Consider the following 104,593-nt stretch of genomic DNA (forward strand, 5'->3'; position numbering starts at 1 on the left):
ACTGTTACCATTATTTATTGCTGTTGCACAACTCACTGTCATTGTCATTGTTTTGTTTGTGCAGCATTTCTATTGTCTCTGTCTTTGTCCATAGTTTGTGGAGAAGCATTCAGGAAGAATTTCATGATACTTGTACCTATGACAATAAACTTGAACTTGAACTTGAAACTGCATTCTGCTAAATAGGAATCTTTTCACTGCAGGTTGCATAGTCTTTAAAAAGTGTTCATATCCCACAATGGGTCATGCTGTAGAATCCTTGAGTAAGGTAATTAACTTCAGTTGTACCAGCTAAAATGCAAGGTTTAAAAACAGATACAACTGAAAGTAGCTTTAAATAAAACACGTGGTTAGTTACAAAATGATAACAATGAAGGTACAGGAATTGACTATTCATAAGGGTGTGAGACCCCCCACACACAAGCAGGGTTGCAGCAAGCAAAAGCCTCACCTAGCAACACAGGGCGTAAGGCTGAAAGGGGAGGGGACACACCCAGGACAGGACGCCAGTCCATCACAAGGCACCCCAAGTGGGACTCGAACCCCAGACCCACCAGAGAGCAGCCACAGGCCAAACTCACTGTACTACATCACCTTGCACCTAATCATTCAGGGATAGGCTATGGACCGCCACGACCCAGACAACCACAAGTCAGTGAGTGACAGAGTGAATAATACATGTATGTCTGGGAGACTTGGCGCAACTTCCTCATCTAATTATATCGGAGCGCAGAACTTCCTGTAGCAGGTGGAGATAACAGGTTAAGCTCCTAAACATACAAACAGTACAAATTAAGATGATTATTTTATCATATCATACTCGTTTGCCCCATCAACAATTTCCAATAATGGAAACCCACAGGGGAAGTTACGGCGAGCGATATATCTCGTACTGATGGCTCTTCCAGAGAGTTAACCCAATGGACGCGGACCCACACATTCATTACCTCTGTTACAATCTGGCCACAGTTATCCAGACGTAAAGCAGATTTTCTGCCCAGCATAGTTGTCCCTTCATAAGTAAGGAGTGCAACTCTGCTCAGCAACATGTGCCCATTAGTGCGTTCTGTTACCAAGATATTTACAACCACAGCAGATTTCATACAATGCAGACTAGACGAAATAAGACAAGATCATAAGGCCAGGTCTCCCTCTAAAGTTACAACTAATAATGAAGAATTAAGGCTAATACCAACTGCATTCTTGAGCAATCTGTCAGGGTGTGTTTCTCTCACAGCTCAGGTTCAGCACTGTAATCCCGTTTTTTAATTTCATGGAGCGAGGCCTCCAGTGTGCCGCCAGCTTAATGCCTAACCGAGTCAGACCCTAGTGGGCACACAGCAGTCTCACTCGTCGGCTGTTTGTCTCTTCGTGAAGCGAGATTTGGCTCACAGCAGAGCAGGAGTGTCAGACTCACTGGTAGAGCGCTGATCGTGTGTCTGTGTGTGTGTGTGTGTGTGTGTGTGTGTGTGTGTGTGTGTGTGTGTGTGTGTGTGTGTGTGTGTGTGTGCGTTGGTTTGAGCTCCAGTCTTAATAATTATTCAGAGTGCCATCATTTTGTTGACTCCTTAATGTTTGAACTAATTCAGAAATACTGTACCACAGAAGGGGGTGCAGTGGCGCAGTGGGTTGGACTGGGGTCCTGCTCTCCAGTGGGTTGGGGGTTCAAATCCTGCTTGGGGTGCCTTTCAACGGACTGGCATCCCGTTCTGGGTGTGTCCCCTCCCCCTCTAGTCTTACACCCTGAGTTGCCGGGTTAGGCTCCGGCTCCCCGTATAGCACAAGCGGCTCAGAAAGTGTGCGTGCGTGTACCATGCAATGCTTCCACCTTAGCATGTGGTGTAACGCAGCACGAAGTAGGTGTCTGACACACATTCCCCTAAAATTCTGTGTGTCGACAGGTTTTTAACTTTCCCTGCTTCACTTGACGCAACCGGTTGTTAAATGTCTGCAATACGTGAGGCCAGCATTTCCCTGGGAATAGGTTTTTTTTTTTTTTTTTTTCAGTTCTCTTAAAATGTGATCTCTTTCATTTATGGCACAAAAGGTTTTAATAGACAAATAAAACAATGAGTTACGTGCAGAACTGAAAAATATCCACCGTGTTACTTGAGTGTAGCCCAAAAAGCCCGCATGCGCGATGTCCCCCCCAGGGCCCGAGACCCCTGACATAAAGCAGCTCCTGAATCCCCGCGGTAATTTCACACCCTTACGCACTGTGTCACTGACCAGTCAAGTGAGTGGGAAAACATCTATTATACATGACTTTACAGATACATTCTACACCCCAAGGCGACAGCAGCACACTGGCTTCACACACATATAGCACTTCGGTTCACTTGCAAGAAGCCTGTCTTACAACTGTCATAACTGCCAGAATGATGCCACTTACAGTAGTCTACAGCTCAGCACCATAACCGTTTTTATTTATCAATCAACGCAACGCTTTTCAGATGAGATGTTCACCCAGTCTATATCCGACGTGGCTTGCAACTAATCTACTTTTTTTCTTCTTTCATAATGTGGTTTTATGTAGCACCAGTCCTGGAGGAACGTTGTTTGCCGAGATCTCTCCAGACACACCCTGGACGGGATGCCAGTCCGCCACAACAAGCCAAGGCACCCCAAGTGGGACTTGAACCCAAGACCCACCACACAGCGGCGCCACCACGCCCCCCATTTATATCTATATATTTTATAACAGTCTTCTGGGGAAATAACATCTTAACCGACCAGTTAACGTGTGATAAATAACTGAAATGTTCAGAACCGCAGGCTGTTTTCATTTAAAAAAGTAGTTGAATTTTACAGAGATAAGGGTTAAACACATTCGAACAACATAGCAATATTGAATATGTTCAAATACACACACACACAATGAACGTCCACAACCGCTTTCTCCGAGCGGGGTCGCGGCGAACCGGGGCCTAACCCGGCAACACACAGGGCGCAAGGCTGGAGGGGGAGGGGACACACCACGGACGGGGGGGTGTAGAAATATTTCTGATACAACTTGGACAAATCACGGTATGCTGGAGCGCTGCTGGGGAGCCGTCCACGCGGGCTCGACCGGCGTCTCGCGCGATGTGCACGAACGTGACCCAATCTGCAATCATGTGCACCGCACGAAGACAGGAGGAGAAAAGTGTTGTTCAGTGTCATCGCGCACGAGGAGACGCAGTTTCCACCACATGATGATCGTCATTGCTGAGTTTATTTATTTATTTATTATTTACTGCCATATCATCCACAAGCCTTCGCTTCGACTCGCGTCATTCCCTCAGTGATCTCACGAGCGCCGCTCGTGTTGGCGCTCCTTCCCCCCCTCAGCCACCGACGCGGACCCTGCAGTCCAGTGGACCACTTCTGGATCAGTAGACCGCATGGCTGGAGCCCCACTGGACCGCCACGGGACCACTGGAGCAGCACCCGAGACTGACTGGTGATCCGATGATGACCGCCCCCAAGTGAAGATCCACCGAGAATCCATCGATGAGGCGCGCTGCTCTCCTCCAGCTGGTGGGCGAATCACCCAAAGGAGTAGCACTCACAGAGGGGGGCTGGGGGGGTGAGAGACGCCAGTGTGCAGGGGACACCTGATGCGCGTGCCCGCCGCGCGCCCCCGCGATGAGAGATCCAGACCAGTCTAACTTGACTAAACATCTGCCGTTGACTCATTAGAGCGGCGCGCTCGCGGGCGACGGGTGGACGGATGTTCGTTTCTTCAACGTCAGTCAACAACGGTCTCGTGGAGAACCGAGCGCAGTCAACGAAAAAGTCGAGGGGAAGAAGGAGGGCGATCCTGCTGAACTTGTCCCAATATAAGTTGTCGTTTGTGGTCGGGGGACGAGGCGCGCGGAGTGCGCGTGACGGCGAGGCGCTTTAACGGCGCGCGGTCGGCGGTTTCCCGCCTCGAGCGGTGAGTACAGACGGGCTCCGTGACGTTTCGTCAGGCAAATCCTTCAAGTTTTGCTCCTGTGTTAATATTTAACTGGAAAACGAGGGAAAAAAAATGGCTCAGGTGTCCCAGCTCTTAATATAAATGTTGACACTTTGCAGTTTGCTCACTTCAGACGTGTTTTATGTCTGGGTTGAGTTCAGCCTCAGGTTATTTCCGTTCAATTCATTTGTGTCACGTTCATGAATGAATAAAAAGTCATGTGTTGGCTGCACTTGACATGATAATTGTGACTGAATATAGTGAGTATTAAGCTGTCATTGTGTACGTGCTGTGAAATATTACGGCTGTTTTGTCCCTTGGGAATTATTCATGAGTAATGAAGATGAATGCAAGTTTTGTGGGGGGTGGCATATGTATTGCGTGCTTTTGTCTCTCTATATCTGTCATTTCGAGTGTGTATGTGTGCCTGTGTACATGTAGGTCTTTGTATGTCTATGTCTATTGTACTAAGTGTGTATGCACACATAATTGTGCCTTAGATGAATCCATGTATTGCTTAAGTTTTACATTTTACATTTGATTAATTATATTAACAATAAACAGCATTGCTTCCCTGCCGAGAGAGCATCTAGAATCAGCGGTGAAGAAATACGCAGTCACTCGATATATCTGAATAACCCTATTTCAAATTAATCTGTTTTCACATATATGATATATCAATTCCTTTGTTTTTTATTTTCATGTTTGAGCAGCTGAAGTTTCATCCACCAAAAGAAGGGTGCTTTAATGTCTTTGATTTTAAAAAAGGTAGCATTAAACCACACTTGTCCCGAAATACCACATGCGCTAATAACACACCTGCGTCAAGTAAGTCTGCTATTACATCAGTACTGCTGCCAAACACAAACGCAGCTTTCTTGGAGACAGAGTAAAAGTACAGTGGTGTAGTGTCTATTCCTGTCAGCCAGAACGATGTTCTCGAAGTGCCTCTGGAAGACTGACCATGAGCTGCTGACCAGGACTGACTGCTGACACTTTCTGGGCCTTTTCACTCCATGGAAGAGCCCAGTGAGCTCACAAGTGTTTACTTTTGCAAAGATTTTACTGTGTTTGCTTGCAGAAGGTTTCGGTAAATAATAAATAGTGCACCTGATCGACTTTGCACTCAGAATGTATGGCTGTTCCCAGCCCACCTTCAGGTGAGTATTGATTGCTGTATTTCATCTAGACTTGCGCAATCAGCAGGTCGAAGGTGCATGTCCTTGACATTCCGTGTCCAGTTCATTAATAGGTGTCTGCTGATGTTCCGCTGTTTTTTTCCCACATCCTGTTGAATTTAATTACATTCTGGGCATAGAGAGAACTTACTTAGAACAAGCCTCTTGAAGCAAAGAATAATCAATCTGCAGCAACATTTATCTCACTTTCAAACAGACGAGTTTGAAAAATAATGAGATTCTTTGTTAATGATTTCATAGCCTGAAGTTTTTCTGTGTACTGCCTTCTCAGAATCCTGGATGATGATGCATTTTTAATTTAGTAAATAAGTAAGTGACCCTTTTAGTTGCTTAAAAAAAATCCCATGGTTCATTCAAGACTTCCAGTTTCACGTTTTTGGAAATTTCCTGTATCTATCCTTCTCGGACCCAGCAAAGTTCTTGAAGCCCCAGCCTGAAACTGGCAGTATGGTTTAAAAGTGTTGAATGTTCTCTCTAAGGTGTATTAGGATTCAGCACTGTAGCAAGTACAGATTGGGAGATACACTGGAAAATGTGTGCCCACCAGCATGTGGACAGAAATGAATGACTGCGTCTCAAGGCTATATACTGTTGTCTCCAGATGTAGTAGTGATGAATGTAGTTTAACTTCTTATTCCTCATCCATCAGTGTGACACACAAAATCACTTCTTTATTTACAAATAGTCGTCTGATACAGACATCTGGTGCAACTTTGATAAAGCTGCTTTCCAGTTTTCACACAGCTGAGTGGTGGAGCTAGTGTGAGGTTAGCCTAAGTGTCACCCAAAGACAAAAACATGCAGTAGCAGTACAGTGTAGCTTGACTAGTAGATGTACACAGCAGTAATGGAAGTGATAATGCGCTCCAGGCTTCATGAAGGAAATGATGATGCTGTGATGTTAATGAAGGCACTGAAAGAGAGGCACGTTGTGCTCCCACATTATGCTCAGAAACAAAGTTTTCCACTGTGACAAATGTCTCATGGAATTCACAGTGTGCAGTTGCTGTTATTATGAATGAGAGACATGCTACGTTAACGTGAAGTTGATAATGCCGTGACCGGACCATGAACCCGGTTTAGTCCTCACACCTTCCAATTTTTTTCTCTGCAGTGTCATCCTTGTAAAATTCCAGCCTGTTCCTCCTGCCTGGGGGTACCAGGGACATTTGATGTTCCTGTTAATGATTTACAACTTCAACACCAAGGAGCTTTCCTTATTATCCAGACACTTACTAGAATTGCATTATGAGGGCCTCAGTGGTGAAAGCCTAAACCATAAATGCAGGTGCTTTTAATGCCCAGAACCAAAGGTAATTGACATGGGTGTAGACAGCACCCAAGTTTCAGATGCTGTGTGCCAAGTGCCTTAATTATCACACTAATGGATCTATTTATAGACAGTGTGCGTTAATGTGAGACCATACAACATTTATTGCTCTTCAGTTTGCGAGGGGTTAAAAGAAGAAAAAGGGATGAATCAAAATCTCAGAAAGGTTGCTTGAGGCTGTAGTGGACCTTTGTTGATGTGTTTACTTTTCCGTGTAAATAAACACGTGTGAAAGTGAAGTCTGAATTACGTCACTCAGCAGCACGATGACAGTAGAGCACACTGGAACACGTGACATGAAACCTCATCAGATTGAAGCCACCTGCTGAAGACCAACCCTTCAATTGTGTGCAGCGTTTGCAGTGAGCAGGACACTCAAGGTCTGCTGGCAAACAAGACTGTTGGCGATGCAGTGCATGTCTGGGAACAACTCTGTGGTTTGGTCAGTCACCTTGACTCAAGCAATGCTGGTCCACCCCTGGTTTTTCACGTGGTGATCAATCAATGCATAAATTCTCTGTTAGTCTCCTCTAACAGCCCTCTGAACATCAGTAACATTCTGCCTCTTCTTTGTTGTTAGAAATCAGCATGGACCAGGAAGGTGTGGTTATACATTCTCTCATCTACCTGCCCACAGCATCATTATCCATCTGCTTTGTCCCATGTGATGTTCTCTTTCTCACTGCATGGAGAAGGAAAGCTACAAAAAGCTTCTGATAGGAGAATCTAGAGCTTGAAAATTACTGCTCAGATTGAGCACCTAGAGAGGTGTAATCAGGACTATGCCGTAACTGTTTCATGGTGATGATATTTTGCAGTTATTGATAAGTGCTTCAGGGCGGTGCGGTGGCACAGTGGGTTGGACCGCAGTCCTGCTCTCCGGTGGGTCTGGGGTTCGAGTCCCGCTTGGGGTGCCTTGCGGCGGACTGGCGTCCCGTCCTGGGTGTGTCCCCTTCCCCCTCCGGCCTTACGCCCTGTGTTGCCGGGTAGGCTGCGGTTCCCCATGACCCCGTAAGGGACAAGCGGTTCTGAAAATGTGTGTGTGTGTGTGTGTGATAAGTACTTAGAAATGATCATATGTGCTGGAACATGATGGAATTTGGATGCATTGATGACCTTACTGCTGTAGAAACACAGTGGTGACACTACCTCTACTGAAAGAAAGTGATTACCTTGCTTCTTCTGAGACACACTGACCTTGCCTTTGTTGCAACATGGTGAATACCTTATCTCTGTTGGAACACAGTGAGGACCTTGCCTCTATTGGAACACAGTGTACATCTTGCCCCTACAGAGACATGGGAATGTCATTGCCTCTTAGGAAATATGTCCATGACCTGGCTGCTATGGAAGCTTGGGAATGTCATTTCCTCTCAGGCAATAAGTGCATGACCTCGTTGCTATGGAAACATGAGGATGACCTCACTGCTATGGAAGAAGCCGCCATTGCAGTGGCCAAGAGGAATTGATGGCTACTAAAGCCAATCTAGACATTCTACTCCTGGAATTGAAAACAGGATTCCATTGCTGATGGAAAAGATGCAGCAGGGTTATCGGATCAGCATTAACTAAGAAAAATGTTGCATGATATGGACCGGTCACTTAGATCCCACCCCACATTTGCAGCGCTACTGATAAGGTTTCAGCTTAGTAGTATTCGGCGAGAGCTCAGAAAAGCAGCAAATGGGGAGCTCCATTTCAGTGTTAGTGCGTCCCTGTAGAGAATGAACTAAAGTTCTGAGCTGGTGGCAATATTAATCTTATTCCATTAGTCTGGGATTAAGTCCCAAAAGTTGTATAACAGTAGTTATACAATTATTAAAATGCATTTAGTTATCATCTATTAGTGAATGTAAGTATCTGTTGTTTACATGTTTTTATAATAAAATCTCCAGCTGTTCAAGTTGTTTTATTTAACTTGTAGGATTATATTTTGCACCAAGTATGTTAAATAGAAACACTTTTTTCTAAGTGCTGAAAAAGACAGCATTAAATCAGCAAGAAATGAGAAGAATTCATTAGACACAATTGCACAGTAGGTATTGGTGGAGCCTCACGGTGCCTGGGCTTGGTGTTCAGATGTGGGTTTGAATCTGGCTTAGTCTGTGTGGAGTTTGCATGAGAGCAAAGTCAACTCACATTAAAGTGAGTTCTTCCGTGTGCTCTGGTTTCCTCCCACAATCCAATGACATCATGTCTCAGGTGAACTGGTGACTCTAAATTTCCCTCACAGTGTACGTGTGATCAAGTGAGTGGGCTACATTCCTTTGTTGTGTGGATAGGTAGATAATTTCACATAGCTTGCTGTAGTGCATGTGGCATTGTATGTCACCTTGGTCAAGGGTGCTTACTAAAAAATAATATTTAATTAATAATAATAATAATAATAATAAGTGACAAGCATAGTCGTAGTTGTTTGGAAGGTTCAAGAGTAGGCATGGAGACGGAAGGAAGAGTACTGTCTCTGACCATGCCTCCTGTGCCATTCTGAGATTGATGCAATGAGAACAGCCATCAGTCACTGTTGTCACTTTGCCTCCCTTGGGTCACTTGCTCCCCTGCTTCCATACCCTGTGCAGGATGTCCCTGCTGTGCCCCCACTGAGGAGCGCTCCAGCCAGCTGCTTTCTGCTAAATGACAGGACAGTCACTGGTACCTCTGAGAGACTGGAGGCTGGAGGTACAGCTGGACAGTAGCCCAGAAAATGAGAACTAAAAGCTTCACTGTCCATTGGTGGGGTTTACGGAGGGGGGGATGTCAGTCAGGTTCATCTCTGATGTGCAAATTAGCCTGTTTTCTTTTTCTTTAAGCCATGGGCACAACATTGTTCACTGGGGAGTGGGAGTAAGCAATCAGTTTGAAATCTAACAGGAGTTGTCAGAAAAATAGCATTGTCTTCTCATCAGGTTGGTCCTCCATGATCCAGAAATAATCTCTCTCTGTCACTTACTACAGAATGGTGTGGGGAGCAGCGGGCTTCATCATCTGTCATCTTACCTGTGTGTCTTTGGATCTGAGTGCTCTATCTCGAACGTCCTGTCATCCAGCACTTGAGCAGTTTGGGAGCTGCTCTGTATGAGACCCAAGCCTCTCTGGAGAAATCATGTTGGAGTCCGGAGCAGGAGCTCACGGGATCAGTGTCATGGCACATCTGCATGGGTGGAGTCTGGATGGGATGAGTGAGCTTGATGCATTGATGGGTGTGGGTCTGGAGCGTAGGTGGGTAGGTTTTGAAGCACAAGTCGGTGTAGTGAGCCTATAAGTGTGGGACGGATGCATTGAGGAGCAAGGAGAAGTTCGGTGTGGAGCAGCAGTCACTACCATTTGTACTTGGTAAGAGGGACACACATAGCCTTGCGGCAGATATCTGGAGGAGCAGACAACTATGTGCATTACTATATTGTTCCATTGGGAACTTGAAATTGGCTTTTTGACCTTGTAGACATGCAGCTGTTACTGTAACTGTTTTTTAAAGGTATCATTTGTTTGCTTATTTAGGTGAATTTAATCTTTTTTACTCCCTGGTTATTGATGTTTACCACAGGAGATTAACATATCTACTGATAAACAAGCAAAAAAATGAAGCTCGATCCCCTCGTTAGACTGGAAGGTTGGATTGTTATTGGTATTGAACATGGTATGATAGGTTGCCCCGCTGAAATTGACACTGACTGGAGAATATCACAGCATGGCCCAAGTATAGAGAGACTAGCCCATAAAGATCTCACTGATGCCTGTAAAATGATAGGTGGGTAATGGCTTTGATTTCAGTCTTCCAAAGTGCCAGGTATCCCACAACCTCCGAAGAAGTATTGTCCGTCTTGTGAAAGGTAATATTATTCAAAGAGAACAGCACTGTCCGCAGATCTCTTGCTCCTGCCGGAATGACACTGTGCTTTTGAAGATGCGCTTCAACAGCCCCAGTGAAATGCTGGTGCGGGGGGAATCGGAGGAGCGCTCGAGGTTCTCGTGAGGTTTACAGCAGTCTCTGAGTGTTACGAAGAGTTGCCGAGAGCTTCTTCCCAGTTGTGCGCACTTAGATAGAGCGGCCGGCTGATTTATTAATCTTCTTCGGTGACTGTACGGAGCCAGGTTCTTTAAAGAAGAATTGGCACCGATCACAGAGTCTGTCATGTTAGTCAGATGTGATTTGTTGCCAGATCTTGCTGGAAAATAATTTGGCGGAGTAGCGAACAGTATTTTCAAAATGCTTTATGCAGCTTCTTTTGTGTCCTTAGTACTATTTCACTTTTATGTCAGACAGACAGTTTCTGTCCCAACCCTAACAGACTTTACAAAGACTTAAAGTGGAGGATTAATTTCTTGAAAATGATGGATTTATAATTCAAACCAAATGTTGTGTCAGTGGATGTCATTTTTATTAAGAATATTTAGCATGTCAGTTTATTCATCACTAGAATTAGACCACAAGCACTAATTGTGTCGTCGACAATTGATTCTACTGATAGGGTCATCGCTTTTTATTAAACTGAAAGGGCTGAACGGAGATTGCGGATGGTAGTCGTACTGTTAGTTACTGGATAGTTCACTGTTACCATGGTAATAATAGCCTATTTTTTGGTGGTGTTGTTTGTTTTTCATGTTAACATTTAAAAGATGCAGTCAAAATATCACTGTCTCTTAAAACTGCATAAACAGCTTTTAAACCTAAAAGACGGGTTAATGTATCTGAGAGAATAATTTGAGAAAACAACAAATTTGTTTTGTTTTTCCTTTCATGTAGGCCCATGTAATGAAGGCTTTTCCTTTCAAGTATCTCTCTTCTTGGAATACCCATTAAGCAAACAAGACGGTGGGCACTACGTATTCCGGTTGCTTTGCTGAGATCGCGTCGCAGTCGGGTCAGAATCGTTTTTCTCAAGTCCTCGACAGGATAGGACACGATTAGAAGGCTGGGTTTCTCTCTCAAAGATGTCTTGATGGGATTTGTGTGTGAATCCTGTTGTTTGCCTGCAATGTGGGGAACCATGATTGTAGAGGATGCGTGTTTCATACAAAGCTATACAGAGCTTCCCCAAGCAGCTCGCATCAGCAGGCAGCAGCACAGGGTGCCACTGACAATGGAAAAATTTACTCATGAAGCAGTGATTTCAGGAATGTCACTTCCAGCGCTACGTACGGGCGTCTTTTGAGTTGCATCTGCAAAGTGATAACTGGAGTTTGTTGGGAGAAAATTTTGGGAGAGAAGTATTAGAGCAAACCCCCAGCCGTGCAAAGCTGCCAGCCATGCACAGCGTGCCTCTTTCTTTTGTACAATGGGGGGGTCAATAATCTTGCTTGATGGAATAATAATAATGATGATAATAATGATGATGATAATTATAACCCTTTATCATTATCTACTTGTCCAGAGCAGAGCTGCTGGGGTCTGGAGCCTATCCTGGAAGCAGAGGGCGGAGTAGGGTAAACCCTAAATGTCAGTTCATCACAGGGAAATCACACTCACACTTATACACACACGGACCCGCGCACACACTACGGACAATTTATAGTCTTCAGTTCACCTGAAACGCGTCTCTGGACCATGGGAGGAAACCAGAGCACCTGCGCAAAACCCACATGAAGACAGGGAAAGTCCAACAGACTGCACCAGATTCACATCCAAACCTAAAACCCAGGTGCTGTGAGGCACCAGCACTACCTGCTGTTCCACTGTACTGCCCAGACCTCTATATTGGTGTCATAATGAAAAATTTGAATGGCTTTGTAACACCAGACTTTTTCAGTTGATTTTGTAGCCTTTCTTTTCTCCAGTGTACAATGCAGCCAGTGTCGACCTCCTTGATTTCCACTTGAGTAAAAACACAGAACTGGACCTTTCAGACTTTGCTTCCAGTCCTGTTTGTGGCGTCCGCACCACAGGTCCAGGTTCCATCCAGCTTTTGGATTCCACCCAGTTTAATTGGAGCCTCCCCACTGTTCTGTTTGAATTTGGACGCAAAACACATAAAAGGAGAGAAAAAGCGCCTTTGTACAGTGTGTAATATCTGTTTGATGTGCCAACAGGCTCCAAGCCAGTGCTCTATTTACATGGGGAAGCAAACGGAGACCATGTAAGAGGAGGAACAGGGATTATTTCTTCAGAGAGAGCCTCCTCTAGCCAGCCTCACTTGTGCTAGCATGCCGGTTTACTAATAAGGCTGCGTGCGGCACATTTAAGACACAGAAACAGAAGCGTAAATGCTTAAAATCAGTGTTTATATAGCAACACTCAGATTCGTAACAGTGTAAGGCGCGAAATATCAGTGCTTTTAGTTCTTGTTCAGACGGCAAAAGGAAGACATTTCTCAGCTCTCTATCGAACAGTACACATATCAGTCAAAAATTTGAGTACACCTGGGTAACGGGGCTGCCGGTTCACACACACATCATCTGATACCGCTTGACCCATACGGAGTTGCAGGGAGCCAGAGCCTAACCCCGCAACACAGGGCATAAGGCTGAAGGGCGAGGGGACACCAGTCCGTCACAAGGCACCCCAAGTAGGACTCGAACCCCAGACCCACCAGAGAGCAGGACCTGGTCCAACCCACTGCGCCACTGCACCCCCCTGGCTGCCACTTCATTTACATTTATTCAAAGCAGATGTTTTTCTCCAAAGTGACTTCCAATGAACTCTCTGTAGTGTTATGAGCCCACAAACCTTATTCACCAAGGTGTCTTACACTGCTAGATACACTACTTACACTGGGTTGCTCATCCTTATATCAGTGGAGCACACTCTTTCTGTCACTCACACACTATGAGGGAACCTGAACAACATGTCTTTGGACTGTGGGAAGAAACCAGAGCACTCAAAGGAAACCAACACAGACACCAGGCAAATATGCAGACTCCACACAGACTGAGCAGGGATCGAACCCACGTCCTCTCACACCGTCCTCCTGGCACTGCAATACATTAGCACTACTTGCTGTTCCACCCGTTTAGTTCCTATTCTGAAGGCGAAAGGAGGACAATTCTTAGCTCTCAATCACACAGTACACGTACCAGTCAAAAATGTGAGTACATTGAGTAACGGGGCTGCCAGTTCATTTACATTTATTGAAAGCAGATGCTTTTCTCCAAAAGGAAATACATCTCATAGAAAAATACAGCGAGTGCATTGTATAAACAGAAGGAGAGATTTGGACGCAGACACGTGATTCTGTAGTACAGTCATGTTGTCACATTGCACCCTATAAACCAGCATATGTTATGCGAGAAGGGGGGCGCAGTGGGTTGGACCAGGTCCTGCTCTCCGGTGGGTCTGGGGTTCGAGTCCCGCTTGGGGTGCCTTTCAATGGACTGGCATCCCGTCCTGGGTGTGTCCCCTCCACCTCCAGCCTTGCGCTTTGTGTTGCCGGGTTAGGCTCTGGTTCCCCGCGACCCCGTATGGGACAAGCAGTTCAGAAAATGTGTGTGTGTGTGTGTGTGTGTGTGTGTGTGTGTGTGTGTGTGTGTGTGTGTGTGTGTGTGTGTTATGCGAGTTGCTGCTTATAGAATTCAATACTTTTATGTGACAAACTGTAAAGGAAAGTGAAGGCAAAGCTGGGAGGGTTGGGAAGACATGGCTGCTGGTTTCCCGATCAATCTTGTTAAGCAAATTACTTGTGAAATAAAACGTTTCCAGTAAGTATACCCACATTTTTCAGCAATACTGTATGTCTGTATGGATCATGGAAAAGTGCATTACTCGAAAACCTTATATAAGTCACTTTGTTACAATGCTGTTTTATGTGCGCACCTGACTTACCCTGAAGTACGGTGTCTGACAGTTTTCAAGTGGACCCAGCCTGTGCTTGGAAGCTGATTTTGAAATACATGGACCTGATAACCACGTTCTGATGCCACATGGAATTTCGTACCTAAAGCCTCCACGAGATCGTCCTGGACTGTTAGGGTGTTGCGCTGCATTGTGTCGCTCTGTAGGGAGCCGCGACTGGGATTTGAAGCGAAACCAGTTTAACGCTTCTTATTCTACAGACCGGTACTGCGGCCCTCTCGGCATCATGGGCGGATACAAAGCGTTGCAGGAACTGCCCAGAAACCTTTGGGGAGGCTCGGCTTTGGCGACGTTCTTTCGCCGTCTCCATCCTTCCTTATTTGTGCTGCTCTGCTCATTTTTTCCCCCGGGAAACACAAGCAATTAGCAGTTTTACTTTCCCAGCTGCTTTGCTCAGAGCGCAGTAGGGCTGTTCTTGGAACCTCAGAAAGACAAACTTTGGGATTTACAAGCCTGTGGTTGTGGGTATAGAAAAGAACCGCTCAGAGCATCGCAGATCTGTTGATCGTCGAAAACGGCGCTGCGTGGCTGTTTATCCTTATTACCGAGTGGCAGTGTGAATAGGTTCTGAATGACCTTAAATGTGCTAAATCTTGTTTTGAAAGCACGGTTCCTCTTAACCCATGCTGACATTTGAGAGCACTAAAATAAAATAAGTTTTGACAATTTTAAACATATGTTTACGTGACCCTCTTTACTCAGAAAATGCATCGGAATTAATTGATCCATCGAGTGCCTCTCTGAAATTTAAGCGCTTCTTTCAGTTTATTATGTGAAATGGATTTTTCCGGAAAACAGTCTGGTATCAAATTTCTGTTTTTCTCAATTGCCACTCATTAACACAATTAGGCATAATTTAACCAAACACGTCTTCAGGTTGCCAGCAAATTCAATATCCCAGTATTGCTTTCACTCCATGCAGAAGTCTGTCAGCTCTCCTGTTGGCGTGTTGTCGGAGATAATGTGCAATTCCTGAGCTTTTTTATCGATTTTTCTTTTTGGTAGGCATTGCAATATTTTAATAGGGAGAGGAGGCCCTTTTTTAATGATTTTCTGTGTTCCTCTTCAGTTCTGCAGCTCCTTGCGAGCCGTGGCGGTTTCACAATCGCTGTGCATTTCAGGGCATGTTCGCAAACTCGCGTTCCTATTTCTTCCGCCATGCAGTGGCTAGAAGTTCATCGGACGAAAATAACGCAGCGAGGCTTTCGCAAACAGTCAAGATTAATCCCAAGACAAAAGCAATAAGCCTTACTGCAGAGACAGCGTCGGCTTTGTACTGCGGTGAGCACCTGTTAAATATATGCAGCCCTTCCGCTCGTGCAAAAAGAAGGCGACATCATTTAGAGGACATAATTAAAAGTGTCAGTCGGGGATGATGTTATTTATTTCTTTAACAGACACTCTGCTGGAGTGACTGATCTGGCTTACAGATGATTTTTTTAATGTATTTTTTTTACAGCTGGTTGTTTAGTTAAGCAACTGGGGATCAGTACCATGTTCAGCAGTGTCACACTGTCCCTGGTGACCTCCGCACCTCAAGTCCCTTGTCCCGAAAGCTGCAACACACACTCGCGCACCTTTTTGGATGCAGTGTGTGTGTTTTTGACGGGTTGATTCAGAGCAGATCCTATCACAAGGGCTGTGTGGTCAGTCTCAGCACCAAGGCACCTGCCCTCTATCTTTCAAACTCTCCGGTGATTCCACAGGTGACCCACCTGTCAGGGAGCCACCTGTCCCCGTTCTGTGCGTCAGCCCTGAAGGCCGCGTGCGTAACAGCTCCAAATGATGGAGAAGCTGCTACGTCACGGTGCTTCCCCCTCGGAACAACGTTGGAAACAGGAGAAAGCTGCAAAGGACAAATGAGATTGAAGCGGGACCATTTCAGCCTCGGGTGGGAAGCGATTTTTTTTCATTCCCGTTTTCCTGCAGTCTTCCTTATGCAGCTGTTCATGTATGAGATTAATTTTCTCATTAGCATCCCAAATGGTCGGCACTGTGTGGCTTCAGTTCCATCACATTCTGCATTTCTATGCCGTTGAAATGAAGAGGGATGACATTGTCTGATGTTTAGTAAAGGGAGGGAGATTTGAGAGGAGACACTTTTTACAGAGGATCACCTTTACTGCCTCCATGTGGATATAATGTGTGATTGAATTTCCTAGCATTCATTTTTAAACAAATACAAAAGGGTTTCTTTTTTCTCTATGTGGGATGAGCAGTTTTGGACAAGGCTCCATTTTTTTGGAGAAAAACCTCCTTATGGAGAGGTGTGGCCGCGCGAAGTGGATGTTTACTGAGCCGAGCCGCAATCTCGACGTGATTGAAATCAGGGAGGATCACACCTGTGCTGACAGTAGCTGCAGAAGTCCCATTGTGTGTGTGTGTGTGTGTGTGTGTGTGTGTGTGTGTGTGTGTGTGTGTGTGTGTGTGTGTGTGTGAGAGAGAGAGAGAGAGAGAGAGGACAGTCAGGGCGCCACATCTGTTGCAGCTCCAATAAACCATCTGTTGCGGGGATCATGTCCGGCATGTTCAGCCTTTGTTTGTTTGTTTGTCATTTTGCAGTATGTGGTGGCACAATCTAATTATCTTTTTCTCTAATACGGTGCCAGAACAGTGGACCCAGAAGGGCTGATCCTCCTCAGTACTCGTACAGTGCTCTTTCTGCCTCTTCACGCTTCCAAGTGTTTCAAGTTTTTCGCAAATAAGTATGTCTAGTCATGCCCCGCTTTGAGCGGAGAACCTTAAGCCCATATGAATATGGTTCTTAGCACAATCCTCCCGATACGTGTGCTGAAGTAACTCTGTCATGTTTGGAGGCTGGAAAATGCTCTCAGTTCCAAATGGAGCTTAGGATGACAGCCGTGAGTCACATAACCAATAGATTACATTACGTTTGATTTAATCCACAGAAATGTACACCATTTATTCGGGTGCGACATGCTAGATAATTTGTACCACGTTGCATCGCTTCTTTTCCGATGTTTGTGTTCCTTCGGAAAGTCAACGTCTGGAAGGACAAAGGTGTCCGTGTAAGTACGAGGTGAGAGCGGAGGTGAAAGGGGGCGAAACAGACTACAAGTGACGAGACGGCCGAGGAAGACCTTGAATATTTGTCTGTTGCACATCAGGTCAACAGCAGCGCTGTTGGAATAGGCAGGTTTTATATTTATGAGGGGGGTGCGGTGGCACAGCGGGTTTCACCGGGTCCTGCTCTCCGGTGGGTCTAGGGTTCGAGTCTCACTTGGGGTGCCTTGCAATGGACTGGTGTCCCATCCTGGGTGTGTCACCTTCTCCTCCAGCCTTACGCCCTGTGTTGCCGGGTTAGGCTCCGGCTCGCCACGATCCTGCTTGAGACAAGTGGTTTCTGACTCTGTGTGTGTATTTATGAGCAAAAAATGCAAATACACCATTTTTCTTTTACTTACAGCCTGGTCACACTTTTGCATGTTTTCTCCTTGGATCGTGATCCAAAGCACTGCTTTAACAGCAACATCATGAATTCCTACAAAAGATGTCAGCTGTTTTTTTTTCCTTAATAAAAATCAGAAGTCATCTGGCGCAAAGCAAACACTGCAGGAGAAATGAAAGGTAGTACTTGAAATTTAAGGAATGGCACCCAGTACATTTTCTGTTATATGAAAAGCATGAAGGTTACTGACTCATTGCTGGCACTTATATAAGAGTCAGTGGCATCTTTTTCCTCCAAATGAAAAGCTATTCATCTTTCATAGCCATACGTGTGATGTACAGTTGTATGAGGATCATCGTGGGATTAAAAATCACGGTGACAGTTTCAGTAATGAAGATGTTTTCTGATTGCTAATTGTTTGTGCAACTTTCTGTTCCTCAATGGTCTTGAACAATCTTGTGGTGATCTGTTTAATACTTCAGCTTTTTATGCCGCACCGCTCGAAAAAAGCACTTTTTGTCTTTCCTTTCACCGCAGGAAATCAGAACCAGCTCGATCCCGACCCAGAGACGCTGCGCCATGTGCCCCCCGCAGCCTGTCCCCCCTGCTGACAGACACAGCTAGCCCCACCTTGATGGAGATGGAGCAGTATCCTGGGGACGAGTCGGGGCTGGGGAACGTCACCAACTGCTCGGGGGCTCCTGGGGAGGTAGCGAAGGCGACGACGGCGACAGAAACAACACTGCTGGTGCTCCTCCTGGGGGCTCTGACCCTCATGACCGCACTGGCCAACGGCGGCGTCATTGCGGCCATCGGCACCACCAGGAAGCTCCACCTGCCAGCCAACTACCTCATCTGCTCGCTGGCCTTCACCGACTTCCTGGTGGCCGCCCTGGTGATGCCGCTGAGCACGCTGTACATCGCGACGGAGACCTGGTCCCTGGGACGTGTGGTCTGCGAAATCTGGCTCAGCGTGGACATGACCTGCTGCACCTGCTCCATCCTGCACCTGTGTGCCATCGCGCTGGACCGATACTGGGCCATTACTGACGCCATTGAGTACGCCCGCAAGAGGACCGCACGCCGCGCTGCCGCCATGGTGGCCATCGTGTGGACCATCTCCATCTTCATCTCCATGCCACCCCTCTTCTGGAGGCACAGTCAAGGGGCCAACGCCAGCAATCGCAGCCGGTGCGTCATTGAGCACGACCACGTGGGCTACACAATCTACTCCACTTTCGGGGCCTTCTACATCCCCATGGGCCTCATCCTCATCCTGTACTACAGGATCTACAGTGCCGCCAAGACGCTGTACCAGAAGCGTGGCTCCACCCGCTATCTAAGCAGCCGCAGCACGGACAGCCAGAACTCGCTGGCCAACTGCCGGACAGCACACGCCCTCTGCGTGTCTGACATGTCCAACTCTGACCCCACACTGGAGTTTGACAAGCTCCACGTGACCATCCGCATCCCGCCCTTTGAGGCAGAGGTGGAGGGCTCCAGTGAAAGGAGCCAGATCTGCTCTTCTCGGGAGAGGAAGGCTGCCCGCATCCTAGGTCTCATCCTGGGTGCCTTTGTGCTCTGCTGGCTGCCCTTCTTCATCAAGGAGCTGCTGGTAGGCCTGCACCTCGTGCACCCGTCACCTCAGCTCTCTGACTTCCTCACCTGGCTGGGCTACGTCAACTCGCTCATCAACCCCTTGCTGTACACCAGCTTCAATGAGGATTTCAAGCAGGCCTTTAAAAGATTGCTGCGGTGCAAAGACCACGCATAGACACCCCCGGCACCGATATGAGGGACTGAAAGAAGGCGTTTTCTGTTGAACGCTTTTGTTTTCCAAGTGAAATTTTTGTTTGCCTTTCTGAAATAAAATTATCCATAAGATGCACGGTTCCGTGTAGAGTATTTACGGAAAAGTCTGAGAAAACTGATTTGTGCACAGATAAACTACATATATGCATGAATATACATGCAGACAAAAAAAATCACATATAATCAGACACTAGGGAAAACTTGGCAATAATTTAAAAGATGTGTATATGGTTAGGGATCATGAGTTGTAACCTGAGCGCTGACAGTTCGGATGTTGCTCCCAACTCTGCCATATTACCCATAAATACATTGCTTTGCAGTGAAAAGCTGTAAGGTGCTTTGATGTATGTATCAGCTGAATAACGGAACCAGCGCAGCGCTTAGAGCTTCATGTTCTACTCAAAGGAAGAGTAAGTTCTGCTACCGGTGTGGTTTTCCCGCTAAGGGAGGGAACAAATGTGGTCTTCCATTGCCTTTTCTACACATCTTTTGATTGCAGATGCAGAGAGGACATGCAAACTCCACATACCCTCAGCAAGATTTGAACCCGTGTCCAAACACACAGTTCAGGTGTATTGCTGCCATGCTGCTACACTCAAGAGACCAGGTCCAAACGCTGCTCCTCCTGGTTGCATCTCTGAGCACGGTGCGTACCCTGAATTGCTCCAGTAAAAATTACCTAATAAATAAGCGAAGCACGGTAAGCTATTTAGTTTGATAACCTCACAATTTTAAGTCGCTTTGGAAAAAAACTAAATGTGAAATGATAAATACAAGTGTTATACCGCATTTGACCGCTAGGTGGAGAACATGGAAAAAAGAGAAATATGAAAAGTCTGTCCATCTGTATACAACTTACATTTACTTATTTCATAAATCATTTTGTTTGTAAGTCCAACTACTATGTCACTACCAGTAAAATCTTAATAATATATATGACCCTTAATACAGTACTGTGCAAAAGTTTTAGGCACTTGGGGGGGGGGGAAGCTGAGTGAGAATCCTTCCAAAAATAATGCTCTTATTTAATAAACTTCCTACAAAGCTTAGTAACCATCTATCGCCAGCAACCACTTGTCACAGTGAGTTCGGCCAGGTCCTGCTCTCTGGCAGGTCTGGGGTTCGAGTCCTGCTTGGGGTGCCTTGTGATGGACTGGCGTCCTGTCCTGGGTGTGTCCCCTCCCTCTCCGGCTTTGCGCCCTGTATTGCCACGTTAGGTTCCAGTTCGCCGTGACACCGCTCAGGACAAAAGGTCTCAGACTGTCTGTGTGTGTGTGTACATGTACGTGTACCTTCCTTCTTTAACAACATACGAAACCCCTTACTGTAATACTGTAACTTGAATGCTTGGAAATCTAAAATATGCTATTTCCCATTGACGCTAATGCAGAAGACATTAAATAACCGTCCAAAACAAATATTTTGTGAAACGGCTAAGTGCCTAAGGCTTTTGCACAGTACTGGGTATTCACAGGTTAACTTCTGTAAGATCTCAGACAAAGCTACAACAAATAAAAAACTACTCTGTAACATTTTGATCCATCAGTTATCAATAACTGATAGTCCAGTGCAGGGCTGCAGTGGTCTAAAGGTCTTCTGTATCGTGGAAGCAGAATGCACTGGACATGATGCCTCTACAGCGTAAAAAATGTATTTTTATTATTTTTTATTAACTTCAAAGCTACATTGCAATTAAAACTCATTTAATATTCCTGGAAATAAATTGCCTCCCATTTAATGTCTTTAACCAATTCGACACATAAACATGCCCAGTGCTTGTCAGCCTCCGGCCACCTTCAACTTTCTTTATTATTGAGGTAATCACACACACATTTTCTGAACTGCTTGTCCCATTTGGGGTCGTGGGGACCCAGAGCCTAACCTGGCAACACAGGGCATAAGGCCGGAGGGGGAGGAGACACACCCAGGACGGGACGCCAGTCCGTTGCAAGGCACCCCAAGTGGGACTCGAACCCCAGAGCTACCAGGGAGCAGGACCCAGTCCAACCCACTGCACCACCACACCACCCTCTACTCAAGATAATCAATAAAAGCTAAATATAACAGATGCGCCTTGATTCATTATATAGGTAAGGTTACGTAATAATCTTGGCTATAGCTATAGTAAATAAACACAATAATTTATTATCTGATTTATTTGTTTAATACTTATTTATTAACTTGGACCTGCATTAAAATTTAAACGAATTGCAAATGACTGAAAACTCATAGGTTATGTACTCATACACACACTTTTGGAACTGCTCGTCCCATACGGGGTTGCGGGGAACCGGAGCCTACCCGGCAACACAGGGCGTAAGGCCGGAGGGAGAGGGGACACACCCAGGAAAGGACAGGACACCAGTCCATCGCAAGGGATGCCAAGCGGGACTTGAACCCCAGACCCACTGAAGAGCAGGACCTGGTCCAACCCACTGCACCACCACACCCCTAGGTTATGTACTCATTTACATTTATTCACTTAGCAAATGCTTTTCTCCAAAGCAATTTACAATGGACATTATGTACTGTTACCAGCCCACACAGCTTATTCACCGCAGTGACTTACACTGCTAGATACACTAGTTACAATGGGTCACTCATCCATACATCAGTGGAACAAACTCTCTCTGTCACTCACACACTATGGGGAACCTAAACAGCATGTCTTTGGACTGTGGGAGGAAACCAGAACACCCAGAGGAAACCCACACAGACATGGGGAGAACATGTAAACTCCACACAGACTGAGCAGGTATCGAACCCATGTCCTCTCACACCAGCTATGCACTGTGAGCCAGCAGCACTACTCACTTTGCCACCACTTCAAGAAATCCTCAAACCCCTCACTGATCAGTTGACTGTTATTTCTTTTAAAAAAAAAATGCAAAGAAGCAACCAACATTTAGTTAAATGACTAAAATTATTAAAAGCTTTGAGTTTGCAAACTTAAGTGCAGCTTTGATCAGAGCTCCCTAAAGAGGCGAAAATCCAGCCCTGTAGTCTATTTAATTTTGCCATGAAAAGGGTTTTTTAGATATTCAGACAAACCCTGGCATGTCTCAGAAACTGGTTTTCCTTTGAGAATTTACTCAATTTAATTAAGCTGTCACTTTACAAGCAAGGCCCTGAGGCTCAGATACATGATTTATTTGTAAGTCATTTATTTACTGAAGATTATTTCCTGCTGAGTGACAGATTTTACACAAGCAGAATATTAAAGAAGTTCCCAGTACTCCTTAGAACCGTCTTGGTTTTTCAGTTTTTTTTTTTTTTTTTTGACAGAAGTGATACAGCAGACAAAACATGACATGTTGAATCCAAAATGCTTTTTTTCTAATTGATTTGCCATTTTGCATCACCTGTTTTCCACTGTAGCAACATCATTGGACCTATTGTAAATCACAGAAACTGCAGTGGCCACCATCTCAGACGCAACCTTAAAATTGCACGAGTAGTTTTTCACACGTCACACTTCAGTATAGGAACAGCAAAAAATTCTGTGTTTGTGTAAACAAGGATTTAAAAAAAAAAACTTTCCACAGATGAGGCAACAGTCCAGTTACCGAAATACACATGTACCGAAAAGACATGGAATGAGAACTGTTAATATTTTTCAAACATTTTAAAAATATAATTATACATGCAGCAAAAACTTATTCCATTCTGTGGATTTTATCATTTTAGTGCACGTTTCTCTTCTACAAGGACCCACAACTAAAGCATTCCATCCCTCTCCAAGCACTAAATCATGTAGCTCTAAGATTGTTGCTGTTTCCAAAGCAACCAAGGGCAAGCAATGTCAAAATGCCCTATCAATTGAAACTTATTAAACGCTAAGATGGATGCCCTCGCAGACCCGGACAGCACAGAAAAATACATTAAAGAACATATAAATCAACGTGATCCAGCAGCAGGGGCTTTGAGAAGGTGGAATGAAATCAAAACATACCATTTATTCTCTTACTTGACTCCTTTTTCTGATTTTAACATGCAAACTAATGATTTTGACCTTATGAACATAAAAAGGAGGTGTTTGTGTGGTTTATTTTTATTTGCATACTGTATGTGCTACGTTTGGTTCCCTCAAACAACCAGGCAGATCTTAGACTGAAGATTATATGGAGTTTGCATAGGCTTTTCTTTGATGTGTGTGTATTCTCAAGCACAAAGACTAACTGCTTTAAGAGGGCTGAGGTCGCAAGTTCCTTCTATACAGTATGCTGGGTGGCACGGCAGCACAGCAGGTGGTGCGAGGGGATGTGGGTTCGATGTGTGGAGTTTGCATGTTCTCCCCATGTCTGCGTGGGTTTCCTCCCACAATCCAAAGACATGCTGTTCAGGTTCACCCATAGTGTGTGAGTGACACAGAAAGAGTGTGTTTCACTGATGTATGCATGAGTGACCCATTGTCAGTAGTGTATCTAGCAGTGTAAGTCACCACGGTGAATAAGGCGTGGGCTGGTAACACTAGATAGAGTTCATTGGAAATCGCTTTGGAGAAAAGCTGTTGATCTGCAGGACTTTTTTGGTCAGTTGGGACCTTTTTTGCCATACTTCCTGTAACCTCAGAAGGCCTCTGCAGTCGAGTCAGTTCCATCCAGGGAGACAAAGCAGCAGCATTATGAAGAAAGCAGTATCATATACCCTGCATTTATGACTCAGCCTTAAGAAGAAGGTGCGGAGAAACAATGAGGTGTAAGCACTACAGAACTTGGTTATAGAAATGTACGTTAGTCACATCCATTCATTGTCAATAACCTGTTGTCCAGTGCTTGGAAATACAGAAATATAGGGCATGTATGAGGGTACACCCTTGGGTCCATGGGTTTCATCTGGATGCTCATGTTTCCTTTTACATTTCAAAGACTTGTGTGTGAAACCAGAGCACCCAGGAGAAACTCACAGGAACATGGGGAGAACATGCAGACCCAGCACAGACTGAGGCAGATTCAAACCTGCACCCAAATGGCCAGCGCACAAGATGCAAGGTGCTGCTCGTACTTATACATTACTGGTTATTCTTTATTTACCCAACTTCCGAGGCACCTTACAACGTTAACTGTATGAAGCAAAAGTTCTCGCAAGGTCACAGGATAAAAGATGATGGGAGAAGATGACGACGGGCCAGGATGAAATATTGTTTTGCAGATACGAGAAAACCTATGAGTGAAGAAGACATGATGACTTAGCCGAAAAAAATATATACAGTGAAAAGGAAACATCTTATGGCAAAGTCGAGCGTTTATAGTGAAGCTGTGATTTGGAACACAGTGGGATGCTGTAGAGATTTCATTGAGTTTGTTGAAGAGAAAACCTCTTTAAATCCTTCAGAAACAACCAGCAAGCCAAATGGATCATATTTAACAGTAAATATCCATGACGGCTCAAAATATTAAGTTATGTGTCCTTCGGTAATTTTTATTCATTCGTAATATGTATTCGTAATATTCGTAATATTAAAAATAAATTGAATTGAATATCAGCTCACAATTGGATGAGCTGATATGAGTGATAGAATATCCGATTCAGACTTTCACCTTTAAATCCAGTACATTTTGTTACATTTCTATGTATTTAAATGTGTAGGTTTACATTCACTAGTCACCATTTAATGTAGACCACAGAGGTTTAAGTGAAATACACCAACAACGGCTGACAAACTTTATGGATTAAGCGAAACCGGGGAGGCCGGTTTTCTGTGATATTCCCTTATTATTTATTGGAATATGATATGCACCAAAAAAGAATTGGGGTACAATGATTTCTGAAAATTAGGTATGTGGAAAAGAAATATATTGAGGGTCAAACTGGTCTAGGGGTCAACAGAGCAAAACAGGTCAACCTTTGGTTTTTATTTGCTTTTATTTGTTTATTTTTCACATAAAAATCATTATAAGACGCCATTATCTGACGTTGACAGTTATTTCACATTTCAATGTACGGTACACCAGAATTTATCGGAAATGATTCTGCCACAATAACGTCATTAAAAATACACTGTGCCCCCACGACTGAAGGTAAATGGGGAGAATTAAAACTACACTGTTCTGAAATAATCATTGACAGCAAACACATCAACCGAAAGACTTTCGACCAATTAACTAACGACAGAGGCGCATGCGCGATGGATGACCGTGAGCTACCCTCCCCTCCCCCATTACCTCCCGTGTGCGTCGACGTGCGTGCGGGAGCATAGCGGTCACGTGGTTCGGCTGTGCGTACGCGGCGGAGTCGGGTGTGAAGATGGCGGACGACGAGGCCGAGCGGGATGGCGGCGCTCGCAGCGCTACAGCCGCGGAGGTTGCGGCGCTTAGAGAAAGGCTGCGGGAGCTGGGCGCCACAGTGACCACGGGGGCGCAGGCCGCAGAGGCGGGGAGCGTAGCGGAGTCCCCAGAGCAGGCCGCGTCCCGGTACTGCGAGCGCTTCTGTCAGGTCGGTGGACGTTTGTTTTCTGAGGCGTTTTGGGGCGAGAGGCGCGCTTCTGAAATCGAGCTGCGGTGAGTGAGGATGAGGATGAGGATGAGGGAGGAGAGCAAGCAAGGTCTGCGGGACGCTCCGAGGGCCCTTTGTGTGCGGCTGTTGTGCATAAACGGAGCGGTGCGGCGGCCGCTGCATCGTGACAGGTCGCTTCTCCTGCCATGGATGAGCTCCACGGAGACCCGCGATCGGTATCCACGGCGCTCCTCGGCTCATTGTCACCTCGAGGAGCTCCCCGTCTCCTCCACGAGCCACCATGTCGCGAGAGTTCCACCAGTTCCACCTTCCTCGGGACATAAAAACACCCAGGACGCGTCATCGGGAGAAAAAAAAAGCACTGTAATAATTCGCGTATTATTCCACGGGGAGGTGATTTAGTTGCGCGCTCGTCGATCTGTCTCGTCGTGGTGTTTTTTTTTTTTTTTTTTTTTTTTTTTGTTTTTTTGGACGACAGATTTTCCCTTTCATGGAAGTTTGAGCCATGCTTACATCGCGCCAGGGAGTCTCGCCCCGGGCCCGATTGGACCCGTGCTGCAGCGCGATGTGGCCTGGAATCGAGGTGATGCCCCCCGCGGCTCCCTCATTAACGCTCTTTGTGCTTGAGCACTCATTGTTGGGCGAGATGGTCCTGATGCTGCTTCATCCTGCACACGCACTTCTCACATCCCTGCTGTAGGGGCTCTGCGGCTGGATCCTCCTTGCACGTTATTTATTACTATTAACCCTCGTTTAGCTCAGCCCTTTGTCCAAGGTGACTCGCCGCGTTAGATAAGATTAACCCATTTATAGAGCAGAAAATTGTTACAAATTCAAAGTAAATGTTTTCTCCAAAGGTACAGGGATTTGAAGTCATGACCGTTTGCAGAGTAACAGCCTCAAACCGCTATGCCACCTGCTGCAAAGTGCAAGCCCAGTCTGAAGCTCCCATCTTGGTTAATTGTGCCCATTTACACAATACACTGCTTTTTCTCTCATTAGACACTCTGTATAAAATCACCAGTTTGAGAAAAGACACAACCATCTGATGCTGCACTGCATTGGCCAGGTTGTCCTGTGTTGCTTTCTGCCTGGAGAGTGTGTTGGTTCAGTGACCTCCAGTGACACTGGGCCATCAGAGTTTCTTGCAATTCATTGTAGTGGTTAGCAGCTGTTCCATTGCAGGCTTGGGTTTGAATCCCCTCCTGCTTTAGTACCCTCTCCCTAGATACTCATCCTGAATTGATACACTAAGAATACTATGCTGTCAAAATGCAAGTCATTGCAGTTGTCCTTAGACAAAGGCATCAAATAAATAAAGAATGAGAAATAATGAACAGAAATTCTTTGCTGACTTTGGGGGTCAGTGGACCCAAGCAACGGGACAGTACTTGAATTTTAAAATAATTATATATATTTAGTTGCTATAGCCGTCATTTGTATATGCCTCTAACTATATATAATTATATATAATTTGTACATATGTATAATTCCTCTAATATGTATATATCAAGTTACAATACATCTGTGTCCCCCATTTTAACAGTAGTCATATTTCACATTAGATGGCCAAATATTAAATTTTTCTAAACGATGCATCATGCTAGAACAATATGAATTTTTCTCAATTTGTATTTGGTTCAGTGTAACATTCCTCACTTTGTTTATGCTGCATCAGTAAATGTCTGTATATGCTAACATTTTGATAAGATAATACAGCAAGCATCTGTAGTAATGCAGAAGGGAAGCTACGGCTGAAATTAATATAGTTTAAAAGAAAACAAAAGTGTTTTTTGTGGCAGGTGTTTAAGTCCCTGAATCAGCATGCTGCCCTTGCCTTGTGGTTTCCTGTTCAGAGACAGACCAAAAGCCCTGAAGAATTGGTCCCACAAAAGACAATGACAACAACCCAAAGTTGAACTGTGTCTCAGGTGGACCGCAGTCCTAGCGGGTTCAGCGAGGATCAGCTTTCAAAGTTTCAACTTTCATTGCTTTGCTCTTTAAGTTTGTTAGAAAAGTGGAATTCCGTGTAAAGACAGACATCATCACCAAATCCAGAACTGTCCTTCAGTTAACTGCAGCCTTGTGAACGGCTCCATCTCTCTCGTGTCTCTGAATGCAAAGAGAAACACTAACAGTAAATAAAATGTTTACAGATGGTCTTTTTGAGTCCAGTTTTGGCTGCCAGAGTCTTGTGCTCTTCAGTGTGGAAAGAGCATCCCCCAGGGAGCGCATCATGTTGGAAACGTAATGTGAGCAAACTTCTGGGTTCGGTGGGTGGACGGAATGAACGGGGGGGCTTTTGAACAGCATGACCTAATTTGTTACTCGGGAGAATCACAAAGAACCATTGACCGCCAGCACGATTAGTGTAGTTGTAAAACTTTGTGTGTGTGTTGTTTGTCGTTTGTGAACCGTAAGGGCCAGCAGACAGTGTCGTGGAGGTTGCATGTTTGAATCCCGCCTCCTGCTCTAGTACCTTTGAAACTGTTTGCTTACCTGAAATTGCTTTAGTAAAAATGACCCAGCTGAATAAATAGTCAAATAATTGTAGGTAGCTTAATTTTGTAAGTCGTCATGTAGAAATGCTTAGTGAACAGTGCTTTCTGGTGTTCTCTAGTGTTGTATGGTCACAGTGGACAAACTGAAGTCATGTTTCGCTTGAATTGCAGGACAGTTTTTTGCTATTTATTATTGCTTTAATAGATATTTAGACCAGGCAAAATAGACTTAAAATTTTTTTTTTGCGGTATGCAATGTGCAGCCCTTGAGTTATTGCTGGTGAGCTCGAAGTTCATATTGCTCTTGTTCCATGAAGAGCCATGTAAGATCATTTTGGCTTATTGAATTTTACTCTGTGATTACATCTCTTGCTGTAGTTTGAATTATTGTCCTGGACACACTTTTTCCACTTAAGTTTTCAAGTAGTTCTAATTTTAAATATGAGGTTTCCATCATTTCCAGAGCTCCATTGCTGCTGCTGCCAGGTGTTGTGGCTGCGAAACTGTGCGCAGTGGCAAGAGAGCAGCGAAAAGGCTCCCGTGTTGGAATGTGCTGTGATTTGCTGTGTCCTTCTGCCCGTTGAACAATCCTCAGCGCCGCCTGCAGTCAGGGTCCCAGCCTGGGGCATTCAGGCCAGGTGGGGTAGTGGGTGTTTCCAGTTTCCGCTTGCCTTCCCTTGCACTAAAATTGATCTGTATGATTGGTTAAGTTCTGTAATTGCTCACATTGTCTGTTACTGGTTAAAAACTGACTGTTGTAGTGATACATGTTGTGGTCAGAGCTATAGAAATTAATCATTTAAAGTTTTTAGTGAGGCTGGAATATCCTGGATCACAGCTGGTTTTGTGTATTCTGGAGGTGTAACTTAGTAATTAGCAATGCGGATTGAGCACAGGGAGGCCTTCGCTATTTGGCACTGACACTTAAGAGAACTTGCTGTGGAATAAACAATGTGGCACAATGTGGAAAAGCAGTTTGAGACACTGACCGTTAATGGTCATTGTCTGTGTGAATATTTCTCTCTCTTGTGTTGAGAGCAGATCACTGCCTCCTTGTCTTTACCCTTTTGGAGCACCGAGAGCCAGCGTGCATGAGAGCGTCTTGCTGCAGGCCAGGACTGTCCTTGGTCCGCCTGTGTGAGAAAACAAGGGCGGCGGTATGGGGCGGGAGCGGGGTGCAGCAGCAGTGGGGGGTGCCGCCGCTGCTGCTTTCGCTCGATACCATCCAATGCGATGCACTTGAGCAGCAGGTCACGGTGTCTGTTTTTCCTCCAGAAATAGAGGCAGGCGCAGTGTGGGCAGGGGTGCGATTTGAGCTGGCATAGCTTCAATGGGGCATCACCGCAGTCTGTGGAATGGGACAGGGCACGTGAGGTTCCCGTGCTTTTGAGCCTTCCTGCTGAAGTAATTTTGCCTTCTGTTGTACCACCAGCTTATTTGGCACTTTCTCTTTCTTTCACATGTGGGTGAGGTGGGGGGGGGGCAAAGGGATTCTCAGCTGTTCTGCAAGCATTTACAGCAGCACAGATGGATCTGTCCCTCTCCCTCCCTCCGTATGAGCAAGAGCCCCTCCCCCACTATCCAAGCCTTTCCCTAGATGCTGCGTGCGAGTGTGCGCACGCGTGTGTGTATGTGTGTTTGTCTGAAGACATTTGAGACGCACCGCTGCTCCTGTCCACAGACTGCAAGGCGTTGAATATGTATAACCCCCTCAATCCGTATTGTCTGCAGGACAGGTTTCACTGCCAGCTGTTGGACACATCTCTTTGTCTTCCCCACTCCTAATTGGATTGCGGTAGACGCTAGCGGGGCGCTTTTGCATGAAAGGCGTGGGCGTCATGTTTTCCTGTTTCTCTATGATTTTGTCCTTGATGATCTGCGAGATACTGCTTAATCCAAGTCCTCCCACTGTACATTTCAGATGTTAAGTTTTTTTTAAAGTAGCATCTTTAAACAATCTTTTTTAGTGTTTCTGTGGAATGTTTTCAGCGTGTGCTTTGGAATCTGTTGCCTGTGTAAATAAATTCTTTAATTTTCCATTGAGTGTTTTGAGGACACAGCCGTGTCACCTCATGGCTGCTGTTTCAAATCCAAGCAGAGCTCTGCTGTAGTACTAAATGATTAGTCTTAAATGTTGAATCCAGTGAAATAGAAAGTTGTATAGCTAGCTGATCACGAGGACATGGTAGCACAGTGGGTGAAACCAGTGCCTTACCGCTCCTAAGCTGCTCTTTGGGGACAGTGTCCGAGTGCAGTTCAGCATGTGTGGAGTTTGCATGTTTCTCCCAGTGTGTGCACTCTGTACATGCGTGGAAGGAGGCTCTGGCAAACCACTTCTGTGTCTCTCTTGCCTTGGAAACCATGTGAGTGATCACTGTGAGTTGGACTGCACTCAGTGGCACTTGCATCCATAGCTGATCATGGGGGGGGGGATGTCTGTACTGTGCCATCTCTATATTGTTCTATAAATAAAGCTTGCAGTTCACTTTGGACAGAAGGGTTCTCCAAGTGACTTTTTAAAAAGGACCGACTGATAAGCAAGCAAAGGTACATTGTCGGTGATTCTTGCAGATCGAATTCCCATTCCAAACCATCTGGGTATAATGCATATATAATTCCGCTGTGGATGTGTTGCAGTGGTGTTGATTGCTGTCAGGACCTGCCTGCAACTCAATTCAACAACAGCTTGAGTGAGGAAAAATGAATGCACTGGGAGACGTGACCTTTGACCTCAGCTGATAAGCTACAAAGTAATCGGTTTGAGTGGTGCAGTACTGGCAGAAATGTTGTAAGAAGTTAGTGTGTGTGTGTCTGTAATTTTGTGGAGATCATATCTCTGCTGTGCTGACAATGTCCAACTCTTTCCTTCTCCACATCCCTTTCAGCCCCACGGTCCTTCGTTTTTGCGGTTTGCTGTGCTGTGTTGGATGCATGGATCCTGTTTGCGAAGAGTATTTTTCCAGCACGTCGTGACCTGTGGCCAATGGTATGGAGCATGGAGGAGCGCAGGGGCAGCAGACTAGGTGGTGACAAGGTCGCCCTGATCAGCCATGTTTTCTGGAAGGAGCAATTTGCACTCATTGTGGAAAGAGATGCATTTAATTTAAAATTCTCTCCAAACTTTATGATGAATAAATATATATGTGTGTCCTGGTTTTGGGATTTTAATTAACGCAGATGGTTAATGGTTTTAGGGGCAAATTGAGGATAGGTACAACCTATGAAAGCATTTGTCTGAGAGCATTGTTTAATAGTTTAAATCCATTTCTGCCTTGTGACATCCTTGTTGTTCCGATTTAAGACACAAAAGTGTTTTCAGCCCCTTGGTTCTTGATTTGTTACTCAGGCCTCCTTTTCACTTGTTATAGAATGCAGAAATCCACTGTAACGTTTTCATTTTTGGAGCAGTATATCAAAATTATCCACAATAATGTGTGTGTATAAATGTTCATGTTGGTTTATTCATTTACCAGATTCTTTTCTCCAAAGTGACATACGGTGATTGAAGTAGTATTTAGCTGACCTTTATTCAAGGTGATTTACAGTTCTAGATACACTGCACTGAACTCTCTACCTTCGTTCACATGTTTATACAGCAGAGCCATTGTAACACAGTCACACACTAAAGGTAATTTAGAGTCACTAATTGACCTGAATCCCATGTCTTTGGACTCTGGAAGGAAACTCACACAGAACAAGAGGAGAACATGAAACTCCACACAGACTGAGCGGGGATTGAACCTATGTTCAGTCAAGCAGTGAGGCACCAGCACTAACTGCTGTTCCACTGTCTTACCTTGGGCCATTTTCTCCTGGGTTACGTGTCATCGCAGTATTTTAGGTGGATTTCTAGGTAGTGCTCTGCTTGTTCCAGAAAGAGCATTGCTGCTTTTTTTGACAGGTCATCAAACCATTCTTGTCGTTAGACACACCCCCAGTGAACAGAATGCTGGTTGGGGGGAAAAAACTAGCTAATTTTAATGTTGGAGAGATTTTGAATTTGGTCTGTGTGTGCACCATGTGCTCATGCTACCATTCATGATTGAAGCTCAATCAAAAACTTTGATAATCCTGTTGCCATGACCACCGTCTGTGATGTTCAGAGGAGTTGTGGTCCAGGGCTGTCTACTGGGCAACGGGGACTCTCATCTTGCAGTCGGGGCCTGCCCTGTGTGAATGAAGATAAGAATGGGATACAGAAAACACAAAGTCTTGAGACAGTAACACAGTGATGGACTTGAATGATTTGGTATGCATCGGTCTCGAGGGTTTTAGCAAGTGAGCGTGGCAGCGATTGTTTGCAATGACTTTGCTGGTGGAGTTATCACAGTCTGCTGTGAGGTTTCTCCTCCAGTCAGTATGGAGAACTGTCCAGGAATGCGGTGTAGAGAAGCCCAGCACTGTCCTCTTTGTGCTCCTTTCAAACTCCACATTTTACACCTTCCCTCTTTGCAGACGCTGGTGGATTACTCAAGTCGATGGAAGATCGAAGAGGATCCCCAGCCGCTGGTGGAGGTGTACACAGCAGCACTGCTCAGCTATGCCACAACAGCCCCACACCTCTCCTCCCAGTGTGAGGAGGTGAACCTGGTGCTGGAACGGCTCACGCTGTAAGGGCTTCTGTTACTCCCATTTAATTATTTTTCTTCCCTGTGCATTTTGCATGGCTGGTTCAGCTTCTGCTCTTCTTCATTGTGGTTAATGGAAGAGAATTGACCCTACATACACTATAATTCATCTCCAGCTTTTATTGTATAGAATGTATATTCTTCCTCCATGTTTAAGGTAAACTGAAATGAGATGGAAAGCTGTTTTTCTGCCTGCGATTTCTTTCTGAATGGAGTATATGATTCAAGAGGGGTCTCAAAACATCTTTTTCAGACTCATTTCTCTCCTTGTCAAAAAGCTACTTAAATTACATCACACCATCTGTCATAATGATTATTGTATTTCCTACCAGATTCAGTTCTACAGTCAGACACTGCAGTAATGTGTACCAGGAAACGGGGTGTTATGAGACTAACCGTCCTTAGACAATCATGTATCTACATATAAAGCTCTCTACCTGTGACATGAACTTTTCTGTACTCTGACTTGTACGAGTTGACTTGACAAGTGTCTGCAAAATCAGTCTGTGTAGATGTATTTGTGATGTGTTGTACACCCTTAGCAGATGGACACAGTTGGATTTTAAATCAATAAGTTTAAGTTAAGTTCAAATTAGTTCAAATACTAATGCTGGTGCTGCAAAGTTCAACAGAAGACTACTGCTGTTACAAAATATGGTATTACTGCTCAAACATTAATAATAATAATTAATGGCATGCCTGCTTTTGCAAGAGGATACAATCCAGTGGAAATGGATGTAATTTTATCAAGAATGCTAAATGCGTATTGACAAATTTTTGTAACGGCAGGCTCTTCTGGTTGGAATGAAAATAAACATGTTCCATCTAATGCAGTTTGGCAGCACTCACTTGAAATGCACTTTTGAGCCATAGTGGTATAGAAGCTTGAGGATTCCAAGGAACATACACACTGTTTTCAGCACACCACTATCTGGTGGGGGTTTGCAGTGCACTGTTTTTGTCTGTCTAATTCATGATTTCTTATTGCCTTCTGATCATCATGATGCTTTTCTCCAGAGCGACTAACAGTGTTGAGGTTAGAATTATTTACCCATTTATACAGCTGGGTAATTTTACTGGAGCAATTTAGGGTAAGTACCTTGCTCAAGGGTACTACAGCTGGAGGTGAGGCTCAAACCTGCAACCTTTGCGTCCAAAGGCAGCAGCTCTAACCACTACACTGCCAGCTGTCCCACAGTCCAGGTAGTCTAGCTCCAAATGTTTGCAGCACTTGGAACTCCAAGTAGAACTTGCACCCTTTTTAGTCTTCTGTGTAGAACTTTGACACCACATCCTGCTCTCCATTCACTTGTGCTTGTTGATGCTAAATTGACAGAGTAAAGCAGTTTGTGTTTTTTTTTAAACAGAGGGATTTTAAAAGCGCTGCATTTGTATCTGTCAGGGTTCGGCCCGCTAGTTCAGTACAGTCCCGTACACAAATTGCACACGGCATTAGAGCACTCTGTGTGTTGTATTGCCAAACTGAAAAATGTTGATTTAAAGGGATCCATGGTGTCCTTGTCCTCTGACATACTGCCTTCTTTATGTTCATTAGTGGTATATACACTGCATACTGGGATATGTAAAGATAGTCAGCCTCCTCGCTGGAGTCTCAGGATGACGCAAAGCTCCTCTCGCAGTTGTCACCTTTTACATTGTACAGACACACAAAAGAGCTTCAGTTTCCACAAATTCTCAGAAGTAATGTTAGGAGAAAAGTGGAAAGCGATTTGGAAGCACACCATAACATTCTTCCCACTGATCATGCAGGAGCTGTGTGGAGCTACTGCTTTCGCTACCCAAAGAAGTCCCCACCGCTGTGTGGGAGACGGTGCAAAGTTCTGTCCAGGTAGGAAATATTTCTGCTTCCTTCTTTCAGCTCTTTCTAAGTGAACAAGACTCAAATACTTCTTGAAAAATTGCTTTAACAGAATGCGCTTACCGCTTCTCATCCGGTCTCATTTGTTTCTTAAAACAGACCAAATATCAGGAAATTGGATAATGAAATTACATATTCCATAGCTTTTTGTGGGGAAAATTTTAAATTTTGATCCAGCTCTGTCCCTGGTTCAACATTAAGTCAACCTAAATTATGCCTAATATAAAGAAAAAATAGTGTAACACATTAAAATTGTCCATAGTTTTTTTTTCGTTTTGAGGTTTGTTGCCAGAAAATAAACATTTTCTGTTTGATTTCCTCTGCAGAGCCTTTTTAGAATCGTATGTGTTCACTAAACTTTTTTTGAATTGCATGCACAGTTGAAAGCTTCCTCACCATTCTCTGTGTGTGTTTTTTTTTAAAAGTCTATGTTTGGAAAAGTGGTAAAAACAGTGAATTTTCTTTGTATTCCATTATATTTTATGTTCAGCTTTTTCCTTCTAACTTCAAGCTATAAATAAATGCAGGAATTAAAGATTTGTTGTTTTACAGTTGCTGTATTTTAAGGTAACAGTAAGCTATTGGGGGAAATTTCATTTATGAATGGTTTAATGTATATAAAATAAATTTTAAAGGATAATTTCATAGTTATCTTAACATGATAGTGTGGACTACTTTGAGTAACATAATTGTATTCACTGTTATGAATAATTAGAAACTGAAAGCACAGCTATTCAAAATACAAAATGCAAACAAACATAGTGAGTGTGAGTAGGAATGCAAGTCCACAGTGCCAGGATGCTACTGAGACTGTGGGTATGTGGTTCCCACAATTCAGTGCATCTCAGCTTCTGACACACAATCGCCAGGTACAATTTTCAAATCTCAGTTTATCAAATAAGTATCGCACGCAAGATGAATGAAAATCCAGACTGACTGGGGGTAAGTTGTATTAATAATGTCAAAGTGAAAATCCAAGTAGAATAGTGAGAGAATAGTGGGCATCAGTGTCTTTGATTTGTTGTTGGTCTGAAAATCTGGCACAAATAATTCATTATGAATTGAGTATCTTTTTCTGCATGGATGGCATGTACAAGAGTTGATTTTATTCAGGTTGCATTTGATTGCTGCAGATGTAGAATTTTGTACAAAGACAAAACTGTGCTAGCCACTTGGCCATAGTACCTACCATATTACCCAGACAATCCATTCTCCTGCCCTCTCTGCAGATTGTATCATGAATAAAAAGTCATAGCGGCTAGCTAATATCTTTTGAAGGTGCCATTTTAGTGTAGTTGCATAGAGGTGTTGCAGTGAAATCATTCACAGCATTGAGGTGTGATTTGTTCATCAAAGAGTTGCTTCAAAAATTACATCACTTTATGAAAATAGCTTTTGCTTGACAGAAAAAGGTACACGGAGCACAGTTTGCACATGGTCCATTTGTACAGCTGGAAGTTTGCCCAAACATATTTCAGCCCATTCAGGGATTTGAATTTCAAGCCAAAACGTAACTTCTGGATGGTGATGTGACTTGGAATTTTGAGTTTTGTGTGTTAACCTTAACGTACAATGAGAATCCTTGTTTGCTGTGATTGGCAGCATGTGCAAAACTGTGTAGGTGTGATTGAGAACAGCTTGGCCTGCTACCTTAGTGTCCTTTACAGTTTCAAGAGCCTGTTGTCATCATAGTACAGAGCATTTTTTGCATGCTGGAATAGTTGCACTTGCTATGGCTTCAGTTGCAAGGCTTACCAGTTCCTTTGTCCACAGGCAGCACAGAGTTTGCTGCAGCAGAAAGGGGTGTCACAGCTGCGCATGCTGTCCATGGTGGCCCAGGAGAGTGGACCATGGGCCAACGCTACGTTGCACAGCATTCTTTCCAAGGAAACACCCGATACAGGGAGAGGTTTGTCTTTGCAGCTTTGCACTGAGATTGAAAATATGTGTATCTGGAAATATTTTCTAGAAGAGTGGAACATATAAAGGAGAAAGAAAAGTTTAAACAAATGTTTATAGCAATGTTTGCCTTGGTGCATGCATGGCAGATTAATAAGAACTGTGTTTTGAATATGAAGGGCTGCTTTTACATTTTGAACTTGTCTCTGTTTCAGCTGACAGCCCTGAAATTCTCCTTTTTGATGTTACTTACAAAAGCCACAAGTCAAGCATGTTAGTTGTCAGCGACTCACTGCTACTTACATTCACTAGTCTGACCATATGAACCCTTCCTTGGTGTAGTTCATGAGTTCCTGTCAACGGAAGGGCCTGTTCTCCTGGAGATGCGGATCAAGCACCTGATCAAAGACAACCAGGTGGAGAAGGCAGCGCTTCTGGCCAGAGCATGTGCAGAGCACCCAGAGCTGGGCAGGGAAGGACGCTTCCAGCAGACATACCTCGTGTGCCTGTGTGCAGTTGTACCGCGGGAGCTGCTCATGCAGGAGGTGGGCTGGAGGGAAGGTGGAACGTTAAGAATAAAGTTCCCTCTAAATAGCACACGGGCAAGAAAATCTAGTCTTCTTATGACAGAATAGTACATTCTTTTAGAAATTTTGGAGGTGACAAGTAGATGTTTTCATGTGGACCATGGAGTCAGTAGTACCTGCATATGACTGTTAAAGACAATTGTCACTCCTCATGAAGTGGTGTATTTGCCATGTTCTTCACCACAAGGGGGCAGACTTTGCATCACTTTTTATGAGATGAAGCCATTGTGTAAAGATAAGCAAGACAGACTTAGATTATACAGCTGATATGACTCCCCCATCTGCTTCTATCTACTTAAATCTTCAGCAGGGAGTACAGGAGTCCCAGCTGTGTTTCAATCTGTCAGGGCTGCAGCTGGTCAGTATAGGACTGTCAGTTACAGTATATAGAGTGCAGTGGTGGGAGACTGTACCTGCATTAACCCCACTGCTCTTTGCACAGCTGTCTAAGGTGGATTGCAGGGATGCACTGGAGATGATCTGCAACGTTGAGTCTGAGGGGGATGAGAAGGGCGCATTCAGCCTGTGCTCGGGCTTCCTTACCCGCCAGCTCCTGAGTGGAGATATGTACTGCGCCTGGTGAGTTTCAGAGCCATGCTAGGTTTTATTTTCCCATCAGATTTGCAAGTAAACTTGTTCCCTATTCAGTCTGAGTTCATTCCCGACTGGTAGTTTTTCCCCAATTTGGGAAACTTGAAAAGCCTACATTTACACTTGAAGTTTGGACTGAAAACACTTTTAAATTCAAGATGCTTTGTAGATATTATTTCAGTGAGTGTCAATCTGACAAATACTGAATGTCTGCCATTTCCTCCTAGGGAACTCACACTTTTTTGGAGCAAGCTGTTGAAGCGGTTAGAGTCATCTGCGCAGGTGTTCTTGGACAAATGTCGACAGATGTCGCTGCTCTCCAAAACAGTGTATCATATTCTCTTTTTCATCAAGGTCGTCCAGTCCGAGGTGAGTTGTGTGTCTGAGTTACATTGTTGTAAAAGTTAGAGACAAATATTAAACTTAAGAGTTCTACATCCACTATGGGAGTACACCAATGAAATTGCACTTCAATGTACAAACTGTGCAGACTAGTTTTCAAAGATTAGCAGTTGTTATTCAGCCATGCAGAAGACACACCTTTTTTAACAAAATTATGAAATGAACTGGTATTATTTTTCTGTTGCTTTGCAGTTTGAGGATGTGGGACTTCCTGTATGCATAGAGATGTGTATTAGAGCCCTGAAGATGGAAACTGAAGAAAGTGGAAACACTAAGGCTACCATTTGCAAAACTGTTTCTTGCTTGTTACCATCGGACCTGGAAGTTAAACGGGCTTGTCAGTTGACAGAATTCCTTTTGGAACCCACTGTGGACTCATACTATGCAGTGGAGACCCTCTACAATGAACCAGACCAGAAGTTAGAGGAGGAAAGTCTACCAGTTCCCAACTCATTGCGCTGTGAACTTCTGCTGGTGTTCAAAACACACTGGCCTTTTGACCCAGAGTTCTGGGACTGGAAGACCCTGAAACGCCATTGTTTGGCATTGATGGGAGAGGAGGCATCCATTGTGTCATCCATCGATGAGTTGAATGACAGTGAGATCCAGGATGGGCTTGATGATGATGAGACAGCCAAAGGGCATGAATTCAGAGACCAGATTGAAAGTTTCTGGGATACCACAAATGAGCTTAATGAGATCACAGATGAAAGGAGGAAAAAGAGGGAAATAAAAAAACTACGGGAGAAGGGGTTCATATCTGCCAGGTTTCGAAACTGGCAAGCATACATGCAATATTGTGTTTTGTGTGATAAAGAGTTCCTCGGTCACCGGATTGTAAGACACGCGCAGACACATGTCAAAGATGGCATGTACAGTTGCCCCATATGTGCCGAATCATTTGACTCAAAAGAGGTGTTGGTTCCACATGTAGCATCACATGTAAAGCAGTCATGTAAAGAACGCCTCGCTGCTATGAAAACCAGTAAGAAATTGGCTAATGCTTCAAAAATAACAGTGGCTGATTCAGCCCTTCAGAAAGACAGGCTTATAGAAAGGCCCATCTGGAAGTCAAAAAATGTTCTTAATGATGTGGATCTGTCGCAGTCTAACAATGCCGATGCTTCTGCCCTAGCCAAGGATGAAATCTCAGCCATTCGAGCAGAGTACACTGACGAGTACTCTTGTCCTGTTGCAAATTGTCGGAAGGGTTTTAAGTACTTCAGGAATCTGATAGCCCATGTGAAGGCTCACAAAAATAATGAGGAAGCTAAACGTTTTCTTGAGATGCAAAGCAAGAAGGTTGTGTGCCAGTACTGTCGTCGGCAGTTTGTCAGCGTTGTGCACCTTAATGATCACTTGCAAGTGCACTGCGGTGTCAAGCCTTACATTTGCATACAGCTGAACTGCAAAGCCAGTTTCCTCTCTAACACAGAGCTGCTAGTGCACAGAAAGGAGCACACCGTTTTTAAGGCTAAGTGCATGTTTCCAAACTGCGGGAGGGTTTTCCACGAAGCATACATGCTGTATGACCACGAAGCACAGCATTACAAAACTTTTACCTGCAGAGAGCCTAGCTGTGGTAAAGTATTCCATTCTCAGTCGCAGCTGGATTTACACCAGGAGGATCACTTGGCAAAAGAGGAACCGCTTACAGCTGAGGATCATACTCCACCTGTTGATAATGTTGATCTCCCACCTCAGTCTCTGAATGGGCAACCAAACAACTTTGCACCTAAACAGGAGCCAAGCCACTCCACACCCACAGATCAGGAAGAGGTTTGTGAGGAGGGCCCCCAACAGAATGAGCCAAACATGGCAGCTAACATGCATCTGTGTCCACCAGTGCCAGTCAAAGTGAAGCACTCTGTTGAGAGTATGCTGAATCCAGCCCCAGGTCCTGGGCCTGGGCAGGTGTCTGAATGCAGCGCACTTGATCCTAATCAACAGCAGTTCTCAGCACCACGTCCAGACACCTCAGTGATTCGCTCCCCTGTAACTGCATGCTTATCTAACCCAAATCAGCCCAGATTAGCAGATACCTCTGTTCAGCATGATGCAGGGAACATGGTGTCACAAGATCAAAGTTTGTTACCAGTTACTTATCAGAGTGTTTTGCAGGACTCCAATCTGTCTTCACAACTGGATATTTTACAAGACCCAACCCAGTCTCTACCCCTGCACAACCAGGGCTCTAATCAGAGTGATGCAAGTTGTGTGAAGGTTGAAGGCCATGTTGATAACAGAGGACCAGTACCAGCACACCATTTAGACTTATTTCCTAACCATAATGTACCACCTTCAGAGCAGACCCCGCAATGCCTATCTATTGTGACACCTGGAGTGCATCCTTCTGCTGCATCAACAGCTCCTCCACAGACCGTCTCTCTGCCAGTCTATGGGAGTGTCACTTCCAACACAGTTTCACCGCCTGTGTCCTTGAGAAATCCTGTTCCACCTGAAGGAGAGAAAGAGAGACACAACTGTGCATTTGAAACATGCACAAGAAATTACAGCTCCTACAGAAGTGTCACTAAGCACATGAAAGCAGCACATCCAGAGTTTTATGTTCAGTGGAAACTGGCGAAGAAGAACAATCGCATCCTCAAACCCATCATACGAACCGTGTCGACTGGAGGGAATATAAATTCAGTAATGCCATCACAAGATAGAAGGGTAAGCAGCATCCCTGTTCCTGTGGTTCAAATGCAGATGCAGAGCACAAGCAGCCAGTCAGTTCCCTACTCTACAGTCTGTCCAAATCCAGCTGTGACCAGTACTTCCTTATCTCAGTCAGAAGCTTGTACAAATCGGGCAAATCCCAACCAAATAGAAAATATCTTAAATCCCATCTTATTGTCTCAGTTGGGAAATTCTCAAAATCAGCCTGGGACAGTGCAGTCACATATTGAACCAAGTGGCTCATGGTCCTCACAGCCTGGGAACCATGCCGACCATGAGGTAGTCTGCCCTTCCCATGTGATGTCTTCAAACTTGCACCCTCTTCCTACTCAATCCTACCCTTCCCAGATTAACGCTTCAGGTACTGGCCTGCAGCCAACTGAAACAAGTCAGCCTGCCATTCAGACGGCACATCCTGACACCGAGAATCTATTCTTGCAGTCACCGGTGGATAATAGCTCAAGACAGGGAGAAAACATGGGAAAAGATTTGCATCCACACTGTGTTTCAAGTTTTGCCACCAGTGTGAATTCAGCACCCCCTGCACAAATGAATAATGCAAACTGTGGTTTAAGCCACACTAGTCCGATGCCCTCAAATACAGAAGGACTGGATAACCCTCTTTTGACATCAGCTTTGGAAAGCCTTCCACATTCGCACATGCCTTCTTACTTGGACAGTCTGAAGGACCCAGTTTTACCAAATCATTTAGAAAATTCAAGTCCCGTGTATCAACCTCATACTCAAAACTCTTCATTTTCTGGTTTCAACCCCCCAGAAAGAATGATTGATGCACAAATGCAAAACAATGTGCGCCCAGGTTTTCCAACACAAGATAATTCTGCGATGCAGCCAGCTGTTGAGTCTGGGCAACCAGAAAACAGGAACATTTTAACAGCTAATGGTAACACCCTGACTGTGAAACGGACCAAGAGGAACAAAAGGGCTAAGTGGCCTGCCATCATAAAAGATGGGAAGTTCATCTGCTGCCGGTGTTTTAGAGAATTCACCAGCCCGAAATCACTTGGCGGTCACTTGTCAAAGCGTTCTCATTGCAAACCATTTGATGAAACTGAGCTGTCTGCAGAGCTGCCCACATCATTTCTTGATCTTCTTAATTCTCCACATGTGTTGAATGCTCCACAGAATGCTATGGCTTCAAATTTTAATCCTAGTGCGACATTCAAAGACCAGCCTAGTCAGCCACTGGATCGGGGCTCATTAGACTCAAGGTTTTTCCCTAATGTTACTTTCCCACAGGCTAATGGATCAACTTATTCAAGTGCGGATGATCAAAATGGTGCAGTTCTGAAGGAAGTTATGGACAGTCCAGCTATTCAAAACCTCTTTGAGTCATCTGGAATTCCACAGCAGACATTTCAAAATCCTTCTGGTTCTTGTCCTTCTGATGGTCGTTTGCCAGAAAGCACAGTTATTCAGCACACTGGAAATGTTACAGTTAAAACGGAGAACCAACCCCAGAGGATAGACTTAGTCAAACATGACACTAGCTCTGCATTTGGTAGCAATGACTTCTCTGATCCTATTTCTCAAATGCTGGCAGAAAATAACTCTTCAGTATCATTAAGTAGTCTTCCCACTGACCATCTGAATCAGGTACTAAGAGCTGAAACTCTAATGAAAATGAGAGACATGAAAGGAAATGGAGATCCCCAGCCAGGTGCACTGTCAAATGATGGCCTTTTGGAAGCAATGGCCAGTCTGGCACAAAACCTTATGACAAATCCATTGCTCCAGATTACGTCATCTGAACCTTGTCAGCAAACTGTGATGCCAACTAGCCCCCAGGATGATGCACACAAAGAGAAGTTAGAGAAGGATGTCAAGAAGAAATTACGTGAACAAATTTTAGCTGGGGACCTCCTTAGAAGGGCCAGTTTGTCTCAAACGGCTACTGTTGATGTGATGTCCAGTTCAAGAAACTCCACTGTACTGAATGGCCAAACTGGCATCCAACAAACTGTGGAGAGCCAACAGAGTTTGGAGTCCTCCAGAACTGTTCAGTTACCCCCTGGCAACAAGATGAATAGTGGAATGGTTGTGGTGCCTACTTCTGAAAATGAGTCAAGTGCTGTAGGTCATAAACACCCAGGAGTTATTCCTTCAGAGCCAGTTGAGGGTGCTGTCCCAGGAATCACAATGACGAATGACACTGATACAGGCCCTGCTGTTTTGTCTGGTGCTGAAGATGAAACAGTCGTTGAAATTCAGAGAGCATTACAAAGGTTGGATTTAGACAAAGAAGTTTATGAGAACACCCAAGTTGTTAAAAATTGCTCCCCTGTCACCACATTAAGCAATCCCATTGTGAATAATGATTTAGTGAAGCCTAACATCATTATAACCCAAGAGGAAAATTTGGTAAAACCGTTTGTTTGTCACAATGAAGGGTGCAACTACAGAGCCATGACAAAAGATGCTCTGTTCAAACACCTTTCAAAACAACATAATTATACTGGGGAGATGATAAATGAGATTAAAAAGAATCATGGTAAATTTGCCCCTTTTCGCTGCCAGATGTGCAGTAAGACATTCACCAGGAACTCAAACCTTAGAGCACATTGTCAAACAGTTCATAGCTTTTCACAAGATGATATGGTTAAGTTTAAATTGGCACGAAATTTTAACAAAAAAGTGGACTTGGAATCCAACAATGGCCAGGTCGGTGTGGACAGGTCTGTTCAAAATTCTACCCTTCCTCATTGTGGAAGGCCAAATGTGAACATCACAAAACAGCACATGTGTACCGATGGCGGACAAGAGCGGTTAGATGCGTCTTTGACACAGAATGTGTTACATATGCAAGAAAAGCCTAGTCAAGAGTACCATTCAAGAACTTTTGAGGAGAAAACTGCTTTAAGCGCAGCTGCACAAGATTCACGTCAGAATAACATCTGTTCGCTGGGGCCTCAAGTGCAGCCAGTGCCGCAAATACCTACCGGAGAGCAAGCTCCACAAGGAATGGTTATAAATGGACCTCCCATTGAGAGACATGCCTCCATGATGGGCACCCTTGCAGCTGAACAACGCTTAAATGTTTTCCATGCAACTGTCCCCAGCATGCCTGGTCAGCAGTTATCAAGGCCACCAGCTGGAAGAGTTTTACCAGATGGAGTGTCTTCTTCAGGACAGGTTGCACCAGGCCCCCCCCAGAGAGATCCCCCACAAGGTCTTGGGGTATTCTCTCAAGAAATGGGACCACAAAGTATCAAGCCAAAAGTGGCCAAACCCAAAGCTGAAACCCCCAAAAAAATTAAAGAAAAGAAGGAAAGAAAGCCAGCATTGAAAAATGGTGAAGTGGATAACACTTTCAGCCCTTACAGGCCTTATCGATGTGTCCACCATGGATGTGTAGCAGCATTCACTATTCAGCACAATTTAATTCTCCATTACAAAGCAGTACATCAGTCTCATCTGCCCAAATTTGAAGGTAATGATGATGAACAAGATGAACCACGTGAAGATGTCAAAGTGGAGCAGGAAAGTGAAGATGTGCAGGTGAATGAATTTAGATGTCAAGTCAAAGATTGTTCAAGAATATTCCAAGAAGTGACAGGCTTGTTGCAACATTATCTTCAGCTACACAAATTCACTCTGGATAAAGCAGGTACTCTGATTAACAGTATAAACCTTGGAAGATTTCAGTGTGATCAGCCAGAATGTGATATATTCTTCACTGCTTTCTGGAAATACATTGCTCACATTGAAGAAGATCACAAGGAGGCAAAGTTCTCTAAGGTAGAAGCCATTGATGGGTTGTTTCGGTGTGAGGTTGAAGGTTGTGACCGTGGTTATGCTACACGGTCTAATCTCCTCCGTCATACCATGAAAAAACATCAGGATCTTTACAAAATTCAACTCATGACACAACGGAAGAATCAGGACCGGGAGAAATTTGGCGCAAAGAAGCCTTTGATTGAAACAGTGCAGACTGGTGATGGGAAAGAAAATATGCAAAACAATAAAAAAATGACACAAAAGGGAATTGAGAAAAAGAAAAATGATGATGTAAAAAATAATCACTGGACAAAGTATGGAAAACCTTCTTTGAAATCCAAAGAGGAAGCTTCAGTAATGTGTACAAAGAAATTCCCCCTGCAATATCCATGCATGATAAAAGGTTGTGAGACTGTTGTAAGTTCAGAACGAAACATAATGAAGCACTACATCAGGCATGGTCTGGCTGAGCGGTACTTGGAGCAGCAGCGAAGTTACTTCATTTTTTGCAAAAAGTTGTCCCGTTCCAAGTGCAAGTACTGGTCTTCTAGAGGCAGAGCCAAGTTTGTGGACAGCTCCACGGAAACATCTGAAAACGAGGATGCAGTTGATACGGGTACTGAAGCAAGTGAAACAGAGAGCGCCAAACCCACCTCCAGAAAGGATGAGATCCCAGAGGATGCAGAAATGTCAGATGCCAAGCAGTCCACTGACGATAGCTCTGACACTAAATCTGTTGCATCAGCAACTATCAAGAGGAGAAGGGGGCGGCCTCGCAAAGAGGATTGTGAGGAAAGACTTACTCGTAGCAAGGCGATGGAGAGGCTAAGAACAAGGAGCAGCACGGTCAGTTGTGTAGGTAACGGCTCTGATTCAGCTAACTCATCCTCTGGTACTGGCCCAGCGAATGAGGAGCAACATGATCAAACTATTACTTTGAGCTCTTTCAAACCCATGGGATTTGAAGTGTCATTCCTGAAGTTCTTAGAGGAATCTACACAGTCTCCTACAAAAAGAAAAGCCATCGAGGAGCTCACCAGTGAAATTCCACTGAAGCGGGAGCGGACTATTCAGTTGAAAACGGCCACTGTATTGTGCAAACGATCAGATGTGTATGTGCGGCCTAAAGCAGAGCAGAATTGTATAGACTTTAGAAACCCCCAAAAGTTGACATCACTGAAAAATGTAAAAATTGTGGTTGACAATGCCTTCTCTCATGTGGCTGACCTTTTGCTCAAGCAACTTCAGGAAATGCGACCTTTGGTGATTCTACAAAAGTAGATGTTAAAGTGTTAACTGACTGGTTGAATGTCTCCATTACTGAAGCATAGTACTCAGGATTAGAACAGAAAAAAAAAAAAAAAACCTCTTGCAGACTTGTGTCCAAAAACAATAACAAATTTGGATAGGTGTATTTTCCAACACTAAGCAGTATCAAGTTACTTGTTAGTTGTTAAGTGTACTACAGGAGTATTTTAATTTTTTAAAATATTAAAAATAAAAATGAATTTTAAAGTTTTGGTAAAGCATTCATTTGGCTCTTTTACAAGACATGTACATTTAAATTAATCTTTTGTAGTACTGGTAATGTGTAGAGAATTGAAGCTGTAAAGCATGTTTGTATTTATGAAGCTTATCAAATTTAGTTGCTTTTGCAAAATTTTGGACAATGACACGAGTCATGAAGTTTTAATAAATCCCCATGGGAATTTTTTTTCTTTTTTGCAACAAAATGGTAATGTAAACGGTTGGAAATAGTGTTGTGTATAGATTGTTATGGGTTGTTCTGATAAATTAAAAGCTGTAGATAATACTTTGTATATATACATGTTATTTGAACTACTGCCACCAGCAGTCTGTAAGACCACTTAAATCACATTTTACTACAGCTAGAATCATTTATTTGTGTGTTCACATTGCAGACTGTTTTATAGCATTGATTGTTTTTAGCAAATGTGGACATATTTATCCTAATGGAAAATAGAATATTTCTGGTTATTGTTATTGTTGAAACTATTATTGTAGCCCGATAAAACCCACTAATGAATTCTAACATGTCATTCACAACTATTATAAATGTAATATGATACACTTGTGTGCGTGTATGTGCACGCATAAGATATATACCACAATTTGTGACAGTGTTTTTTTAAATATAAATCTAAAACAGTACACTGGATTCCTTTATGTACATCCTTATAAAATTTTCAGTGTCCCCTTTGAAGGAAAACACTGCGCTTTTTCCGTGAAGGCACACTGTTTTAGCATTGGACACAATCCCCAGCTCATATATATAGTTTTTCCATCATAAGGAAACAGAAGATGCCGATATAATTAGCATTGATGTCAAATGCTTTTCTACCTTGCTTTTGGAAAATTAAAACCAAAACGAAACCCGGTTTTTATCAACTTATTTATATGATCAGTTGAAGAATCTAATGAAAAAAGGTTAAATTTACTTAGAAGTGGACCTGTAAGGAGGGGGCAAGGTGGCGCAGTGGGTTTGGCTGGGTCCTGCTTTTTGGCCGGTCTGGGTTTTGAGTTCTGCTGGGGGTGCCTTCCGACGGACTGGTGTCCCGTCTTGGGTGCGTCCCCTCCCCATCCGGCCTTGTGCCCTGTGTTGCCGGGTTGGGCTCCCGCTCGCTGCAACCCCGCTCGGGACAAGCAGTTTCAGACAGTGTGTGTGTGGACCTGAAAGCCTTTCTCCACCCAGTTCTTTAGCAGTGTTATTCAAATTATTCTTATCCAGAACATTTTATCATCATGTAAGTACTGAACAGTTCAGAAAGAGCTGAGTTCCTAGCTGTCCCTACCCTTTTAGTAGCTGTATCTACCCATAACTACCCAGACACTGTCTCACAGGTGTGCTGTGAATCTTTGGTTTTTTGGAAGGGATTCACAATTTAAATCCATCAGCACAACATGATTTTATTATTTTGCATTTCCCCCCCCATTTCTCATCCCATATTGTCAAATCAGATGTAGAATTAGCAGTCTTCTTTGCTAACTACAACTAAATATACAGGCGGCTAAGTATACAATGCTGCTGCTTAGTAGTAAAAACAGGAATGTCCAGAGCCTCTCATTGAAATGTAAATGTCCACCACAGGATGCTGAAGATTCTTTTGTTAAAGGGGTCCCGCTCTTGTAATGGATAGGTATGTGCATCTTGGTTGTAGCATTTTGGAAACGGAGGGGGAAAAAAAAAAAAGCCTAGAGGTCAGGCACTCAAAGCATGAGACTGAAGTTGAAGTGTAACATCCTCCTCATGACAGAGTCACTAGGTTTCCTACGGAGGCTTGAGAGCAGGTGTCTTTGCTCTGAGAGCTTTGTGCCACAGGTTTTGCAGGCTTCGCACCCAGAGAGCTGCTGATGGTGGGGTGGGGAAGCTGGCAGCGGCAGTGGACTTTCTCCTCCACGGGGATGTACCTCTTGCTGAAGCACTTCTGGAATTGCTTGGACATGATGTACATCGCTTCTGCGATATTCAACACAATGCATAGCACTGATGTGCAGCCCATGATATACAGGAAGACTTTCTTCTCGGTGGCCCTGGACACGTAGCAGTCCACGGTGTTTGGGCAAGGACTGCAGCTGCACTGTAGAAGCATGGGAACCTGGAAGCCGCTGTAAAGGTAGTAGAAGGCCAGCAGGAAGCCGATCTCAAAGCTTGTCTTGAAGAAGAGGCTAAGCAGGTAGGTGCAGAGCAACCCCCCATCCATGCTGCTCTTGTCCTTGTAAAGCTGCTGGCCGTGCCTCTTTTCTCGGTGTTCCCGATAGGACACGTGCATGGCCACCAGCAAGGATGGGGTGGACACCATGATCAGTTGCAGGGACCAGAGGCGCACCTGCGAGATGGGGAAGAAGTAGTCAAAGCAGACGTTCTCGCAGCCTGGCTGCCTGGTGTTGCACACAAAGTCCTTTTGCTCATCCTTCCACACGTTCTCTGCGGCCGCCACAAACACCAGTATGCGGAAGGTGAAGACGATGGAGAGCCAAATCCGTCCTATGACCGTGGAGTACTTGTTCACCCCAGTCAAGATGTTCCCCAAGAAGTTCCAGTTCATTGTTACAGTCACTCTTCCCAAGCCCTGCAATAAGAGGATAGTGTTTTTTTTTTTTTTTTTTTAAAAAATAGGAAAATAATACAACATTTGTTACAGGGCACAGTAAAATCAGCTCATTTAAACTCCCACATTCACCATGAGTGTTTAGCTGAACCCTCACCCTTTGTATTTATTCGCTTAGCTCATGCATTTGTCCAAAGCAACTTGTAATTATTTACCCATTTGTACAGCTGGATAATTTTACTGGAGTAAGGAGGAGTAAATACCTTACTCAAGGGTACTACAGCTTGAGGTGGGAATCGAACCTGTGACCTTTGGGTCTAGAGGCAGTGGCTCTTAATACTACGACCAGTTGTCCCTACAGCTCTTTACTACAGTGTGGTTTCCTTCTTCCGTCCCACACATGTAGGAGCTTTCACAAAACACATAGTAAAGTCTGTATAATTTTCACAAATAAACGAGGATTTTTTTTTTTTTTTTATGTTGCGCCGCGTTAATTGATTTCTCCGTATTTACCGAACTGCTACACGCAATAAAATGCTTGTCATTTCGCCTTTTATTACACAACTTACTTTTTCTCAGTTTTCATTTTCTCGTTAGTTCTGTTATTTTTTTGGCGCTCTTAATATTATACTTCTCTAAACGCTTCGACGCTTTAATGACGTCGCGCCGAGTTACTTGAAACACAAAATGAAGAGCAACGCGTTTCGTTTGCGATGTTTATTTCGCGAAGGTCATAAATCAGTTTTTGGGTGGAGAAACACAAACGCTTCACGGCTATTTTACCGTTATTTTACAGTTTCCAGAGAAAACGACGCGCTCCTGCTCAATAATTCAATATATAATGACGGCGCCCAAGTTTAAGCACTTCTTTGTAACTCCTGTCTGTCTCCACATGATCACGAATAAAAGAAGAAATAGTTGTGAAATTTACCTGTTGCGGGCAGCTGATGCTTCTTCTCCTTTTTCGTTCCTGTTTACATATGAAATTGAGTTTTTATTGTCGCTCAGACCTGCACACAAACACACACACACACACACACCCACACAAACTGTGTCCTGGTTCAACTATTTGCCTCACAAATACACCTGGAGTGACACACCTGTCGGGTTGTCAAGGAGTCACAAGGACTCTGTTTGCGGAAAATCCACTGATGCAAAAAACATGAAGCTCCTCACATAACATTTAATCCTCACATTTTAATCCAGGTGACTGTTTAAAAGGAAAAAAAAGAAAAAAAATGTATTCATTAAAATAAAATCGTATTTGCAGATGTGCTAAACATACATTGCTTTCAAAGCGAAACAAACCTGAGACGTTCAGTTTTGCATTTACTGTACCATCATTTAAAAACTGAGAAGGCCATTTACTGCCCGAGGGGCTCGGGCGTCTCCGCGGATCAGGTGTCAGCGGTGATGTGTGGCGCACATGCCTTTCAGTATAGTGTACATGGGGCGAAAAGGGAAGAATTTCATTCGTCACATACCACACGCATGAAACCTTGCCCACAAGAACGCACTGCGCTGTGAAAATGCAACTTAAAACATTTCACACTGTGAAACAGCTGAACACTGCTTCATTTTTATTGTATCATTTTGTATTATACTGTATTATCTACGAGGAGGCGTGGTGCCGCAGCGTGTTTGGCTTGTCCCTGCTCTCCGGTGGGTCCGGGGTTCGAGTCCCGCTTGGGGTGCCTTGCGATGGACTGGCGTCCCGTCCTGGGTGCGTCCCCTCCCCCTCCGGCCTTACGCCCTGTGTTGCCGGGTTAGGCCCCACTTCCCGCGACCCTGCTTGGGACAAGCACTTTCAGACTGTGTGTGCGTGTTGTATCTATCTATCTATTTACTGTGCTATCTCTTTAAACTGTCTAATTTTTATTTTCACATTTAAGTGTTGTGTTTTATAATCTTATCTAAAGAACTCAGGGAGTACCACAATAATTTCGTTGTATTGCACAGCAGTACGATGACAACGCTCTTCAATTCGATTCAATTCAACAGACAAACACATCGTGGCTCACTCCTTGTCTGATGCAGGAATATATTTTGTTAGCCACTGTAAATTTAATGTCAGCAGCAGGGAAGTTAACTAATCCCCATCGTCCTTTAATCATTAATGACGTCGTATCCAATGGACCCATGATCCTCCTCCGCTGTACTTGTCTTGTAACATATTCTTCATACCACGTCTAGGTTTTTTATTTTCATTAATACCTGCTCTTCTTTTTTGCATTTTAGACCGGCACAAATACAAAACAATCGAATAAAATGGAGGAAGCCAGTGAAACACTGCTGTTCCGATCACGAAATGAAAGTATATATTGGCACTGGGTAAAACACGCTTAGCAGGATACTTTCGCAAACCGGTTTGTCCGGAAATAGCGCCTTGAGCTCCGTCCTATAAATGCTGCCTTCCAGACAGTAGGTGGCGCTGTTATATATTTACATGCCTTCTTTCGCCCTTGTCTGTCTATTGAACCATCTGCGTTAAGTTTGTTTAGTTTTTGTTTTTGCGGAGTGTGGTAAGGTGGGTTTTACCGCCACCTGTCTTCTTTAATAACTCGTGTTGGTTTCAAATTTTGCCTAACCTGAAGCATTTGTGAGCTGTACGCTATTTGTACGGCTTACTCGGGGTGAATAGTACTGTACTGTCATGATAGTGTCGCCGCATAAATTGAGAGTGCTGCTCGCGTTTTTACTGTGGCGCTTTATTCGTATTATTACGGTAATATTGTTTATCGCCCTGCGTTTTCTTGCGTTTCAGCGCACTGACTTGATATTTCTACATTTTCGACATGATAAGTCTCGTGTACAGAACCTCCAGTGGAATGATTTAATTCTTCTTTACAGTGAAATAAACCACTGTTCGATCAAATTCAGCCAGGGAGCCTGTGTGGGTTACCACCACGGACGGACAGAATGTGTTTAAAATACATTTAAGGTGCATGAAAGAATTCTCTAATTTGCCATAAAGTATGACTGTGTGATGCGATGGACAGTTTAAGTAACTATCAATAAATAATAATAGTAGTAAGTAGTATTGACTCGGCTTGTTTCAGTTGAGGAATAAATATATATATATTGTGGTGCGCAGCGCCGTGGGTTTGTATGGGGCGAAGAAGGACGCGGAAGCAGCGTTCATAACGAACGATTTATTCGAACACCAGCACAAGGGAAACGATACAGTATGGTCCTTTCTCCAACACAGTGGCAGATACAGTCAACCCACCATTTCCCCCCGAAATGGCCCCAGCGGTTACAGACATTACAGATTTCCCACAATGCAACTATTTACATTAAATCAGTAACGCGGGTCGTTACAATATTCTTTAATCAATGTGTGTGATTGATTGCGAATGTCAGCGTGATAGGAGGTTGGAACTACAGTGTCCTCAAGGTTTGTGAAAGGCAGCAGGCAGTAAATGAAATACCTGGAAGTTAATGACCATGTAACCTGGGAAACATACAGTACTGAATTATAATAAGCCCATTATGGGAAAAGATGGTACGGCTGTAGCAGCTTTCCTTTTGGGACCCTGTTTGAGGGCTGCTTATATGTTTAAGTTGAGAAACCCTCTGCATGGTTGCTGATTAGAAGTGAGTCAGATATTATGCTCATTGATAGTATGAAGTGTTTCGCTGCTGTCTGCTGTGTTCCTTGTGGTAATGAGCACTGTGACCCTAGAATAACACGGGTCTCCTTTGTGTGCTTTGGGCAGGTCCACATGATGTCCTCTCCTGACTTTGGAAACGGCAAACAGGAGAACGGCTTGAAGACTCCAGGGCTGAGGGGTGCCAAGACTACCACGTTATTTCGTGCAGTAAACCCAGAACTCTTCATTAAACCTGTAAGAACCTGGCGTGCGCCCATAAGGGGTGTTAGGGAACTACTGAGCAGGATTTATGGGCCAAGTTGAGAGGTTAATTGGAATGAAACCATGGATATTTGTCTTGGAGCCACAACTACGCTTGTTTACTGTGATAAGTTCCTTGTTTTTTGTAATAGATCTTCTAAGCGGCAAAATCCCTCTTCTTTTCTAGAATAAGCCTGTAATGGCTTTTGGATTGGTTACAATATCCCTGTGCATGGGATATCTGGGATACCTTCATGCGGTCAAGGAGAACGATCAAGAGTTGTATGAAGCTATTGACAGCCAAGGAGAGCGATACATGAGAAGACGGACATCTAAGTGGGACTGATGACATAAAATACTTTCTACTTTTTGTTAACCAGTAAATCAAAATTTAATAGCTGTTGAGTGTATTTAAATATATATGCCAAAACATGCTCTTATTTTGAGTGAGAGAAATGTTTTCCATTAAACTGGGGGATGAAATAATTGGAATTCTGCATTTTGCACCAGTTTTATGAAGTTTTTTTAAATGTTTGTCAAGGATGGATTTGTGAGAGCATTCCTTATCTAAATACATCAGTTTTCACTGTATGCTGTTTGTAAGAGAAAGTCTTATGATTGCATTTTGCTATGATATTATGTAAGTATGTAAATGTAATTGTTTTGTGAGTATTGCTTAATTATATTTTGCTGGTATATATACCATTTCCACTGGCATTTATTTTTTTGCTATGCTGCTTAGCTATAGCTTTGTATTTTTACAAGAATGTACAGATTTAGCCATCGATATTGCAATGCTCACTCACTCTTAATAACCACTTGTCCTGGTCAGGGTTACAGTAGTCTGGAGCCTATTCTGGAATGACTGAGCGCATGGCATGGGGGGTTGCACCCTGGACTGGATGCCAGTCTATTGCAGTTCAGCCACACAGACATTCACACACTAAGGGCAAATTAGAGTGTCTAGTTTACCTGAACTGCAAGTCTTTGAACTATGGAAGGAACCCACTCAGACAGGGGTAGAACATGCAAACTGTACACAGATTGAACTCTGTTTCAATGCTTAATGCCCACACAGCCCAGGTACTGTGAGGTGGCAGCACTACCCACTGTGTTGTTCTAATGTGGTGCTGCTTTACATTACAGTACAAGGGTTAAAAATTGCTGATTTGCAGGATTGTACAACTTTATTAGCAGAATTTAAGATTTCAAAATGATACATTTAAGCAAATATTAATGGAGAAAATTAAATATTTTAACATTACTCTAACAGAAATTTTTCATCCAAAACCATAGTCTTTTATAGATAGTGACATGAAAAAAATTAGATGGTCTTTGAAATTGAGATTTCACAAAAAAGTTCACTGTAAATCACTGAATAGTTAGAAAAGAGACACATGACAGATAATTGTCCACTATTTTGGAAAGGTTGCTGTGCAACATGGTGGGACAGTGGGTAGCACTGATGCCTCACAGCTCCTGGGCTGTGTGTTCTGACATGCGTTCAAATCCAGCTCAGTCTGGATGGAGTTTCCATGTTCTGCCTGTGTTGTCCTGCAGATTTACATTTATTTAGCAGACACTTTTCTCCAAAGCGACTTCCAATGAGCTCTCTGTAGTGTTACCAGCCCACACACCTTATTCACCAAGGTGACTTACACTGCTAGATACACTACTTACAGTGGATCACTCATCCATACATCAGTGGAACACACTCTCTCTGTGTCAGTCACACACTATGGGTGAAGCTAAACAGCATGTCTTTGGACTGGGAGGAAACCAGAGCACCCAGAGGAAACCCACACAGACACCAGGCGAACATGCGAACTCCACACAGACTGATACTGAGACTCGCTGTGCCACTGTACTGCCCCATTATTTAGCAGATGCTTTTCTCCAAAGCAACTTCCAATGAACTCTATGTAGTGTTATCATTATTAACATGTTATAGATGCTCTGGTTTCCCTCCACAACCCAAAGACATGCAGTTCAGGTGAACCGGACACTGAATTACCCTTAGTTTGTGTGATTGTCCTGTAATGGCTTGCCATCACATCCAGGGTGTGCCTTGCCCTTCTAGGACAGGGTCTGGACCACTGTGACCCTGCGTGAGGCCCAGTGGTTATTGGTAATGGATGAATGTTTGTAAACTATGAACATGTCTTGAAAAGCCAGACTACAGCATCCAGCCCACACAAAGGCATAGGCAGGGAAGGGGAATACAAGATCCTATAGTGGTAGAGAAGGTGCTGACAAAGTCCTGCAGAGAAGAGCCACGTGGTGAAATTGGGCCTCAGGGGCATCACACTTGCGGTGGGGATTCAGTTGGAAATATAATCCTTCTGAGAAAGCGGTAACAGGTCTCCATGATAGGCGTATGTCCGATGCTGGAAAATATTAACGTTTTCTGTATAAGCAGATGTAAATCTAGAAACATAAACATTAACACAGTAAATAAACCAAGGAAAACCGGTCCTACAGTGACATACTTTGTGCAGACTGAGGTAAAAATGAACCCTTCCTGTTTCACAAAAAATCATGCGGAAATGTTAGGAAGCCTAACTGCACCGCTGAATTAAGCCGTGTGTGTCACAGTTATTAAAAAAAAAAAAAAAAAAGTTAGTTATAAAAAGTTTCTTTCAAATCATAAAGAGTGCAATGGTTGAAGTGAACATGTTGTAACCCCACTCCTGAGGTACTTCAGAAGTGCTGTAAATACCGACCGAGCAATGCCACATGGGTAAATCATTGTAAATCGGTTTGGGTAAAAAAAATATTATTATTATTATTATTATTATTATTAACAGGTAGCAATGTGATGATGATAGACCGCAGGGAGCCCCTGCTCCCGGTCACATCGCCGCGGAAAAACGACACGGGCGGGCGGTTCCTCCTCCATTCTCCCTGCCCCTGTCGGAAAGGTTATAAAGGAGGTCCACGGCCCACCTCCACCCTCTCGCTGCCCATCATCGAGCGACGGGGCCCTGCGAGCGCCCCCAGCCGTCCGGCCGCCAAGGACGCAGAATGGCGGAGTCGCCGAGCTCCGGCATTCAGGGACTGTTCACCCTCCCCCCTTTACACTTACAGAGAGACTCGGTCGGGAACGGCAGCGGGCTGCTTTCCAGCGCCGGCTGAGTACATTTTAGTAGCCAGCGGAGGATCTTTACAACGGGACGAGCTGCGTTTCGATTACAGCGCTTGAATGAGAGAGGGAAAAAATGAGCGGCAACGCAACAGGTAGGAGACACCAGCGCGTCCGCGCGTCCTCCTGTGCGCGAGCGGCGAGCTCTGTGTGTAACTCTGCTGTGCTCCCAATCATTGTGTCGCGTAACTGGGGCCCTGTGTGTGTGTGTGAGACTTTGCACGTGTGTACATCCCATGACGTGATACGTGTACAAAAATGTGACCCTCGGGACAGCGGCACCGAGTTCCACAGGTGTCCCCGTGCTGCCTGCGCGTTTCTCCCGCGAAGACTCGCGCGCGGCACAAGTTGGGGCAAAACTGGGTGGACATGATGACGCTAAAGCCGCGCGTGTCCAATAATTTTATGAAACACGCTGAAAGCACTATATGTATCTACCCACCGGAGACGAGAGAGTACAGTGTAGTCTAAACTCGGTGGGGATCCGTTGTTTGGAATTTGCTGAATGTTTGGAATTCTGACCGCTAAAGCCTTGGTGGTTAATGAGTGTGAATGACTGTGCATTAAGCTTTAATTAAGGTTTTTTTTTTTCTCCCTTTTTCTATTCCCTCCCCTAAATTGTTGCAGAACTCGCCAGTCCCCCAGCTGCTCTGCCACTGCCTGCAGATCATGTGTTGAACTCCGGAGCAGTCATATTTCCAGGTTAAAAACAAAAAAAACCTGTCAGTGCTGTATTTTACTTCACCCTGAGGGGGGGGGGGAAGTTAATTTGTATGTTTCGGAAGTGTGTAGGTGGTGAACGGTGGGCTGTTGAATTACCTGTCACCCTAAAGACAGGTTACACCTAGTTATCGGAGTACTGGGTCTTCCAGCAGTTCCCCCTAACATGTATTTGAGTATTGGGTCTTCAAGAAGTTGTTTGTTGGGTACTTTGAGTATTGTTTCTTCCAGCAGGTTTTAGAGTACTGGGTATAGCTATATTTTGTCTCCCAACAGGAACCTTTGACCAGCAGGGTTGTCCATTGGTTTTGTTCCCTGCAGAAGAGCAAAACAAACTGACATCTGACCTGAACAAGGAGGAAGTAGTTGGTTTCATCAACTACTTCTTGCGGTTGCACAAGTATGTAAGAAAATGTTGCTGTGGTGGAACTTACCAGGCATTCGTGTTTAAAGATCAGAATTTCAGCTGTACGTATGTATCTAAGGGCAGGGGGATGTGGTGCCCCAGCAGGTTTGATCAGGTCTTGCTCTATGGTGGGTCTAAGGTTCAAGTCCTGCTTGGGGTGCCTTGCGATGGACTGGCGTCCCGTCCTGGGTGCATCCCCTCCGCCCTTACACCCTGTGTTGCCGGGTTAGGCTCCGGTTCACCGCGACCCCACTTAGCGGAAGCAGTTTCAGTCTGTACATGTTTTTAAGGGACTATCAGATGAAGTGGGTGGTTTGCCTGGTTTGTTGAGCACGTGAGGTATAGGGGAGGGTGTGTTGCAGTAACCTTGTATACTAAGTGTTTCATTTCTTGTAGTAAATACCAAGCAAGGGAGAGCCTGGTTTCGGTGGTGGTTGATTTGAGAAAAGCTACCGTTATCACAGCAAGATTTGTTGCTGAAACTCTTCTGCTCCTTGAGGTAACCTTGAGTATGCAACAGTCTTTCAAAGGCGTGCAGTATCTCGCCACAAAACTGACAAACGAGGCCAAGTTCGTGCTGCTTCCATCACCCTGGGGAGTGAATTCTCCACTGTTAGACATTAGCTAGACATACATTCTCAATGTGTCATCTTATGTTGTGAATGTCTCTTGTACCGATATACCCTCTGGAATTTTAGGTGACTGACTTTTTAATTTGTATCTGTATTTTAAAAAGAAAAAAACTGATCACCTTGTACAAGCCTTTAGTTTTTGTGTATCTGGTGAAGTTCCACTTAAAATTCCTAGTCTGCAAAAGTGTAGTTGGCCAGATTAGAAATAATGGGGTGGCAGCAGATGTGTTAAATACAGCAGCACTTGTTTGTCTGCACGTTTGCAGACAAATGTAACTTGTACCGTAGAACTCAGATTTCACAGATGAATTAATAGAAATGTAGGAAGGCTGCTGCTTATGTCTCCATTACTCGCTCTCATCCTAAATTCCTGCAGAATCTGCAGGGTGGTGGTGATAAGATGTTAGAACCCTTGAAATATTGGGACAGTTAAAACCATTAAGAGGAAAGTTTAGGAAATAAGATGTTTAAATCTTGCTGGAGTGAAACTTTGCTTCTAAATGGTTACTATTTGATGGTGACCCTGAAGTCCTTATGTAAGGTTGGGTTGTTCCTGTAACTAAATTCAGCAAAGAATAATGCTCATGGCAGAACAGTTGAAGAAAGCTCATGACAAATATCACATGCTTGAAGTTCAGATCACATGCTTCAAGTTGAAATCATATGCTTTCAGTTATCTCATAATGGATGTCTGAGCATAGACTGGTGGTAATGAGTTTTTTTCCTGCTGCTTGATTATGTACCGTCGTCATGATCCCAAGTTGCATTTCTGAATCTTTTTGAAGTGATATGATGCATATTGTTTTTGTTAGTCAAAGGCTAGCAATTCTCAGGGTTATGTGGTTATACTTTACCATTGTTGTATTCATGCCCCTTTTTTGTTCCTTGTCCTCAGCTGCACAAGAGGACAGTTCACACTCTGTATGTGGTTCAGCCTCATAAAAGAGATGTGCTGAAGCTATTGCTAAAAATACTGATGCCAAATTACAGGAAGAATGGAAACCCTTCCCCATTTAAGGTAATATGGGGACATCTTAATTAAGACTCTTGGCTCAAGTGGTTGTACTTTTATTTTTGTGTTCATACTGCATTCATAGCTTTTTTCCCTCCTCTCTCCACTGCACCCCGACAGCAAATTTTTCTGAAGGAAATCTTTGAGCTCTGCAACTACATTGACCGGAGCCAGTTAACGGCAGACTTCGGAGGGTACCTTGTTTACTGCCACCACAGCTGGGTTGTGTTTTTGAAGGTAGTGTTTTCCTTGGGTCACTAACTAGCAAATGAGATTTCCTTTCCTAAAGCAACAGGAGTAACCAGTACTGAGCATTCAGAAGAATTCTTCTGCACCAAAGGTTCTTATCCTTTCCTAGGCCAGTCTCATAAGAGTCTGAGGAAAAGTCTCCTTTTCCTCCTAAAAAAAAAGTTAAAAATGCAAAATATTGCACTGAATTAATTTCTCTGAAATGGTATATGGAATTGTCATGGATAGTAACAGCATAGTAATACTTTTTAACTTATGCAGTGTTATACTGTATGTGAAGCAGGACTACACTTCACAAACCCCCTAAAGCAAATCCATGGTCCCCCAAGAAGACTCCCAAGTTAAGAAACCTTGTTTTATGCATATGATTATGCACTTTTTAAAAGAACCTTTTCAGGGTTCAAAGCTCCCTCATTGTATGACTTGTGCTCTGTTAGGATCACTGAAACTGCTCCCACCTGGTTGAATTTTCTGTACAGCTTCAGTGAGATGTGCAGTTGTTGGAGTTTATTCATATAACCAGATGGTTTTATCAAAACCTATGTGCAACTTGGTTTTTTTAAAAAAAAAAAAAAATGAATTTCACCACACACAGAAGACTTCAGATATGTACTGTTATAGAAGCACAGTCTCTGATACATGGGTCTTGCCAGCATGCATTATTTGTTACTGTTTAGAGGATTTTATCAAATGAGGGGGTGATTGTGATGGATGGTGTGATGAAAATCCTTATGTAGCTATTAGATCAGGTGAAAAATGGGACTGAGAGAACCCTTGCTTGTCTCCTATTTTTTATTTTAGATCATGCAGGGGAGAAAGTGTTTAAACCCCTGCATCGTATGTGGGTGCTTTGGTTTGAATGAGTCACATGTGCTGCTTGTTCACGAATCCATTCATGAGCTTCAGCTGCATTGCTTGCAGCCTATTGTCAGTTACCTTGGAGAAGCTTACGCAATTGTGGAGTTCACCCCCCTGACCTCATTAGCAACTGAAGGGCTGTCTCACTTGTCATTTGATCATATTTTGTCATGTTTGGCTAGGCACGTTCACAAACAGCCATCCATGTTGACTGTATTTCAGCTCATATACATTGCTGAAGGTCACTTCTAATAAATAGAAAGCACAACTCACAATAACTGTCTACAGTGAAAATGTAAACATTTTCAAATGCATTGAGGGGCTTGACTATGTCACTGTTGCTAAGATTGCAGCTTTTAGCTTGTTTAACTCCTGTTTAGACAGAAGCGGTGTACTGAGCAAGCCGTCTACTTATACAGCAAGATCTTATTTGGTGGCAGCTCTAGGTGTTTTGTTGCCCTAATCTACGAGTATCTTCCCTGACGGTTAATGCTCGTTTCAATCTCCAGGAGATCGATGGATTTGTCCAGGAGTTTCTGTCTGTGGTGCACAGACTTCCTGTCTGTATTGCTACCCTGCAGAAGCTCTCCCAGCAGCCTGTGCCTACCAGCTTGGAAAAACTAGAAGACTTTTGCTCTGCCAGTAAAGTTCAGTTCCAGGAGCTGAGGAGGTGAGGATTCCTTAATTGAACAAGTTAATCAAAATCCTGGAAATGCACTCTTAGAAGCACTTCTATGTTTATTTTTCCCCCTCTTAACAGCAAACATGTAGATGTGGTACTATGCAGCTAAGAACTTCCTAATTTCTATTAAAAATACAGTAGAGGAAGAATTGATTTCCTAAAGCAGTTTTGCTCTGAATTGACTAGTCAGCTGTAACTAGTTTTAAACTGAAGCTATATCTTGCATTTTTAACACACACACACACACACACACACACACTTTCTGAACCGCTTGTCCCATGCGGGGTCGCGGGGAACCGGAGCCAACCCGGCAACACAGGGCGTAAGGCCGGAGGGGGAGGGATCACACCCAGGACGGGACGCCAGTCCGTCGCAAGGCACCCCAAGCAGGACTCGAACCCCAGACCTACTGGAGAGCAGGACCCAGTCCAACCCACTGCACCACCGCGCCCCTTTTACTTTTTTAACACATTTCAGTAATTTTAATGCGAATCATAGGGCAAAAGTCTGGTCATAGGTGGTTTTTTAAACTTTGCTTAAATTGGGCAAAGGCAGTTGTAAGTACATGTGGAGTTGTTAGGGACGGTATGGTATTAATGCACACTTTTGTTCTTTTTCTCTCCCTCCCCCCATTCAGAGAGCTTGGACTGGATGAGCTGTTGAGACACTGTGAATGTGTGATGGAGAAACTTCGGTACCCTGAGAAAGAGCCCTGTTATCAGGCCATGGCTGGAACAGCCCTGTTTACTCAAACAGCCTATGAAATGTTGCAGAACTACAGTAGGTGAGATGCTGTATTGATTTCCTTCAGTACAGGTTTTTATTAATTTACAGCAATATTCCACTATTTATATTCAGAGATTTGGTGTAAGTAGTTCAGAGAGAATGTCAAAGGGTCCACTGTTATGTCGAATGCAAACATTTCTGTTTTTAAACTGGTGTCACTTTGTAATGTTTTGTGCTTAAACTGGGTAGAGGTTCTCCACAAGCCATAGGAAATGTTATGTGATGCTGTGAAGTCTTCAGTCTCAGGGGACTGGAGGGGGTTTTTTGTCATTTAAAGGATAACATCTGCTGTGGAGAAGCTGGAGTTGCTGTGGCAACAGGCCTTTTCCAAAGCCCACCTCCAACTGCAGGTCCTGCGATTGCAGAAAGATGCACTTAAGGTATTGTAATAGATGACTGTTCACTGCTCCTCTGAGAGTGTTCTCAGAAGTTCCTTCATGTAGACCAGGAGTATCAAATGCCATCTGAGGATTTCAGGTGTTCTAGTTTGTGTAAACTGCTATTCCTGTTTTTGCACTACTTCCTAAAATTCTCAATTTTTTTCTAAACTTTAAAATCAGACGGTACATTCTTAATGTGGTGTGTGTCAGTGTGTTTTTGACTACTAAATTTTTCCCTAATTGAAAAATATTGGAATACATCAGATTATTAATGCAGCTCAGTGCTGTCTCTAAGATCTTAGTGCTGTCTACAGTCACTTTACACTCACGTGAAATATTTAGACTGAGTTCAAGCAGGTACAATCTTGGAGAAGCACTGTTTTCACAAGAACCTCTTGTTGTTTATTCTGCAGTGCATGGCTTATTCAGAATGAATTAATGGTAATGAGCACAAAAAATGTAGCAATTTAAACTTCAGTTTTTGACAGTTGTACGGTTTCTGCAACAGATTATTGATCTGATCAATAAAATGAGACAAGAGAAGCTCCAGTCTTACAGAATTGAGATAGCAAAGGATGTTCAAAAAGCAGAAAGCTTGAAGCTGGAGTTTGAGGCATCTGTCTACACCCCTGCAATGGTAAGATTTATATTTAGTAGTCTTAAATCTGTTGTTAAACTTGTTGTCATAGTGTATAGATTCCTGCAAGTTTTGCAGCTTTTTGCACTACTAAAACATCAAAGGCAGTAAAATGGGGTCAAGTAGGGCAGTAAGTTCAGCTAGTGGTCTTTTGCCTGTTTAGAATAAAACCATTTACTTTTGCCCACTAGGGCTGTAGTATGTCTTGGCTTGACCTAGGTGATCATAGTCAAGCATGTGTGAAACCATGGCATTGGGGTTACTTTCTGCTAGGCACTGGTACGTCGAGCCGAGGATGTGATCCACACATTGGCTGAGACAGTGCCATTTGGGGATGTCCAAGGGTGTCCAAAGTGGGTCACAGAACTTAACCAGGCAAAGGAGAAGTTTCTTACAGCTGTGGAGCTCCCTCACCAAACCCTCAGAGCAGTTTCAGACTTCTATTACTACTACAATAAGGTAGGTGGCCTCTGGGATTTAGATCTTCATATAGACAGGAATCCGTAAAGAACAATTTTTAAAAACAGTGCTCAAGTGTAGGAATTAATGAGTTTTCTGGGCAAAAGCTCTTGATTACTAAATTCAAATCTGATGGAAGGTAAAAAAAAGTATTATTATTCAGTAGTGTTAAGTAAATTAACATATAACAGGTTTTATTGTGAATTGGAAAAGTTGCCACTCTTAAATACACTCAGTCCAGGAGCTGGTACAGCAAAGTCCTATGTGAGAACTTCTTTCAAGACCTTCTGTGGAGTGGACAGTGCAACAGCATCCCCAGACTGTACCATCCCCAAGAAGCGACTGGTGGTCGGACCCTACCTTGGAAGAAGAATGTCTTTTATTTCTTGAAGAACAACCCTTCTCCAGAGATGGAAGAACTGGTTCAGCTGGCACATTTTGCCAACATCATTCCTGACTCTCAGTTGCAGCACAGCGGAAAGCAGTTGTCTCATAGGTAGATTTTTTTTTTTTGGTTCCCCCCCCCCCCTTTTTTTTTTTTTCCTTTCAAGTGAGTGTTTATATGTCTTGACATTTTGCCATGTATGCATACTGCTTTTTATTTAGGATTTGGACTTTATTTGCAGAATTGGTTTTGGATTTGTCAGAGATATTGGAATGAGGAAAGTATTACAAATTATTGTCTCCGACATCAGGTGCATGATTCTCAGGAAGCTGTTGACTTCACCTGGAGCAGTACCTCTACATGACCTTCAGCAAGCTCTGCAGTGGCAGTATGAGTTCTTCAGGGAAAACCAGAGGGATTTTGTTTGTGCTGAACCATTAAAGCCTGCAGAGTCAGAAAAAGAAAGGAACTGTGTAGAAAATTATTGCCGTCCATTCACAGACACCAAAAGTTCTGGCTCCATGTCTGATGTACGTAGTGGACAAACCAGAGCTGGCTGTGGTGCTCTTTCCAATCTTAGTAAATGGGATGCTCGGGGGGAGTTGCCCCGTCAAATTCCTCCACATATGGCTCCAGGTACGGCACCTACTTCTGCTAAGCCGCCATCTTTGAGTTCTTTTGACTCAGGCTTTGATGCAGCAGGGAGTACTCATCTGGACCTTGGGACTGGGAATGAAGGCTTGTGCACCAGGGAGAATTTAAAGCCTGTAGTCAAGCAGCCTCATATTCGTGAGGACAACGTCGCAAGTGTATCTGACTCCGAGGGCTGCAGAGAGGATTTTGAATGTAATGATGTGGGAGGCAGCTCAAAGGCAAGCATCCAAATTATTCCAAAGATAACGGTGAACGCTCTGAATTTTGAAATCAAGGTGAAGCGCTCGGCAACATTGCCCAAAAATCCATGGCTCAGCTTGCCAGTGGAGGACCTTGAAAACTCTTATACTGTCACTATTACACCCAATAGCCAGAATTCACAAGATTTCCTTGAGAGCCCAGCTGTGTCCCAAAGGATCTATCAGATGGAGGATGCCAAGCAGTCACAGGAGTGGCAGGGGCATACAGACATGCAGGCTACTGCCCAAAATCTTTCTACAGGGGAGGAACCACTTGGTTTATGTGTTTCAGAGGGGACCAATGCAAAGGAAAGCATCTTGCAAGCACAGGATAGCTTTGACTCTGAAATGAGTCCTATATGCAAAGTACTGTCCAGTACCATAACAGATACACAGGAAAAGTCCAGCTGCACTGCTGACAGCATTCCCACTCTTCTCTGGGACACGTATGACTTTCACAATATAAAACAAGATGGCTGTGACAGGTACTCTTCCTGAATTTATTTATTTTTTTTATTTTTATAAATGTTTTGTGAACTCATTACCTTGCACTGTTAGGCAAAATGCATTCAACCTGAAATTAATCTGTTCCAGGTTGGTAAACTCTCTGTCAGAAGTATCTCTGAGTGACTGGGACCTGAAAGAGCAAGAAAGTCTTATAAAGGTTGAGAAAACGCTTGATCGGGCAGCAGAAATACTAGAGGTAAGACTAGGTTACAATATAACTGGGGGTTGTAATGATGGTCGTCTTTGGAATCTTTTAGAAGATGCTGTCCAGACCTTGAGCTGATGATGCATATTGTGTCTGCCAAACAGGAAGAAGAGAATGTGCTTGCCCAGCAGGAGATGCTAGATCTCCTGTTAAAGACTGAAACTACCAGCAAGCAGTTGGCACTGTGGGAAACTGAAGAAGAGCTTAGTAAGGTAATTTTAATAGTTGATGGCAACACTGAGACATTAAAATAACAATGTCCCTTTTGTCTCTGGTTTAAGGCCATTAAGCAAAAATTGTATTTTCTAATCCAATTTTATACAGGTTTTAAAAAAAAAAAAAAAAAAAAACCACAACAATTTTAACAACCACTCAACCAGTTTGGTGGGTTTAGTATTTTTATAAAAGTCATACCCAAGAGAACTGACTTGTGGAAAAAACTCAATGAAGTTTATTTCCATTTCAGGTGACTGCAACCACTAGAGATCTGGAGGCTGGAGCTGACATTGAGGACAGCTGTTCCCTTGCACATGCTAATGAACATCCAAATACCTGCCTAGAGACTGGATGTTTACGATGTGATGTCAGTGACCTAATGCTAAATAATGTTGGTGGAAGGCCATTCAAAGCTGGGATACTAGGCAAAGAAAGTGGTAGGCCTGACTTACTTCAGGAGCTGAGGGGCCTTCATGATCTGGAAGAGCAGATCAGAGAGGAGAATCTAAAGATCTGTGAACTGAGACAGTCTGAGGAACTTGAAACACTTCTTGAAAAAGCAGAGCCAAGGGGTGTCCAAAGTAAGGAGAGGGTGATGTTTCAGGAACAGTTGGAGAAGGAGAAAAGACAAGTAGAGAAAATGGAGAAAAGTCTTATGAAGGAGTTGACCAAGCATCATAAACTTCAGAAGTTAAACAAAGGAAGAAAAGTTATAAAGTGCTCCATAATGGAAAAAACTTCCAGACTCAAACAGCTTGAGGACAGTGCCTTGTGTGAAGAACTTATGTCCAGCTGTAAGAAACATCAACATGACAAATTGCAATTGAAAACCCCACAGCAAACCTGTGGAAATTACCTCACAGTTGAATCTACTGCCATTAGCTCAAGCATCAGTAAACTGGATTATACCAACAAAGCAGAAATATCAGAAGCATGGCTTTTTGGAACAGAGGCTCCAATCATAAATTCTGAAAATGGCAGGTTGCCAAATGAGAAAGTGGATGTACGTAGTTCTCTGAACAAGTCTGTCTGTTTTAGTAGTATGTCAGAGTGCAATGATGAACCTTTAGCTAGTGCACAGAATCTAATATCGGAGGCCTTTCAGACTTCAACAGAAAATCCCAAACATGAGGCGTTTGACCCTGGCGGTATAAGTAAACCTCCTGTACCAAAGCCCAGAAAAGCAAAGCATGGGAAAAGCTCAGACTCCACAGACCCTATAAACAAGGATCTTTTTCACAGAGGTAGGCAAGACAACACTGACATCCCAGAAAAGCAGAGGCCTGGGACACCTCCAAAGCCTAAAGAACGATCAAATGGACAAACGGCTGCATCCCTGTGTTCAGTCACGAAGGAACAACTTGAGTTCACCAGTGATGACAAACCACTGGTTACAGGTGAAAATGTAGGAACGTGTATTGCCCCTGAAAATCTTCTTGAAGCAGCACCTTTGGACATTAATGTTCCGGAAGGGCTTAAAGATAAAAATGATTCTGAAGATCTGCAGATGGAGCTGGCAGTAGATGGTGCCCTCATCTCTGCAGAGGAAGGTCTCAGATCAGAGGTCTCAGTCCAGGCAGAGGGAGTGACAAAACTTGCTCTTGGGGGAGATCTAGTGTCAGAGGAGACTTTGGATGAGATTGATGGATTGCGTGGTGAAAATGCCCCCTTTTGCCAGTCACAGGGCAGTAACAGAATGGTCAGATCAACTTGTAGGTCACCAGTTAATGATCTCAGTTGTCACATCAATATACAAGAGGTAATTTTTTTTTCAACTCCTGTACTATAATTGCTTATACCCTAAGATAAACATAGGATCTTTTAATATATTTTAAATACTCCATAAGGAATGTCACTTTTTAGATATCAGAATTTGGGACTCCGGTTGTGCTGGACACTGGATCTGGTTTGATGAAGGCAGGTTTTGCTGATCAGGACCTTCCAACTACAGTATTTCCTACAGTCATTGGATTCCCCAAGTATGAGGTGAGGTATTGAAACATGATGTTGCAGCAAGTTCACCAAGTGACATTTGCCAATTAATATAATCCTTTGTTTAACTGCATACTGGAGCTTAATCTGTCATAACATCTGTTGCTGTGTCATCAGCAGCAAGTCAAATATTGCTTTCATGGAGTTTGAATTTATTTTGACTGCAGGAGGTTATGAATTCAAATTTTGAACGAGAGACTTACATTGGACGTGAGGCACAGAATATGCGAGGTGTTCTGGCCCTTAAATATCCCATGAAGCATGGGATCATCCACAACTGGGATGAGATGGAAAAGGTGGGCAAAAGGCTAAAGTGCTGACACTTTAAATACCCCCTTGTGCATAGAACAAAGATCTTACACTTTTTCTCCTTCAAACAGTTTGTGGAATAACTCCTTACTCAGATCAGTTGTTCTGTCAGATCTGGCACCACACGTTTGAGCAGCTGTGCGTGGACCCTGAGAACCACCCTGTGCTGCTCACAGAGGCTGCCATGAACCCCCGGGAGAATCGTCAGAGGATGGTGGAGCTCATGTTTGAAGCCTTTGCTGTTCCCTACACCTATGTGGCAATGCAGGCTGTTCTGGCTCTGTATGCAGCAGGGAGAACCACAGGTACAGTGCAAGTAACTGCATTGGATATATAGTCATAAAGGAGTTACAATGTTTCTGACTTCTACAGCAATGCAACAATAGCAGAAATGGTTTTCTGTAGTTATTGTACAATGCAGTCTGCATTGTTGCAAAAAAATCATAAGCTACTGATGTATCAAGATGTCATTTTCATGTCAAAGGTGTGGTGTTTGACTCTGGGGATGGAGTAAGCCATAGTGTGCCTGTGTTCGAAGGCTACTGCCTACCTCATGCAGTGCAACGCTTTGCTCTGGCCGGGGCTGATGTCACACAACAACTTAGGAAGGTATGGAATACATATAAAATATACTGAATGGTTTTGATTCACAAATATATTGCAGCAACTATTAAGCCAAAGTATTTAAGGTATTAAATGTTCGACGTTCCAGTGTATGTTAATTGCTCATTTCTCTTACTCTTAACGGCTCAATCAACATTTACACCTAAAGCAGATACTCTGAGCTGGTGTTTCCACAGCTGCTACAGGAGCAGGGTGTGGCCATGCGCACATCTGCTGAGCTGGAGATTGTGCGGGAGATGAAGGAGCGGTGCTGCCGTGTGTCCCAGGACTATGAAGCAGAGCTGTCCTACGGAGGCCCGGCCAGCAGCGAGATCTCCTACACAATGCCCGATGGCCATATCGTCCACCTTAGCACTGAGCAATTCAGGTAAGGGTAGGCTGCCCTGGGTGTGTGACCCCAACAGGTACACATAGTTGGACCTTTCAATCCATGCACTGTGGGATGTTGTTAAAGTAGGATGAAACTACTGAATTTTCCCCAAATGTTTTGGACACAACTGTGGAGTCCTGCTTATGGTTGATCTGTCAGCCTGTGGTCTTCTGTCTGAAAAGGGCACCAGAGATCCTGTTCAAGCCAGAACTGATTGGGCGTGACCACTATGGCATTCACGAGAGCATTTTCAAATCAATCCTTCACTCTGACATCGACCTTCGCAAAAGCTTGATGGGAAATATTGTATTGTCAGGTAAGGTGTGTTCAGCTATCTGTACTGCTGGCTTCACCTTAACTATAATTTAATCGTATAGCAGTTAACCAGTGAAGTTTGTTCTCCCTCATGTTTCCATTTTCTCTTGTCTTCTGGGATGAAGGTGGGAACACCCTGCTGGCAGGTTTGCCTGAGCGCCTTCAAAGTGAGATCAGGAACATGGCACCTGTGGATCTGAGCGATTGTGTCCGGGTGACCAGCCCAGAGGATAGGGACTTCTCTGTTTGGAGTGGGGGAGCTGTACTGGCCCGCCTCCCTTCCTTCGCTTTGGCTTGGATCAGCCAGGGGGAGTACGAGGAGTTTGGTCCGCAGATTGTGTTCAGGAAGTGTTTTTAAATGTTGGCTGCTCTGGTACAAGGCTGGAATTTTTTTTGGTTAAAGTGCAATAAGTCTAATGGTGCCAAGTTTGTTTTTATTATTTTAAAAAAACCAGTCTTTGGTTTTACACAGTTAAAGTATTCAGCAACAAACATTAATTTTTATTCTCTACTCAAATTTGTATGGTGTCAATTTCCATCCTTCATATAAATGTTTGAAGTCCCAGGTTGGCTTTATAGCCAATTTTTGTACCTTCATACAAAAAATGGCTCGAGTGGTCGAACTCGTCAGAAGTTTATTGCACCAAAACAAAACCCCCTGTTCCTTTATTTTTTTATTTGCCAGTGCTGTATCAGTACTCCAGTTGTCTGATGTTTGCTGATGAAGCTTGAAAGACATAGGCTTACAAAGTCAATTTTTATTTTTTTGGTTGGATGAAAGCTGCCTAGGAAATTCAGAACCAGATGTTTTGTTTTCTTTTTTGACACATTACATTAAGTATGCTTGTACACATTCATGTATTAGTGTGTTGACTTAATTTCAAGCTGTCTTTTTAAATGTCATCTGTTAATGTGATGTCAGTTATAAGGAGAAGACAAGTGTGGTATACCTCTGGGAATAAGTGATTGAAAAGTTGGCTTTGAGGGCTTTAATGCAAACCCTTCTGTGTACCTGCATTCCCTTATACTTTTCTTGAGTTGCATCTAAGAACTTTGTTTTGCCAAATGATTTGTAACTACAAAATTTTTGTATTCAAATTCACATTTAATGTAGTATTGACACACTTCATGACATTTTCTGGCTCAGTTTGCTTTTCCTGCTCAGATTTGGTTTGGTGTGGTTGGTTTGTGGTCTGTAGATGTTTATTTCATGAAGTGGTGCATTACTTTCATCTCCATGTTGCAACTGAACCAGAAATGACTGTGAAGGTTTATTCTTTAAGATGGCTATAATACTTTGCTTTTCTGTTTTACTTGGTATAAAAATATTAGTTCATTTCTTTTTTGGAGACCCTGAATCAGCCCCTTTATAAGGAAAAGCAATTATATACTTTAAGCACTGTAGCTGATATTTTAATCACGTTTTTGTTTTCGGAATTGTGTGGTGTTGGAACTTATTTCTTTGGTAAAGGGGGTCTGAAGCTGGTCTTCAGTCTCAGGTCTCAATGTGTAGTAGGATAGCTTTTCTGTATTTGGGTCAGCATGTTGGAATCCTCGTATAACAAGTGAAACTGGAAAATTTGCACTTTCTTTGTTCCATCCATATCTCATTTGACTTTGGGATTGTGAGCAGGCCCAGAATACAAGGTAGTTTTCTTGTTTAATTTAGCCTTTATTGTCCCCCTGTATACCATGCACTGCCTTTCTTAGTTCACATAAATGTGAATCAGTATTTGTGTTTTTAATAAAAAATTAAGCAACAGCCTCTTTCTCATCTGAAGTGTCAGTTGTGAAGTGTCAGCTTGGGATGAAAAGAGCAGCACTAAAATGGTTTGAGTCCTACCCATCTGACAGATCCCATTCTTCTCTGCCTCTGTCAATCAGTGTCCCGCAGGGCTCAAGTACTAGGTCCTCTTGATCTGCACCTCCTCCCTCAGCCTGGTCATAGCCTCCCATGGATTCAAATACCACTGCTATACTGCTGATGCCAAACTCTTCCTCTCTGTTCCACCTGGAGCATCAGACATTCCATACATATTGCTGCCTGCCTGTCATCCATCTCTGCATGGATGTCTGATCTCCAACTCAACCTTTCCAAAACAGAAATTCTTTACCTCCCAGCTGGCCTGTCCTTACATTGCTATCTATCGATCAAACCGGACAACTTGCTCATTTTTCCTACCTCCTTGGCCGAGTCTGGAAGTGACAATTGACTTGAAGTCTGTCTTCCTCTCAGCACATTGAAGCCACAACCCAGACCTGCAGATACATCCTGCATAATATCTGCATGATCCATCCGTACCTCACAACTGACTGCCCAACTACTTGTCCAGGCCATGGTGATATTGCATCTGGATACTGCAACTCTTGTGTGGCCTTCCTGCTACTGCCATCAAACCTCTGCAGTGGATACAGAATGGTGCTGCATGAGTTGTGCTTGACTTGCCAAAGCATTGCCATGTATCTCCTCTACTCACTTCTCTGCACTCGCTTCCTTTAGCTGCCTGGATCAGACTTAAGACCCTGGTTATTGTCTACAAATGCATCAGTAAAACTGCTCCCAGCAAGTTACAAGACTCGATCAATTGCTACACCACAACCAAACCCCTTCACTTGTCTACTTCTGCTCGCTTGGTGGTCCCGTGCACAAAAAGTAATGCACGAGATTCTCGGTTCTGGCTCCGTTGTGGTGGAATGACCTTCCCCTCTCACTCAGAACTGCTGGAACTGTCTACATTTGTGACGGGTTTGAAAACTCACATTTTCCAAACTCACTTTGCCCAAGATCTCAGCAGCTCATGTATGGTGTAAATGTTCATGCACCATAATTTTATGATCATCCCCTGACAAGCCTTTACACAGCCGCTACTCTTCCTGTATTGTATGTAAATGTTTGTGTACCTTTAAGGAAAAAAAAAAAAAAAGGTGATCAGGATTCCTCTATTTTGCGTTTTATGCACCTACGATGAACTTCGGTGCATCAAGGGGAAAGACAAACTAGGTTTACTTAAGAATCACATGTCTGCAACTACTATGTCTCTAAGTAATGCACAAATTGTATTTTCGCTGAGAGGTACGTCGCTTTGGAGAAAAGCGTCTGAATGAGTAAATGAAATGTGTTTGACATAAAAAAGCAAAGATCCATGACATGATTTGTAATGTCCTAACGGTACATCCGAGAAGGAAATGACACTAAGATGCAGTTCCTTATTAAAAAAGCGGAGCTGAAGAGTTAAAACTAATGTGGCTGGTCGATGCGAGCTCTCCGGCCACTCGGGCGCAGTTCCCATGGCAACCGGAGTAAACGATACGCTCGAGCGTCTCTTCCGGGTAGAACGCGCCTCGACGAGCTACTGGGACGCGGCCGCGAAAATAAATGTAAAAGCCGGTGTGTGGACTGCGTATATGCTTTTGTATATTATAAATTATTAGCTATTAAATTGCAAATTGATGTAGCGATTAACGTTTAAGGCTCAGCTTTCGGACTGGTGTGTGGTGAGCTGTCGCCTACACTCAACTTAATATTATTTTCTTTTCAGTTTGCAGCTAAGTACTGTAGGTGTAAAGCTGTTCAGGATGTCCCGCGCTCAAGCAGAAGGTGTTATTAAAAAAATAATTCGCGAAATAGTGCAGGAGTGTGTAAGGAGGAGCCACAGCGTTTCAGACACACTGGTCGCCTTTATGGTGAGTGTGTTGTGTGTGTGTGTGTGTGTGTGTGTGTGTCTATACACGTTATCATATGATATTGTATGTAGTAATTCTACATTGACTGTCTCATATCCTGAGTTTGTCCCCCCCCGCCCCCACGCCCAAGATAAAAGCTGTTGTTTTAGACCCAATAAATCAGTTCAACGTGGATCGACCTCTCACTAAGCAAGATGTGCGTAGACTGACCCAGGTACAGTGACTTACATTTACTTCTGAAATACCAGTTCTGTCCTTGTCATTCATTCATTGTGTTGGCGACGCAGTACATTTTGGCTGATCTTTACCTTGGTTGCTGCCTTTTTTGGTTTGCGTGCTGGCTGATGTCTCCGCAGCTTTGCGTGGATCGACTTGTGGACCAGAGGAGTCCTTCTGTGGACACCATTAAGATGCAGGTTTATTTTGACATGAATTACACGTCGCAGCGTAAGTGTCAATCTGGCAGTCTCTCCACCCCGCGAAGGGAGTGTAGTGATGAAATGTCAGGACAGTTTCACATCAAACACTTAAAGTCCTTAAGGGAAATGTGTCCAATCGTCTAATTCACAACCGCCCTTGCTTTTGTTTAATACACTGAAGTCCCACTGCTGTCGTCTCTTCTGACCTCTTACCTATAAAACCATAATGATCCCTGTAGCCTCTCCAATAAATTCTCAGTATTTTCCACCATACTTTATCTAGTCTTTGTGTTCATTTGAAGTCCATGAGGGTCACGTGCCGTTTGATCTGACCTCAAGGTGAGTTGCGGGAAGAGCACGAACACCTTCTGCTGGCCAAACTGAGTCCGGTTGTTTGCGAGATCACGGAAACGCGAGCCAAAACGCACCAAGCGCTGGATGGCCTCTATCGCAAGATTGTCAGCTATATCCTCCTGCGTTCTGGAATGGGCTCACCCACAAACCTCAGCACCGTGCGAGAGACCACTGGTAGGGTTTCAGTCTGTAGTAAGGATTCAGAAAGAAATGTAAGGTTTCGATCGGTCAAAAAAAAGTGGGCAACACCCAGCATCAGCAGTCATGCTTCTTTTTTGCGTGTTCCAGCTGCCTTGCGGAGCGTGTTCCCCCAGTCCGAGCTGGGAACCTTCATGTCGCTCATGAAAAGGGACAAGGAGCAGCAGCTGGTGGAGCTCACCAGGATTGTCACAGGGATCCGGCTGTTCAACAAGAACACTGGAAAGGGAGGGGAAGACGTAGATGACCGTAAGCCTGACTTAGTGGCCGTTATGCTGCAGAGAGAGCTTTCAGTGCAATTTAGTTCATGTATTTTTTTTTAAAAAAAATAATAAAATTGAGTCTTTTAAAGCTGTATTTACATTATTATGGTCTTTTCTGTCTTGCCTTCTCTCGTTGACTGTCTGCAGTTCCTGAAATTTTGAATGAGGCCCTTCCCATCTGCTCCATGTACATAGAATCTGAACTTGGCACCTCTCGGAACTTGGCTTACCAGTACACAGCCATACTGGAGAATTTCCAGCGGGCTGGAGCAGGTGCCAGGGGCTACATTTTTCCCCCTGACCTACTGAAACAGGCCCTGTATAACGTTCGGCAGCATGAGGCGTTCTTAAACATCATCTTGGTGAGTTAACAGAAGCTCATCTTAATCCCTGTAACATTTGACCTAAAAGCAATGACTACTAACAAAGTATTCTGTTCACACTTATTCATTTAACTGATGCTTTTCTCCAAAGCAACTTACAATGTTAAAATCACAGTTGTTATATGCTTACAGTCATTTACATAGCTGGCTAATTTTACTGGAGCAATTGAGGGTAAGTACCTTGCTCAAGGCAGGGATTGAACCTGCAACCGTTGGGTCGAAAGGCAGTAGCTCTAATCACTACAGTACCAGCTGTCCCTGTACTTTGGTTTAGTTAGTAGTAGGCAAGTCATGGGCAAGAATGAATACTCCAATAGTCCATGCAAGATATTTGTGTGATATTGCACTTCACAATGGCCTCCAAATAGCGTTCTGTTTGTTTAGGCAGATGTGATTCTGTGCGCAAAGCGAGTGGAAACTCTGCAGGCGGATCTGCATTCGGAGATGGAAGAGCTGAAAGCTACTGTGCAGTCGAGGGCTGCGGTCCCTACTGCCCAGGTTTTTGTAAGTGGCTCCTTGTGAACGTTTGAGTTACGATTTTCGAAGATTAAAACTTTTCATTTAACCCCATTTTCTTTGCTCACGTATCGTCTAGCATTTGTGCCTGTTGTGGAGCGAACGAAATTGTCATTCACATGGCAAGTTGACAGTTTTCAGGAAAAGACCCTTTCACAGAATGGACTCAGGAATGTGGAATCGGCGTGGTTCCGCTCCTCAGTGTTTTTGGCTCCTGTCTGGCGTTCGTTTGTTTTGGAAATGAAAAATGACGTGACAAACATTGCACGTGTTTATGGGATGAATCAGTCAACAACAGGCCTTAAATAAGAGTTAATGGAGATGACAATTTTATTGTGTCATTTTAAATTTGTTCTACCTATTTTATAGCTTGAAGTTTGTCAAAACAAGGTTTAGTGTTTTTTTTCCTTTATTATGGCTATATCCAAAATTTCTTCAGAACCTAACCAATTAATAAATATAAGTATTATCTATAATATTAACCTTATATAGTCTATAATGGTAGGGGGCACGGTAGCGCAGCAGGCTTGGCCGGGTCCCCCTCTTTGGTGGGTCTGGGGTTGACAAATTCCCACAGATTGCAAAACATTATAAATATGCATTAACCGAGTTCTTGGGGGGGAGGTGGCACAGTGGGTTGAAGCGGGTCCTACTCTCCGGTGGGTCTGGGATTCGAGTCCCGTTTGGGGTGCCTTGCGATGGACTGGTGTCCTGTCCTGGGTGTGTCCCCTCCCCCTTCAGCCTTTTGCCCTGTGTTGCTGGGTTAGGCTCTGGTTCACTGTGACCCCACTTGGAACGAGAGGTTTCAGACTGTGTGTGTGTAATGTTAACCTTTCATTTGTCGTGACTTAATGGTAAAAGTAAGTTTGATCGAACTATTTGAGCTATGAACAGACCAGCTCCACTTGTTTGCAAGCTGAGTCAGCGTATATGTGTTTAGGAGAATGTCATCTCCTCACTCCTTTTGAAGCCACTTAATGACCAGCATGTAACCAACTGACTTTGACTAATATGAATTTCTGATTAAATATTCAGCCCCGTTTCACAGCTCTGGCCAAGCTGTGGTCAGGATTTCAGGATGAGATGATCTTTCTGAGCGTTCTGAACAACATGGTGACCAGCCTGAAGTCCTTTCTGGCTTCACAGTCACAGCTCTTGCCTGAGGATCAGGTCAGCATACTGCTGGAAGGCATGGAGGTTAAGAGTGATGAACAGAGGTTGAAGGAATCTGCAGGTATGATTCACTGCCAGGATGAATTCTCCAAGTGTGTCCTTCCATATTACTCCTCTCAGCAATAGTCAACTCTAAAATAAGGTCAAGCGGGTATATATAACTTATAACAATAAGGTTTATCTGCCATCAAGTTTTGTACAAAGCTTGTTAGATGGTGACGGAATAATAAAATAGGAATTTTGCCTCTAACTTGGGTGGTTCAGCTCACATCCCAGGTACACTTGCAAACTCTACTTATACACAGTCCAGAATTCAGACCAGAACCACTTTGATCTGCATCACTGGAATTGCACCACCAGAGTCCAGCATGCCATATGGTTTGTCAAACCACGAGCCACTCTGACTCAGTTATGGGATCGGCATCATCAACCACAGTCCATACCATGTTGTCAGCATCTTCACACAGCAACTCAACAGATGAACGAAGCCACATGGATCTTTAAGGGGACCATACTGGACACAGTGGAGCCTCTGAGGGGTTTGAGAGTCAGTTCTACAGATCCCATGTTAAATCTGATGTATAGAAATGAGAACTGGAAACGTGGTTGTTGCTGACTTGGGCAATTTTAAATACTAAAATGAAAAACAGGAACACATTGACAAGAGAAAAGTATCTCTGGTCATTACGGTTGGCCAAGTGGCCATGCCAGAGCTGGTGCTCCTCCTCTTCCTCCCCACTGTTGCTATGACCAAAACAATCAGACTCTTCAAATTTGTCTTCTAATATTGATCTAATTGAAATCTAGACACTTTTCATAGTCTAATTACTACTGAAAATCTTTAAACATCTCAAGACAACTGCACTACATCAAATACCCCCTCAGCTCCCTGTACCCTTTTCCAAAAAGCAGGAGCATACACATTTGATCAACCCTAATTCCATTCCATGTTTGTTACTGGCCAACAATGCCATTTTACTGCGCACCATTATTTAATACAACAAATACATTTAAAAACTCATACAGTAGGCAAATCATTGTTAGACCTACAGTGTAAGAAACAAAGAAATAAACATTATGCACCTGATCATTTAATACAACTTAAAACAGGAAAACTTGGTTTCAACAAAGCTGTGCTTTAAAAATGAATTACCTGCTGATGAGCCTCATAAAAATGCAGTGCACAATGAATAACTTGATGGTGATCGTGGTAACAACACAGCTGACAATGAACTTCTTTGCGGTAACCATAGTAACAACAACAACCATAGTAAGGGCAACTTTCTACATCATTCTTCATGACCTGGTCAGACACAAGTGTTTCCATTTAGCATCAGAATTTGGGCAACAGTTTAGAAAGAGACCTGTGTCCAACTCTTTCCATTTCCTCTGCCTATAGACTCTTTCTGCTCCAAATCTATTTCATTATTTTTGGGTGGTAGTTTTTAATTATTACTTCACATTTGCTCGAATACTACACAAACGCTGTACACCAAGATGAAGCTTGATCTGACGACTCTTTTGTCCTTTCTTCAGAAAACCACATGGATCCCTCTGAGTTTGAAAATCAAGAATGGCTCTTCCCAGAGACAACGGCTAACTTTGACAAACTTCCATTTGAATACAAGGGAATGTGTGCTTACACACTTGTGAAGGATGGTAGTCTTTTGCCAGGTATGCAGAAAAACTGAGTATGACTGAGCATATAAGTGAGATTTCACAGCAGGATTAATCTACTTGCCTGATTATTCCTCGAATATTGTTTACCTACCAGTTTTTTATTGTGGAATGCACGGAGGTCCAGGTTTTCTCTGCTTGAGGGGTCTAATTTGTTCTGTGAAATAACCCTGGTAGGTGAGGAACTGGTGTATAGTCATCAGATTGTCATTACTTGTTATGGTGATAATCGTGTTCCCAGACAAAGTTGCATCTAAAAATTCCTCAAACACCAAAATGCATGACCGTAACAAAACAATCGCACCAGCATATTTGTCAGTACTGTGACAAACTCTCACATACAGGGGCACTAAAGAAATGTTACCAATACAGGGCAGAGTGCTTTGTACGTAGTGGTCAAGAGACAAGCGGTGTGGACCCAATACTCACTGCATAAGTAAAACTTGGTTTAATGGTTAAAAATTGCCCATATAACCAGCAAAAATCTGAATATATCAACGCAAGCAGCGTCTACTTTCATATATCATCAAATTTTCAAGTACTGCGAATAGCACCGCTTTCCATTTTTGTCCAGGTAACCCAAGTATCGGAATCCTAAAGCACAGGAATAAATTCTATATCTTCAGTTCCAAGGAGGCAGCCTGTGATTTTGCTGCTAACCCCGATGAAAATATTGAGCAGCTGGCAGAAATTGTTAGACGGTCTCCGGAGCTAATTCAGCTACTGGACCTACATCACCAGTTCGTGTGCATCACTCCTTATTCGGAAGTGAGTGTTGACCTTTTGCAGGAGAGTAAAATTATTCGCCTTGAGAACTATTGTGGATGCCTTCAGGTCTCTTTACATGTCTGCTTGCATTTGATGTGGGTTTTTAGATTTGAAATTTTCGTCTACAGACGGAATCAGAAGAGAGGCTGCTGGTGAAGCCCATCACGATGTGTGACAGTTGTACACAGACAGACACTCACCCAGTGGAATCGAATATTGTCAAGTCGTATGAGTGGAATGAATGGGAGCTGAGAAGAAAAGCAATCAAACTGGTGAGTTACTCCACAGAACCATCACTGGTTACAGATCTTGGAATCCCAGCACCAGACGGTTCATTGTGTAGTGACGCAAATGGCGTTTTTTAATATTGAAAGGCAGAAGAAAAAAATAACCTGGATAAAGTTGGCCATCTTGGATTAATTTTTTGGTAAATCCTTGGAAAACTGTTGAGCCGAACACGACTATGTACTGCAAAACCTGGTTTGTCCACTTAATGGTGCTGTTTCATGATGTTAGAGTGAACATCTCTTGATAGGAGAAAAGAACTATACCGATTTTACACAGTTATAGAGGAAAAAATCTGGGCTGCACAATTCACAATCATCAGTAGAACTGAGATGAAGATGCTTGACATTGTATTTATGTTTTAGCATTTTCACTTAGCTGATGCTCTTACAACATTAATCTACCTACAGTTATTTACCCATTCATACAGCCGGGTCAATTTACTGGAACAATTTAGGGTAAGCACCTTGCTCAAGGGTACTACAGTCAGAGGTGAAAGTCAAACCTGCAACCTGTTGGTCCAAAAGCAGCAGTTCTAACCACTATGCTACCAGCAGTGCTCTGTCACAATAAAATTCTCAAAACAATCACAACTTCTTATCACTGTGTACCATAACGTGCAGTGGCTCCAAGATCTGTGACGGTGCGATTTGGAAAAATGACCTAACGTTTGTCCGAGTTAATGTCCTGGAGACGGGTGGATTTTTCCATCTATCCTAGAACTCAGCGGTAAACCATGCATCGGAGCGTGAGGTCTTGCCAATGGGCCATTATGCCAACTTTAAAACCGAACCCCATTCTTTCCAGGCCAATCTTCGCCGCAAAGTCACGCACTCCATGCAAACCAACCTGAGCCACATGCGGCGCGACAATGTCTCCCAGGTGTATCTTCCGAGAGACACCGCGTGTCAAACAAAGAAGGAGGGCACGAGCAATGTCCCGCAACCACAAGTGTACCTAGCTGGGCTCCGTGGCGGAGAGACCAAAACCACACACTTCATCAAAACTAACTTAACAAGACCAGCTGATGAATGAAAAAAAATACGCAAAAGCTAATTTGTTCCATATTTTACGACAAGAGTACTGAAACAAATTTTTCTGTTCTGCCTTATTGGCTTTGAGCATTGTTTTTTAGCTACTGTTAAAATGTTAAGACTTTTCTGTTTATGCACAAAATAAACTGAAGCAGAGAAATCTAAAAATGGTGGGAAGATTTAAAAAAATTGTTCAATGTTCCAAGCCCAGGTGACGACCCTGTATTTTACATTTTATTTTGTGATCGTGTCAGAGCTTGGGACATGATCTTTTATTTTTATATTTAATCGTTTTATGACTGTTTCAGACTGCAGGGTGGCACAGTGATACAGTGAGTAGCGCTGCTGTCTCAGCACCTGGGTGGTGTGAGACGATGTGGGTTCGATCCCTGCTCAGTCTGCGTTAAGTTTCCTACGGGTGCTCTGGTTTCCTCCCACAGTCACAGTTCAGGTGCATTGGTGACTAAGTCACCCATTGTGTGTGATTGACAGAGAGTGTGTTTTACTGATGTATGGATGACTGACTCATTGTAGTGTGTGTATCTACGCAAGTCACCTTGGGTGAATAAGGGGTGTGTGTGTGTGTGTGTACAAAGCGTTCACTGGAAGTCACTTTGGGAGAAGCATCTGCTAAATGAAGTAACATTTCTTAAAGTGTGTGAAGGCACAAAGCTGACTTCAAATAGCTACTATGCCAAACATACCTTTGTGAAATTCAGAGGAAAACAAGTTTACTTCTGAAAGCCATGGCATACGGCATAAATCGGTGTTTTGTTCCAGCATTTCAAGACTGTATAATATAGTATACTATATATGTATATTTTTTTACACCAGTGAATAATTTTTTGCTGCAGAAATAAGAATCCATCCACCAAGTCAAAAAGTACGCAAGTCGCTATCAAATGTATCATACAGCCCAGTTAATAGTTAATTATAGTTAATTTACACTTTAAAACTGGGATTTAATTTTGATACAGAATTTGTTCAGATTACCGGCCAAGCTATCATTTGTGAACTGCATACATATAATTATAAAGACAGACTGCTTCGTAGCAGTTTTTTACACCTCTTTTGTCAATATAACTGAAGTTTAATTTAAAACAAAAAACTTTATTTACACCTTATACAGTTTCTCGACAATTTAAACGGTGAATTTTTATGCCTACGCCATCAATACTTTTTCAAACGGAATTCTTCAGAGGTTTTTTCTATCTTTTACTATTTTATAGACAAACGATGGTCAGAGAGTTAGTAAGTTTATACTACTCTGAATACAACACTGCAAGTATAAATCAAGAATCGCAAATAAACTCTCCGGAGTGATCAATTGCAATTCTCCATGTCCGAAATAGCATCTATAAATTGTCATTCTGATCCCACGGATCCTCATATATAAAGAAAAATACAAACAAACCACAGTATACTTAACAAAAACATAAATTAAGGCGACCATCCGCGAGATTTGCGTCAACATCACGTGCCAGTCGTTCCTGCTATCGCATTGGCTGGGTGTACAGCGGACACCTCAATAAAGGCATGTTTTTCATTGGCTCTTAAGGTTTTTCGGGCGATGTCCTGCAATGACGAATGGCGAAAATCGAGATGGCCGCTCTTTGGTGATGTAACCATGGTAACCGTAAAACAATGCTACACTACACATCTGACCAATACAGCTCATTTAGGTTTAATAACAATTCTGTCTCGAATCTTGAATGTAAAATTAAAATAATAAATAATATAATAAATAATATCTTTCAATTATTTTATCTGATGTCCGCCAGATAGTACATTTTTGACCTGAGTTCTCTAGAAATTCGCAAATGCGTCGCCAGCGCAATCGGAAAACCTGGTCCACTTCTGCTAACCTAAATTTCTTATTTTTTTCTTCCAATTAATGGTATTAAATAGTATGAAAGTGTAAGAACAGTAAAAGCAGTAGCTTTTATTATTTTGTTATTTCATTAACAAGTGGGTTTTGTCTTTTGGGGGGGTTGTCTGGACTGGGGTCCAGACAAAACCCGCGCAGGATAAAAACCCTTCGGACAAAGCCCCTTCTTCTGAAAAACAAAGTAGGACAAAAATCATCTTTATTACATAAAAAAATGACAAAAGCCTGTGTTTTTTTCTGTTTCTGCACTTTAATGCCATTTCCATCCATCCATCCATCCATCCATCCATCCATCCATCCCGCTTGTCCTAATAGGGTCGCGGCGGCAGCAGGGAGAGCAGAGAGGCCCAGCCGCTCCTGTCCCCTGCAACTTCCTCCATCTCAGCCTGGGGGATCCCCAGCTGTTCCCAGACCACCTTTGAGATATAATCCCACCAATGGGTCCTGGGCCGATCTACCTCGTTTACCCTGCCCGGAATAGGGTCACTGGGACCTACCCCTGGAGCCAGGCCTGGGGGTAGTGTTCCTAGGCGAGCGCCTGGCTCAGCCCGAAAAGGCAATGTGGGGGGGGCCATGTGGGCCCACCACCCAGAAGGTACAACATGGGGGTTGGGTGCGATGTGTATCAGGCGGGAGGAGCGGGCAGGGTGGCGCGTAGCGTTGCAGCCCCTCGCAACATTTAATACCATTATAATTGGAATAAAAATATAAATTAAGTAATTTAATACTGAAGTAATCTTATAATATAAATATATAATCTTTCTCTGTGTTGGTTCATTTCTGAATGGCGTAGAACATCAGGTGGTAGTAAATGAAATTTAACACTCAGTGATGTTTTTAATATAGCTTTTTTATATTTCTAAGATATGATGTTGTTTTAATTATGTTTATTTTACAATTGTACAAATAATTTTATGTTCTAAAACAGTGAGCGGTAAATTTATAATGCAAGTATTAATGTATGCTACAATACAATACTTATAATGCCTTCCTTCTTGCAGCTTATTATATACTCTGTACATTCTTATTATATTTATAGAATAAATTCAGAGAAGTGTTCATATACTACAAATAATCAGAAGAATAACAATTTTGTTAATTATATGTCCGAAGTGGGTATTGCCCTATGGGTCCTACACTCGAGAAAAAGATGCAGAGCTGTCAAAGCAGATGCCCAACCGGGTGTGGGAACGAGAAGTTTTCAACAGTTCCTTCTACCAGCACTGAATGGAAAAAAGCACATGTATTACAACTGTACATCCCTGAAGCTGGAAGTAGTTGAACTGAGACAGAGACACAATTAAAAATACATTTTTTATTCGAGGGCTTCTCTTTCAGGAATTCCTTGAATTCAGATATAAAAATGCTTGTGACATTCACATTGAAAAGGTTTTAAAAACTTACAGACCCAAAAGAATTTGAAAAGTTCTCAGCGATATGTGATGAGCGGTTTCACGTCTTTGAGGCTGTTGATCCTGAGTAAATGGTTCTTGTTGCACAGTTGCCAGTTCCTCAAGCTCCTGTTGTTTAACCCAGTATGTGAGATGAGAAATTAACAGTTGAACAAACAGATTCCGGTACAATGGCCGCAACTCCAGGCAGTCACCTTCAAGTTCATTCTGAGCCAGGGTCCTCTGAAAGATGAAGGAGGAAGACAACATGATATTAGAACTTCAACATGGAAACCTGCTTCTTCAGCAAAGAGTTGGAAGACCTGACTTCAAACATAAAGGGGCCAAAAGTTGATGGAAAGACATACTCATCAGCCACGAGAATGAAAGTGTATGACTGTATAAGTAATAACTAGCAGAAAGTAAATGTGATCATACTTAATAAATGGTTTACAGTGAAAGGAATATAATCCTGGTGTTAAATTATGAAGGATGTGAACTTTGAAGTTGAAGTGGATTGTACAGAGTTTGTGTTTATTGAACTGGACTTACTGTACACAGCACTTGTGTAATAGATACTTAATAAATTATTAAATGTATTAATTATTAAATTGATTACTGGCCTTCGTAAATTCAATTTCCATTAAAGACACTACTGTACTGCACTTCTTGTTTTTCCTTCAGTTCTTTTCCATTTTATAGGATTTTGCAGAAAGAATACAACTAAACTGTCACGTTCCGCTGCTCACGAATTACTTAATTTATTAATTACTCAATTAACAACTATAATGATAATGAAGATGACGTCATTCCATTCTTGCCTTCCAAATTTCATTAAGTTCTGTCGAGGATAAAGAAAATAACGGTGATTTTTTCTTTTTCTCATTTTGATGTAATTTTTGATCAAAACTTTTCTCTGTGTAAAACTTAAAGTCGTAAAACATGAGCAAAATCACGCTCGTTTATCAAAAACAAAAATTGCCATAACTTTTCTCATTTCCTAACCAAATAAGACAATCTTGGTGTAATTTCTATTCCATTTTCAAGCCCCATCCACTGAGATGATGAAAACAAGTCATTAATCTTTCTTTTGTATGTTTGTTTTTTTCTTTATATGATGTATAAAGAAAAATACAAACACAAACCACTAGTTAAGAATTACAAGTGAAATTAATTTATAAAAGAACTGAAACAGAACTTGGAAAGACTTCAACGCAATTATGAAAAGATTGGTTTTCACTTTAAGACGACAGTTCAAGATACTAAAATACAATACTGTATCTTAAAACTGAATTAACAGTGAAGCTGGTCAATATTCCCAACTCAGCAACTGTCTTTTTGAGACGTTCTGTAAATAGTTGCTGGGGTCGCCAGTCTGATGACGTCATGCGAGAGTTCCCTGGAAGTGCATCCGGGTCATAGTTATGTTGCAGGCTGTGTGTTTAAAAGGGAAGAGTAATCATCACGGCTGCTACAGTACTCGGTTTTCGGTGTTATTTTAAAATCATGTTTGCAGCCAGTCAGCATCACAATTAGAGATAGGATAGTAACTATGGCTCACGGTAAGTTTTTTTTTTTTTTTTTTTCTCTCTTTCTTTCTTCATTTTAATATGAAAAATCCCGCTTCGCTCCACTGATGATCATGTGTCTCTTGACTTGACTCGTATCAATCATCATGAGTTCGGACACTAGTGACTAGCTGTGTGTGTGTGTGAGAGAGAGAGACAGAAAAGTAGACCTGTGTGTGTGTGGAGAACAGACACATGCTCCTCAGTTCAGTTGTGAGGAAAATAGCACTTTTGCGTTTTGTTTGAGTCCAGCTGAGCTGTTTGAATCATTTATTGACTTGTAAAATTTTTATTATTGTTATTAGTTTAATTATTAAATAGTACTACTGCAGTAGTAGTAGTAGCCGCACTTGGAACTGTAGTGGTTCTGCTTAGCCACATTTAGGTGAATGTCTTTAACCAACCAAGACATCACCTATTGAATAATATTATTATTTATATTGTGGTTAATAATTCTCACTCAGAAGCCCGTTTCAAATTTCATATTTCTCAATGTTTATGATATTCTGCGGTCCCCAGGTACATAGCTCCATATCTGCAAAACGTTTGCATTTTTCCATATGTTTCGGAATGATCTGTGCTGCGTTCCACAGAACAAACCGAGTTGATGCTTTCTGTATTTTTTGTCATATGTGTTTAACTATTTAGTTACCTGTGTAGTGAAAGTCAGCCCCACTTTTGACTTTACCAGCCGCATGCATCAGTAACTGAGGACCAGGTTTGGTTCTGGGTGAATGCTCCGGGCACTCGAGAGTTTTCCCGACCCACACCTTATGTAAATGTTAAGTACTGGCAGTTCCCGGGTTACGAACGACCGACTTGGGTATAAGCCGTAGTTTCTGTCCCCTAGGCTATGTGCCCCCGTGTCTACAACGGTTCGTGGGCGCCTGAGCCCGAGGTGGGGGGTGGGGGGGGGGGAAGACTTTCTTCTTCTCAGTCGGACTGTCACGCTTACGACCTCCCCCCAAACCTTCCACCTGCCCGAAATCAGAGCAGCGGGGTATAAAGAAGCCACACCTGCACACCCGGGCTGCAGAATCTCATTTGAGAAACCCGTCTCTCCAGCGCTCTCGAGTGAACCAACAACAACAACAACAACAACAACAACCTACGCGTTCTTCCAAATCCCTTCTTCTCCTCAATCCCTCGTTTCCCCTCCCGACACTTGCGTCGCCTCATCGACTACGACATCGGATTTTCCCCAAGACCTATGTTTTGTGCATCGACCGACCGCCAACACCTCAGTCTCCTGGCTGCTGAGTATGACATGGACTGTATTGCTGTTAAGTGTCTCATCTGTTACTATATTTCGCTTTTCTTTTTGTTTTTACCATCCTAACCATGGCATTAAGCATAAATATGATGCATCAAAGAAAACGATCATGATTGAAACTAAAGTGGAAATAATAAAGCGACTGGAAAAAAGGTGAAACACCAACGAACGTTGGAAAAGTGAACATTAAAGTTGCTTTAAAAAAAAAAAAAAAACCCATTAAACATATACACACACAAACTTACTTTCTGTCTCTATTATAAATACTGTAGTTGCTATGACCACCCCTGCACCTGCCTTCAGTTGGAGCACTCAGCAATTAAAAGACACCTCTCAACCCCTTCCCCGTGGCGGAATCTCACTCAAGATCACCTTCCCCTCTTCATTCTCAAACCTCCCTCGCTTTGCTCTTCCAAGTCCTGTTCCATGTCTCTTTAATAACGACCAGCTGCCTTGTCCCTCGACCACGATTTCGGATCCTTGGCTCTGTTCAGTTTGCCAATTGACCCACCATTCATCCCCGACCGCAAGAACACGTGTAGTCCTGCACTTAGATCCAGCCGCCTCTGTTTCCTCTGCTCATCATGACAGTAGTAACATTTATTATTTCTTTCTATAATAAATACTGTAGTTACCTTTATTATTGTTATTGGTGTTATCATTTACATTGTATTATTACTGTATTATGTTAAAGATGTTTTATTGTGTCCGGAGGTGTTTCTTGTTTTTTTTATGCATAGAAAGGTACACAATATACTAAGACAGACATTTGACTGACATCAGACACAAACCTAACTACTCCCACTTGCGTAGAAAACTAACTTAAAGACACTTAGGAATGGAACTCATTCATAATCCGGGGACTGCCGGTAATTGTTTTGCGCACAACTAACTGTATGGGGAATCTAATTTTGCATCATGTAAGGTAAAGAGAAGTGTGTAAAAATGTTTACTGAAAAACTAGTGGTAATAGTTCCTGTTACCATAATAATGCTTTTCTTTTGTTTAGTCCAGTCTTGTGTTGATCTGCTGTTGTAGCACAATATTTCACCCTGATCTTTCATAATCTGCCTTGTAATCTTGTAAGCGCTTTTATATTGTATAAACCTAACGTTGTAAGCTGTTGTGGACAATGGCTTCAACCATTTAAAGGTTAAGATATATGTTTGAATGTAATACATTTGTAGTTTCATTAATGTTGTGTGTAAGGTACTCAAGTTACAGTCCATACAAACTTCTTTTGCAGAACAAATTAGCCTGGTGTTCAAGCTGTACTGCCTAACAGTGATGACGCTGGTGGCAGCCACTTACACCGTGGCTCTGCGGTACACAAGGACCGTGTCACTAGACCTGTATTTCTCCACCACAGCAGTGTGCATCACTGAGGTCATCAAGCTCTTCTTAAGTCTGGGAATGCTGGCCAGGTAAGCAGCCTGCTGCTGGAAGTCATCTGTAATTGTACTGTTATCTTGCATATAACTGGGTTGAGAATGGTACCTTTTAATTACCATTTAATTCAAACTTTGCACCATGTAGAATGTGTGGGACCTTCAAGTACAGCGTGCTGCTAAGCAACAGTTCACCAGAGGCTACTTCTGTACTGCGTGACAGCTGACACATTTTTGTCATTCTCCTTGACTTATGTTTAGTAATATACAGTCATTCAGACTTTCTGAATGGTAATGATTAATTTTAGGGACAACCTGTTTCTCATCTTTTCCATCCAACAGAAAACAGGTGTGTTGCAAGTCACTTAGCTGTGACGAAATACTGTCAGTGTGCCCTGTAGTGCTTTTTTATGACTGTGTTTGATAGATGAGACATAATACCTGCTCAGGTATTTGAATTCAAGAACTGCCGTGTACTTAGCACAGATGTTTGACAGGTGCTGCATGGGTTTATTATAACTAAATTCATATAGAATATTTTTACTGCATTGTGCTGTTGTATTTTAGCTATGGAAAGTAGCCAACCAAGACTATAGGTGCAGATGTTCTTTTCACCTGCGCTATTGTAAATAATGAAATGGGTAGCTAATGGGGTAAATAAAAGGCTAACAATGGAATTCTACATTAAACAAATTAGAGGTTTGAACAGATTAATTACAGTAAATCTTTTTTGGGATTTTAAGCATTGGCAGTAATTGTTGTTCTGTTCTTTTAATACTTCTCAGGGAATCTGGGAGCATTGATAGGCTAAAGACATCACTCACTGAACATGTGTTTCGAAGCCCAAAGGAGCTTCTGAAGCTAAGTGTTCCCTCTGTGGTATATGCCATTCAGAACAACATGGCATTTTTGGCATTAAGTAACCTGGATGCAGCTGTTTATCAGGTTTGGGCTTTACTTGGTTTTTGGTGACTTTTTCTGAACATATATATTTTGTCCTAAACTGCATGTCTCGCTCTTCTTTTTTTTTCTGTTATTGTCATTTTAAAGTACTTGAAGGAAGAGATCGTGCATCTGCATCTCTTTCTCTTTCTGCTAATGTAATGCACACTTTATTTTCTATGAGATGTACATTGCTTTGGTGAAGTGTCTGCTAAATGAATAAATGTAATGTAAGAGGAGTATAATGTGTAGTATTAATTTAGAACAAACAGTAAATGTTACTACACCCTGTCAGATTACTGGTGGTAGGATATTTCATGGCATGTTGCTATCCCAGGATGGTCCGTGTTGTTCTTGCAGGTGACCTACCAGCTGAAAATCCCCTGCACTGCTCTGTGCACGGTTCTCATGCTAAACCGGTCCCTCAGCCGTCTCCAGTGGTTCTCGGTCTTCTTGCTCTGTGGCGGGGTCACACTGGTGCAGTGGAACCCGGCCGAGTCTACAAAAGTGCAGGTGAGGCTGCCCAGCGCCTTGTGTGTCAGGTTCGTCGGGTTGATTTATTGAATCCATCTGCTTTTGCCCCTGAAATATACAAGTTGATGGTGAACGCTGGGGAGTATCTTTCAAGGTGCATTATACTGTATATGTGACTGTACAGTCTACACAGGTGTAAACTTGTTTAAAATATCTTTGAAATCACATACTGTGTCTGCATGTATTTATTCACTTTCTTTGCATCTTCCCTCAGGTTGACCAGAACCCAGTTTTAGGTTTAATTGCTATTGCCGTAGCTGTGTTGTGTTCTGGATTTGCAGGTAATGCTACATGTCGCAAGCCGTAACAGAACGGGGAAGCTAGTTTTTCAAATCACTTTTCATTTGTTCACTTTTCTAGTGACTCCTACATCCGAAAATGAGTCGAGTAAATTTAATTAAACATCTGACAGCTTGCAGCTGGGGGATGGGCTGTCTACTTTCAAAAATATTTGAGTGATGCTGTGCATCCAGTTGTACAGATCATCATCAGAACTAAACAGATGCTTTCTTTCAAGTAGCTTACAAGTTTTACAAGAACTTAGGTTTGTGTGATGTATACATCCGGATCTTTGTCCCAGTTCTATGTAAATTGTTTTTTGCAGGCTCAGTAAATGCACGTAGGTTTGTTTGTGTGTGTGTTTTAACAGCAGTGAATGCTTTTGGCAGGTGTATACTTTGAGAAAGTTCTGAAGAGCTCAGATACATCCCTGTGGGTGCGGAACATCCAGATGTACCTATCGGGCATTGTAGTGACTCTGGTCGGGGTCTTCATATCAGATGGCCCAAAGGTGCTAGAAAAGGGATTCTTCTATGGCTATACAGCCTGGGTGTGTCTTGTGGTCTGTAAGTTGTCTTTTTTTTTTTTTTTTTTTTTTTTAAAAGTAGAATATTGTTTGATCGGTGTTTTCAGATCTGGAGTTTAAGTTAAAGTACTATCATATTGATATTAGGCTGATGCTTTTTCCAATCAGACATAGTACATTTTATAAGATGGGTATGTTTTACTGTAGCAATTCAGGGTAAGTTTCCCACACAAGGGCAGGACAATCAAAGTGGGGCTTGAACATGTCACATGAACTACTACGTTACTGTAGCAATGCATATGCTTTAAACTTGTTTTGTCCCTTTCACTTCCCCAGTTTTGGCCAGTGTAGGTGGTCTGTACACATCAGTGGTGGTCAAGTACACAGACAACATCATGAAGGGATTCTCTGCTGCTGCTGCCATTATTCTTTCCACAGTAGCTTCAGTCCTCCTCTTTGGACTACAGATAAGTAAGTCAGGCACTTGCTGCGGGAGAATGTTTAATTGTTCATTTTCTCATGCTAGCAGCAAGGGGTAGCATGTGATATATTTTTTTTAATTTTAAGAAAAAAAAAATCTTTCGCAATCCATCATCTAATTTGTGTCGCAGTACTTTGGACTCAGAGAAATATGGGGTGTGCCATGCACAATGTGTGATGTGTTTTCTGTTCTTGCAGCTGTCACCTTTGCCAGTGGTGCTGTGTTGGTGTGCCTGTCCATATATCTGTATGGCCTGCCAACACAGGATACCACCAAACTCATCAGAGCAGAACCACACAAAGGGACTAATCAGAGGCTGATGATAATCTGAGTTGAAGCACAGCCTCCCTGGACACAGCTGCACAATGCGTATACAGGCTGTGGCATGTCTTTCTGGATGGTGAACCACAGTAAGAAGTACGCTCAACATGGTCACGGCCAGAAGTTTTGAATAAGTTGCCTCATTTTTACTCAGCAATGGCTGAGTTTTTTTCCCTACTGCATACAAAAGATATCCGTTTTGTCCTCTGGTCTCTTTTAATGACTGACATTTTCAACTTGGAGAGATTCCTTTGTTCATGGAGTCTGAGTTGGTTTGGTGATCATAAGACTGTTGCAAGAGAGATATTTTAAATTTTTTTTATGGTGTAAATTTCACTGACACAGGATGACTGGCAACAGAAAAATATGGACATGAAACAAGTTCCAGCTCTGAAAGGTATGCAAGAGGAAGTGCATGTGCTGGAATGTGACCTGAGTTTCGATGACAGTTTCTTGCAACAAATTTCGGATTTATGCATGTAAGGTGGGAGGTTAGGGGACCAATATCCAGTATTACTCAAAAAAAAAAAAAAAAAATTACCCTCTGTGAAACTGACTGAACATCAGGTATTATGCATATTTCCTTCTTGAGAGGCTGGCTGTGGAATCAGACCTGGTTGCTCAACCCTGTCACAAGCCCTGCAGAAAAGACACACTGCAAGCTTTTTATGCCCCCCTATAAGTATTTGAGCTACACTTGTTGTAACTCGAAACAATTTGGAAGTTTCATGCATCAGCTTGCAGTGTGCATTCATTTATGTACCATGGCTGTGTTGTACTTAAAAAGATCTGCACCCAGCACTGACTGTCATGTTATGTGTTAAATCATTTATCGCACAAAGTGGTCAAACACTACGTATGACACATTAACTGAAAATTTTGGATTCATGCACCTAATCAGGGTTTGAATTATGTATTTTAATACATTACCAAATCAAGTTAAAAGCTGAAAACTATTCCTCTTTAACAGGGGAACCCATGATCTTTCCAAATAATACTGTATACTACAGTTCAGAAATGAAGATTAAAGTATTAGCAGAGGTCCTTACTGTACATGACAATAAAGGAATTTAATAAAACATGATCCAGTTTCCTCCTTTTTACTCCAACACTTGAAACAATGCTTTTAGTACCCAAGCATGTATAAATATCATGGCAAGACAAAAAGAGGAATGGCAGGTGTTGTTACATCTTTTGTACAGGTGTGATTCCAAGGATCCTCATGCCACTGGCCAGTACAGTATGGGCACTGCTGAACAGCTGCAGTCTAGCCTGTCAGTGCAAGAGAGGAAATGAAAGGTACAAAGTCTTCACAATGTTTCATCACTGAAATGGAGTATAGAGGGAAAAGGAAAAAGAAAAAAAAAAAAAACAGGTCCCGTGCAAACTGAATTCCATGCTACTTGAATTATTAATCCCTCACCTGAGCCATCATAGGAGGACTACCTTTCACTGGTAAAGCCTTGAGGGCTGCAGCCACCAGATGACTGGAAGGAAGGGGAAGGAGTGTCACACCCTAAAGCAAACAAATTCCATCTCGCCACACTAAATAACACACTACCTGAGGATCATAAGGAAGTTGACCAGGTATCTTGGTTGTAGGTCCTGTGAAATCTGCCAAAGTACCTCATCATACCTGAAAAGTGGCAAAGGGCATAGTTGGCACATCATTCTTACACATTATACAAGATGAACTGGTTTCTTTCCCAACCCTGAGGAGTCTTGTTGTTCGAGCACAGTTAATACTGAAGGGCAACGGGGCGGCATGGAGCAGCATCCAGCGTACAACAGAGAGCGCATCACCTCACCTTAGCAGATGCTGCAGTATTACAATGCCTTGGCTTTCCTGCAGAAGTGTCAGATCGCAGGGACCCTCCCCTTCATTTCCATGCATTCGCATTAAGCTGAAACATGACAACTGAAAAAGTCTAGTGTGTCTAAGGGTACAGTTTGACAAATATGTACCTTTCTAATCATCACTGGAAAGACAACTGTTCTAACCACAACTAAGTCAAACCTGGTCCATGTAACACTGTGCATTCCTTGCCCAGCACAATATGCTGTCAAAACACCACGAAGCTCCTTATGACTGATTACTTTACTTGGCCTATAAAGGCTGCATCAAGATTTTCTAAAGCAGTATTTTCCAACCCGTGGGGGCCTTACCTGCACAGTCTGGAATGTGTATACTGCAAGAAGACCCCAGTGTCTCCTTGGCTCTGGAGAACTCGGTCCCAGTCAAACTTGTAGTCCGATTCAAGGGGACCTTTAAAGTCCTGAAGCGGGAGCCGAAGTATAGCGTGGGTTTCGTGCCTTGTAATTCCTAAATACTGACCAGTGGCAATCAGGTACAGTGCTGCTCAAAATTATTCAAGGGTGATGGTCAGATTAAGTGATGCTGACACCGAGCAGGACAGGCTGTAAAGCTTGGATGTGTCCAGTCAGCCAACTCTAACCCTTTTCTTGGGTTCATCTAGCTGGGGGGCAATTCCTTTTTCGAACAGTGCCAATTGGGGTTGGATAACTTTGCTCATTAAATAAATAATTGAAATGTAAATGTCATTTGTTCACTTAGGTTCCTTTTATCTAATAGATTTTGGTGGAAGACTTGAAAGAAATTTGTGCTAAAAATTTGACATAAGAAATGAAACGGAAAAAAAAAAAAAAAAAAAATTTTCACAGCACTATATGAAGTACATTCTTATAACTATGTGCCGCATCCCATGTGTTGGAGTGTATTCACATGTGGAAACTTGAGAGAGAATGTCCCTGGAGGTCATTTCACCTGAACTATTAGAGCAGCAATTCCCACTTTCTCTGCGGTGTCTTCAGGGTCCTCCAGATGTTTGGTGGCTGAAGTAAACGAACAATACAGGAAAACACTGCACAAAATTAACATGTAAAAGATTTAAAGTGCCATATATGCATGTACTTCACAGGCTGATCTTTTCTGAGAAACATCCCTGAAACTGTGTTTTATTTTATAAGTGTAACTCTGGGAACTGACAAATTCCCCACAGATTGCAAAACATTATAAATATGCATTAACCGAGTTCTTGGGAGGGAGGTGGCGCAGTGGGTTGAAGCGGGTCTGGGATTCGAGTCCCGAGTCCCGCTTGGGGTGCCTTGCAGTGGACTGGCGTCCCGTCCTGGGTGTGTTCCCTCCCCCTCCAGCCTTTCGCCCTGTGTTGCTGGGTTAGGCTCCGGCTCCCCGCGACCCCGTACGGGACAAGCGGTTCAGACAATGCGTGTGTGCGCGCGCGCGAGTTCTCTGGGAAAAGCAGAATTTACAGATAAATATCACGGTGTTGGGCAGAGTGTAAGAAAACCACAAAGCAGTGCATGTGCTTCAGCTGGGAGCTCAACATAAACAAAGATTCTCTTTATCCTCCTTGCTCCCTTCTGGATTCCCCCCCGAAAAAGTAGTGCCACACATCCTCACTTGTAGACTCCCGCATGTTCCTCAGCATCTTGCTCCGGGCCTCATCCAGCACGTCCACCAGGAAGACCACCTCGCCCTTCCGGGTCTTCATTCCCTGGACCAGGCCGAAGGGCACATGGCGGCAGCTGTGGCAGAAAAGGATCACTCAGTGACCAATCTCACTCACACACTCTCACACACACACACACACACACACACACACACACACAAATGGATCTTGCAGCCTCAGCTGCAGACTACCTTCTCCAAACGTATCTCCTCTGCAGACCTGTTACTCTCATCACAACCACTTCACCCGTAGCTCCCTGCCTGAACCACAAACACAGCAGCTCTTTCCTCCCTCCCTCCCTCCCTCCCTCACTCACTCCAGGGTCATAGTGGTCCAGAGCCGAGCCTGGAAGCATAGCATTCTCCAATCCATTGCAGTGCTTTAAAAGATGAACTCAAGACTAATCAGCTTGACCAAAGAGGTAAAAAACATGCCCCCTCAAGGACCTTAAAATTTGCCTATAGTTTTTGGTCTGTAATTTGAATTAAGCTTGCAGCAAATGTCACCCCTATGGCAATGCTTCATTTCACTTGAACAATTTTTTTTTACTACTGATTGCTACTGTGACAACCACAACAACAGATTATATTGTACCACAAAGTGAAACTACAACACAGGCAGCTCAGCACCCACCAAGCAAGTTTAGTATTTAATAACTAACTAGATAAAATCAGTGCAAAAAAAAAAATTCATCTTGACAAACATTTTTAATAATGAACAACTGCAACTGTAGAAAAATGACTGCAATCAGAATCATAAAATCCACTTTCAATTAAATTATTTTCATATGTATGTAGTTAGTATGTACAGGAAACTCTGCTGTGACGTCTCCTTCGAAGCTAAAGATCGGGCACTCCTGTTAAAAATGTATCCAGGCTGCGACACACACAAACCAGTTGAACAGAACAGACAAACAGTACAACTGAAATTTTCAGTGATGCAAAAAAAACGCAACCGAAACGCGACGACAGCGGTTTTCCCTCTCTGTGCAAATGCAGTTGTACACACATTCAGCAGTATTTCCAACGATGGTTTTGTGCCTTAGTTTGTGTTTGCGTACTTACCTTTGGGCCCACCGATATCCCATTGCACGCAGGATCTCGAAAACCTGCCGGAAATGGCCTGCTTGACTTTTATCCGTCTACATAAAAACCACACATGAAGACATAGATTTACTAGGAACCTTATCCTTTTTCATCTCAGCTCCAGAGCACAGCGAACTGATCACTCCATAGTCCTCCTTACCACATATATCATTTCATCAAATGCATGCTGCTCTTTCCGACTGACAGCCGCAGCAAGATCCCTGCAAGAAATACAGAAATCTGCTTGTTTGGGTTTTATTTTTGATTTTTCCACGTTTAATATAACCTGTCCTTCACAAAACACAAATCTGTATTACACATTCTATTAGCAGAGTGGTTTTCACACCAATATTGATAATGTCAAATGGAAAATAGGTTAAATGTTACATCTTGTATTTACATTGATCTGACACTTTTCTCCAAAGCAACTTACAATGTTAAGGTTACAATTATTACAGTTACAAGCTTACAATTATTTGCCCATTTATACAGCTGGGCAATTTTACTGAAGTCGTTTAGAGCAGGTACCTTGCTCAAGGGTACCACAGCTGGAGGTGGGAATTAAACATGTGACCTCTGGATCCAAAGGGAGTAGGTCTACCCACTACACTACCAGCTGTCCCCACAGCTGGCGCATCACTCTTTTGCCTGTACTTTGCAAGCAAATAACACTTTACTCCTATTCAAACAAGCAAACTGTCTTAATTGGTACAGTAGCAGCTTTATCATGTTTACTGGAAGGATATTTTTGCAGCCAACGTCAGGTTTTTCAAGCTAAGTGACGGAGCAGAGCTGTTTGCCTGGTGATGTAGAGCGACGTCCCATCACTGCGGAGCACAGTGGAGTAGTAGGACATGTCCTGGGCAGGAGACAGATCCACCACGCTGGTTCCCTTCCTGCAAATCCCAGTCAACTGTGTTCATTCAAGACAGCATTTAATATCATTTCCATCACAAAATATTAAGTCATGTTTCACATATTTAATAGCACTACAGTATGTTTCTTGCCTGGTTAATACAGTCACATCGCATTAATGGTGGCACAGTGAATAGCACTGCTGTCTCACAGCGCCTGGGTGGTGCGAAAGGGCATGGGTTCGATCCCCGCTCAATCTGTGTGGAGTTTGCATTTTCTCCCTGTGTCTGCGTGGGTTTTCTCCAGGTGCTCTGGTTTCCTCCCACAGTCCAAAGAGGTGATGTTCAGGTTCCCCATAGTGTGTGACAGAGAGAGTGTGTTCCACTGATGTATGGATGAGTGACCCACTGTAAGTAGTGTACCTAGCAGTGTAAGTCACCACGGTGAATAAGGTGTGTGAGCTGATAACACTACATAGAGTTCATTGGATGCTGCTTTGGAGGAAAGCATCTGCTAAATAAATAAAAATGTAAACACATTTCAGTGTAATGTGAATATTTAAATCATTTTTTCCTTTCTTTTTTCAGATTTCCCAGTCAAAATAACATCAGGATTATTATTGTTAAACGCTTTGTCCAAGGCAACTTACAAATGTCAAGATCATTATGACAGAGTGCTTTAAATTAAATCATCAACACCCGTTTGCCAGCAGCGATCCCACAGAATGCAACAGCACTAAACACACAGAACATGATCTTTATCAGCTGGAGAACATCTTGTTTGCCCTGAACGTGCTAACCACTCCAGGAAGATGTGTTCTGTGACCTTGGTAACCACCTGCTTGGCACTACTTAAATCAACATCACAAGAACATAATGTAGATATGAGAAAACCCATAAAAATAACATGTTAAGCCCATAGATACGCGCACACACTTAACATGTCACTCGCTGCCCTCTTTCTAACACTTCACTGAGTTCCTGTAATTTAATCCGGTAGTAGTTTGTTCCATTTTGTTACGTTTGACCTAGTGTTAGTCCTAATACTGTACCTCAGACTGTCATGTGACCATTCTATGAGCACAAATGTATTCTAAAAACTCCATAAGTTACCTTCAACAAAGGCATGGGATTTTATGCCCCCCCCCCATCATGTCACTGTACATTATCAGACACATTTGAATGAAAGTGCAGATCCCTTTTGTTGACTCAGCTGAAACTACAAAATACAATGAATGTCGGACACTGCAAATAAGAGAAACGGTGGCAGAAGAACATAGGAGGAAGTGGCCAAGAACCCGTGTTCGCTTTCCCTTTGTGGTGACCGTGTGTCCGGAGAGGGCGCTTTGCTGGGGGGGCGGCTCGCAGACTTACTCTGTGCTTTTCAGCAGGCCTCGCGTTCTGAGCTGCTCCAGCACGTCCAGCACCTGGTCCTGGTGGAACGACTCCCCCGAGTACTCGTCGAAGCGGACCCCCAAACGCTGGGCCAGAGAAGGAACGGCAGCACAACACCACTCACAACTGTACATTTAACACGTTTCCCCCCTTGGAAAAAAACTGACATTGTATTGTGTGCGCTGTACAGCAATAAAGCAAAACTGACATCATGATATGGGATCGTTATGATTTACTTTACATTCAATTCAATTCATTTTCATAGAGCACTCTTCTCACGCAGTGACACAGAGCACTTTAACACAGGCATAAAGCAAGAAAAACAGATACAAACAAAGAAGACAGTCGACTAATGGCTACCATAATGAAGAACTTATTATAGAGCTATAAGTATACCTACTGGCCACCGGGGAAAGGAACAAAAACTCCCAACTGAAAGTTGAGGGAGAAAAAACCTCTTGGGGTCCACAGACCAGTGGTTGCCCACCCCTCCTGGGTACTCTAGATTAAGTAACAATTGTAAGCCAGTTTAACAGTAATAAAGATATTGTTGCTAAATGGTATCTTGGATGCCATTTACACGGTGACCAACTCTATTCAGCATTCCAATGTGAGCATGCTACGTTGCCATGTTAATCTTGAACTTTCTTACACAAAGCTGTTAAATGCCAGCCTGCACTCTGTCCCACCCTGAATCTCCAGTACTGAGCATACTCAACGCATGTTTTGTCCCACACACACAGTCTAGAACCACCTGTCCCAAGCGGGATCGCAGTGAACCGGAGCCTAGCCCGGCAACACGGGGCGCAAGGCTGGAGGGGGACACGCCCAGGATGTGACGCCAGTCCATGGGAAGGCACCCCAAGCAGGACTCGAACCCCAGACCTGCCAGAGAGTGGGACCCGGCCAAACCTGCTGCGCCACCGCACCCCCCGCATTCTGTCCTCCATCGGCTATTAATTTGCCTTGTTTCGGGCTGAGCAGGGACACACACTGGGACAGAGCTCAGCTGTAGTGTACACGGACTTACATTGTAAACCCGCTGGTACTCCGCCACGGTAATCTCCCGGAAATGTCTCCATAGCGACAGGGGCTCCTCTTCCCCTTGCTCTAAAGCCCTGAAAAAGTCCCTAGCGGCCTGGTGGATGCACTCCTCCCCCTCTGCTTCCCTGTGAACCTGGACATACACCTGTGAGAGGTGAAGGTGAGAGGTCAGAGGGGTGCCTGGACTCTGCAAGAAAACAAATGTGCTGACACATGAAAAGGACTAAATCTAATGAATGAATGAATGAATGAATGAATGTTTCTTAATCTCAGAAGGAAACTCTGCTCAGTAGCTGCTACACAGAAAGGGAACTCATTCCAAAACCCACCGTCCCCAGTCCTGGCATGATCCAAGAACTGGAACAGCTGGATCCAACTGGAGAAATGACTTGTTTAAAAGCACTTAAGTGCTACAGATATTAAAGTCTGTATGCAGAACAGCCTCCAGGCATCGAGACTGGGCTCAATGAATTAGTATACAGAACATCATTTTGGGGAACCTTTCACAATGGATCTTATTCCCACATTATTCTGGCAGATTTGCTTCATCACTAGAGTATACAGATTGATATAATGGCAGTAACTGCAGCAGCATTAAAGGTTTGACAAGAGCCACTCCCGGGAACTGAACTAGCAACCTTCTGGTAGCAAGTGTGCTTCCTGTTAACTGGCCATGTTTTGGCATGGCATTGCATGGCACGGCATCATGGCACGATGTTGACAAAAGTACGGCAGAAGCACATAGGCGCTGCATCGGCAGCTCTACGGACACCTCATTGACACAAAGAGGAGTCACACCTTACATCAAAAAGATGTTGTAAGGGATTCTCTTTTAATTTTTCCTGTGAGCCAAAGCGTTGGAAGCCAGCTCCCAGCAGACCTGCACCAAAGCAAAGAGAGAGGTTGGAACTGCTCCTCCTGACACAGAGATGGTTCTGTCCAACTAGAGAAATCAGCATCCCAGATGTGCAGTAAGACCTTAAATACTTAAAAAGACAAATAAATAAACTCAGTCTTTGATTCTAGCTGTAATTAAACACAAATTCAGAACGTCATATATTTTGTTTAAATCAAATAATATGCAACATCCATGAATCACAAGTTTACTCCAAAGCTTTCAAAACATTTTAATCAGTTTAAATGCTTTAAAAACAGTATCCACTACGCTCAAAAGGTTATACATTCAACTTAGGCTTACTCTCATCTGCCACCAACTGCTTTTGTATTAAGATGCACGAGTGGAAAGCAAAGGTCAAAATACCTGCTTTACTTGGGTGGAGTATCTTTAGTTGGCCACCTCATAATGAGTGTGAGAGTTGGAGTGGCCTGGGAAAATGTGTCATCTGACCAAGTCCGTTTCATCGAAACGTTGCAGTGTTTGCCTAACGCCAGTTATAGGCATATGGGTGCCAACTATTTAAGGGTGGAACAATAACAAGCCTGTAACCTGATCTGCCAATTATTTCTCTATAAAGTGTTACCTGAAATGGTAGAAACCTGTTACATAACCAGTCTGTAACACGCCGGGGCGGTGGGAAGGGGGGAGCGGAGCCAGGGAAGGAACAACAGCAGCTGAACGTAATCAGTGCCCCTATTTCTTCCCCCGGTTCAACCAGTGAGGAGAGAAGAGAATCTGAGGAGTTAATGCTGAAGACGACCCCAGGACACGAGAGAGAGAAAGCACGACCCCGGTCCCCACAGCGAACCTGACCACAACCTCCCCCTCCGAGCACCCCCACAAGACACCAGTTCCCTGCGCCCTCCGCTTCCCCCTCCCCCTTCTGTCTGCTGTCCTTCAGACCAGTAAAAACCCCCCTCTCTAGCAATCCTGGTGACTGTCTCGGCCCCTTCTTCTTACACAGTCATTAGTTTTTTTAAAAAAAAAAAAATCTGTCCAAAGATTGTTTACCCAAACTCACCAAACTGAAAGCCCCAGTCTCCAAGGTAGTTCATCCTTATCACATCATTTCCTAGGGCTTCTTTCAAGTTGGCAATGAAATTACCTGAGAAATTTAACAACATTTGGTGACATAACAGTAACCCTTAAGAAATAATGTCAAGCAAAGTCTTCCGAAACTTAAAAGATCATCAATAATGTGAATTTTCATAAACCGAATGCCTAAGGCCCCGAAGCGACACTCATTTATGCTACAATACAGGTTTCCCCCGCTATCCGAAAGTAAAATGTTCCTATGAAACCTTTCATAAGCTGAAAAGACGTAAAGCGAAGAAGCAATTACCATGAATTTATATGGGAAAAAATCTGAGTGTTCCCAGAGCCTAAACATAACCTATCAAATCATACCAATAACACATAAAACCTAAAATACCACCAACATACAGTAAAGCAGGAATGATGTGTCCTAAGGTATCAGAAGAGCCCATGTTGCTAAAAGATGCACAAAATAAATCGATATAAAGAGATCGAATGAATCGAGAGAGATAAAAAAAATCGAGATGCTCATGGACAGTTCAAAGCTATGGCGGCTGGATGCCGAGATGCTTAGTGTAGTTCCCGGGGAAGGAGCTCGGCGGCGTTACTCTCACTGCTCGGGGCGCACGCTTCCTCTATAACGGCTGGCTGTAAAACAAATGCTGACCGCTATTTTTGCTTTTTTCGTGAAGCTAAAATCCGTTTCGGATTTCTTTCTGTTAACGGAAACAGGTACTGATGTAGGTCTTTCGGAAAAGCGAAGTGGCATAAAGCAAACTTTCAAGAAGCGGGGGATACCTGCATCACCAAATGAGACTGAAACAGACAGAGTAGTTCACATTAGTTATAATTATTCTTTGGTCGGTTGTAGCTGGTGTAATATCTTCTGCCGTGGAATGCTGGGACAGTAGCATGACCCCAGGAGATGCCAAAGAGATCTAGAAGATAATGGGGAAGGCTGGACTCCCAGGTGCAGGCCGGACTCCCAGGTGCAGGCCACACAAAAACGGACTCTCTCTGAACTCTAGTTCACCATCGTACATTACGGAGGAGCACAAATTCTACGCGTTCCTCATAAACACAAAGGAATTTCTACTAAGCCGAGTCAGGGATATTAAATGAAAGTCCTCGTAAAGCCGAACTGTAACTCAAAACGAGCACGTTAGAGAATGGCCTTTACGGGTTGCGTCTCATTGACGCATGGGGGCATGGTAGCGCAGTGGGTTGGACCGGGTCCTACTCTTCAGTGGGTCTGGGGTTCGAGTCCCGCTTGGGGTGCCTTGCGACGGACTGGAGTCCCGTCCTGGGTGTGTCCCCTCCCCCTCCGGCCTTACGCCCTGTGTTGCCGGGTAGGCTCCGGTTCCCTGCGACCCCGTATGGGAGAAGCGGTTCCGAAAATGTGTGTGTGTGTGTCTCATTGACGCATCGTTCAGTATGCCCTCCTCTGGTGACAGAAGGCATTAGAGGACTGAAAAACAATTGTGCCCCAAATGGTAACTAAAAACAAGAAGGGCATTCAGTGGCTCTTATGTACTGCAGTCCACAAGAGAACCAAAAAAGGCTTCACTGTGAAATATGTGTCACAAAAAACTCTCGAGTCTTACCAATTATAGTAGATCGCAGGTGTCCGGCATGGAACTTCTTGGCAATATTTGGTGAACTATTAAAACAAATATACACACACACACACACACACACGTTTAAACAAAAACAGAACAAATAAACAATGCATGTGGCTGTTTATATAAAAAAAATGAAAACAGTTGTACAACAATGGAGTTAAATTGCAGAAGCTACATTTAAATGTTGTACAATCTTCTTGTGCCTAAATCATCATGAAGACATAAGGGAACATACCTGAACTCTACCAGAGTTCTTCCCTTCTGGTGACCTCTGAAAAGTTCACTTTTTAGTCCAAATCTATGCCTTCCATTTGATACCTCTTTAAAATTTCCTAAAAAAAAAAAAACACACATATATATTAGAGTGTATGGGGATGTTAAAATAGTTTTTCTGTTACACATGAAAACTGACATGGTTACAATGTTGTACAGGGATCTTACTGCACCATTACAATGAACAAGGAAAATATTCTACTTACCTGTATCAAGACAGATCTGTTTATTTTAAAGTTTATCACTCCACGCCCAACTGTTATTTCCTCTAACAGAGTATCACGTTTCAGCTAAATAATGGAAAAAGAGGGGGGGGGGGGGGGGAGAGATTAAAGCCTGCAATACATATTTAAAAAAAACGTTTAGTCACGTCCCATGCATACTTTATTCTTTGTAGATCACACACCGTTCAAGTATTTTCGTAGGGTATAAACGCTCTATATTACCGGATGATGTCTGGTTCACATATATGTATTTCTAACGGACACCTTCCCCCCACCTTACAAAAAAGGCGAAGTGTTCCTGTAAGGTAAGGTGTTCTCCGTTATGTGAACTTTCATGGCAGAAAGTCATAATTACCATCATTTTTTGTGCTAAAAAACGTTCATGTGTTCCTAAGATCCAAAAGTGACACCCATTTATGCTAAAATATCACTAAATCGCATTAGAATGGACAGTTATTTCACTAGTTAACATTACTTATGATCACACAACATAAGAAGGCAGCTTCCCTTCACTAATTACTCCAACACTGTACGACTGACACTCGTTCATCTCTTTCATAGCTATTATGTAAAACGGGTAAAAAAGTGCAGGTGCTCCTATTTGCGCCTGCAGTCTAAAGACATATTTCAGGTGCATTGGTGGCTTTAAATCGCCACTAGTGTGCGAGATGTATTGCTGTACACACTCTACAGCAGGTCTCGCTCCGGCACGGCAGATATTCGGCACCTTTCTTGCCAGGCCCTCTGCCTGCCTTTGAATATCTTCAGCTGATGAGATGAATCCATTTTCTCGCAGGCGGCTCAGTGACAGCCGGAAGTCTGAAGACCGTCTGGAAATTTGCACACAAACACAACTGAGAAACGGTGAAAGGATGAAGATGTCACTCAAAACGAAAAGGAAAGTGGTGCATGATGACATGTTAAAAGGGCGACACTGGATGGCATAGGGAACATACAGTACGTCCACACACTTAACTGTTTCTTAGAGACGGGGATGGCGCAGATGGAGGAAATGAAGGACTCTTCAGGATGTCTCAAAACCTTGGCGAGCTAAAAAGAAAGACAACTGTCTGAATTGTGTTACCCTCAGTGTAACAGTGTACCTCACAGTTGCATGATAGGAGGAAGAGTAGGTTAGGTACTTAGCAGACCTTAAACATAAAAAGTATTAAACAACAGCTGAAATGCAACATTAACACAGCTAGGTGGTACAATGATTACCTCCTAGTAGGCAACTTATGTTAGTGAATTGTGACTCATTTCTCTAGATTTCGAGTCAGAATCATGATGTTATATATTTATCGTTACCTTCGATGCTATATTTCTTCGGAAAAAACAAGCCATGAGTTCGATTTAATTACAATAAAAAAAACATAAATTTATAGTAAATAAAAAAAAAAAAAAATAACCACGAAAATCAACAAATCTTTAGATGACACCCGGCGCCATGTGCAATCCTTTCCACATGACCTTTAACACACTTCCGTGTTTTTGAACCTTTGACCTTACATCGATTTTTATTAGCCAATCGACGCACTCGTTTTATGAACAACCCACAAAAATGAACCAATGAGAGCGTCATTTTCTAGACGACCGCGTCATATGGGCTACAAGCAACACGTCTTTGTTTCAAACAGAGAGCGCGATTTTTAACTTGAAAATACGTTGTTTTGATTCGTTTTACTTTTTATTACGTATACAGCTTAATCGACCCACATGTCTTAATTGATCTTGGACACTCACTATGTTTTTAAATTTTAATGCGCTTAAATTGTATTTGAAACATGTCCCTCCGAGTAACACGTGTAACAAACAACACAGTCCCAGTATGAAACTGTTTTAAAAATTGTCACACGTCTTTCTTTTCCCTGGCGTTTTGTATTCTTATTATTATTTTTCTTTTACTTTTGCCAATTCTGTTTTGTGTGTTGTATTAATGAAAAGAGAGGGTCTTATGAATGCCTCAAACAGTACTATAACATGACAGTAGAGTATTAACAAAGTAACCTTACAGTAACATGATTCAGTGACAACACACCAGCATTTGTGGGGAAGCAGATGGTGTAGTGTTCAGAGCTGCTCCCTTTCAGCCTGTAAGGTCCTGGTTCGAGTCCCACTCCTGCTGTAATAGCCTTGATTAAGGTACCTCACCCTGCTGCAGTAAGGAGATACACGCATCACACGCTGTTCCGTCGATGGTAAAGCTGCTTATCAAACTGGGTGACTTGCACTGGACAAAGGCTTGAGTCAAAGAGTAAATAGTGCAACATCAGGTAAAGAATCAGTGTTACTTGACTTTGTTAGCAGCCCTACAGTTGCTTTTTAATAGGCACAGTTCTGTAAGTGGGTGTGATCAAGGCCCTGGCAGGTAGGGCAGCTGTAATATTTCCTCACATCTGACTTTCTCATGAACAGATTGCTACTGAAAGATTGTTGACAGGTCATGTGTTTCTGTGATTCTTTCATATGGGACAAGCGGTTCTGAAAATGTGTGTGTGTGTGTGTGTATACACACACTGAAACTGCTTGTCCCAAGCAGGGCCACAGCAAACCAGAGCCTAACCTGGCAACAGAGGCGGAAGGGGACACACCCAGGACGGGACACCAGTCCATCACAAGGCGCCCCAAGCAGGACTCGAACCTCAGACCCACCAGAGAGCGGGACCCTGCCAAACCCACTGTGCCACCGCACTCCCCACTATTCAGAAATAGAAAGGGAGGGCCTAATTTACTTTAAAGTGTTTCAGGTACTTATTGACCTGTCCGTGAAAATAACATCACTGTT

The 104,593-nt window shown here is 43.2% G+C and overlaps 8 protein-coding genes across 14 annotated transcripts; 6 read left to right on the top strand and 2 right to left on the bottom strand.

The window, feature by feature from the left end:
* The first annotated feature begins 3,128 nt into the window (after window positions 1–3,128).
* On the top strand, window positions 3,129–19,456 carry htr1e (5-hydroxytryptamine receptor 1E). 2 transcript variants are annotated; one of them, XM_018743618.2, is made up of 3 exons: window positions 3,129–3,211; window positions 3,331–3,919; window positions 18,202–19,456. In XM_018743618.2, the coding sequence occupies exon 3, from the start codon at window positions 18,299–18,301 to the stop codon at window positions 19,436–19,438; it is 1,140 nt and encodes a 379-aa protein (XP_018599134.1). In that variant the 5' UTR covers window positions 3,129–3,211; window positions 3,331–3,919; window positions 18,202–18,298; the 3' UTR covers window positions 19,439–19,456. The 2 variants fall into 2 exon arrangements, with proteins under 2 accessions (XP_018599134.1, XP_018599133.1); XM_018743617.2 differs by having other exon boundaries at window positions 3,129–3,919.
* A 6,199-nt stretch (window positions 19,457–25,655) lies between these two features.
* Window positions 25,656–46,304, top strand: znf292b (zinc finger protein 292b). The gene is made up of 8 exons (XM_018743715.2): window positions 25,656–25,911; window positions 32,889–33,043; window positions 34,832–34,910; window positions 36,714–36,849; window positions 37,182–37,384; window positions 37,869–38,005; window positions 38,245–38,386; window positions 38,612–46,304. The coding sequence occupies exons 1-8, from the start codon at window positions 25,723–25,725 to the stop codon at window positions 46,118–46,120; spliced, it is 8,550 nt and encodes a 2,849-aa protein (XP_018599231.2). The 5' UTR covers window positions 25,656–25,722; the 3' UTR covers window positions 46,121–46,304.
* Window positions 46,305–47,756: 1,452 nt separating this feature from the next.
* Window positions 47,757–50,097, bottom strand: gjb7 (gap junction protein beta 7). Of its 2 annotated transcripts, XM_018743717.2 has the most exons (3): window positions 50,010–50,097; window positions 49,841–49,879; window positions 47,757–48,930 (listed from the first exon to the last, which is right to left on the bottom strand). In XM_018743717.2, the coding sequence occupies exon 3, from the start codon at window positions 48,904–48,906 to the stop codon at window positions 48,106–48,108; it is 801 nt and encodes a 266-aa protein (XP_018599233.2). In that variant the 5' UTR covers window positions 48,907–48,930; window positions 49,841–49,879; window positions 50,010–50,097; the 3' UTR covers window positions 47,757–48,105. The 2 variants fall into 2 exon arrangements, with proteins under 2 accessions (XP_018599233.2, XP_018599232.2); XM_018743716.2 differs by lacking the exon at window positions 50,010–50,097 and having other exon boundaries at window positions 49,841–49,948.
* A 1,262-nt stretch (window positions 50,098–51,359) lies between these two features.
* smim8 (small integral membrane protein 8) lies at window positions 51,360–53,315 on the top strand. 2 transcript variants are annotated; one of them, XM_018743718.1, is made up of 3 exons: window positions 51,360–51,436; window positions 52,629–52,757; window positions 52,951–53,315. In XM_018743718.1, the coding sequence occupies exons 2-3, from the start codon at window positions 52,635–52,637 to the stop codon at window positions 53,107–53,109; spliced, it is 282 nt and encodes a 93-aa protein (XP_018599234.1). In that variant the 5' UTR covers window positions 51,360–51,436; window positions 52,629–52,634; the 3' UTR covers window positions 53,110–53,315. The 2 variants fall into 2 exon arrangements, with proteins under 2 accessions (XP_018599234.1, XP_018599235.1); XM_018743719.2 differs by lacking the exon at window positions 51,360–51,436 and adding an exon at window positions 51,459–51,850.
* Window positions 53,316–55,613: 2,298 nt separating this feature from the next.
* LOC108929278 (uncharacterized) lies at window positions 55,614–70,300 on the top strand. Its single transcript, XM_018743660.2, has 23 exons — window positions 55,614–56,000; window positions 56,533–56,607; window positions 56,902–57,025; window positions 57,428–57,530; window positions 58,559–58,681; window positions 58,796–58,912; window positions 60,292–60,452; window positions 61,102–61,248; window positions 61,528–61,630; window positions 62,139–62,267; window positions 62,541–62,726; window positions 62,963–63,222; window positions 63,422–64,489; window positions 64,599–64,707; window positions 64,821–64,928; window positions 65,183–66,691; window positions 66,796–66,918; window positions 67,092–67,220; window positions 67,346–67,538; window positions 67,718–67,842; window positions 68,043–68,224; window positions 68,410–68,543; window positions 68,668–70,300. The coding sequence occupies exons 1-23, from the start codon at window positions 55,982–55,984 to the stop codon at window positions 68,898–68,900; spliced, it is 5,460 nt and encodes a 1,819-aa protein (XP_018599176.2). The 5' UTR covers window positions 55,614–55,981; the 3' UTR covers window positions 68,901–70,300.
* Window positions 70,301–71,853: 1,553 nt separating this feature from the next.
* On the top strand, window positions 71,854–79,361 carry cfap206 (cilia and flagella associated protein 206). 3 transcript variants are annotated; one of them, XM_018743523.2, is made up of 13 exons: window positions 71,854–71,930; window positions 72,082–72,226; window positions 72,357–72,440; window positions 72,583–72,673; window positions 72,985–73,173; window positions 73,288–73,446; window positions 73,608–73,822; window positions 74,228–74,347; window positions 75,395–75,593; window positions 77,069–77,206; window positions 77,784–77,977; window positions 78,106–78,249; window positions 79,070–79,361. In XM_018743523.2, the coding sequence occupies exons 2-13, from the start codon at window positions 72,119–72,121 to the stop codon at window positions 79,295–79,297; spliced, it is 1,869 nt and encodes a 622-aa protein (XP_018599039.1). In that variant the 5' UTR covers window positions 71,854–71,930; window positions 72,082–72,118; the 3' UTR covers window positions 79,298–79,361. The 3 variants fall into 3 exon arrangements, with proteins under 3 accessions (XP_018599039.1, XP_018599040.1, XP_029105667.1); XM_018743524.2 differs by having other exon boundaries at window positions 71,862–71,920; XM_029249834.1 differs by lacking the exon at window positions 71,854–71,930 and having other exon boundaries at window positions 71,943–72,226.
* A 4,631-nt stretch (window positions 79,362–83,992) lies between these two features.
* slc35a1 (solute carrier family 35 member A1) lies at window positions 83,993–90,424 on the top strand. Its single transcript, XM_018743874.1, has 8 exons — window positions 83,993–84,137; window positions 86,663–86,840; window positions 87,590–87,749; window positions 88,107–88,259; window positions 88,495–88,561; window positions 88,949–89,125; window positions 89,422–89,556; window positions 89,764–90,424. Exons 1-8 carry the CDS (start codon window positions 84,128–84,130, stop codon window positions 89,895–89,897), a joined length of 1,014 nt encoding a protein of 337 aa, XP_018599390.1. The 5' UTR covers window positions 83,993–84,127; the 3' UTR covers window positions 89,898–90,424.
* A 94-nt stretch (window positions 90,425–90,518) lies between these two features.
* Window positions 90,519–103,272, bottom strand: rars2 (arginyl-tRNA synthetase 2, mitochondrial). 2 transcript variants are annotated; one of them, XM_029254786.1, is made up of 20 exons: window positions 103,117–103,272; window positions 102,785–102,858; window positions 102,536–102,638; window positions 101,787–101,874; window positions 101,547–101,643; window positions 101,294–101,349; window positions 99,676–99,759; window positions 98,560–98,636; window positions 97,743–97,901; window positions 96,692–96,798; window positions 95,264–95,359; window positions 94,624–94,684; window positions 94,443–94,519; window positions 93,330–93,454; window positions 92,673–92,740; window positions 92,054–92,163; window positions 91,696–91,791; window positions 91,449–91,523; window positions 91,311–91,374; window positions 90,519–91,159 (listed from the first exon to the last, which is right to left on the bottom strand). In XM_029254786.1, exons 1-20 carry the CDS (start codon window positions 103,150–103,152, stop codon window positions 91,073–91,075), a joined length of 1,740 nt encoding a protein of 579 aa, XP_029110619.1. In that variant the 5' UTR covers window positions 103,153–103,272; the 3' UTR covers window positions 90,519–91,072. The 2 variants fall into 2 exon arrangements, with proteins under 2 accessions (XP_029110619.1, XP_029110617.1); XM_029254784.1 differs by lacking the exons at window positions 91,696–91,791; window positions 101,547–101,643; window positions 101,787–101,874; ... (1 more) ...; window positions 102,785–102,858; window positions 103,117–103,272 and having other exon boundaries at window positions 101,294–101,343.
* Between the last annotated feature and the right edge of the window lie 1,321 nt (window positions 103,273–104,593).

Source organism: Scleropages formosus, chromosome 1 (genome assembly GCF_900964775.1).
Source record: "Scleropages formosus chromosome 1, fSclFor1.1, whole genome shotgun sequence".
In the NCBI taxonomy this organism is placed as follows: Eukaryota; Metazoa; Chordata; class Actinopteri; order Osteoglossiformes; family Osteoglossidae; genus Scleropages; species Scleropages formosus.

Bases quoted from the DNA above. Each gene is read 5' to 3' on its own strand.
- htr1e (XM_018743617.2), top strand. From the start codon at position 18,299: ATGGAGATGGAGCAGTATCCTGGGGACGAGTCGGGGCTGGGGAACGTC.
- znf292b (XM_018743715.2), top strand. From the start codon at position 25,723: ATGGCGGACGACGAGGCCGAGCGGGATGGCGGCGCTCGCAGCGCTACA. The intron at 34,911-36,713 runs GTAGGAAATATT...CTTTGTCCACAG, and splicing joins CGGTGCAAAGTTCTGTCCAG to GCAGCACAGAGTTTGCTGCA. The intron at 38,387-38,611 runs GTGAGTTGTGTG...GTTGCTTTGCAG, and splicing joins TCAAGGTCGTCCAGTCCGAG to TTTGAGGATGTGGGACTTCC.
- gjb7 (XM_018743717.2), bottom strand. From the start codon at position 48,906: ATGAACTGGAACTTCTTGGGGAACATCTTGACTGGGGTGAACAAGTAC.
- smim8 (XM_018743718.1), top strand. From the start codon at position 52,635: ATGATGTCCTCTCCTGACTTTGGAAACGGCAAACAGGAGAACGGCTTG. The intron at 52,758-52,950 runs GTAAGAACCTGG...CTTCTTTTCTAG, and splicing joins CAGAACTCTTCATTAAACCT to AATAAGCCTGTAATGGCTTT.
- LOC108929278 (XM_018743660.2), top strand. The intron at 57,531-58,558 runs GTAACCTTGAGT...CCTTGTCCTCAG, and splicing joins AAACTCTTCTGCTCCTTGAG to CTGCACAAGAGGACAGTTCA. The intron at 66,692-66,795 runs GTAATTTTTTTT...GTCACTTTTTAG, and splicing joins GTCACATCAATATACAAGAG to ATATCAGAATTTGGGACTCC.
- cfap206 (XM_018743523.2), top strand. From the start codon at position 72,119: ATGTCCCGCGCTCAAGCAGAAGGTGTTATTAAAAAAATAATTCGCGAA. The intron at 72,227-72,356 runs GTGAGTGTGTTG...CCCACGCCCAAG, and splicing joins ACACACTGGTCGCCTTTATG to ATAAAAGCTGTTGTTTTAGA. The intron at 72,674-72,984 runs GTAAGTGTCAAT...TCTGACCTCAAG, and splicing joins CATGAATTACACGTCGCAGC to GTGAGTTGCGGGAAGAGCAC.
- slc35a1 (XM_018743874.1), top strand. The intron at 88,562-88,948 runs GTAATGCTACAT...TGCTTTTGGCAG, and splicing joins GTTGTGTTCTGGATTTGCAG to GTGTATACTTTGAGAAAGTT. The intron at 89,126-89,421 runs GTAAGTTGTCTT...TCACTTCCCCAG, and splicing joins CTGGGTGTGTCTTGTGGTCT to TTTTGGCCAGTGTAGGTGGT.
- rars2 (XM_029254786.1), bottom strand. From the start codon at position 103,152: ATGGCTTGTTTTTTCCGAAGAAATATAGCATCGAAG. The intron at 102,859-103,116 runs GTAACGATAAAT...CTTTCTTTTTAG, and splicing joins GAAGAAATATAGCATCGAAG to CTCGCCAAGGTTTTGAGACA. The intron at 94,520-94,623 runs GTAAGGAGGACT...GTTTTTATGTAG, and splicing joins TTGATGAAATGATATATGTG to ACGGATAAAAGTCAAGCAGG.